Consider the following 128,316-nt stretch of genomic DNA (forward strand, 5'->3'; position numbering starts at 1 on the left):
TCCAAACTTCACACTATGTGTGAAGGCGCCTTTAGGGAGAGCCCTGGACTATTGATGTTTAAAAAAGCAAAAGTACTTTCCTTTATTTCCTTTATATAGCACCAAATCACAACAAAGTTGCCTCAAGGTGCGTCACACCGGTAAGGTCTAACCTTACCAACCCCCAGAGAAACAGTGGTAGGAAAAACTCCCTCTGAGGAAGAAAACCTCAAGCAGACCAGACTCAAAGGGGTGACCCTCTGCTTGGGCGCATGCCACAAACATAAATTACAGAATAATTCACAGAACAATTCACAGATGAATATACAAGAATTGCTGTTGGTGCACAGGACAGGAGGGTCGCCAACACAAACACAACTCCCACCTCGGGATGGAGCTGCACCTTAAAACAGAGAAAAAAACAGAATCAAGCATCAGACAGACAAAAAATACTGTATAATTTGCCAGCATTAATCAACAAGAACATGGGGAATAATGAGGGTAACATGGGGAATTATAAAAAGTGTGATTGATAGTGATGGAACGAAAGAAACTATTCCAAATTACTTTGTTAAGGAAAATAAAGAGATATATGATATAAAAGAAGTTGCAAATGGGTTTAATGATTATTTTTCAAATGTAGGGGTCAAGTCTGGTGGGAAATAAACCAATAATAGAAGATAAATTATGTACATTGGTAATACGGTCAATAGTAATTTCCTGGACAATGTGGAAAAAGATGAAATAAAGAAATATTGTAAAAACTGTAAGCAAAAGATCACTGACCATGAAGATTTAGACATGGTGACTGTAAAAAGTATAATAGAAATTGTTACTGAACCATTTACTTATATTTGTAATCTGTCTCTGTCAACTGGGGTTTTTCCAGATGAAATGAAAAATTGCTAAGGTAGTCCCATTATATAAAAATGGAGACAAACATAATTTTCTAATTACAGGCCAGTATCATTGCTTCCACAGTTTTCTAAAATTATGGAAAAAGTTTTTGTAACAAGATTGGATAAATTTATTGAGAAACATCATATTTTAAATAATGCTCAGTATGGATTCAGAACAAAACATTCGACAGCTATGGCAATTATGGAACTAATAGAGAAAATATCAACAACAATAGATCAATCAATCAATCAACTTTTTTCTTATATAGCGCCAAATCACAACAAACAGTTGCCCCAAGGCGCTCCATATTGTAAGGCAAGGCCATACAATAATTATAAAAAACCCCAACGGTCAAAACGACCCCCTATGAGCAAGCACTTGGCAACAGTGGGAAGGAAAAACTCCCTTTTAACAGGAAGAAACCTCCAGCAGAACCAGGCTCAGGGAGGGGCAGTCTTCTGCTGAGACTGGTTGGGGCTGAGGGAAAAAACCAGGAAAAAGACATGCCGTGAAGGGGGGCAGAGATCTATCACTAATGATTAAATGCAGAGTGATGCATACGGAGTAAAAGGGAAAGAAACAGTGCATCATGGGAACCCCCCCCACAATCTACGTCTAAAGCAGCATAACCAAGGGATGGTCCAGGGTCACCCGATCCAGCCCTAACTATAAGCCTTAGCGAAAAGGAAAGTTTTAAGCCTAATCTTAAAAGTAGAGAGGGTATCTGTCTCCCTGATCTGAATTGGGAGCTGGTTCCACAGGAGAGGAGCCTGAAAGCTGAAGGCTCTGCCTCCCATTCTACTCTTACAAACCCTAGGAACTACAAGTAAGCCCGCAGTCTGAGAGCGAAGCGCTCTAATGGATTATTTTGTAAGTATTTTTATTGACCTGAAAAAGGCTTTTGATGTTATAGACCACTCAAGATTGCTCCACAAGTTACAACAATATGGAATAAGAGGTGTTGCACATCAGTGGGTAAAAAGCTACTTAGAAAATAGAAAACAGTTTGTTCAGATAAATAATACCAAATCAGAATTGTGTAACATTATTTATGGAGTACCACAAGGATCGGTACTTGGACCCAAACTGTTTATTTTGTATATCAATGATTTTGTGAATGTATCCAATGTGCTTGGCAGCATTTTATTTGCTGATGATACAACGCTGTTTTACTCTGGATCAGATATACAGGAAGTAGCACAAGTGATAAATACAGAGTTGGAAAAAGTTAAACATTGGTTTGATAAACAGATTGTCACTAAATATTAATAAGACAAATTTCATATTGCTTAATGATAGAGCGAAAAAAATAATGTGTCATTACAAATAGATGGAATGGATATACAAAGGGTAAAAGAAATGAAATTTTTAGGAGTCATGATTGATGAAGATCTTACATGGAAGTCACACATAAATTACATAAAAGGAAAAATAGCGAAAGCCATTGCTGTTTTGCATAAAGTAAAATATTCATTAAATAGCTATGGTTTATTAACATTGTACAATTCATTGATTGTCCCATATTTAACTTACTGTGTAGAAATCTGGGGATCAACATATACAACCTATATACAACCTTTATTTATTTTGCAGAAAAGAGCTTTAAAAGTGATTAGTAACAGTGGTTTTAGAGATCCATCTAATCCATTGTTTATTAAGTATAGGGTACTTAAATTTCATGATTTAGTCGATTTGAAAATATTACAAATGATGTACCAAGTTAATAAAAATACTTTACCAACAAACATTCAAAATATGTTTGAAAAAAGAGTAAGTAGTTATAAATTGAAAGGAATAGAAGTCTTTAAAAAAAACCAAGATTTAGAACCAAAGTAAAGGAAAGGAGTATTGCAGTAAATGGTGTCAAATTATGGAACAATCTTAATAAAGAAATTAAAGAATTAAGGTCGCTTAAATTATTTAAAAAACATATTAAATTAGATGTATTAAGTAAGTATGAAACTATGAAGTAAGTCAGTGGGCTGCAAGAAAGTAAAAAAAAAAAGTAAACTTAATAATGTTTGGAGTGTCTTAAGTTTAAATGTAACCTATCAGTGATGTAATCTATTAATTAATGGTCATAATTATGAAATGGGTCAGTGGTATGTGACAAGTTAAAGAAATGCAATCTGTTAAATAATGTTGACTATGATGCTGTATATGAAAGATTGTATTGTTAAAAGGGGCAGAAATCATAAGACTTGTTCTTCTTTCTGCTCCTTTTCATTCTGGTATTGTGGTGCTTTTGTTTTTTGCTTTTCTGTTTTTCTTTTAAATGAATGAAATAAATATATAAAAAAAAAAAAAAAAAAAAGAAATACTAAGGTGATCGCAGGCCGCTAGCCCTAAACTTCACTAAAAGACCCAGAATTTAGGTGAAATTGAGGCCGCGGCATGCTCCAATTACTAATAAATTAATTAAAAGAGTAAAAGTGTAAAACAAAACTGTACCAGTATGCTAGCCATATGAAAGGGAAAATAAGTGCGTCTTAAGTCTGGACTTGAAAGTCTGCACAGAATCTGACTGTTTTATTGACGCAGGGAGATCATTCCACAGAACAGGGGCACAATAAGCGAACGCTCTGTGACCCACAGACTTCTTATTCACCCTAGGGACACAAAGTAGTCCTGCACCCTGAGAACGTAAAGCCCGGGCCGGTACGTAAGGTTTAAATAGGTCAGCTAGGTAGGGAGGTGCCAGTCCATGTATAATTTTATAGGTTAGTAGCAGAACCTTAAAATCTGATCTCACTGGAACAGGAAGCCAGTGAAGAGACGCAAAATGGGTTGTAATGTGGGTCGAATGTTTGGCTGCAGAATTTGAACCAATTGGAGACCCCTAATGCTGGACTGCGGTAAACCAGAAAATAGAACATTGCAGTAGTCCAATCGAGAAGAGATGAAAGCATAGATCAGGGTCTCAGCATCAGCCATAGACAGGATGGGACGAATCTTCGCTATATTTCGCAGGTGGAAGAAAGCAGTCCTTGTAATATTTCTAATATGGAGGCCAAAGGACAACGAAGGATCAAAAATTACCCCAAGGTTCCTCACTTTGTCAGTGTGATGTATGACACACGAGCCTAGGCTGAGTGTTAACTGGTGAAATTGATGCCGATGTCTCACTGGACCAAGAACCATCATTTCAGTCTTTTCAGAGTTTAAAAGTAGGAAGTTTCTAGACATCCAACTTCTCACTGCTGCAAGGCAATCTTCTAAGGATTTTATGTGAACGAGATTACCAGCAGTTATCAGCATATATAGCTGTGTATCATCTGCACAGCAGTGAAAGGTAATCCCAAAACGCCGCAATATGTGCCCAATGGGTGCTATATAAAGAGAAAAAAGCAGGGGGCATAAGACAGACCCCTGAGGAACCCCAAATTTCATGTCACTAAGGTTACAGGTAGTGTTACTGTACAAAACACAGAACGACTGGTCAAGTATGACGTCAACCATGCAAGGGCACTCCCAGTAATCCCAAAATGATTCTCCAGCCTATCAAGTAGAATATGATGATCCACTGTATCAAATGCAGCACTGAGATCTAACAGCAACAGAACCGTATTGGTGTCCGAATCCATTGTAAACAGAAGATCATTCACCACTTTAGTGAGAGCCATCTCTGTGGAATGATATTTTCTAAAAGCAGACTGCAGTGGCTCAAAGAGATTATTCTCAGTAAGACAGTCTACAAGCTGCCGTGACACCACTTTTTCCAGAATTTTAGAGCAAAATGATAGATTTGATATCGGCCGATAGTTTTTCAATACACTAGGGTCAAGATTAGGTTTCTTAAGTAATGGTTTAACTCACTGCAGACTTGAAAACATTTAGGAACAGATCCAGAAGATCAAGAAAGATTAATTTCCAGCACAGTCGGCCCAAGAAGGTGGCCACGGGTCCTTAAACAGTTTGTTGATATAGGATCAAATAAACACCACACTTCCACCATTCAGAAGTTTCCGGTGGCTTTCGGTGGCTTTTCAGTTGTGTGACTATCCAAGAAATTGTGGACAAGGTGAGCATGTCACAACATGTCCTGTGAGGCTTCAACACAGTGGCGCTTTTGCTGCGCCATCAGCTTCGTGCCAAAGAATTTTGCTGCAACTCTTTTCATGGCCAAGTCTTCTGTCACAGTGGAATGTGCCGAAAAAGTGCTGATGTCCACCTCTTCCGCAATTTCTCGGATAGTCACACATCACCACAGAGTTCACTTTGGAAATGATCTGGTCATTTCAGCATGTTGATGGCCGACCGGAGCGCGGCTCGCTCTACACCGTTTTGCGGCCGTCTTTAAACCGGCTTTAAACCAAGCTGATCCTTGGTGTAATCCCACCTCCACCTTGAATGAGTCTGTCATTCCGACTGCGCATCTCACCGCTGTCACACTATTCTTGTACATGTCCTGCACTACCCTAACATACTTCTCTGCCACTCCAGACTTCCTCATACAATGCCACAACTCTTCTCTTGGCACCCTATCATAAGCTTTTTCTAAGTCCACAAACACACAATGTAACTCTTTCTGTCCCTCTCTGTACTTTTCCAACAGTATTCTCAGAGCAAACATTGCATCTGTAGTGCTCTTTCTTGGCATGAAACCATATTGCTGCTCACAGATCTTCACCTGTTTTCTAAGCCTAGCTTCTACTACTCTTTCCCATAACTTCATGCTGTGGCTGATCAGCTTTATGCCTCTGTAGTTACTGCAGCTCTGCACATCACCCTTGTTCTTGAAATTAGGAACCAGCACACTTCGTCTCCACTCCTCAGGCATCCTCTCACTTTCCAAGCTTTTATTAAACAATCTGGTTAGAAACTCTACTGCCATCTCTCCTAGACATTTCCATGCCTCCACTGGAATGTCATCTGGACCAACTGCCTTTCCACTCTTCATCCTCTTCATAGCAGCCCTCACTTCTTCCTTGCTAATCCTTTTACTTCCTGATTTACTCTCACCACATCATCCAGCCTTTTCTCTCGCTCATTTTCTTTATTCATCAACTCTTCAAAATATTCCCTCCACCTTCTCAGCACACACTCCTCACTTGTCAGCACATTACCATGTGCATCTTTTACCACCCTAACCTGCTGCACATCCTTTCCAGCTCTGTCCCTTTGTCTGGCCAATCGGTACAAGTCCTTTTCTCCTTCCTTACTATTCAACTTCTTGTACAGCTCGCAATATGCCTTTTCCTTTGCTTTTGCCACTTCTCTTCTCGCCTTACGCCACATCTCCTTGTACTCCTGTCTACTTTCTTCATCTCTCCGACTATCCCAAAACGTTTTCGCCAACCTCTTTCTCCTTATGCTTTCCTGGACCTCTTCATTCCACCACCAAGTCTCCTTGTCTTCCTTCCACTGTCCAGATGTCATACCCAGTACTGCCCTAGCTGTCTCCCTCACCACATCTGCAGTACTTTTCCAGTTGTCCAAAATTGCTTCCCCTCCAACTAGTGCTTCTCTCACCTGCTCGCTAAATTTCACACAACAGTCTTCCTCCTTCAGCTTCCACCATCTGATCCTTTGTTGAGCTCTCACTCTTTTCTTCTTCTTTACCTCTAAAGTCATCCTACAAACAACCATCCTATGCTGTCTAGTGACACTCTCTCCTGCCACCACCTTACAGTCTGATTTCTTTTAGCTTGCATCTCCTATAAAGAATGTAGCCCACCTGTGTGCACCTTCCTCCACTCTTATGTTACCCTGTGCTCCTTCCTTTTCTTAAAGTAGGTATTCACCACACCCATTTCCATCTTTTTGCAAAATCAACTACCTGTCCTTCCCCATCTATCCTTGATACCATATCTACCCATTACTTCCCTCCTCACCTCTGTTTCCCTTCACAAACATGCCCATTGAAGTCTGCTCCTATGAACACTCTTTCATGCTTGGGCACACTCTCCACCACCTCATCTAACACACTCCAGAAATAATCTTTCTCCTTCATCTCACAACCTACCTGTGGGGCATATGCACTGATGATATTCATCATCACCCCTTCAATTTCCAACTTCACACTCATCACCCTGTCAGACACTCGCTTAACCTCCAACACACTTTTAACATACTCTTCCTTTAAAATGACCCCAACACCATTTCTCTTCCTGTCCTCACCATGGTACAACAACTTGTACCCACCGCCAATGCTCCTGCTCTTACTTCCCTTCCACTTGGTCTCTTGCACACACAATATGTCTACCTTTCTCCTCTCCATCATATCAGCCAGCTCTCTCCCTTTACCAGTCATACTACCAACATTCAAAGTCCCCACTCTCATTTCCACCCTTCTAGTTTTCCTCCTCTTCTTCGTCGTCTTCACCCAGCAGTAGCCCAATTTCCACCGGCACCCTGTTGGGCAATAGCACCGGTGGTGGACGTTGTTAACCCGGGCCACGACCGATCCGGTATGAGAATTCGATTCTGAGTCTGCATAGGTGGGTTTGCTTGTTTTACGCCGGATGCCCTTCCTGACGCAACCCTCTTCATTTATCCGGGCTTGGGACCGGCACTCAGAATGTACTGGCTGCACACCCCATGTGGCTGAGTTAACCCAATCATATCTAAGTGATGAACAATAATTAAATCATTAATCAACAATGATTCTGAGGACAGTGATCTTATGTTAATAAGACCCAGTCTAAAGACCTCAGTGGGGTTGACAGTTGAACTGTTTGGGTTTAGGGGTGGTTCCAGAGTAGCATATATAAGATGCCTAGAAGTAGGTTTAGGTTTGAGACATTCCATGCGCGTTGTAGGTAGCAGACATGAAATCTTTGCTATTACTGGAACAACCACTGAGCCATCCTCAATTTCAAGATGATCCAATATAGTAATGGGTATTAAGTTTGCAAAGCATATCCCTCTATGATTTTTATGGACACGTCTGCGGGAGCAGGCCACAGTTTCAACTTGTTGAATTTCCCTCCCTGGTAGATAAACTGCACTATCACCATAGTGGATTTTCTGCACTAATTTCCCCACTAAGCTAATGGATTCCACACCCACATTTGTCATAAGCCTTGCAGGGTCTATAATCACCTGCTCCGTGGCCTGCTGGAGATTCCTAATGTTACCCTCCCTGTAGAGTTCTATCTACTTTTTATTCGATTACTCAATTAACCGCCAGAATAATCGACAGAATACTTGATTACCAAAATAATTGATAGCTGCAGCCCTAGTGTCCAGGGTTCCCACCAGGATTTTTTTTGACAGCATAGGGGGAACTTAGCGGGGCATAGCCACACGAGTGTTGCAGGCTCGCGTATTGTAGGAGAGTCGAGTGACATCCCTCAACCCCCATCAAGAAATTTTTTACCTTTGAAACACTGTTCCTGCATTTTGAGGGCCACTTTGTGTGCTAACTGGGAGGCTTAAATAATGTGCAAAATGTCCTTTAAAAAGGGAGGAAAAAAACAACAGAAAAGCCCCCTATGCTGGTACTTCAGGAGCATTCTGGAAACCTTCTCCACACAGGATGTGATTAATGCTAATAAAATATTTGACTGCAATGAAATAAATTTTGACTGTGTTGAATGCTTGGTCTCCAAAGTAAAGATCAAACAAGGTTGACGTCTTTTAGATTCTATGATGTATGATAACATGACGTACCATGATAACTAAACATGCAGATAGTGCAAACTATTCCTTTTTAAAATGTGATTAATTCAACCAATAATTTGCATAATTTTTTACCAAAATTGGAGCAACTTTAACTTTTGACACCTGTACAAACAAACTGACCTTTGTCACCATTTTTGCTGTTTTTACCCCATAACTCTACAGAATTCAGTCATAGATACTCCAAACTATAGAGAGTTTTCAATCACGTGACCAATTTGCTGCAGGACAGGTGCCGTCTCCATTCTGGATTACAAGGAGGCTGGCACGTGACAGAAAAATGGAGATGACTGTACAGTTTATTACGCTTATTATGCTTTAAATCCTCGAGATAAAGCTATTTATCATGATCGATGTGTAGCAGTTTGTTCAGTGGAGCCGTATTTTGTACCAGATAGTGAATTTAGTGTTGATGTAACGAACTGGCCGACAGTGTCACACTGCGATATTGTGAACTAGGAAGCCGCCGACCAGATCAGCCTCGCCGGCCTCCTGCAGAGCATCACAGCGGAGCTCTGAAAGCGGAGGTCGTCTTGAAGTCCTGAGTGATTTCTCTCACCAGGCGCTAGAAGGGCAGCTTGTGGATCAGCAGCTCGGTGCTCGAGGACCACAATGTAAATAAGCATCTGTATTGGAAGCGTTCTTGTGTTATCCTCAGCGGTATTTTTATGTATTCTTATATCATTTTATTGCCGAATAAAATAAAGTAAAATTCTGGGAACAGTGGATTTCTGTTAGCGGCGGATCTCTCTCAACGCCACGGTGCCGTGAGGCTTCTTCACAACGCGTTGAAGCTTCTGCAATTGTTTGCCAAATGCACGTAGCGTAACACAGCGGCCACCGCGTCGTAATCCAGAATGGCCGCGGGGACACAAATGACGTGACCGATACGTCAGATGAAAGCCCTCTATACCTTTTTGGCATAGTTACGATCAAGACAAACTAATGTGGTATCGTTTTCAACATAATTGGAGCATTTTTGAATTTTGACCCCTGTGTAATTCTTTATTAACCGCTGTAGCTCATTAGAGGTCAGCTCTAGGATGGCTCCATATCTGAAAATAAAGTTAATTCAGAATGTGTGCCAAATTCCATGCTTTTATCACGAAATGAACAATTTTCATGGAAATTTAGGTAAGCTGCACCACTACAAACGAGAGCGAACAAACCGAGACTGAAAGTAAACAAACCTGTTGTGTGTAAATGAATTTCCGTGTTGAGGACAGCGTCCAGCAGGTGTCGCTGTCGGTGGTTCTCCTCTTTAGAACGACAAAGTTCCTCCTCGTACTCTGCTATGGTTCTTTCAAACAGCCCAAATATCTCTTCAGCAGCCGCAGTTAGTCGCTGCTTCACCAACGCTCTCAGCATTTGGACTTTAGACATTTTCACACAACGACACCAACTTTTTCTAAAACAAACTCCGTCACAAAACAACAAAAGAACCAAAGAGTCACAGACACGACGCTGCCAACTCGCTTAAATAACCACAGAAGAAGACACGGCTCGTCTCTGGAAACTTTACTGGACGGTTAATGCGTCAGACTCATTACCGCCATCAGTTGGACGGAAGTATGACGCAGATAATCTATAAAGAAAAATAAATAATATTGAAGGTTTAAGATGCAAACTGTGTCTTTTTGTTCTCTCAGTATTTTCTTGTGAGACATCTTATCTAATTATATACAGATTGTCAGGTACAAACCACAGTTAAAGTCACTTCTCCTTTTACTCAGTATTAACTTTTAAAATGGTGTGTATCTATATATATATATATATATGTATATATATACTATATTATATATATATATATATATATATATACGAATAGACAAAGGTCTTTGTGAAAGATGTTTTCAGTTTCGTTTGAAAGCATTTCTGTGGGGCCCTCTGGTGGTCAGAGAGGGCGTTACACGGCATCTTGGTTCTGGGGGGGGGGGGGGGGGGGGGGGTGAGTGAGGAGTTCCTTGACATAAAAGGGGCCGTGTCCGTGAATTCACTGTGGATGAGGAAGCAGAACGGGAGCCAGTCACTGAACTCTAGAGTTCAGTGGAGCCAGTGAGGATGGGGAGACGGTTACCGTGAGTTAGTTTCAACCTGCAGACGTTTACTGCCGCCATCTTGTTTTGTACAGTAACTAACTCCCCCGAGGATTCTGGGAAATTTAGTTCCTTACAACCATAACGCAGCATCTCCCCCTTAAAGGAGAAATAACTTATTTTTAGGGCCCGAGTAGGAAAAAGTACTTCAAGGACCCTATTGTAATTGCGCTGTTTATTATTATTATTATTATTATTATTATTCTTTATACTTTTCAAATCCAAATTTCAGCCCTTTCCCATGCTCAAAAAGTCACCAAACTTTGCAGCATGGTCCGGTCACATCCGAAATTCGATATTTTGGGGGTAGCGCACAAGGTCGAAGTGAAATCGCAAAATAGTGCCCCCTAGAAATTTTCAAAAACCTCTCCGCATTGGGGGTTTTTTCGTCGCAGCCTCATGAAAATCGGTACACCCATTTACCTTGCCAGGATGCACAAAAAAGTCTCTTACCATCATGGTGAAATGTCAGAAGGAAGTCGGCCATTTTGATTTAAAGTTTCGATTTTGAGCTAATTTTTGCCATTTTTGGCCATTTCCACTACTTACATTTAAACAAACTTGTTCTAGGGATTTCATCCAGTCGTCTTCAAATTTGGTCAACATCATCATGACCCCATGGTGATCAAAAGTTATCAAAAGAATGTAATTAGGTCAAAAGGCGTGGCTGCTAGGGTTCGCCAAACTTTGGCGAGCTTTTTGGAGCACGCTGTTTCACTTTGAACGGCTGTCACGCCCACATACTTCATCGTAGATCCTTCAAACTTGCTGGAAATGATGAGGGCTCTGACCTGAATGTCTGCATATATTAACTTCCCACTTTTGCCATAGTGTCCCCCGGTGGTAACAGGAAATGTCCTATTTTTACTTTAACAGGTCCTGTCACATAGTTAACCCAATCAACTTCATTCCACTTCTAAAACATGCAGAACAAGTTGGTGAACGTAGGTGATGAACGCCGTGAAGTTACGAGTAACGGTGTCCGTGTGGCGGCGTGCCGAATATTGCCCATTCACCATGAAATTACGTTCTTCCTTTTGACGGCTTTAATTTTGTCACATCATCATGAAAACTGATACACAGGTTGAGCACGACAACCTCTTACAATTCATAGGGGCGTCGCCCATGGGCGGGGCAAAATGCCTCAATTGCACCCCCTTGAAACTTTCAAAAACCCCTCCCCGTAGGGGTTTTTTTGGAGTAGGGAGATGAAAATTGGTACACATGTGTGACTTGCATAGACGTACAAAAAAGTCCCTTGCACCATGGGTCTACTCCAAACAGGAAGTCGGCCATTTTGAATTTTCTTGTCATTTTGGCGTGATTTCCACACATTGTATTTGAACGAACTCCTCCTAGGGATTTTGTCCAATGCACTTTAAATTTCTTCCAGATCATCCAGAGACGATACTGATCAAAAGTTATTGAAAGCTTTTCTCTATGTCGATGGGTGAGGCCGCTATGGCGCCACCATTGTAACCCTTTGCCATGGAACATTCAATTTAATTTAATTTCAATTTATTAATTTATATAGCGCCAACTCACGACAAAGTCGCCCCAAGGCGCTTCACACAATTCACAACAACACAAATTAATCTAAAATCAAAATTAAAAGCAAGAAAAGCACAATAAAAGGATAAAACACAGAAGAATAAAAGGAAATTACAAAGGAAACACAAACAAATTAAATTAATGATAAGACAGTCTAAAAAAGTGGGTCTTCAGTGTTGATTTAAAAGTCTCCACCGTGTCAGACTGCAGAATAACAGCAGGTAGATCATTCCAAAGAGTCGGACCACGGTAGGAGAAGGCTCTATACCCCACAGACTTCTTGTTCATCCTCGGAACACATAGAAGCCCTGCGTCCTGCGAACGCAAGAGCCTTGCAGGTACGTAGGGCTTAACCAAGTGCGTCAGGTAAGAAGGTGCCAGTCCATAAACAATTTTATAAACCAACAATAAAACTTTAAAATCCGATCTGGCAGAAACCAGTAGCCAATGAAGGGATGCCAGAATGGGAGTAATGTGGTCAAACCTTCTACTTTGTGTCAGAAGTCTGGCAGCAGCATTCTGTACCAACTGAAGTCCTTGAATGCGAGACTGCGGCAGGCCAGAAAATAAAACATTACAATAATCCAGTCTGGAAGAAATAAACGCATGTATCAAAGTCTCAGCATCAGCCATAGACAGGATGGGATGAATCCTCGCCACATTTCGCAGATGAAAGAAGGCAGTCCTCGTAATGTCTCTAATGTGGGGACCAAAAGACAATGTAGGATCGAAAAGTACTCCAAGATTCCTCACTTTGTCCATATGATGCACAACACATGAACCAAAATTAAGCGCCAACTGGTCAAAATGATGCCGATGTCTGGCTGCACCAAGAACCATCATTTCAGTCTTATCAGAATTCAAGAGTAGGAAATTACTAGACAACCAACTTCTCACAGATATAAGGCAATCTTCCAAGGCTTTTATATGGGCAAGATTACCATCAGTTACTGGCATGTACAATTGAGTATCATCAGCATAACAATGAAAGGCAATCCCGTAATGCCGCAGAATATGCCCAAGGGGCGCTATATAAAGTGAGAAAAGCAAGGGGCCTAACACAGACCCCTGTGGAACCCCAAATTTCATTTTACCAAGACCAGAAGTAGTGTTATTATACACAACACAATAAGAACGACTGGACAAGTATGACGTCAGCCAAGCAAGAACACTTCCAGTAATCCCAAAGTAATTTTCCAGCCTATCAAGTAAAACACAATGATGAAAGATAGATTTGATATCGGCCTGTAATTACTCAATACACCAGGGTCAAGACCAGATTTCTTAAGCAGTGGTTTAATCACTCCATCAGGAGAGGGACAGCTGCCCTGTCATTAGGAGGGTGCTAACTAGAGCACAATAGGTGCTAATTAGAGCTATTGTTTAGTCACCAGCCTAGGTAGGAGGGGTCTTGTTAGGTTTAAAACTCCAGCTTTTGTGACTTCTTGATTATTCTTCTCTACAAGAGGCAAGACAGAAGTCAGACCACCAGAGCAAGAATTTTAGCTGAGGAAGCTTCTGCGATTTGAAGCAAAACGTCCTCACGTCAAGCAACCCAGTCCAGTTGAAGATTCAAGCTTCTCTACTGTGGAAACCACCTGGACAACTGAGAGCCTACACAGAAACGTCTAGTGAAATAGTATCAAATTCTGTAAATCTAGGTGTCACCTCATTATTAACACCCACCTCCACAGCAGGGTGCAGAGATTGAGCCAAAGCATGTTTAGATATATTATACTTAAACAGGTACTGATGTCACATAGTTAACCCCATCAACTTCCTTCCACTTCTAAATAGATAATTGGCAAAGCTTCTGGGGAAAACCTGGTCTTGTTAGGAGAGACGGCATCCATCCCACTTTGGATGGAGCAGCTCTCATTTCTAGAAATCTGGCCAATTTTCTTAAATCCTCCAAACTGTGACTATCCAGGGTTGGGACCAGGAAGCAGAGTTGTAGTCTTACACACCTCTCTGCAGCTTCCCCATCCCCGTAGAGACGGTGCCTGCTCCCAGACCACCAATAACCAGCAAAAATCTATTTAAGCATAAAAGTTCAAAAAGAAAAAATAATATAGCACCTTCAATTGCACCACAGACTAAAACAGTTAAATGTGGTCTATTAAACATTAGGTCTCTCTCTTCTAAGTCCCTGTTGGTAAATTATATAATAATTGATCAACATATTGATTTATTCTGCCTAACAGAAACCTGGTTACAGCAGGATGAATATGTTAGTTTAAATGAGTCAACACCCCCGAGTCACACTAACTGTCAGAATGCTCGTAGCACGGGCCGGGGCGGAGGATTAGCAGCAATCTTCCATTCCAGCTTATTAATTAATCAAAAACCCAGACAGAGCTTTAATTCATTTGAAAGCTTGTCTCTTAGTCTTGTCCATCCAAATTGGAAGTCCCAAAAAACAGTTTTATTTGTTGTTATCTATCGTCCTCCTGGTCGTTACTGTGAGTTTCTCTGTGAATTTTCAGAACTTTTGTCTGACTTAGTGCTTAGCTCAGATAAGATAATTATAGTGGGCGATTTTAACATCCACACAGATGCTGAGAATGACAGCCTCAACACTGCATTTAATCTATTATTAGACTCTATTGGCTTTGCTCAAAATGTAAATGAGTCCACCCACCACTTTAATCATATCTTAGATCTTGTTCTGACTTATGGTATGGAAATTGAAGACTTAACAGTATTCCCTGAAAACTCCCTTCTGTCTGATCATTTCTTAATAACATTTACATTTACACTGATGGACTACCCAGCAGTGGGGAATAAGTTTCATTACACTAGAAGTCTTTCAGAAAGCGCTGTAACTAGGTTTAAGGATATGTTTCCTTCTTTATGTTCCCTAATGCCATATACCAACACAGTGCAGAGTAGCTACCTAAACTCTGTAAGTGAGATAGAGTATCTCGTCAATAGTTTTACATCCTCATTGAAGATAACTTTGGATGCTGTAGCTCCTCTAAAAAAGAGAGCTTTAAATCAGAAGTACCTGACTCCGTGGTATAACTCACAAACTCACAGCTTAAAGCAGATAACCCATAAGTTGGAGAGGAAATGGCGTCTCACTAATTTAGAAGATCTTCACTTAGCCTGGAAAAAGAGTCTGTTGCTCTATAAAAAAAAAGCCCTCCGTAAAGCTAGGACATCTTACTACTCATCACTAATTGAAGAAAATAAGAACAACCCCAGGTTTCTTTTCAGCACTGTAGCCAGGCTGACAAAGAGTCAGAGCTCTACTGAGCCGAGTATTCCTTTAACTTTAACTAGTAATGACTTCATGACTTTCTTTGCTAATAAAATTTTAACTATTAGAGAAAAAATTACTCATAACCATCCCAAAGACGTATCGTTATCTTTGGCTGCTTTCAGTGATGCCGGTATTTGGTTAGACTCTTTATCTCAGATTGTTCTGTCTGAGTTATTTTCATTAGTTACTTCATCCAAACCATCAACATGTCTATTGGACCCCATTCCTACCAGGCTGCTCAAGGAAGCCCTACCATTATTTAATGCTTTGATCTTAAATATGATCAATCTATCTTTATTAGTTGGCTATGTACCACAGGCTTTTAAGGTGGCAGTAATTAAACCATTACTTAAAAAGCCATCACTTGACCCAGCTATCTTAGCTAATTATAGGCCAATCTCCAACCTTCCTTTTCTCTCAAAAATTCTTGAAAGGGTAGTTGTAAAACAGCTAACTGATCATCTGCAGAGGAATGGTCTATTTGAAGAGTTTCAGTCAGGGTTTAGAATTCATCATAGTACAGAAACAGCATTAGTGAAGGTTACAAATGATCTTCTTATGGCCTCAGACAGTGGACTCATCTCTGTGCTTGTTCTGTTAGACCTCAGTGCTGCTTTTGATACTGTTGACCATAAAATTTTATTACAGAGATTAGAGCATGCCATAGGTATCAAAGGCACTGCGCTGCGGTGGTTTGAATCATATTTATCTAATAGATCACAATTTGTTCATGTAAATGGGGAATCTTCTTCACAGACTAAGGTTAATTATGGAGTTCCACAAGGTTCTGTGCTAGGACCAATTTTATTCACTTTATACATGCTTCCCTTAGGCAGTATTATTAGACGGCATTGCTTAAATTTTCATTGTTACGCAGATGATACCCAGCTTTATCTATCCATGAAGCCAGAGGACACACACCAATTAGCTAAACTGCAGGATTGTCTTACAGACATAAGGACATGGATGACCTCTAATTTCCTGCTTTTAAACTCAGATAAAACTGAAGTTATTGTACTTGGCCCCACAAATCTTAGAAACATGGTGTCTAACCAGATCCTTACTCTGGATGGCATTACCTTGAACTCTAGTAATACTGTGAGAACTCTTGGAGTCATTTTTGATCAGGATATGTCATTCAAAGTGCATATTAAACAAATATGTAAGACTGCTTTTTTGCATTTACACAATATCTCTAAAATTAGAAAGGTCTTGTCTCAGAGTGATGCTGAAAAACTAATTCATGCATTTATTTCCTCTAGGCTGGACTATTGTAATTCATTATTATCAGGTTGTCCTAAAAGTTCCCTGAAAAGCCTTCAGTTAATTCAAAATGCTGCAGCTAGAGTACTGACGGGGACTAGAAGGAGAGAGCATATCTCACCCATATTGGCCTCTCTTCATTGGCTTCCTGTTAATTCTACAATAGAATTTAAAATTCTTCTTCTTACTTATAAGATTTTGAATAATCAGGTCCCATCTTATCTTAGGGACCTCATAGTACCATATCACGCCAATAGAGCGCTTCACTCTCAGACTGCAGGCTTACTTGTAGTTCCTAGGGTTTGTAAGAGTAGAATGGGAGGCAGAGCCTTCAGCTTTCAGGCTCCTCTCCTGTGGAACCAGCTCCCAATTCGGATCAGGGAGACAGACACCCTCTCTACTTTTAAGATTAGGCTTAAAACTTTCCTTTTTGCTAAAGCTTATAGTTAGGGCTGGATCAGGTGACACTGAACCATCCCTTAGTTATGCTGCTATAGACTTAGACTGCTGGGGGGTTCCCATGATGCACTGAGTGTTGTGTGGGCCGCTGAAGAGGAGGTACTGCTGGCCCACAACCACCAGAGGGCACCCTGCCTGGAGTGCAGGCTCCAGGCACAAGAGGGCGCCGCCGCCTCACAGGAGCAGCCGGGGTGACAGCTGTCACTTATTACCTGTGACAGCTGTCACCAATCATCTGATCTTCAATCGTATATCAGCAGGACGACATCTCCACTTCTTTGCCGAGATATCGCTATGCTTAGGAGGTAACGAGCTCAGCCAATCAAGTTGTCTTTTCGACAGAAGAATATTGTTGCTTTGTGTTTTTTGACAGCAGACGTTTCGACGAGAGGTGGAGGTGGATTTCCCACCATACGTGTTGCTGGGTATAAACACACCTACATCTAACTGTTTTTGTTCCTCGCCAGCAGTACCAGATCCGACAAGCGGAGGCAGTGGCCACCTGGGAGTTCGGGACTTGGCGGCTCCAGTATTCCCGGGGTTCGGTGGCGGAGGAAATCGTGTGGTTCCGGTTCTGCTTTGGACAGATGTCTCTTATCTTCGAGCCTGCCCACATGACACATTCTGTAAATTGACTTCATTGCATACTATTGTGACCTGCCGTGTTTGTTGTGCTCATTCACAACAGTAAAGTGTTGTTATTTGACTTCCTCCATTGTCCGTTCATTTGCGCCCCCTGTTGTGGGTCCGTGTTCCTACACTTTCACAACAGGATATCTCGGCCAATGTCATGGACCCCGAGGGGCGTCAACCGGCTGTTGAACGGCCAATGGAAGAGCAGGGCGCACAGGCGTCTGCAGGAGGTATGATCGGTGAGTTGCAGCGAATCCTCACCGCTTTTACGGCTCGGTTGGATCTAATGACCGAGCAGAACGTTCTCCTTAACCGCAGGGTGGAGGCTCTCGCCGTGCAGGTGGAAGCGCGCCCTCAGGGCGCTGCTGCAGCTCCCCCTCCTGCCGATCCTGTGCGCAACAGTGACGTTCCACAGGTCGTTCAACGACCCCTCCCACCTTCCCCTGAAGCATACATAAGCCCTCCAGAGCCGTACGGGGGTTGTGTGGAGACGTGCGCGGACTTTCTTATGCAGTGTTCGCTCGTCTTCGCACAATGTCCCGTCATGTACGCGACTGATGCCAGTAAGATAGCTTATGTGATTGCTCTGCTTCGGGGTAAAGCACGCGCCTGGGCTACGGCACTCTGGGAACAGAACTCACGGTTGTTATCAGCATACACTGGGTTTGTGGGGGAGTTCAGAACAGTGTTTGATCACCCTAACAGAGGAGAGACCGCTTCAGCAGTGCTGCTGTCAATGAGACAGGGACGCGAGAGCGCAGCCGCTTATGCAGTCAACTTCCGCATCGCGGCTGCGAGGTCCGGCTGGAATAACGTTGCGCTCCGCGCCGCCTTCATAAACGGACTGTCGTTGGTTCTGAAGGAGCAGCTGGTAGCTAAGGAGGAACCGCGGGATTTAGATGGGCTTATCGATCTCGTTATACGGTTAGACAATCGGTTGGAGGAACGCCGTCGGGAGCGAGGCGAAGGACGTGACCGGATACGCGCCGCCCCTCTCCCTTCCGGGTTCGAAAAGGGGCTGCCCTCCCCACGCTCCACAGCCGCAGCGCTTTGTGGGGCAACAGCTCCCCCTGCTGCCGTTGTTAGGGAAATGCACAGGGCCAAAATGGGGAGGCTGATCCGTGGAGAGTGTTTTCTCTGCAGCTTAACTGAGCACACACAGAGAGACTGCCCCAAATGGCCAAAACGACAATACTCGCCCTTAGAGACTGGGCTAAGGGGGGGTCAAAACATTCAAGTAAGACACACACAAATTGCCACACGACTCCCAGTCACAATCCTGAGCGGGGATTTAACCCTTCAAGCCCGAGCACTGGTGGACACGGGGTCAGAAGGGAATCTGCTAGACAGCAGATGGGCAAGGGAGGTAGGGCTCCCTCTGGTGGCGCTTCCTTCGCCATTGCAGGTGCGGGCACTAGATGGCACCCTCCTCCCTTTACTCACACACAAGACACAACCAGTAACTCTGGTGGTGTCTGGAAACCATCGGGAGGAGATTGAGTTTTTTGTAACTCCTTCTACCTCCCGCGTGATTTTGGGCATCCCATGGATGTTGAAGCACAATCCCCGGATTGATTGGCCGTCTGGGGTGGTGGTTCAGTGGAGCGAAACCTGCCATCGGGGGTGTTTAGGATCCTCGGTTCCTCCCGGTTCACAGGCTAAGGAGGAGGTCAAAGTCCCTTCCAATCTGACGGCAGTGCCGGTTGAGTACCACGATCTTGCTGACGTCTTCAGTAAGGATCTGGCACTCACCCTTCCCCCGCACCGTCCGTACGATTGTGCCATTGATTTGGTTCCAGGCGCTGAGTTCCCGTCCAGCAGGCTGTACAACCTCTCACGACCTGAGCGCGAATCAATGGAGACCTACATCCGGGACTCATTAGCTGCCGGGCTGATCCGGAACTCCACCTCCCCGATGGGGGCAGGTTTCTTTTTTGTGGGCAAGAAAGATGGCGGACTCCGTCCATGCATTGATTACAGGGGGCTGAATGAGATTACGGTTCGCAACCGATACCCGTTGCCATTGTTAGATTCCGTGTTCACCCCCCTGCATGGAGCCAAAATCTTTACTAAGCTGGATCTTAGAAATGCGTATCACCTGGTTCGGATCCGGAAGGGAGACGAATGGAAGACGGCATTTAACACCCCGTTAGGTCACTTTGAGTACCTGGTCATGCCGTTCGGCCTCACCAACGCCCCCGCGACGTTCCAAGCCTTGGTTAACGACGTCTTGCGGGACTTCCTGCACCGATTCGTCTTCGTATATCTGGACGATATTCTCATCTTTTCTCCGGATCCTGAGACCCATGTCCAGCATGTACGTCAGGTCCTGCAGCGGTTGTTAGAGAACCAACTGTTTGTGAAGGGCGAGAAGTGCGAGTTTCACTGCACGTCTTTGTCCTTCCTGGGGTTTATAATATCCTCCAACTCCGTCGCCCCTGATCCGGCCAAGGTTGCGGCGGTGAGAGATTGGCCCCAACCAACAGGCCGTAGGAAGCTGCAACAGTTCCTCGGCTTCGCTAATTTCTATAGGAGGTTCATTAAGGGCTACAGTCAGGTAGTTAGCCCCCCGACAGCCCTGACCTCTCCAAAAGTCCCCTTCACCTGGTCGGATCGGTGCGAAGCCGCGTTCAAGGAGTTGAAACGAAGGTTCTCTACTGCGCCAGTTTTGGTGCAGCCCGACCCTAGCCGCCAGTTCATGGTTGAAGTGGACGCCTTTGACTCAGGGATAGGAGCCGTGCTGTCCCAGAGCGGAGAGACCGATAAGGTCCTTCACCCGTGTGCCTATTTTTCCCGCAGGTTGAACCCGGCTGAACGGAACTATGACGTCGGCAATCGAGAACTCCTTGCGGTGAAAGAGGCTCTTGAAGAGTGGAGACATCTGTTGGAGGGAACGTCCGTGCCATTCACGGTTTTCACTGACCACCGGAACCTGGAGTATATCAGGACCGCCAAGCGGCCGTTTTGACTTCCGGATCACCTACCGCCCCGGGACTAAGAACCAGAGATCGGATGCCTTGTCCCGGGTGCATGAAGACGAAGTCAAAACTGAGTTGTCGGATCCACCGGAACCTATCATCCCAGAGTCCACTATCGTGGCCATCCTCACCTGGGACGTGGAGAAGACCGTCCGGGAGGCCCTGGCACGGAGCCCGGACCCCGGAACCGGGCCGAAGAACAAACTTTACGTCCCACCAGAGGCCAGGGCTGCAGTCTTGGACTTCTGTCACGGCTCCAAGTTCTCCTGTCATCCGGGGGTGCGAAGAACCGTGGCAGTTGTCCGGCAGCGCTTCTGGTGGGCGTCCCTGGAGGCCGACATTTGGGATTATATCCAGGCCTGCACCACCTGCGCCAGGGGCAAGGCTGACCACCGCAGGGCACCGGGACTGCTCCAGCTGCTGCCTGTGCCTCATCGCCCCTGGTCCCACATCGGCCTGGATTTTGTCACGGGCCTCCCGCCGTCCCAAGGCAACACCACCATCCTCACGATAGTGGACCGATTCTCCAAGGCGGCCCACTTCGTGGCCCTCCCGAAGCTCCCGACTGCCCAGGAGAGAGCAGACCTCCTGGTCCACCACGTCGTCCGGCTGCATGGGATTCCAACAGACATCGTCTCCGATCGCGGTCCCCAGTTCTCCTCGCAAGTCTGGAGGAGCTTCTGCCGGGAACTGGGGGCCATGGTGAGTCTCTCGTCCGGGTATCATCCTCAGACCAACGGGCAGGCAGAACGGGCCAATCAGGAGGTGGAACAGGCCCTGCACTGCGTGACGGCTGCGCACCCGGCGGCCTGGAGTACCCATTTGGCCTGGATCGAGTATGCCCATAACAGCCAGGTGTCTTCTGCCACCGGCCTCTCCCCTTTTGAGGTGTGTCTGGGGAACCAGCCCCCGTTGTTTCCGGTGGTCGAGGGAGAGGTCGGTGTGCCCTCGGTCCAGGCCCACCTGCGGAAGTGCCGTCGGGTGTGGCGCGCCGCCCGTTCTGCTTTGCTGAAGGCCCGGACGAGGGCAAAAGCCCATGCAGACCGCCGGCGGACCCCCCACAAAGGACATTCCCCTCAAAGTGGACTCCCCAAAACTGCAGGACCGTTACATCGGTCCCTTCAAGATACTCAAGGTCCTCAGTCCAGTCGCAGTGCGGCTTCAGCTTCTGGCCTCACTGCGGATCCATCCTGTTTTCCATGTGTCCCGGATAAAACCGCATCACACCTCACCCCTCTATGCTCCGGGTCCGGCACCGCCTCCTGCCCGGGTCATCGATGGTGGGCCGGCTTGGTCTGTGCGCCGGCTCTTGGATGTCCATAGGATGGGCCAGGGCTTCCAGTATTTGGTGGACTGGGAGGGGTACGGACCCGAAGAACGCTCCTGGGTGAAGAGGAGCTTCATCCTAGACCCGGCCCTCCTGGCCGATTTCTACCGCCGCCACCCGGACAAGCCTGGGGGGGGTCCTGTTGTGTGGGCCGCTGAAGAGGAGGTACTGCTGGCCCACAACCACCAGAGGGCACCCTGCCTGGAGTGCGGGCTCCAGGCACAAGAGGGCGCCGCCGCCTCACAGGAGCAGCCGGGGTGACAGCTGTCACTTATTACCTGTGACAGCTGTCACCAATCATCTGATCTTCAATCGTATATCAGCAGGACGACATCTCCACTTCTTTGCCGAGATATCGCTATGCTTAGGAGGTAACGAGCTCAGCCAATCAAGTTGTCTTTTCGACAGAAGAATATTGTTGCTTTGTGTTTTTTGACAGCAGACGTTTCGACGAGAGGTGGAGGTGGATTTCCCACCATACGTGTTGCTGGGTATAAACACACCTACATCTAACTGTTTTTGTTCCTCGCCAGCAGTACCAGATCCGACAAGCGGAGGCAGTGGCCACCTGGGAGTTCGGGACTTGGCGGCTCCAGTATTCCCGGGGTTCGGTGGCGGAGGAAATCGTGTGGTTCCGGTTCTGCTTTGGACAGACGTCTCTTATCTTCGAGCCTGCCCACATGACACGTTCTGTAAATTGACTTCATTGCATACTATTGTGACCTGCCGTGTTTGTTGTGCTCATTCACAACAGTAAAGTGTTGTTATTTGACTTCCTCCATTGTCCGTTCATTTGCGCCCCCTGTTGTGGGTCCGTGTTCCTACACTTTCACAACACTGAGTGTTTCTTTCTCTTTTTGCTCTGTATGCACCACTCTGCATTTAATCATTAGTGATTGATCTCTGCTCCCCTCCACAGCATGTCTTTTTCCTGGTTCTCTCCCTCAGCCCCAACCAGTCTCAGCAGAAGACTGCCCCTCCCTGAGCCTGGTTCTGCTGGAGGTTTCTTCCTGTTAAAAGGGAGTTTTTCCTTCCCACTGTCGCCAAGTGCTTGCTCACAGGGGGTCGTTTTGACCTTTGGGGTTTTTACGTAATTATTGTATGGCCTTGCCTTACAATATAAAACGCCTTGGGGCAACTGTTTGTTGTGATTTGGTGCTATATAAATAAAATTGAATTGAATTGAATGTAGGCCATGACCGCAGTGAAGTTACGAGTAACGGCGTCTGTGTGGCGGCGTGCTGAATATCGCCCCTTCGCAATGAAATTACGTTCTTCCTTTTGATGGCTTTAATTTTGTCATGTCATCATGAAAACTGATACACAGGTCAAGCACGACAACCTTCTTAAAATTCATAGGGGCGTTGCCCATGGGTGGGGCAAAATGCCTCAATAGCGGCCCCTTGAATCATTCAAAAACCCCTCCCCGTTGGGGTTTTTTTGGAGTAGGGAGATGAAAATTGGTACACATGTGTGACTTGCATAGACATACAAAAAAGTCTCTTGCACCATTGGTCTACTCCAAACAGGAAGTCGGCCATTTTGAATTTTCTTGTCATTTTGCCATGATTTCCACACTTTGTATTTGAACAAACTCCTCCTAGGGATTTTGTCCAATGCACTTCAAATTTCTTTCACAGCATCCAGAGATGATACTGACCAAAAGTTATCAAAAGCTTTTCTCTATGTTGAAGGGTGTGGCCGCTATGGCGCCGCCATTTTGACCCTTCGCCATGGTACATCAAGTCATGATAACTCCTTCATGCTTTGCCTGATTGACATGAAACTTCACATGTGTGATAACAGTTGGCCCCTGAACACAACTGGTCCCTCTGTTTGTGTTCTGAGCGCCCCCTAGTGGATAAACAATCAACTGGTCATAACTCCTTCATGCTTTACCTGACTGACTTGAAACTTCACATGTGTAATGAGGATCAGCCCCTTACCACACCTTGCCCTTCTATTTGTACACTGAGTGCCCCGTAGTGGATGAACTATCACATGTCATAAGTCCTTCATGCATTGTGTGATTTGTATGCACATGCCCACATCTGGTCACAAAAGGACGCGCTGGCCTGGGTAGGCGGTCGCGCAGAACGAGGGCCCATATATGACTGCTTGCAGTCATAGTTTTTGTTTTGTTTTTAACGAACACATGCACCCAAATAGTAATTTTATGTTGGACTCCTAATCCAGTCCGACCACTCAGGTTTATCAAGGGTTGAAAGTTGGTGGCCTGGTGTTACAAATGATGGCCCAAAGGTGGCAGTGTTGGGCCGCATGAGATGATGACTCCGCCCAGACCTTGCCAGGTGTAACCTTAATCCTAACCTTTGGTGCCTCTGCCCGCTCTTACTTTGAAGGCGCCTCTGTTACCTCTTAATTTGACGGCGCCTTTCTTTCCTCTCTTACTTTGAAGGCGCCTCTGTTCCGTCTCTTACTTTGAAGGTGCCTGTGTTTCCGGCCCTTAGCTTAGCCTGCTAGCTGTGAGCAGCAGCGTTCGTGTCTGTGACGCTTTGGTTTTTTTGTTGTTTTGTGACGGAGTTTGTTGTAGAAAAAGTTGGTGTCGTCGTGTGAAAATGTCTAAAGTCCAAATGCTGAGAGCGTTGGTGAAGCAGCGACTAACTGCGGCTGCTGAAGAGATATTTGGGCTGTTTGAAAGAACCATAGCAGAGTACGAGGAGGAACTTTGTCGTTCTAAAGAGGAGAACCACCGACAGCGACACCTGCTGGACGCCGTCTTTAACCCGGACGTTCACTTACAGGCAGCAGGTTCGTTCAGTCGCACTAACTAACTAACTAACCAATCAACCTACCTGTTCAGCTGTAACTTTAGTGTTTATTTCAGTAGAAAGTTAATTCGGAGTCATTGGACGCTCTGTTGGAGCAGTAACGTGGTTTCTCTCCAGTGGAGATGTTTGCTGACGGAGACATTTCGTTGTGTCATCATGATGAAGTTGATGATGAATAAATGGACTGAATTCATATCGCGCTTTTCCATCTGCATCAGATGCTCAAAGTGCTTTACTAGGGATGGGTATTGATAAGATTTTATCTATCAGATGCCATTATCGATTCTGCTTATCGATCCGATTCCTTATCGATTCCCTTATCGATACCTTTTGTGAATTTTGTACTAAAAGTAGGCTGTACAGGTTTTCTATGTATTTAATTGAGTCTTAAAGTAAATAAATATGAAATTGGTCACTGTATCCTTGATCTCAGACATAAATAAAAATAAACAAAACAGCGTTTCGATTTGAAGTTATTAATTCCGACTGGACTCTATCGTTCTAACTTGACTCATCAGAGAGCCGCGCAGCGTTTGGAGCTGTGTGAACAGAACGGAGGACGAATCTCGTTTCTTTCTCCAACAAGACAGGAGTCCCAGTTAGTAACTTTAATCCACACAAAAGTGACTCACGATTTCACATATTCAGGGATGAAAGTGGTGAAAAACAAAAAAAGCTGAAACCCAACATTACCCCCAACACCACCTGCACGAAAATGTTTGAATTCTAGAAGCTCTGAAATGCAATCTGGGACTATTCCAGACGATAAACTGCAGTGAGTGCAGCATCCATTTAGTGAAGGAAAAAAATACAACTTTCCTTATTCAAATTCATTCCGGTAGTATTCTGCTCTTACTAGGATGCAGCAGTTTTCTAGTTTGGCAGATAGTTCTGGAGGAAATCACTGAAGAAATTAACACATTGAAAATATGGCTTGACCGAAACAAACTGTCATTAAACTTAAATAAGACAGGGATGAAATGGAGGTAGGTGTTCACAGGAGGGTGATTCTATGGTAACGGAATTACGAATACGGGAAAATCTGGCCATATTTTAGCTCCCCATTAAAAATGTGCTCCGATTATAATTCCGTTACCATAGAATCGCCCAGGAAACACTTATTTCTATAAGTATGTATTTATTTATTTATGTATGTTCATTGTTAGTTGCTTTTATATATTCTGTTGTGTTATGTTCAGGTTCTTTTTGTCTCTTTCTCTAAAATTGTATATAATAACTAATCATTAGATTATTAATATATAAACAAAAATAAATTTAAAAAATATTACAATTTGTAATACATTTGACTCTTTTACAACAACGCTTATTATACAGAAAACAAATGCACCCGAACGTGATGACAGCTACAACTGCTTAATGCTAACATTTAACATTGAAAATGCCATAGACATGCTAACACGTTAGCATCACTCCCGTTTTTAAGTTCTAAAATACAACTGTCAACTGTTTCAGAAGACCATAACAGGTCGGTTTAACATAAAAAAGGTAAATAATACTCACAGACGTATGCTCTTTAGGGTTTTAGCGGGGGGAAATTAAGATAAAGCGAAAGGAAAGAAATTAATAAATGAAGCAATAGATCGAAGCACTTCTTCAATCTGCGAACCACTGCTTCGATTGGTTCAAAGCAAAGCCACGCTGCAGAAAAGTTTATTACAGACCCGCTGCAGGGTCTGTAATCAGTGTAGAGAAATGATCATTTTCCTGACAAACACCCCCAAAAACAACGGCCACTCTGAAGGACCGATAACGGAATCATTAAGCAAAAAGCTCATTGATGTCGGTGGATTGAACCATTTCTTAACGATACCCGAAAGGAACCGGTTCTCGATACCCATCCCTATGCTTTACAGTAATCCCTCACATTCACCCCGGTGTGGGGGTGCTCACTACACACCGGGAGCAACTAGGGGATTAAGGACTGTGTGATTAAGGACTTTCCTTAGTGATTTTCCAGTCAGGCTGGGATTAGAACTGAGGATCTTCTGGTCTCAAGCCCAACACCTTGACAAATAGACCATCACCTCCCCGGAAGGGAGGCAGGAAGAAGTTGTCATGTTTTATGAGGAAGTGGAGCATTGCAGAGAAGTATGTGAGCGCGGTGCAGGAACTGACGTTGGTGTGAACACTGAGACCAAAAATCAGCAATCAATGTTTTTCACTTCTTGTACGTTGGCAGAGAGTCTTATATCTCTACATTAGTAGTTTGGCACAATATGAACCCTTTAATAAATTATGCTGTTGGAGAAAGATGTGACCCTGGACTGTTACCATCTTCAAATCTGCCCCTCAAAATGTAAGATCTGGATAAACAGTTTTAACAAGTCTGTAGCTACATTTGATTGACACTCCTTAACCTGACGATCGTATTAGCTGCAAATGAGGATGACAAGCAGTTGGTGTTTGTCTCTTGATGGGCGTGGCCACCTTGTGGTTACTTGGCTACTGTGCAAAATGTTTAACAGTAGAATATAAAGGATGGATAAACCCGACACTGTGAGCTTTTCCTTCTGCACTTGGCTGTAACAAACTTCGATTGCTTTGTTTCAGTCAAATGTGTGTCGCAGTAACATTGCTGTTTTAAGAATAAGATGAACTTTATTATCCCAAAGGAAATTTACTTTTTTCAAACTTTAGGTTGTGAAAAAAATTTATTTTGCCAGAGTACCGAACAGTAAACAGTGAACTTTTTTAATGGGTACAACAAATTTATGTGAAAAGACTCAAGACATTTTCTCAAGATTTTCAGCAATATTGCACATAACTAAATAACTTTGTTCATTATGTATTCATCCTGCAGAAGGGGGAGAAAGTCTGATTGCCATAGATATGAAAGTCCTCCTGTGGCGTTTTGTGGTGCACCACGATGGTCTCACTCTGTGGCTGAAGGTGCTCTGACAGGACATCAGTGTGACATACAGGGGGTGGGTGGTGGTGTTCCAGATGGTGAGCAGTTTCCTCAGCATCCTCCTCTCTGACACCTCCACCACAGACTCCAGTTCCTCCCCCAGGACAGAGCCAGCTCTGCTGATGAGCTTGTTGAGTCTGTTCGTGTCAACTGCCTTCAGCCTGCTGCTCCAGCACACTACAGAGTAGAAGATGACGCTGGAGACCACTGAGTGATAAAACATCTGCAAGATATTTGTGCAGACATTGAAAGATCTGAGCCTCCTGAGGGATTACAGTCAGCTCTGACTTTTCTTATACACAGCATCTGTGTTTACAGTCCAGTCCAGGTTGTTGTTGTCTGTGTGGACACCCAGGTAGTTGTAGTAGTCCACAATGTCCTCATCAGCTCCATTAATGGTAACTGGGTTTGGACGGGTCTTCCATCTTCTGAAGTCCACCTCCTGCTCCTTCGTTTTAGATACGTTGAGCTGCAGGTGGTTGAGTCCACACCACTCCACAAACCTGTCCACCTCACTCCTGTACTCAGCCTCCTGGTCACTGTCCACAATGATGGAGTTGTCCGAAAACGTCTACAGGTGGCAGGACTGTGACCAGAACCTGTGTGAACAGGTTGAACAGAAAGAGAGACAGGACCGTCCCCTGTGGTGCCCCCGTGCTGCTCCTGATGGTGTCTGATGTAATGTCTCAAAGCCTCACATACTGTGGGCGGCCCGTGAGGTAGTTGGTAATCCAGGCCATCAGTGGAGCCTCCACCTTCATGTCCCGTAGCTTATCACTGAGTAAGTCAGGCCGGATGGTGTTGAACAAACTGGAGAAGTCGAAGAACATGACTCTCACAGTGCTGCCTGCCTCCTCCAGGTGAGAATAAGCTCTGTGCAGCATGAAGATGATACTGTCCTGCACTCCCCTGTTGGGCTGGTATGTGAACTGCAGGAGGTCCAGTGATGATTCAGAGACTGTGTGGAGGAGCCTCAGGACGAGTCTCTCAAGTGACTTCATAACATGATGTTAGTGCCACAGGTCTGTAGTCATTAAGTGTGTTTGGGTTCTTCTTCTTGGGCACAGGGACCAGACATGAGGTTTTTCCACCACTCAGGTACAACCATCTGGTTCTCTGTAAAATGGCTCGTAAATCACCTCAGATGTATTATGTCTGGTTATAAAAACAGGTTTTTTACATTGAGCCTCTTTCTCTGCAGCTGCACATAAAGTCTGCAGGGCTCAGGTGCAGGAGTGGACCCTTGGGACGCCCCCCAACCCCTTAAAGGCCCACTTTTGAAGCTATTTTAAAGAGATTCTTTGCACATCATAATAATAATTAACAACCAGATTCAAATACTTTGAAAAATAAGTTATTTAATAATATATTTATCTCCACCAATGAAGCTGGGCAGAGATAAGTATATTATTCTTTCACCCCAGTTTGTTTGTTTGTTTGTGAACAGCCTGTAGCGCAGTTTTTCATATATCATTTTGAACTTTTTTTTAAACAGAGGATTCATATCCTGATGGGCAAAAACTGATTAAATTTTCAAGGTCAAAGAAATTTTCTAAAATTTATAAGTTTGTCAAAAAATATCAAATTTCTTTAATATTTGAGAGCGTTATGTAGGATGGTATCTTTTATCGACTGACAAAGTTTGATCTGGATCTGATCCAGATTACAGATTTTGTGGCTATTTAAATTTAACATTGAAGACCCCGATTAATGTATACTTTAATCAAACATGCCTCAATCACTGTCATATTTGAAAGTGAGTTACGGACTGTCACTCACTATCACTTGACAAAGTTTGATCCGGATCTGATCTGGATTGTGAATTTTATGGACATTTGAATTTAATAGTGAAAAGCCCATTTGGTGTACATTTTGCATTATATCTAGGGATGGGTATTGATAAGATTTTATCTATCGATTCTGCTTATCAATCCAATTCTTTATCAATTCCCTAATCAATACCTCCTGTGAATTTTCTGTGTGCTAAAAGTAGGCTTTACAGGTTTTCTATGTCAACAACATTTTATTGAGTCTTAAAGTAAATAAATATGAAATTGGTCACTGTGTCCTTGATCTCTGGACATAAATAAAATCTGTACATGATGGATCCTTGCTCTCTGGACATAAATAAAATCTGTACATGATGGATCCTTGCTCTCTGGACATAAATAAAATCTGTACATGGTGGATCCTTGCTCTCTGGACATAAATAAAATCTGTACATGGTGGATCCTTGCTCTCTGGACATAAATAAAATCTGTACATGATGGAGCCTTGCTCTCTGGACATAAATAAAATCTGTACATGGTGGATCCTTGATCTCTGGACATAAATAAAATCTGTACATGATGGATCCTTGCTCTCTGGACATAAATAAAATCTGTACATGATGGATCCTTGCTCTCTGGACATAAATAAAATCTGTACATGGTGGATCCTTGCTCTCTGGACATAATTAAAATCTGTACATGGTGGATCCTTGTTCTCTGGACATAAATAAAATATGTACATGGTGGATCCTTGATCTCTGGACATAAATAAAATCTGTACATGGTGGAGCCTTGATCTCTGGACATAAATAAAATCTGTACATGGTGGATCCTTGCTCTCTGGACATAAATAAAATCTGTACATGGTGGATCCTTGCTCTCTGGACATAAATAAAATCTGTACATGGTGGATCCTTGCTCTCTGGACATAAATAAAATCTGTACATGGTGGAGCCTTGATCTCTGGACATAAATAAAATCTGTACATGGTGGAGCCTTGCTCTCTGGACATAAATAAAATCTGTACATGGTGGATCCTTGCTCTCTGGACATAATTAAAATCTGTACATGGTGGATCCTTGATCTCTGGACATAAATAAAATCTGTACATGGTGGATCCTTGCTCTCTGGACATAAATAAAATATGTACATGGTGGATCCTTGCTCTCTGGACATAGTTAAAATCTGTACATGGTGGATCCTTGCTCTCTGGACATAAATAAAATCTGTACATGGTGGATCCTTTGCTCTCCGGACATAAATAAAATCTGTAGTTGGTGGATCTTTGATCTCCGGACATAAATAAAATCTGTAGTTGGTGGATCTTTGATCTCCGGACATAAATAAAATCTGTAGTTGGTGGATCTTTGATCTCTGGACATAAATAAAATATGTACATGGTGGATCCTTGCTCTCTGGACATAAATAAAATATGTACATGGTGGATCCTTGCTCTCTGGACATAAATAAAATATGTACATGGTGGATCTTTGATCTCGGGACATAAATAAAATCTGTACATGGTGGAGCCTTGATCTCTGGACATAAATAAAATCTGTACATTTTGAATCCTTGCTCTCTGGACATAATTAAAATCTGTACATGGTGGAGCCTTGATCTCTGGACATAAATAAAATCTGTACATTTTGAATCCTTGCTCTCTGGACATAATTAAAATCTGTACATGGTGGAGCCTTGATCTCTGGACATAAATAAAATCTACATGATGGAGCCTTGCTCTCTGGACATAAATAAAATATGTACATGGTGGAGCCTTGATCTCTGGACATAAATAAAATCTGTACATGATGGAGCCTTGATCTCTGGACATAAATAAAATCTGTACATGATGGAGCCTTGCTCTCTGGACATAAATAAAATATGTACATGGTGGAGCCTTGCTCTCTGGACATAAATAAAATATGTACATGGTGGAGCCTTGCTCTCTGGACATAAATAAAATCTGTACATGGTGGAGCCTTGATCTCTGGACATAAATAAAATCTGTACATGATGGAGCCTTGCTCTCTGGACATAAATAAAATCTGTACATGGTGGAGCCTTCATCTCTGGACATAAATAAAATCTGTACATGATGGAGCCTTGCTCTCTGGACATAAATAAAATATGTACATGGTGGAGCCTTGCTCTCTGGACATAAATAAAATCTGTACATGGTGGAGCCTTGCTCTCTGGACATAAATAAAATCTGTACATGGTGGAGCCTTGATCTCTGGACATAAATAAAATCTGTACATGATGGAGCCTTGCTCTCTGGACATAAATAAAATCTGTACATGATGGAGCCTTGATCTCTGGACATAAATAAAATCTGTACATGATGGAGCCTTGCTCTCTGGACATAATTAAAATCTGTACATGGTGGATCCTTGATCTCTGGACATAAATAAAATCTGTACATGATGGAGCCTTGCTCTCTGGACATAAATAAAATCTGTAGTTGGTGGATCTTTGATCTCTGGACATAAATAAAATCTGTACATGGTGGAGCCTTGCTCTCTGGACATAAATAAAATCTGTACATGGTGGATCCTTGCTCTCTGGACATAAATAAAATCTGTACATGGTGGATCCTTGCTCTCTGGACATAAATAAAATATGTACATGGTGGATCCTTGCTCTCTGGACATAAATAAAATATGTACATGGTGGATCCTTGCTCTCTGGACATAAATCAGTACATGGTGGATCCTTGCTCTCTGGACATAAATAAAATATGTACATGGTGGATCCTTGCTCTCTGGACATAAATAAAATATGTACATGGTGGATCCTTGCTCTCTGGACATAAATCAGTACATGGTGGATCCTTGATCTCTGGACATAAATAAAATATGTACATGGTGGATCCTTGCCTTCTGGACATAAATCTGTACATGGTGGATCCTTGCTCTCTGGACATAAATAAAATATGTACATGGTGGATCCTTGCTCTCTGGACATAAATAAAATATGTACATGGTGGATCCTTGCTCTCTGGACATAAATAAAATATGTACATGATGGATTTTGCTCTCTGGACATAAATAAAATATGTACATGATGGATCCTTGACCTCTGGACATAAATAAAATCTGTGCATGATGGATCTTTGATCTCGGGACATAAATAAAATCTGTAGTTGGTGGATCTTTGATCTCGGGACATAAATAAAATCTGTAGTTGGTGGATCCTTGACCTCTGGACATAAATAAAATCTGTACATGATGGATCCTTGATCTCTGGACATAAATAAAATCCGTAGTTGGTGGATCTTTGATCTCTGGACATAAACAAAAGCTGTACATGGTGGATCCTTGATCTGTGGACAGAAATAGAAAGTGTTTGATCTGCATCTGATCCTCCCCTCTGGATTACATATGTTATCCAATATTTGTACTGATATATGTCATCCAGGGTCCCCTGATTATGGGTTTACTGTGATACACCGTGGACTAGTGGCTATTACCGGTGGCCGCAGTGTAATAATGGTTGTGGGTGTGCACTGCAGTGTTTTGATGGCTGTAATACTCTGAACACACGCGGTTACATGCACTACAGTTATGTGATTGTCAGAGGACCCTGGTTCACATGTTCACAGTTCATAGGTTGAATATCATTTGACATCCAGCAGAAAGACACAGCAGGTCTTCAAAAGATAGTGGACCACAGCACTCACTCTGCTACACCCCTCCTCTTGCTTGACTTCCCATGATGCAGACTTTGGGTGGCGATCATACTGCACTCGCACGGTATTCCAGTGCATTCCTGATGTTCTTACTGCATTCTGACTGGATTCTGGGTATTCCTACTGTATTCCAAATACATTTGAACTGCATTTGTAAGCATATGCACAGAATGTGCAAGAATCAGTCGAGGCGGGATCCGCCCACATTCTAAGTAGTGGAACGGCATTCGTACACAGCTGTCCAAAATCCAAATATCTGTCCCTCCTGACTGCGCCTCGAAGTTTGGCTTTTTCCATTTGGCCTGATTCAGCTTCGTTTGTGCTAAGTGTGACAGGAGCATGGAGTCATTGGCACCACAGGCAGGGCGTCGTGAGACACTGTAAATATGTCCAGCACTCTGGGGTGTAGGACCAATGTCCATCCATCACCTTGTTAGCCTCTCTCTCATTAAAAACTGTCTTTGTGGAAGCTTAACTTCCCCTCCTGTGGATGCAGTTACAGAGATCAGCTTTTATTCACTTTAAGTACTGAAACCTCTGCTGGTGTTGGTCGACTGTGTTTGATGAAGTAATATATTTGTGTAATCGACGTGTCACATGAGCAGGAATTCATTCAAAAGGAGCCACAACCAAGAACTGAGTGCACAAATGAACAGGCTTTTCAGAAGTTTGATATTTCTGTATTATAACACTTTTTTTTTTAATTAATCTTATGAAATACTGTAATTTTTAAGAAAGTATTTTATTAGTTATTTCTTTGGAGATGTGTGCCATAATATCAAAATTAATAAAAAAAAAATGCTTGAAACATTTTAGTTTATATGTAATGAGTCTAAACTATATAAAATTGTCACTATCTGAAATAGTGCTAAAAAAAAATCTTGAATTGTTTTCATGTTGTATTTTTTTAAGATGCATTTGCAGAATGTACAAAGTAATCTGACATAACCTGTCATTCTTAACTATATTTGCTATGATTATTATTGTGCTCATGCTGATGTGTGTTGTTCCCTGCAGATGTGCAACAGCTGTTAGTGAGTAAAGAAGACATTCAACAGCAGGACTGGAGCTTCAGTCTGGACCAGGAAGCTCCAGATCCACCACAAATCAAAGAGGAACAGGAGGAGGGTGATACTGCCGAGAGCCACCTGAAGAGCGAAAATGATGATGATGAAAATCTTCAGTCCTCACAGCTTCATCAGAGACAAACTGAGAATAGAGAGGCGGAGCTTCTACTCAGAAAATCCAGCTCAGATCCAGATACCGATGACAAGGCTTCAGGGCGTTCTGAACCTGAAACTGATAAGAGTGATGGTGAATGGAAGCAACCTCAGCTAGCTTTAAACTGTTTGAAAAACACGGTTCATGTAAGTGAAAAGAAAAGCAGTGCTGCTGAGAAACCATTTCGCTGCTCTTGGTGTAATAAAACGTTTGGTTACAGACACGACCTGAAGAGACACACCGGGGTTCATGCACAGGAGAAACATTTCATTTGCTCAGTTTGTGGTAAAAGATTCAACTACAGTTCAAGTTTAACTGAACACATGAGGGGTCACACAGGAGAAAAACCTTTCAGATGTTCCGTTTGTAAGGAGCGTTTTCCGCGGAGGTCTCAGCTGGCGGTGCACATACAGAGTCACTCTGAGGAACAGCTCCTGAGTTGCTCCGTTTGTGGTAAAACATTCCCATGGAGTTCATCCTTAAATATCCACATGAGAATCCACACGGGAGTGAAACCTTACAGCTGCAGTGTTTGTCACCGACGTTTTACACAGAAATCTAATCTCACAAGACACATGACCGTCCACACAGGGGAAAAAAGTTTCAAGTGCAGCGTTTGTGGGAAAGGCTTCAGCAGACAGGAATATTTGAAAAACCATAAGTGTGTTGAGACATCAGACGCTGATGTTGGCTTGTTGTAAACTCGTCTGTCTCGCTGCTGAAATGAGCGGTACTTCTCTTCAAAATGTTCCTTGGCAGTGTGGTGAGTCTCTGACGCAACATCCACGGGGCAGGTGCCAGGTGGTGGGTTCCTCAAACCACAACAAAGGAAAATTTACCACCAAAATGGAGGCAGCACGGTGTCCTAATGGTTAGCACGGTTGCCTCACAGCAAGAAGGTCATGGGTTCGCTTCCCACCTGGTCCTTTCTGTATGGAGTTTGCATGTTGTCCCTGTGTTCACGTGGGTTCTCTCTGGCTTCCTCTCACATTTAAAACAGGCACGTTCAGTGAATTGGTAACTCGGAATTGGCCGTAAGTGTGAATGTTTTGTCCGTAGAGACAGACAGGCGTCCTGTCCGAGGTGAACCTTGACTCACGACCCGTGACCCTTGACTGGAGTATGGGGGTATAGAAAATGGATATCTCACTAAAATCCACATAAATAATTTCAATGTTTGTGCAGCTTTTAACAAGTCTGTAAACAGTATTTATGTTTGGATGAGTTTGGTACAGGACCTTTGCACTTTATTATCTTATATAGGTGCCTTTTTGTAACCAGTAGGATTTGTTTCTCTTACAAATTAGTATAGCAGCAGTTCTTCTGTTCATCACTGTTGACTGCACTGAAAACACATTCTGTGTGCGTGTGATGTTTACCCTTCACAGCAGCTTGCTGTTCATACGTTTGAAGCTTTCTGACTACATGGCTGGTGTCCGTGCGCATTCTGTGCATGTGACACAAAGTCTTTTGACAATTCAAAAAAAAGGGGCTGTAACCCCTTAGCAGCCTGACATCTGTATGTTTGAAGCCTAAGTGTACAGTAGTGTTCAGAATAATAGTAGTGCTATGTGACTAAAAAGATTAATCCAGGTTTTGAGTATATTTCTTATTGTTACATGGGAAACAAGGTACCAGTAGATTCAGTAGATTCTCACAAATCCAACAAGACCAAGCATTCATGATATGCACACTCTTAAGACTATGAAATTGGGCTATTAGTAAAAAAAAAAAAAAAAAAAGTAGAAAAGGGGGTGTTCACAATAATAGTAGTGTGGCATTCAGTCAGTGAGTTCGTCAATTTTGTGGAACAAACAGGTGTGAATCAGGTGTCCCCTATTTAAGGATGAAGCCAGCACCTGTTGAACATGCTTTTCTCTTTGAAAGCCTGAGGAAAATGGGACGTTCAAGACATTGTTCAGAAGAACAGCGTAGTTTGATTAAAAAGTTGATTGGAGAGGGGAAAACTTATACGCAGGTGCAAAAAATTATAGGCTGTTCATCTACAATGATCTCAAATGCTTTAAAATGGACAAAAAAAAAAAAAAAAACAACCATCAAAATGGATAGAAGAATAACCAGAATGGCAAAGGCTCACCCATTGATCAGCTCCAGGATGATCAAAGGCAGTCTGGAGTTACCTGTAAGTGCTGTGACAGTTAGAAGACGCCTGTGTGAAGCTAATTTATTTGCAAGAATCCCCCGCAAAGTCCCTCTGTTAAATAAAAGACATGTGCAGAAGAGGTTACAATTTGCCAAAGAACACATCAACTGGCCTAAAGAGAAATGGAGGAATATTTTGTGGACTGATGAGAGTAAAATTGTTCTTTTTGGGTCCAAGGGCCGCAGACAGTTTGTGAGACGACCCCCAAACTCTGAATTCAAGCCACAGTTCACAGTGAAGACAGTGAAGCATGGTGGTCCAAGCATCATGATATGGGCATGTTTCTCCTACTATGGTGTTGGGCCTATATATCGCATACCAGGTATCATGGATCAGTTTGGATATGTCAAAATACTTGAAGAGGTCATGTTGCCTGATGCTGAAGAGGACATGCCTTTGAAATGGGTGTTTCAACAAGACAATGACCCCAAGCACACTAGTAAACCAGCAAAATCTTGGTTCCAAACCAACAAAATTAATGCCTCGCAGATGTGAAGAAATCATGAAAAACTGTGGTTATACAACTACGAGGTCTGTCAATAAAGTAACGGTCCTTTTTATTTTTTTCAAAAACTATATGGATTTCATTGATATGTTTTACGTCAGACATGCATGAACCCTCGTGCGCATGCGTGAGTTTTTCCATGCCTGTCGGTGACGTCATTCGCCTGTGAGCACGCCTTGTGGAAGCAGTGGTCCCACCCCCTCGTCTGAGTTTCATTGTCTGGAAATGGCGGAATGAAAAGGACTTTTTTTCCATCAGAATTTTTTCAGAAGCTGTTAGAGACTGGCACCTGGAAACCATTCGAAAAATTTATCTGGCTTTCGGTGAAAATTTTACGGGCTTCACAGAGAATAAGGTCTGTACAGCTTTAAGGACCCCTTTAAGGACGCTCGGATGGCTCTGTGGATACGAGACCGTCGTGTGCTCTTTCTCTGGTTATCACAAGAGCTGGACATCAGCCATTTTCTGGCAGATTTCACTTTTAATGTAGCGGGACGAAAGTCCCGGGTCCCAGTTGAAAAGATGTTCCTGCTAGCTTGGCTAACGGGGAGTTCCCCTTTGGCTGACCTGGTAGAGGAACGGTCTTTTGTGCGAGCCACGTGGGTTCGATCCCCCACCATCGTCCCGGCCACGAAGGTCCTGCTGCTTCATTAACAAGAGATTTTGTCACGGAAAGCCGAGCGGAGGCTTCGCGCATCACGCCCGATTCGCTTTGGAAGCGAGACAAAGGAACACCTCCGTTTCGGCGTGTCAGAGGACAAGTTTGGACATGTCTATCTCGGCTTTCAGTGCTTACCAGTCCAGTAAGTATCAGTGAAATTGTGGACAGCTGGACGTGTCCAAACTTGTCCTCTGACACGCCGAAACGGAGGTGTTCCTTTGTCTCGCTTCCAAAGCGAATCGGTCGTGACGCGCGAAGCCTCCGCGTGGCTTTCCATGACAAAATCTCTTGTTAAAAGTGAAATCTGCCGGAAAATGGCTGCTGTCCAGCTCTTGTGATAACCAGAGAAAGAGCACACAACGGTCTCGTATCCACAGAGCCATCCATTTAGAAATGATCCGGTGGCTTGTGCCGCGTCGTCGCAGCTCGGAGCGCAGCGCGCCGAGCGTCCTTAAAGGGGTCCTTAAAGCTGTAGTAACAGACCTTATTCTCTGTGAAGCCTGTAAAATTTTCACCGAAAGCCAGATAAATTTTTCGAATGGTTTCCAGGTGCCAGTCTCTAACAGCTTCTGAAAAAATTCTGATGGAAAAAAAGTCCTTTTCATTCCGCCATTTACAGACAATGAAAATCCGACGAGGGGGCGGGACCACTCCTTCCCAAGGCGTGCTCACAGGCGAATGACGTCACCGACAGGCGTGGAAAAACTCACGCATGCGCATGAGGGTTCAAGCATGTCTGACGTAAAAACATATGAATGAAATCCATATAGTTTTTGAAAAAAAAATAAAAAGGACCGTTACTTTATTGACAGACCTCGTAAATACTAGTTAAGTGATTCACAGGACTGATTAAAAAAGCAGTTTGAACATAATAGTTTTGAGTTTGTAGCGTCAACAGCAGATGCTACTACAACCCTTGGCAATAATTATGGAATCACTCAATTCTGAGGAATAAATTATGGAATCACGATGTAAATTTTCATCCCCAAAACTAATACTTGCATCAAGTCAGATCTGCTTGTTAGTCTGCATCTAAAAAGGAGTGATCACACCTTGGAGAGCTGTTGCACCAAGTGGACTGACATGAATCATGGCTCCAACACGAGAGATGTCAATTGAAACAAAGGACAGGATTATCAAACGCTTAAAAGAGGGTAAATCATCACGCAATGTTGCAAAAGATGTTGGTTGTTCACAGTCAGCTGTGTCTAAACTCTGGACCAAATACAAACAACATGGGAAGGTTGTTAAAGGCAAACATACTGGTAGACCAAGGAAGACATCAAAGCGTCAAGACAGAAAACTTAAAGCAATATGTATCAAAAATCAAAAATGCACAACAAAACAAATGAGAAACGAATGGGAGGAAACTGGAGTCAATGTCTTTGACCGAACTGTAAGAAACCGCCTAAAGGAAATGGGGTTTACATACAGAAAAGCTAAACGAAAGCCATCATTAACACCTAAACAGAAAAAACAAGGTTACAATGGGCTAAGGAAAAGCAATCGTGGACTGTGGATGACTGGATGAAAGTCATATTCAGTGATGAATCTCGAATCTGCATTGGGCAAGGTGATGATGCTGGAACTTTTGTTTGGTGCCGTTCCAATGAGATTTATAAAGATGACTGCCTGAAGAGAACATGTAAATTTCCAGTCATTGATGATATGGGGCTGCATGTCAGGTAAAGGCACTGGGGAGATAGCTGTCATTACATCATCAATAAATGCACAAGTTTACGTTGATATTTTGGACACTTTTCTTATCCCATCAATTGAAAGGATGTTTGGGGATGATGAAATCATTTTTCAAGATGATAATGCATCTTGCCATCGAGCAAAAACTGTGAAAACATTCCTTGCAAAAAGACACATAGGGTCAATGTCATGGCCTGCAAATAGTCCGGATCTTAATCCAATTGAAAATCTTTGGTGGAAGTTGAAGAAAATGGTCCATGACAAGGCTCCAACCTGCAAAGCTGATCTGGCAACAGCAATCAGAGAAAGTTGGAGCCAGATTGATGAAGAGTACTGTTTGTCACTCATTAAGTCCATGCCTCAGAGACTGCAAGCTGTTAGAAAAGCCAGAGGTGGTGCAACAAAATACTAGTGATGTGTTGGAGCGTTCTTTTGTTTTTCATGATTCCATAATTTTTTCCTCAGAATTGAGTGATTCCATATTTTTTCCCTCTGCTTGGTCTAAAAAAGTAACCGTTACTGACTGCCACAATCTTTTTTTCTTGATTTCTTATAGTGTTTCTTAAAGCCAGAAAGTTGCCATTTGAAATGACTTTAGTTTTGTGTCATGTCTGTGATCTGCTTTTTTTCTACAAAATTAAACAACTGAATGAACATCCTCCGAGGCCGGTGATTCCATCATTTTTGCCAGGGGTTGTATTATTGTGAACACCCCCTTTTCTACTTTATTTTTTTTTTTACTAATAGACCAATTTCATAGCCTTAAGAGTGTGCATATCATGAATGCTTGGTCTTGTTGGATTTGTGAGAATCTACTGAATCTACTGGTACCTTGTTTCCCATGTAACAATAAGAAATATACTCAAAACCTGGATTAATCTTTTTAGTCACATAGCACTACTATTATTCTGAACACTACTGTATGGCTGTTAAACGGCAGTGGCACAATACTTAAAAAAAAAAAGAAAAAAAAAAGACTTGAACATTTGTTCTGAACACCTAATCGAACATCTTTTGACAGTTAAAAACAGTCTCTCTAAAATCAGATGCCTGATGGACTGCCGGTGCTAAATATCACTTCTTCAACTCAACAGTTTATATAATTCATGTATTTATAATTTGAATATATACGTCTTTGTTGTTAAATTATTTCAAAAGAGTATATAATGTGTAAGAAACTTTGAACATATCATTGTGGTCTGTCTGTATTTACACATGGCCTGTTACTAGGCAACACTTCCTGATGACTTTAGACAGTGATGGCTGTTTGTCATGTGGAATGTTGTGATTGATTCAAATCATAGTATGTTTTCTGTTCTGTTGTGTAAAATGTAACTTTGTCATTTCAGTGAACATGATTCAGGTGTTTCTTCACAAAGTGTCCAATTTCTGGTGTTCATGACATTTTCTTGCGTAATGTTTTTTATATTGTTTGCACATACTGTATTTAGCAGTTCCCAGCTCACAACTCTGGAGGTGGCAGTTCAACACGCAACCACTCTGTCGATCCACAGGAACCCTCCCATCGGTTCTCCAGCATGGAAAGTGGCATTCTGCAGCCAGGTGATGGTGACACAGCATCCAACGTAGCTCATCCTTTTCTTGGACCATCGAGTCAACATGTTGCTGCTGCAACAAGAAACCAGGTATGTTACACGCGTCCGATGAAGGCGCTGCACAGAAATATAAATGCTCCTGTTTTTTATGACTTGATTTAATGCACACATCAGTTATTTACCTTGACTTTTGTTCATGGGTTTGTTAAAATCTGCCGTCTGATCATGACACTGGTTCAACAGCCTGATTATTGCACACCTGTTCTTTGGACTCATCACAATAAAAGCTTATTCTAAACTATGCAGTTGATCTTTAAAAGTCATGTACTCAGTGAAGGAGCTGGATGGGAGGTGATGGTCTAGTGGCTTAGCATTGGGCTTGAAACCAGAGGATCCTCGGTTCAAATCCCAGCCTGACCAGAAAATCACTAAGAGCCCTTGGGCAAGGTCTTTAATCCTCTAGTTGCTCCCGGTGTGTAGTGAGCACCTTGTATGGCAGCACCCTGACATCGGGGTGAATGTGAGGCATTATTGTAAAGAGCTTTGAGCCTCTGATGCAGATGGTAAAGTACTATAGCAATACAGTCCATTTACCATTTATGTGGTGATCGTAACCCTACAGTTACAATTTTACACTTAAATTGTGAAAAAAGGGAATGAATACAGTCTGTTTATTATGTTAAATGAAGTTTTTAATGCTTTATGAATAAATAATGAATGCTTTATGAATAAATAATGTAATAATAAAGTGGTTAAGTGTACTCATTTTCCATGTGGAAGGTTCCTGGTTCAAAACCCCACCCCTGTTCACTCTTCAGGTACCATGTAGTTGTATCAAGAAGGCTGTCTAGTGTGATTTACTTCCAAATGAGGATAACTGGCTCATAAACTGATTTTGATTACTGAGGCCGCTGTTACTGGAGCTGCAATCAGAACTGTGGCTGGTCCAGAGCGCAATACGATGTGAACCCTGTGCCCATACTGGTCGACCACGCTGGGTGTCCTGGCATCAGGGGCATTCCAGCGTGAGCTGGCTGATCGGTCAGGAGTGTGCCAGCTTGTGCCGAGCCACCAGCGGCATGGAACACAATCAGCTGAATGTCATCGGGTACAGACAGTTGCCCAGTTCCGGATCACCTTTTATAAAGTCCCGCTATACGGAGCCATAATGCAGCTGAATGTCCTTTAATTGTGTATTGTTGTATTGTGTATTTGGATGTTGTCTAGCTGAAGAAGTCTGGATGGTGTAGCGCTTCTACTTAAAGTGTGAAGCCACATTATGTGTGGTGCAAACATTTGCCAGAAATGGATCACTTTGCCCGGTTCTGGATCACGACACTCTGTGTCACTTTGGGTTCATTCCTGGCATCTGGCTGGAGCCCTTCTAATACAGAATGATACACACTGTGCCCACGAATGTGTTCTGAGCATAAAATGATATAAATTATACTTATTAAATGAGAATTTACTTAGTTTCGAAAGGCGCCATTATACGTTTTTACGAGCAAAGAAATACTGGAAAATATAGCAAAATATTAGTTATTCAATAATATCACGTATTTAACAAATAAACCAAATTAATTAACTAAAGTAATTAATTTTAAAACAAACGGATATGGCGTGTTGTGTTCAAGCGATTTGATAGGTTGAGGGTTGCGCTTGTCAGTGTGGCAGAGCGCCAGGATCCTGAGTCCAGCGATTATGGCAAGGAGGACAAAGTAAAGCATGCTCGATTTATTCAAGCAGTGTCAGAGCTGGAGTTCCTGGGATTCATCAAGTCCACCAAGTAAAAGGCAGATCATGCAGCACGACTTGGGGAGGGTGTTAATGCTGTGTTTACACATAACGACAAGTCACGAATGTCATTTTTCTGTCATTCCTGACACATTCCTGACATTCTTAATATGACTTAACGCCTCTGAATATGTTTCTTAATAGTGCGTTTTGGTGCGTGATATTCTTGATATTCGTGGAGCATGTTTTTGTCTGTCAAAAAATCATCCACGAATGTCACACACCACCCTCATTTCGTCTCACGTCGTGTAGGTCGCAACTGAGCGTATTGATCCGTCTTGATGAGTATTGATCCTTATTAGAACGTGACAACGTTCGTAGTGGTTCCTGTGATGGTTCTTGTAGCCCAAACTGTCACGCATTATTAGGAAGTGACACGGAAACTGTCAAGTTTTGACACGACTTGTAACAGCGTCACATTTCACTGCGCGCCACGACGGATCAGTTTTCTGTCACGTGCGCACAATTAAACTCGGCTCCAAGTGTTCCTGCTGAAGCTCCTCAGGATGCTGCTGCAGGTGTTCCACCTGCTGTTGTAACCGATGAGCAGGAGAACGAGTCTGAGCAACCAAAGGAACCAGAGGAGCGAGAGGAGACTCACGTGCAGCCAGACATCTCTGCACCTCCTCCAGTCTGGCGGAGGAAGAAGCGTGCGCACAATTAAATCCTGCTGCATCCCATTCAGTTTGATTACTGACACCAAGTCGGCTAAAAGTCTCATTTCAGTGCTCTTCAGTGCGCTCCTGCAGGTGTTCCACCTGCTGCATGTGCCTGATGTTTGGGAAAATGCATGAGACGAGAGCCGCATGAAGCCACACATCTGGCTCTGTCCTCCTCCTCCTCTCTGCACCACTCCATGGCACAGAGCCCAACTACGCATGCAGTCACAAAGTTCTGAAAAACTGGAGCGATCTGAATTCGGTTGGATGAATATGGGTGTGTGTGTGGAGACGATTCATCTCGTTCACAACGTGACAGAACTTAATGCGCTGTTACGCGCAATAGCGCGCAACAACACAATTCTCAGGTGTCAGGTGTCCTCAGAAACTGCTGCAACCTGTTACCACACGTTACGATTAATGGCACGTGTTGCTGGAGAATTATGAGGAACCATTACACACGGTCAAGAATAGTGTTCCGTGTTGTTGCGTGTAACAGCGCATCGTTATGTTCTGTCACGTTGTGAACGAGGTGAATTGTCTCCACACACACACACACACACACACACACCCATATTCATCCAACCGAATTCAGATCGCTCCAGTTTTTCATAATCAATTCAATCAATTTTTTTATATAGCGCCAAATCACAACAAACAGTTGCCCCAAGGCGCTTTATATTGTAAGGGAAGGCCATACAATAATTATGTAAAACCCCAACGGTCAAAACGACCCCCTGTGAGCAAGCACTTGGCTACAGTGGGAAGGAAAAACTCCCTTTTAACAGGAAGAAACCTCCAGCAGAACCAGGCTCAGGGAGGGGCAGTCTTCTGCTGGGACTGGTTGGGGCTGAGGGAGAGAACCAGGAAAAAGACATGCTGTGGAGGGGAGCAGAGATCGATCACTAATGATTAAATGCAGAGTGGTGCATACAGAGCAAAAAGAGAAAGAAAGTGCATCATGGGAACCCCCCAGCAGTCTACGTCTATAGCAGCATAACTAAGGGATGGTTCAGGGTCACCTGATCCAGCCCTAACTATAAGCTTTAGCAAAAAGGAAAGTTTTAAGCCTAATCTTAAAAGTAGAGAGGGTGTCTGTCTCCCTGATCTGAATTGGGAGCTGGTTCCACAGGAGAGGAGCCTGAAAGCTGAAGGCTCTGCCTCCCATTCTACTCTTACAAACCCTAGGAACTACAAGTAAGCCTGCAGTCTGAGAGCGAAGCGCTCTATTGGGGTGATAAGGTACTATGAGGTCCCTAAGATAAGATGGGACCTGATTATTCAAAACCTTATAAGTAAGAAGAAGAATTTTAAATTCTATTCTAGAATTAACAGGAAGCCAATGAAGAGAGGCCAATATGGGTGAGATATGCTCTCTCCTTCTAGTCCCCGTCAGTACTCTAGCTGCAGCATTTTGAATTAACTGAAGGCTTTTTAGGGAACTTTTAGGACAACCTGATAATAATGAATTACAATAGTCCAGCCTAGAGGAAATAAATGCATGAATTAGTTTTTCAGCATCACTCTGAGACAAGACCTTTCTGATTTTAGAGATATTGCGTAAATGCAAAAAAGCAGTCCTGCATAAATATGCGCTTTGAATGACATATCCTGATCAAAAATGACTCCAAGATTTCTCACAGTATTACTAGAGGTCAGGGTAATGCCATGCAGAGTAAGTATCTGGTTAGACACCATGTTTCTAAGATTTGTTTGGCCAAGTACAATAACTTCAGTTTTATCTGAGTTTAAAAGCAGGAAATTAGAGGTCATCCATGTCTTTATGTCTGTAAGACAATCCTGCAGTTTAGCTAATTGGTGTGTGTCCTCTGGCTTCATGGATAGATAAAGCTGGGTATCATCTGCGTAACAATGAAAATTTAAGCAATACCGTCTAATAATACTGCCTAAGGGAAGCATGTATAAAGTGAATAAAATTGGTCCTAGCACAGAACCTTGTGGAACTCCATAATTAACTTTAGTCTGTGAAGATTCCCCATTTACATGAACAAATTGTAATCTATTAGACAAATATGATTCAAACCACCGCAGCGCAGTGCCTTTAATACCTATGGCATGCTCTAATCTCTGTAACAAAATTTTATGGTCAACAGTATCAAAAGCAGCACTGAGGTCTAACAGAACAAGCACAGAGATAAGTCCACTGTCCGAGGCCATAAGAAGATCATTTGTAACCTTCACTAATGCTGTTTCTGTACTATGATGAATTCTAAAACCTGACTGAAACTCTTCAAATAGACCATTCCTCTGCAGATGATCAGTTAGCTGTTTTACAACTACCCTTTCAAGAATTTTTGAGAGAAAAGGAAGGTTGGAGATTGGCCTATAATTAGCTAAGATAGCTGGGTCAAGTGATGGCTTTTTAAGTAATGGTTTAATTACTGCCACCTTAAAAGCCTGTGGTACATAGCCAACTAACAAAGATAGATTGATCATATTTAAGATCGAAGCATTAAATAATGGTAGGGCTTCCTTGAGCAGCCTGGTAGGAATGGGGTCTAATAAACATGTTGATGGTTTGGATGAAGTAACTAATGAAAATAACTCAGACAGAACAATCGGAGAGAAAGAGTCTAACCAAATACCGGCATCACTGAAAGCAGCCAAAGATAACGATACGTCTTTGGGATGGTTATGAGTAATTTCTTCTCTAATAGTTAAAATTTTGTTAGCAAAGAAAGTCATGAAGTCATTACTAGTTAAAGTTAATGGAATACTCAGCTCAATAGAGCTCTGACTCTTTGTCAGCCTGGCTACAGTGCTGAAAAGAAACCTGGGGTTGTTCTTATTTTCTTCAATTAGTGATGAGTAGAAAGATGTCCTAGCTTTACGGAGGGCTTTTTTATAGAGCAACAGACTCTTTTTCCAGGCTAAGTGAAGATCCTCTAAATTAGTGAGACGCCATTTCCTCTCCAACCTACGGGTTATCTGCATTAAGCTACGAGTTTGTGAGTTATACCACGGAGTCAGGCACTTCTGAAGCTCTCTTTTTTAGAGGAGCTACAGCATCCAAAGTTGTCTTCAATGAGGATGTAAAACTATTGACGAGATACTCCATCTCCCTTACAGAGTTTAGGTAGCTACTCTGCACTGTGTTGGTATATGGCATTAGAGAACATAAGGAAGGAATCATATCCTTAAACCTAGTTACAGCGCTTTCTGAAAGACTTCTAGTGTAATGAAACTTATTCCCCACTGCTGGGTAGTCCATCAGAGTAAATGTAAATGTTATTAAGAAATGATCAGACAGAAGGGAGTTTTCAGGGAATACTGTTAAGTCTTCTATTTCCATACCATAAGTCAGAACAAGATCTAAGATATGATTAAAGTGGTGGGTGGACTCATTTACTTTTTGAGCAAAGCCAATAGAGTCTAATAATAGATTAAATGCAGTGTTGAGGCTGTCATTCTCAGCATCTGTGTGGATGTTAAAATCGCCCACTATAATTATCTTATCTGAGCTAAGCACTAAGTCAGACAAAAGGTCTGAAAATTCACAGAGAAACTCACAGTAACGACCAGGTGGACGATAGATAATAATAAAACTGTTTTTTGTGACTGCATGTGTAGTTGGGCTCTGTGCCATGGAGTGGCGCACATGCCCAATTGCACTGTGTTTGCGCTTGTGATGGAGGGCTGTATGTGGGGTTAATCTACTGTCTTGTGTCGTTTCTCAGATCAGTTGTTGGTTTGGTTTTGTGGTATGCAGATCACTTGACCGAGGGGCTATACGTTCAAATAATAATTAAAAAATACTGTCATCACTCTTTAATCTTAGTCAGTCTCTTACAACAGTGTAGCCTAAATACATGAGCTTTCCAGGAGCGCACCCAATTCATTACGCACACTCAGAGGCATGTCTCGTCCGGTGCGCATTTTTTTTTTTTTGGGGGGGGGGGGGGGGGGGGACTGTTGTGTAATCCTCATAACACAACATCACACTTATGTCAACTTTGGAATTAATTTGTGCCTCCGTTCTTAACGTCAGCAGCTACATTCCACTGAAACGCACGCTGGGACGCTTCTAGTAGCAAACATCAATTGTCGGAAACAACCGAGTACTCATGAGTACTTTGTTTCCGCCCCCTTTGATAAACTCATCGCCCCTTTAATATTTTTTTTCTGGCGCCGGGCTTGTGTGGAGGTGAGATTTCTCCCGAATTAAAAAGTAAAAGCCCCCACATTCATGCCCATTCGTGATGTTGAGATGAGCCCCAAAGTCCACATGGATCACAAGTACAGACACGAGGCTGCTGCTTCAGTGATCCACAACCGGCACGTTTTCACGTCGGAGATAAACAGCACGACTTAACACACTGACATTTTCTACCCACGTAAGTAAGTATTTTCCCACTCTAGAACCAAAAACACCGAACGGCTAACTCACCTTTGCTACGTTTTAGAGATCGTTACTTTCAAACTTGCAGGAATGAGTGAGTCAGAAAAAGCGTGCACACCGCAGACACCGGGATGTTTGGATTCCTCTGCTGATCACCAGGACGGCTGGATCCGGTCAATGTGAAGTCAGATAACTTGTAAGAAACATCAAATAATTCAATGTGTAGTTTCAAAGATTTCTGTAAAGGTCTTTATTTTTTAGGTAGCCGCATAAAGTTCATTCAGCCAGCAGGTGTCGCCCAAAGTCTCAATGAATGAAGCTTCGAGTAATGAACCAATGTCCAATTCAATGGTTCAAAATGACTTAAAGCTTTATTGGCTAATGTTAGCTTAGCAATTCAGCAGTAGAAAGAAGCAAACCTGCTGCGTCACTTCCGCTTTTCAATCCACATTCTATACTTTACAGCAGCGGCGCTTCGTCACTTCTATTTCCAAACCTCTATTTTCAGGCTTTTCTGCTTTGAATTTAGCTCAACGTCTTCACCGCTTGGTCAAGTTACTAATATACCAACATTTCAGGAAACCCTTCAAAATAAAATCAACATGCCCTGGAGGGCAAAGTTACAGAAAATGACAGGATGAGAACTGCAGTCATCTTAAAAATATTCCAAATCCACTGAGATGACACTATCGGGTGATGATGATGGTGACAGTTGTCAGATGCGCGATTTACCACAAGTTAGAAACTATGTTGTTTTATTTATTTAACCTTTTTTTTAACCAGGTTAGTTCCATTGAGATCGAGATCTCTTTTGCAAGGGAGACCAGAACAATTATAAAGTTTCCAATCCACCAAACCTGCATGTCTTTTTAAATGTGGGAGGAAACCCACTCAAACACGAGAAAAACATGCAAACTCCACACAGAAAGATCACAGGTGAGAATCAAACCCATGATTTTGCTGTGAGGCAACAGTGCTAACCACTATTCCACCGTGCTGCCGTTTAAAGGACATTTCTCGCATTTTTTAACATCCCATGTTAGTAAGACAACATAAAAGGACTCATGATTGTGTCTCTACACACACACGTGCTAATAATTAGTGATCTCCGATGTATTTTAATCCTCTCACTCGGAGCGTTAGCAGGTGCATTTCCAGAAAATCTCACTCAGCAATCCTCTGCATATTTCAGTGTGTGACGGCCTTATTAGCAAAACAGAAACATCCCAATGACTGACAGACAGAGGGAAAAGAACCTGCTCCGTCCAAAAACGAAGCTTCTGAGCTGCTGTTTGAAAGTGATGACTCAGATTTACAGAGAAGAGACGACATGCTTCACCCTGAAACTCAACTTTTTCAGAAGGTCAGATTTTGGAGCCTAAAGTGTGGTGACGTGCTGTTTGTGTAGATGCTGGTTACTGAAGCTGATGTGTACGTGGACATCGGGACATCTTACACTGTTTTTAACAGACTGCCTGGACACAGAGATGGATTTGTTACACTGGAAAAAGTCAGAATACATGATTTCCAGGAGTTCACAGACATTATTTTACATGCCACGATCGAGAGGTAGAGCTGCAGCTGGTGATCTCACACACGCTTCTTTGATCGCGTGAAGTTTACATTTGGAAATTAATCCATATCACGATGGTGAGTCTGGCATGTTCAGGATTTTACCACTTTTGTGTTTTGGGGCTAGACTTTTTTTTTTTTTTTTACTTTGAGAGAGTGTAAATTTGGAGTTGGAGTGTGTGTCTGTGTGCTGCGAAGCTCAGTGTGTGTGTGTGTGCGTGCATGCGCGCGTGCAAGCTGTGCAGCTGCAGCAGATGCATTTTTTTAGATTTTATTGATAACACTCATAATTAGTCGTGCACAAAACTGATCCTGGAGCAGAGATGGTTATTGACAGGCTGCAATTCTGGCTGCAGGTACACAGAAACCTTCTTGGAGCTGCAGCTTTTACGGTGACTACATCAAAATTAATGGATATCACTTAAAAACAAGTCATCATAACACAACAGCACACTTATGTCAACTTTGGAATTAATTTGTACCTCCGTTCTTAACGTCAGTAGCTACATTCCATTGAAGCGCACGCTGGGACACTTCTAGTAGCAAACATCAATTGTCGGAAACAACCGAGTACTCATGAGTACTTTGTTTTCGGACATCTCCGTAGCTGTTTGTTGCAAATGCCATATACTTTGAAACCGATCACGGAAGTGCACAAAGTAATCCTGGTGGATCATCGGATGGTCACTAACAGCCTAGATCTTAATTGTTATGATTTGGTGCGACATGTCCTTTAAGAACTAAAAATACAGATAGATTCTTTATTGTCATTGTAACTAGTACAATGAAAGGTAAATCTGTGTGCAGAGTCTGACTGATGTAATAAATTGTCTCCCAAGCCACGCCATACAGCGAGTCCAGAACCACAGCAGCACCACAGCCAATATGGGACAGAACACGTGGACCAGTTCTAGAACTCCACATCAGAGCAGCACCTCCATGGGCTGGACCCAAATACCCCACATGCAGGAGCAGACCAGACCTGTTTGCTGGGTGAGATTGCAGCACTGAAGTCAACATGAAACTGGTAACTTTAGAAAATAAAAGTTTTCCACACATTTGTTCCATCCACCCACTAAACCAGCTCTTCAAAAGGAGGAACCTGTTACCACTGTCTGGAAGAGCAGCTGATTCAGTTATAAATTGCAGCAGAAAGGGTTTAAATGTGAGGAGGAGGTTATTATTTCCAGACTGGATTGGTCACACATCCCTCAATAGCACTTTATTTATTTTAGGAAAACACTAGAGTGGTTTGTGTTCATGTTAGGAAGTTGAAACAGTATTGTGTTGATTTCTTGTATGAATTATGACAAACACTGGAATTACTGAGGGAATTGAATGAAACGGGTTTGGAAGAAATATCTCTGAAACTTATTTTTGGAATTAGGGTCAAGTCGGGGGGCTTTTTTTTTTTAATTGCTAATGGATACTGGGCTGTTTAAAAGGATAAAACACACTAATGGACTAGTACTGAAGATGGCAGCAATGCAACAGTTTGAATGCTGCCTGCTGATAAATGTCCAAGGAGTAGAAGAAGAAGAAGCATTCAACTCGTCAGACAAGTTGAGCTCCCTGGTGAATTCAGCTGTTTTAGTTGCACATGTACAACCCCTGGCAAAAATGATGGAATCACCGGCCTCGGAGGATGTTCATTCAGTTGTTTAATTTTGTAGAAAAAAAGCAGATCACAGACATGACACAAAACTAAAGTCATTTCAAATGGCAACTTTCTGGCTTTAAGAAACACTATAAGAAATCAGGAAAAAAAAAAATTGTGGCAGTTACGGTTACTTTTTTAGACCGAGAAGAGGGAAAAAAAAATATGCACTCACTCAATTCTGAGGAATAAATGATGGAATCATGAAAAACAAAAGAACGCTCCAACACATCACTAGTATTTTGTTGCACCACCTCTGGCTTTTCTAACAGCTTGCAGTCTCTGAGGCATGGACTTAATGAGTGACAAACAGTACTCTTCATCAATCTGGCTCCAACTTTCTCTGATTGCTGTTGCCAGATCAGCTTTGCAGGTTGGAGCCTTGTCATGGACCATTTTCTTCAACTTCCACCAAAGATTTTCAATTGGATTAAGATCCGGACTATTTGCAGGCCATGACATTGACCCTATGTGTCTTTTTGCAAGGAATGTTTTCACAGTTTTTGCTCTATGGCAAGACGCATTATCATCTTGAAAAATGATTTCATCATCCCTAAACATCCTTTCAATTGATGGGATAAGAAAAGTGTCCAAAATATCAACGGAAACTTGTGCATTTATTGATGATGTAATGACAGCCATCTCCCCAGTGCCTTTACCTGACATGCAGCCCCATATCATCAATGACTGTGGAAATTTACATGTTCTCTTCAGGCAGTCATCTTTATAAATCTCATTGGAACGGCACCAAACAAAAGTTCCAGCATCATCACCTTGCCCAATGCAGATTCGAGATTCATCATTGAATATGACTTTCATCCAGTCATCCACAGTCCATGATTGCTTTTCCTTAGCCCCTTGTAACCTTGTTTTTTTCTGTTTAGGTGTTAATGATGGCTTTCGTTTAGCTTTTCTGTATGTAAATCCCATTTCCTTTAGGCGGTTTCTTACGGTTCGGTCACAGACGTTGACTCCAGTTTCCTCCCATTCGTTCCTTATTTGTTTTGTTGTGCATTTTCGATTTTTGAGACATATTGCTTTAAGTTTTCTGTCTTGACGCTTTGATGTCTTCCTTGGTCTACCAGTATGTTTGCCTTTAACAACCTTCCCTTGTTTGTATTTGGTCCAGAGTTTAGACACAGCTGACTGTGAACAACCAACATCTTTTGCAACATTGCGTGATGATTTACCCTCTTTTAAGAGTTTGATAATCCTCTCCTTTGGTTCAGTTGACATGTCTCGTGTTGGAGCCATGATTCATGTCAGTCCACTTGGTGCAACAGCTCTCCAAGGTGTGATCACTCCTTTTTAGATGCAGACTAACGAGCAGATCTGATTTGATACAGGTGTTAGTTTTGGGGATGAAAATTTACAGGGTGATTCCATAATTTATTCCTCAGAATTGAGTGAGTCCATATTTTTTCCCTCTGCTTGGTCTAAAAAAGTAATCGTTACTGACTGCCACAATTTTTTTTTTTCCTGATTTCTTATAGTGTTTCTTAAAGCCAGAAAGTTGCCATTTGAAATGACTAGTTTTGTGTCATGTCTGTGATCTGCTTTTTTTCTACAAAATTAAACAACTGAATGGACATCCTCCAAGTCCGGTGATTCCATAATTTTTGCCAGGGGTTGTATAAGTAACACATAGTTATACTTTTACGTTCTTAAGTAGCAGTGTGCCACCCCTGAAAACTGGGACTAACTTGCCTCCTCTTCAATTTAGGAGCACAATTGGAAGCTCAATTGAATCTGTAAAAGGCTCTTTATTTACTTAATATATGCAATATGTCACACCTTCTAATGAGGCATTATAAAATTAACTTTAAAGGTTATTCTGCATTGATACTCATTACTGTAAAGTTGCTAACGATATGTGCACGTGTGTGAGAACAAAATATTTCCAGTCAGAGCCTCACATGAACTTATTTTAAGTGTAACTCAGTATAGCAGGATAAACATGGTTTGACTCTTATTTTGAAGGTGCTTCTCTCTGGATTTGTCCATTTGACACTTATTTTGAAGGTGCCTGTCACTTATTTTAAGTGTATCTCAGTACACCAGGATAAACATGAGCTGACGTTACTTTAAGAACATCTTTCTGGGTAAGCACGTCTGGCTTGACTTTTATTTTGTAGGTGCATGACCTTTTCTCTTTCTGCGCAGTTTCTGTTAAAATTTATTAAAGTGAAACAGTCTTCACAGAATTACACAACTTAAGATCAACTTCTACACAGTTAAAACAGTAACTGCAGACAGATTTGGTAAAAAAAAAAAAAAAAAAATTTACAAGCTCAACATTTAATACATATACATAGGAACTTTACTCATTTTAATTAATGACGCTCAGAATACATCAAAATTAATTCACAGAGACAAAATACTTTTGCAGGTCACTTTTATCCAAAGTGACTTTCACGATGCCAGCAGATGTGCCAGGTGCTGTCCTACACATCACGACTAATTTGAGGTTCAGTGTTGCATCCTTACAGTCACAAATAAACTGAGCTTGAACCACCAATACTTTTAATCATTTAGCTTTTTCATCTGCCTGTGCTCAGGCTGGTGATTTTTATAAAGTTCACAAACTCTTGACACACTTATGCTTCACAAGACGCTGCTTTATATTGAATCCTTTCCCACACGCGCTGCATTTGAACAGTTTTTCTCCTGTGTGTACCGTCATGTGTATCCTCAGAGTGGATTTGTCTCTGAAGGTTTTATTGCAGAAGGAGCAGCTACAAGGTTTTTCCCCAGTGTGGCTGGTCATGTGGGTTTTTAAGTGTGCCTTCTGTCGGAATCTGTTACAGCAAACGGGGCAACTAAAGGGTTTCTCTTCAATATGAATCGCCATGTGTCGCTTCAGATTGCACTTCTGGTTGAATAATTTACCACAAACAGAACAGCTAAAGGGTTTCTCCTCTTTGTGACTTTTCATGTGCAAAGCCATAGTCGACCTGTATCCAAAACACTTCCTGCAAATTGAACAGCTGAACGGTTTCTCTCCAGTGTGACATGGCATGTGCGACATCAAGCTTGACTTCATCCGAAATCTTTTGCCACACTCAGAGCAGCTGTATGGTTTCCCACCAGGATTACGTCTCCCATCATTTGCAGGCATTTTATATTTCAGACAGACTGAACTCGACTGAGGTTCCCTGGCCTCCATCCAATCATGACTGTCTTCCATCTCTGGATCAAAGCTTGTGTCTGGGCCTGGCCCTCCATGGTCCTGTCCACCACTTTTTCTTTTAATGTCTTCAGCTGAGCTGCTGGCTTGAGACTTCACCTCTCTGTCCCCCTCAATGTGTCTTTGATGAAACTGTGAGGACTGAGGAGTATCTTCAATCTTCATTGGGGCAGAAACCAGCGGGAAGTCTGGAACCGTCTCATCCAGAGCCTGGAGCTGCTCTCCCTCCCGACTGCTCCAGAGCTCCTCCTGTTCCTCTTTAATGTGTGGGGGATGTGGATCATCCTGATCCAGACTGGAGCTCTGTTCAAGGTGCTCCGGAGCAACATTTTTGCCCAAAAACAGCTGAGGAGCATCTGCATGTAAAAATTAATTAAAACAAAAATATGAACATAGAAAATAATTATATTGATTTAATTGGGTAACTTAATACAAACATGATCACAGTTTCCCATTTTGGTGCTGAGCCTCAAACTTATTCAGGGCCACACAGCCACAAACAGGCAAAATTGGAATTTTTCAATGATTTACAAATGGAGAATATTAGGAATCAAATGAAACGACAGTAACACAGAGATTCTGACTCAAAACTGACAGAAAAAAGTTAGAGCAGCTCTGTGAATAGAGGGCCACAGGTTTGACTGTCAGACTCAATGCATCACATGCGAGCAGGAAAAGTAAAAATAAAGCCTGACTCATCCTCAGTACAACTAATGTGTCCATGAGGAAGGCCTTCAATCTTCATGTTACTCAGAGTGCAGCTGAGTGTCTATTCAATTCAATTTTAAATTTATTTTCATTTATATAGCGCCAAATCACCACAAAGCTGCCTCAAGGCGCTTCACACAAGTAAGGTCTAACCTTACCAACCCCCAGAGCAAGAACACAGGCAACAGTCATAATGAAAAATTCACTCTGATGATATTGAGGAAGAAACCTCAAGCAGACCAGACTCAAAGGGGCGACCCTCTGCTTGGGCCATGATACAGACACAATTGACAATATGAATATGCAGGAAATTTTGGGAGTCCATGCCGGTGCACAGGATGGGAGGCCTGCAGATGAAAACACCCACACCCATCTCTGGATGGAGCCGCACCTCAAACAGAGAGAGAGAAAAAAGAAAAACAGAATCAGGCATTGGAAAGAACAAATACAATATAATCTGTCAGCATTAAGCAACAACAACAAAAACAGAAGAAATACTAAGGTGATCGCCTGCCACTAGCCCTAAGCTTCACTAAAAGACCCAGAATTTAGATAAAGTTGAAGACGTGGCACACTCCGTTTACTAATAAAATGAATTAAAAGGGTAAAAAGCGTAGTAACACACTATGCCAGTATGCTAATGATACAAAAGAGAAAATAAGTGCGTCTTAAGTCTGGTCTTGAAAATCTCCACAGAATCTGACTGTTTTATTGATGCAGGGAGATCATTCCACAGAACAGGGGCACGATAAGAGAAAGCTCTGTGACCCACAGACTTCTTATTCACCCTAGGGACACAAAGTAGTCCTGCACCCTGAGAACACAGAGCCGCCGTTTCAAAACGTTCCAATTGATTTGCGCCCTCTGGTGGTGAAACATGAAAGCAAGTCAATGAATGATGATCGACTTAATTTTTTAAAAAGAACAAACCTGCTGTCTGTAAGTGAACGTCAGGGTTAAAGACGGCGTCCAGCAGGTGTCGCTGTCGGTGGTTCTCCTCTTTAGAACGACAAAGTTCCTCCTCGTACTCTGCTATGGTTCTTTCAAACAGCCCAAATATCTCTTCAGCAGCCGCAGTTAGTCGCTGCTTCACCAACGCTCTCAGCATTTGGACTTTAGACATTTTCACACAACGACACCAACTTTTTCTACAACAAACTCAACGTCACAAAACAACAAAAAACCAGAGTCACAGACACGAACGCTGCTGCTCACAGCTAGCAGGCTAAGCTAAGGGCCGGAAACATAGGCACCTTCAAAGTAAGAGAGGGAACACAGGCGCCTTCAAAGTAAGAGTGTGGATAGAGGTGTGGATATTCAAAATAAGAGAGAGAAAAGAGAAGCCTTCAAAGTAAGAGAGAGAACAGAAAGGCCTTCAAAGTAAGAGTGCGGATAGAGGCGCCTTCAAAGTAAGAGAGAGAACATAAAGGCCTTCAAAGCCATTTCTTGGGTTTGTGTTTTTTTTTTTTTAATAAATTTGCAGACATGAGAAAATACAAAACCAACCTTGTTTCACATTGATATTATGGGGTGTTGTGAGTAGTATTTTGAGGAAAATATTTATGTCATCCATTTTGGAATAAGACAGAAACGTAACAAAATGTGAAAAAAGTGAAGCTCTGTGAATACTTTCTGGATGGACTGTACATAAAATGATTAGAAATAATAGAATAAACTGTTAGTACTATTGACCAGCAATGGGAACAGATCTATCTATCTGTCTATCTATCTATCTCTCTCTCTCTCTCTCTCTCTCTCTCTCTCTCTCTCTCTCTCTCTCTCTCTCTCTCTCTCTCTCTCTCCGTGTTGAGGATGTTTCTTTATCACACACACAGTATATATACTTATTACACGATGGTTTGCATTCTGCATGGCAGTGAGTATTTTATTTTGAAGTGTTTCCGGAAACAGTGGCGTGTGTATTGGTTACTTGATGGTGGAAGCAGTGAACAGTGTGCTCGTTTTGCTAAACGAGATTAGAAAAAAAAACCTCCAAATGAACTTTTGTAAATCGAGGAGATGGACCAGTACTACTGTAAACGACTAAATGTGGGTTTAAATGTGGAGGGGACGCAGAAGAGAGCAGGTTCGTCTTCTTTTTCTCTTTGCTAATCTTGAAATGCTAATGTTGTGGCAGCAACGAAGCTTTTTGGAACAAATGAAGCCTTGCTTGGCAGAAAATGATTCACTGTTTCAAAACTCACTGCAGTCTGATGGTAACATCTAGTGGACAAATGCCTGTGTCAGCTGGTCTTAGTAATTGAGCTGAAACGCTAGAACACAATGGAAATAAGTGTTTTCACTTTATTGTGTCATCGATGTATTTTTGAAGTATATAGTTTACTTTGTGCATTGAATTGTCTTAAATAAATTCAGCAGTCAACTAAAAAGTGCTTCACGCACACACACACACACAGTGCTGGCACACAAAGCTGAACTTTGGAGGTTAAGGGCCTTGCTCAAGGGCACGTGTGTGTTTCCTGTGTAATGGAGAAATGAACTGAGACCTGTAATTCAGTGTTTCTTGATCCTGGTCCTTGGAACTAATCAGAGGACATTAACTCAAACCCTGGTTGGCCTTTAGTTGTGTCGATTGACTAAAGAAGAGTTTTAATGGCACCAACGGAGTGAGTGAACGGCGAGAGAGTGTTTGGTGATAAAATGTGCCGCTTTTGTTATGTTCGTAGGAGTTACAGTCAGACATCTACTCCACAGATTCTGATGTTGAAAACTGACTTCTGACTTGAATCCATCATGTGGACAGCAGTGGCAGCTTTTAACGTCATGCTGCTGAAAACTGACTGCTGTAAGGTTTAATAAGGGATTAGCGCGTTGTCAAATCACTTCTAAAGAACAGCGACACCACAGATGATTTTGTGTGAGAGATCCAGAATCACAGTGCTGTAGATTCATAAAAATTCTGAACGTTCAAATTAACAGAAGAGGATGCTGTTGTCGTTTACTTCCGACTTTCCCGCGCATGCGCACAGACTGGTTTGTCAGAAAATGTCAGACTCCAAGCAGATGCAGTGAGGAAACACTGCATCTGCAATAAATGAGGCCATAATCAGTGAATCGCTGCTGACACTCTGAAATGACACGTACGCAGTGAAGGCAGGGCAGACCTATTCTTAGCAGGGACCGTTCGGTCGGCAACACCAGTTATCTTTTGGATGTGTTCATGAAGATATTCATTATCGACTTTAAATTCAAGCCAACAGCAAACATAAAACCTAATTTTGTTTCATGTCATATGGAAGCATATATGGTATGACAATAAAGAATCCTTGAATACGCAGTGTGGCTAAAGGTTTTGCTAGCTCTCCTTGTCAAAGGTCAATCATGAATAGAATGGTGCTAGTGTAATGTGTATACACATAGACAATGTTTTACAGGCTTCAAATCTGTGCCATATTAAAATATTGTGAAAATAACAAAGGTTGGGTATCTGTGCTTCCATTCTTTGCAAATTTAGTGTGAACTGGTTGTAGAATTTCTGAAGGCGGTGCATATTAGCGTACATAGAGATAGATGTTTCTGGGAAAGATGAATGCTGAGGTTTGTTTATGTTTGTGAGCAGGATCGAAACCGCCTGTAATTTTTCATTTTTTTTGATGAATTTCATGTATTGTTCCATAAAATGAAGCGGTAATATGTTATAGAAGCTTACAAGAACTGTTTCTATTGTTGATGAATGTTTATGGGAAACATGAACACCCATGTTTGTCCACACAGATCATAACAGCTGCTTTAGCAAGATTTCATAACGAGTATCCGTAGCTTCTTATTCAGTCACATAAATTAAGAATATATTGTAGAAGTTTAACTCCGTCCTTCACCTCCATCCACTTTTCTTTCTTAATCTTCATGGGGTCTGGTATCGTTTCCCCGTCATTAGTCCTAAGTAGTGATTCATAATCTGCCTGGTTTTGTTGGACAACTTGTACAGAGTCTGGCAAAATTGCCATGTTCATTTCTTGAATGCTCATGCTACCAACTCCTCTTCTCTTTTCCTCGTTTCTTCAAAAATGCTTTTAAATTCCCCACTGTCCATCACCGAAAATCATCCAAACTCATCCCTGCATCATCCATTTCCATGAATTTTGTCTGTCCTGTCCAAAATTGTGGCTTAAATCAAGTTTCCCATTGCTTTTTACATTGAGCTTTTCTACATCGCTCTCAAAACATTGGTGGCTTATTGCTTCCAGGTCAAATTTATCACGAATTACCTTTAGGCATACCCATGATTCATTGCACATGCTAAGACAGCAACTTCACTTATTAACATAAGTCTCCCAAAATGAAGGTGCGACACACAAGCAAGGTTCAAACCTTCCCCAGCACACAAGCAAGCACGCTGGAGATACTGGTAACAAAAATGTTCCTCTTTTTGATATCAGGAAGAAACCTGAAGCAGACCCGGCTCAGTGGGATGACATTCTGCTTTAACCAAATTAACAAAATAGAGCAAAAGCTCAACACAGAATTATCAAACATATAGTGACATAAAATTTGGCCTGTTGGTAAAAGGTTGAGTCCCTGAAAAAAACAAACAACAGTTTGTGTGTCAGTAATTGTTGATACCAGATCAGTCATCGAAAAATGACTTTCTGCAGTTCTCACTCCAACCCAGATGTATCTCCAGTCCCCACAAAATCCTCCTCATCCCACAGGCAAGTTCTGGAGTTCAAACTAGAGACTGGCTGATAATATCTATTGACATGAGCCTTTCATGAGCATGTTGGTATCATGTTTATTGTTATATTGGTTGGTGGAAAATGGTGTCATTATGTAGTTTGTTCAGTCGAGGGCCCGTTGATGGCATTACTTTCACTATTGTCAAGTATGGCTGGGACCCCATCACCCCTTGGTGACATTAACTAGAAGAGACAAAGGTAAAGTGACCAGCTGCTATTCATTTTCAATCAGACTGGATGTTGAGAGAGAAGTGCCGATAACTACTGGCCATTGCATCCACATAAAATCCTTAGAAAATTGCCTTCCATCAGTCAGAAGCTGGATGTCTAGAAACCTCCTGCTTTTAAACTCTGATAAGACTGAAATTATGGTTTTTGGTCCATTGAGACATCAGCATCAATTTGACCAGTTAACGCTCAGCCTCGGCTCGTGTTTCATACATCACACTGACAAAGTGAGGAACCTTGGGGTAATTTTTGATCCTACGTTGTCCTTTTGACCTCCACATTAGAAATATTACGAGGACTGCTTTCTTCCACCTGCGAAATATAGCAAAGATTCGTCCCATCCTGTCTATGGCTGATGCTGAGACCCTGATCCATGCGTTTGTCTCTTCTAGATTGGACTACTGCAATGTTCTATTTTTTGGTTTACTGCAGTCCAGCATTAGGGCTCTCCAATTGGTTCAAAATGCTGCTGCCAGACTTTTGACACAAAGCAGAAAGTTTGACCACATTACACCCATTTTGGCGTCTCTTCACTGGCTTCCTGTCCTAGTGAGATCAGATTTTAAGGTTCTGCTACTAGTCTATAAAATTGTTCACAGACTGGCACCTCCCTACTTAGCTGACCTAATTAAACCCTACGTACCGGCCCGGGCTCTGCGTTCTCAGGGTGCAGTACTACTTTGTGTCCCTAAGGTGAATAAGAAGTCTGTGGGTCACAGAGCTTTCTCTTATCGTGCCCCTGTTCTGTGGAATGATCTCCCTGCATCAGTAAAACAGATTCTGCGGAGACTTTCAAGTCAATCAATCAAGTTTTATTTCTGTAGCACTTTACAACAGTTTTCACTGAACCAAAGTGCTTTCCAATAGCACCAGCTAGAGATAAAATAAAAAGAACAGTACGAAAAACACAATAAAACACAATAAGAGCATCCAAAATAGAATAAAAATAGACAAAAGTGTCAAAGCAATTATGTGCAAAAAGCTGCCCTGAACAAGTATGTTTTTAACTTAGCTTTAAACAGAGGCAAGCTATTAATGGACCTCAGTTCAGGAGGTAATGCATTCCACAACTTAGGACCTGCTACTGCAAAAGAATGGTCACCCCATTGTTTGGACCTGGACCTGGGAACCTCCAGAAAGTTTTGGTCAGCAGACCGAAGTGCTCTGACAGGGTTGTGTGTTTTTAACAGGTCACATAAATAAGAAGGTGCAAAGCCATTTACAGCTTTAAAAACAAACATTAACAGTTTAAAATCAACTCTAAAACGGACTGGAAGCCAGTGCAGGGAGTAAAGTACAGGAGTGATGTGGCTGTGCTTCCTGGTGTTGGTCAACAGGCGAGCAGCAGCATTCTGGACCAGTTGGAGTCGGTTTAGAGAGCCTTGAGTGATACCAACATAAAGTGCATTGCAATCAATTTGTTTCTCAAATTTTAAACAGTCGTCAAACAGCACACCAAGGTTCCTTACCACAGCCCTACGATAAGGAGCCAGGGAGCCAAGATCTGGATCAGAGTTAGTTTTAGCTCCAAACAGAATACACTCTGTTTTAGCTTCATTAAGGTGCAGAAAATTCTGAGCCAGCCAGTCCTTAATATCCTTAAAAAAGCTATGTATGGAGTCCAAAGCACTTGTATTCTTAGGCACAACTGGCATATAAATCTGGAGGTCATCGGCATAAAGATGAAACTGAAGGTTGTGTTTGGTGATGACTGAACTCAGTGGAAGCATGTACAAAGAGAACAAGAGCGGTCCGAGGATACTGCCCTGGGACACACCAGTGGTCAGAGGAACTGTGGAGGAGGAGAAGTCATTAACCATCACCCTGAAAGTCCTGTTGGTCAAATAAGACTGAAACCACTCCAAGACAGTCCCCCGGAGGCCAACCTGCTGGGACAGACGTGTGAGGAGGATTGAGAGACTTTCAAGTCCATACTTACGACGCACTTATTTTCCCTTTTGTATGGCTAGCATACTGGTATAGTATAGTTCTACGCTTTTCACTCTTTTAATTCATTTTATTAGTATATGGAGCATGCCGCGGCCTCAACTTTACCTAAATTCTGGGTCTTTTAGTGAAGTTTAGGGTTAGGGTTAGGTCACCTTAGTATTTCTTCTGTTTTTCTTGTTGTTTAATTCTGACAAATTATACAGTATTTGTTGTCTTTCTGATGCCTGATTCTGTTTTTTTTCTCTCTCTGTTTAAGGTGTGGCTCCATCCAGAGATGGGTGTGGTATTTGTGCTGGAGACCCTCCTGTCCTGTCCACCAACAGCATTTCCTGTATATTTGTTTTGTGAATTGTTTTGTAATTTGTGTCTGTATCATGGCCCAAGCAGAGGGTCACCCTTTTGAGTCTGGTCTGCTTGAGGTTTCTTCCTCAGAGGGAGTTTTTCCTTACCACTGTTGCTCTGGAGGTTAGTAAGGTTAGACCTTGAGACAACTCTGTGATTTGGCACTATATAAATGAAAATAAATTGAAATTGAAGTAGGTACTATGCCAGCAATTAGGTGGTGAAGTCAGTTTTATGCAAATGTTGAAGGATGCGACACAGAGACTGCCAGTCAGAGTGAAGGCAGCATGGTGTATGCTGATTGGTCATTGGTCATATTTATAGTATACATCCCTTTGTCATAAGTAGGGATGGGTATTTATAAGATTTTATCTATCGATCCCTTATCGATACCGCTTGTGAATTTTCTGTGTACTAAAAGTAGGCTTTACAGGTTTTCTATGTCAACAAAATTTTATTGAGTCTTAAAGTAAATAAATATGAAATCGGTCACTGGATTCTTAAACTCTGGTCATAATAAACTCTACATGGTGGATCCTTGATCTCTGGACATAAATAGAAATAAACAAAATCTGTAGTTTTTGTCAAAAGCATTTCCCTTCAGACATTATTGGCATGAATATGTTTCCATACATCTGAGCTGAGCTCTTGCAGGCGGCTGTGCTGCACATCAGGATGTAATTTATAAAAAATGCAGAACGTCTCATTTTGGGAGGGAAAAAAAAAACGTTTTAGTTGATTGTAGTTTGTATTACAGTGTTTGGAAAGAGGCGTCATTTTATTTAAAGCAGCAATTAATTTTGAAGTTATTAATTCTGACTGGACTCTGTCTCGGCAGAGAGCGACGCAGCGTTTGGAGCTGTGCCAGCGGAACGGAGGACGATTCTCATTTCTTGACTGCAACAAGACATGAGTCCCAGTTAGTGACTTTAATCCACACAAAAGTGACTCATGATTCATATTTTAATGGCTTTGAGAGGGGTTTTAAGAAGTGGACTTGCCGCTTCTGAAGAGCAGCGAATCAAAGAACCAACGAGCCAGCGGATTGAAGCATTGCTTCATTGGTTCATACTTCAAAGTGGAGTCATGCTGCAGAAACGATTGATGACAGAGCTGCTGCAAGATCTGTAATCAACGTAAAGAAATGATCATTTTCCAGACAAACACCCTCAAAAACAACGGCCGCTCTGAAGCACAGATAAGGGAATCATTAAGCAAAAAGACTATTGATATCGGTGGATCGAATCATTTCTTAACGATACCCGAAAAGAACCGGTTCTCGACACCCAAACCCTTGTCATAAAGATTTGATAACAAAATGTTAGTTGCCACTTTTTATGTGTATGTCAGCAGATATATTTATCGTAATGTTTTTTTGACGCTGAATATTGGTATCGGCCCTAAACAATCCATATTGGTTGGGCTCTAGTTCCAACAAAGATGGCACACGTCTCAGTGCAGGACCGTCCCGGTCCAAAGTGATGTAACGTGACTTCATCCCACCGGTGTGTTCACTTCCCACAGGCATCGATAAATCAGCCGATAAACTCCGGCAGGTTGCCACATGTCACTACTCCTCCAGTCAAGGATGTCAACCTCCACAATGTCTCCAGTTAGCTTTTGTGTCCTTTCAAAAGCCTCAGGTTATCAGGATGACCCAGACACAGTTCATCTGTCAGAACTGTTGTGTTTATCTGTGGTTCCATCTTTTATTTGCACATAGTTCCACAAGTCTTTCAGCCCATGTATGAAACAGTCTCGTGGTTTTGACTCGGATATACAGTAACAGTTTGTTCGTGTTGAGAACATGTTCAATCTTTTCACACAATTTCTCAGGTGAGACATCAGTAAAATAATGAATTGACCATAAAGTTGAAGAAAAATGCTGGTGGGTGGGTGTGTCTCCAGCCCTGGAGGCTCCTCCACTCAGTGTGATGGACACACTGTTCAGACCTTTAGCCACTCACAGTTTTCCATGATGTGTTTGTCCTGCAGATGTTCAGCAGGTGTTGAAGGTTAAAGCAGAGGTTCCTCCTGATCAGCAGGGCTGGAGCTCCAGTCTGGATCAGGAGGATCCAGATCCAACATATGTTAAAGAGGAGCAGGAGGAGACAGATGTCATCAAGTTCACATTGACTCATGTCCAAGTGAAGAGTGAACATGAAGAGAAACCTCAGTCCTCACAGCTTCATCGCACACAGACTGAGGAAAGCAGAAACGTGGAGCTGAAAACTGAATCTGAGGGAGAGGACTGCAGAGGATCTGAACCAGAAACAAGCTCTGAACCAGGTAGCAGTGTGCAGTCACGTGCTGGTGAGGGGCTGCATTGATTGTGTAATTTTTTTAATGATTAAGTGAAATAAACATGACCATAGAGATTTAAAATTTAAGATATCTGTTGTTCCTTTTTGGGTCACAGATTGTGTGTGTTATTGTTGTAATATACCTGCTACATTCGAAACGATCAATCTGTGTTTTGATTGATTTTTTTTTTTTTTTTTTCCCCACTGATATCTCTGGTAAAATCCTCTTGTGGCTGAAGTCTTGTTTTTTATCATGGTGTGTTAACTTCCATGATTTCTGTGTTTCCTCTAGGTAGAGGTGGGCAATACGAGGTCTGTTAGAAAAGTATCCGACCTTATTATTTTTTTTAAAAAAACTATATGGATTTGAATCACGTGTGATTACATCAGACAAGCTTGAACCCTCGTGGGCATGCAAGAGTTTTTTCACGCCCGTCGGTGACGTCATTCGCCTGTGAGCACGCCTTGTGGAAGGAGTGGTCCAGCCCCATCATCGGAATTCCTTTGTCTGAGAAGTTGCTGAGAGACTGGCGCTGTGCTTGATCAAAATTTTTTCAAAAACTGTGAGGCACATCCGAATGGACACCATTCGAGAAATTCAGCTGGTTTTCTGTGAAACTTTTAACGGCTAATGAGAGATTTTGGATTGTTTATATCACTGTAAGGACTTCCCACGGAGCAGGACGTTGCGCAGCGCTCCGAGGCGACGTCGTCTTCCTGTTTCAAGCTGAAAACCTCCAAATTTAAGCCTCTGTTGACCCAGGACGTCGTGAGAGAACAGAGAACTTTCAGAAGAGGTCAGAATCAGCAGTTTATCCGGACATTCCACTGTTAAAGGAGATTTTTTTAATGAAAGACGTGCGGATGGATTGGCGCATGGGCTCGCAGCCGGCGCGGCGCGCCCGCCACAGGAAAAACACCCCCGTTGAAAGCCTTAAGGACAAGTTGGAACATGCCCTGCTGTTAAACAATTTCTCAGATACTCACTCAACTGAAAGCTGCCAAAAGCCGCCTGGATTTTACAAATGGTTATCAACACGGAGGTGTTTTTCCCGGCTGCGAGCCAACACGCCAATCCGTCCGCACGTCTTTCATTAAAAAAAAATCTCTTAACAGTGGAATGTCCGGATAAACTGCTGATTCCGACCTCTTCTGAAAGTTCTCTGTTCTCTCATGACGTCCTGGGTCAACAGAAGCTTAAATTTGGAGGTTTTCAGCTTGAAACAAGATGACAACGTCGCCTCGGAGCGCTGCACGACGTCCCGCTCCGTGGGAAGTCCTTACAGTGATAGAAACAATCCAAAATCTCTCATCAGCCGTTAAAATTTTCACAGAAAACCAGCTGAATTTCTCGAATGGTGTCCACTCGGATGTGCCTCACAGTTTTTGAAAAAATTTTGATCAAGCACAGCGCCAGTCTCTCAGCAACTTCTCAGACAATGAAAATCCGACGAGGGGGCTGGACCACTCCTTCCACAAGGCGTGCTCACAGGCGAATGACGTCACCGACAGGCATGAAAAAACTCACGCATGCGCACCAGGGTTCAAGCTTGGCTGATGTAATCACACGTGATTCAAATCCATATAGTTTTTAAAAAAAATAAAACTGTCGATTTCTTTTCTAGTAGACCTCGTATATACGATATAACCGTTTCACAGTATAAATTTGACCGACTGTAGAGCTTTAGACTCCACCGACCAATCGCAGTAATGCTTGTTGATGATGTCATCGTATCTTCCTCAGTGACTCTGAATGACTGGAAAAGGCTGCAGTCAGTGTTTTGGTCACAGGCTCTATCGCCACCTCAGTAGATTAAAACTTCTCCTTGTAAGAGTGTAAAATTATAAACTTTTTATCTCTGGAGTTGCCTGACTGAATTTGGTCATGTAAAAGTCACATGAACATATGAAGCAATTATCCCATTAAATTCATCAGACTCAGACTCTGTAAATGCGTTTTAAATGTGCATGCTTCAAGCTTTATACTAGTTTTTAAATTACGTTAGTAGGCCTACTATAACCTGAATTATGATGAATAATTTCTGCAATGTTTTTTTTGTGAATTTCATGGTCATATTTGGTGCGCGTATTTGCAGAAAGCTGCAGTAAACAGTCTGACATTTCCTCATTCAACTGCGCTGAGAGCTCCGTCTCGCCCAGGGGAGCAGAGAAAAAAAAACATACCTTCCACTCTATCATTGGTGGAACCACACGACATAAGCCAATCAGGATCATCCACCCACGTGTTGGTGTCTCTGAGGTCTTTCTGGACAACATGCCACCAAAAACAGACAAACTAACACTACCTCCTGCTGGACAGAAGCAGGAATGGTGAAATAAGATTATTCCAGTGCGCAAAAATACATGTCTAACTAGTCAGAGAATAAGGCGCTCAAAATTAATTTATATCTGTTTGTGTTTTTTGTTGTTGTTTTTATTTGTTTATTTTATTCAATTTAGCTTTGCAAAGGGACTATATGACCCATTCAGAAACACTTCCATTATACCTTTTACACTTAAGTTTATATTGTGATATACAACCCCTGGCAAAAATTATGGAATCACCGGCCTCGGAGGATGTTCATTCAGTTGTTTAATTTTGTAGAAAAAAAGCAGATCACAGACATGACACAAAACTAAAGTCATTTCAAATGGCAACTTTCTGGCTTTAAGAAACACTAATTTGGGGGATGAAAATTTACAGGGTGATTCCATAATTTTTTCCTCAGAATTGAGTGATTCCATATTTTTTTCCTCTGCTTGGTCTAAAAAAGTAACCGTTACTGACTGCCACAATCTTTTTTTCTTGATTTCTTATAGTGTTTCTTAAAGCCAGAAAGTTGCCATTTGAAATGACTTTAGTTTTGTGTCATGTCTGTGATCTGCTTTTTTTCTACAAAATTAAACAACTGAAAGAACATCCTCTGAGGCCGGTGATTCCATCATTTTTGCCAGGGGTTATATAACGTTACCGTGAAGGGATTCAATTTATATTGTGATATGAATTTTAAGTCATATCGCCCAGCCCTACCTCTAGGAGTTTAATTAGCAGCAGGAGCAGACAACTCCTACTAATAATGATGTTATTTTTAATGTTGTATGTTTAAAAAAAACTCAAAAGTGTACCTTAACTCTGAGGGGCCTTGTGTGTTTTGGTCCCTCGCCTCTCTGGCTACGCACCTGTACTGTCTGTGTAAGCAGGAGGAAAACAACCGCAACGATGAGTAAAACTTTTTTTTTTTTTGTGGAAATTGTGATCTGATTGGCCTGAAAGAAGGGTATATCACACGTGCCATCCATCAGAAACAGATTTGTTGCATATATTGAATGGAGAGCAAAATATTTTTAAAACTAGCACCACGGCAGTACAGAGCACCACCTTGTTGTCGCTCCACACTTGTGAAACAGAGTAAGAGTGACACTGTCAGATACACAAGAGAAAAACTTACTGGATGAAGTGACAAATGTATTTCTCTTTAAGAAGTAGTAGTGCTGCATTTCTGCAGAGCCTTTCCATTGAGCAGATGCTCAAATTGCTTTACAGTGGTACCTCACGTTTGCTTCACCAGCCAGAGCCAGTATCCATTTACAGCTGGGTGGATGGAGACAATGAAGATTAAGTGTCTTGTCCAAGGACATAGACAGAACATGACTGTGTTCCACTTAGTTACCTGCTTTATATTATTAATACTATGGGCGGGAACTTTGCTAGGTGAAGATTTTGAATTCTGCAATCATATATCTTGGAATGGAATTATAATCATCATTTCATCTTTTACCTGCTGTATGATAGTCATGATGGGGACATTTGATCAAAGAGTTTTGCCATTTCACAGTCACTGGTCACTGATGTAAAAGTAATACATTTTTACGCATCTATTTCCCCATCAGTATCACCACTACCACACTCCGCCCTCCTATCACAGAATCTCCCGGTACACAATGTTGTTGATAAAATTTCCTCTTTGTCTTTTCGGTTCTTCACAAAGACTTTTATACACTCACAGTCCTGTTTGAACACCCTGTTCGCTGTCGGAAATGCAGTGTGTTTGGATTCGGTACCTACAACCCCAATTCCAATGAAGTTGGGACGTTGTGTAAAATGTAAATAAAAACAGAATACAATGTTTTTCAAATCCTCTTCAACCTATATTCAGTTGAATACACCACAAAGACAAGATATTTAATGTTCAAACTGATAAACTATTGTTTTTGTGCAAATATTTGCTCATTTTGAAATGGATGCCTGCAACATGTTTCTAAAAAGCTGGGACAGTGGTATGTTTACCACTGTGTTACATCACCTTTCCTTCTAACAACACTCAATAAGCGTTTGCGAACTGAAGACACTAATTGTTGAAGCTTTGTAGGTGGAATTCTTTCCCATTCTTGTTTGATGTACGACTTCAGTTGTTCAACAGTCCGGGGTCCCTGTTGTCGTACTTTGTTCTTCATAATGCGCCACACATTTTCAGTGGGCAACAGGTCTGGACTGCAGACAGGCCAGTCTAGTACCCGCACTCTTTTACTACGAAGCCACACTGCTGTAACACGTGCAGAATGTGTCTTGGCATTGTCTTGCTGAAATAAGCAGGGACGTCCCTGAAAAAGACGTTGCTTGGATGGCAGCATGTGTTGCTCCAAAACCTGGATGTACCTTTCAGCATTGATGGTGTCATCACAGATGTGTAAGTTGCCCATGCCATGGGCACTAACACACCCCCATACCATCACAGATGTGTAAGTTGCCCATGCCATGGGCACTAACACACCCCCATACCATCACAGATGTGTAAGTTGCCCATGCCATGGGCACTAACACACCCCCATACCATCACAGATGTGTAAGTTGCCCATGCCATGGGCACTAACACACCCCCATACCATCACAGATGTGTAAGTTGCCCATGCCATGGGCACTAACACACCCCCATACCATCACAGATGCTGGCTTTTGAACGTTGTGCTGGTAACAATCTGGAAGGTCTTTTTCCTCTTTTGTCCAGAGGACACGACGTCCATGATTTCCAAAAACAATTTGAAATGTGGACTCATCAGACCACAGCACACTTTTCCACTTTGCATCTGTCCATCTCAAATGAGCTCGGGCCCAGAGAAGGTGGCGGCATTTCTGGATGGTGGCCAAGTGGTTAATGTGCTTGGTTTCAGTTCAGAAGGTTCCGGGTTCAAATCCCACCCCTGCCACATTTCTCCATGTAATGTGGAGTTGCGTCAGGAAGGGCATCCGGCGTAAAACCTGTGCCAGTTCAACATGCAGATCCACCTTGGATTTGCTGTGGTGACCCCGAGTGCAAACAAGGGAGCAGCCGAAGGGACTTACTGTTGATGTATGGCTTTCGCTTTGCATGGTAGAGTTTTAACTTGCACTTGTAGATGTAGCGACAAACTGTGTTAACTGACAATGGTTTTCTGAAGTGTTCCTGAACCCACGAGGTAAGATGCTTTACACAATGATGTCGGTTTTTAATGCAGTGCTGCCTGAGGGATCGAAGGTCACGGGCATTCAATGTTGGTTTTTGGCCTTGCTGCTTACATGTAGGAAGTTCTCCAGATTCTGTGAATTTTTTCGATTATATTATGGACTGTAGATGATGGAATCCCTTAGTTGCCACACCTTAGTTGCCCTGGCTGTGTGTTTTGGGTCATTGTCATGCTGGAAGACCCAGCCACGACCCATCTTACTGAGGGAAGGAGGTTGTTTGCCAAAATCTTGTGATACATGACCCATCCATCCTCCCTTCAATGCGATGCAGTTATCCTGTCCTCTTTGTAGAAAAGCATCCCCAAAAATGATGTTTCCACCCCTATGCTTCACAGTTGGGACAGTGGTCTTGGGGTTGTTCCCATCCTCCAAACACAGCGAGTGGAGTTGATACCAAAAAGCTCTATTTTGGTCGCATCTGACCACATGACCTTCTCCCATGCCTCCTGTGGATCATCCAGATGGTCACTGCCGAACTTCAAATGGTCTTGGACATGTGCTGGCTTGAGCAGGGGGACCTTGCTGCCCTGCAGGATTTTAAACCATGACAGCGCCATATGTTACTAATGTAATCTTTGTGACTGTGGTTCCAGCTCTCTTCAGGTCATTAACCAGGTCTTCCCTTGTTTTTGTTGATCAAATCAGAGTAATAGATCCGCTTTGTAGCCAGTAATACAGTGAGGAAAATAAGTATTTGAACACCCTTCGGTTTTGCAAGTTCTCCCACTTAGAAATCATGGAGGGGTCTGAAATTTTCATCTTAGGTGCATGTCCACTGTGAGAGACATAATCTAAACAAAAAAAAAAAAAAAATCCAGAAATCACAATGTATGATTTTTTTAAATAATTTATTTGTATGTTACTGCTGCAAATAAGTATTTGAACACCTACCAACCAGCAAGAATTCTGTCTCTCACAGACCTGTTAATTTTTCTTTAAGAAGCCCTCTTATTCTGCACTCTTTACCTGTATTAATTGCACCTGTTTGAACTTGTTACCTGTATAAAAGACACCTGTTCACACACTCAATCACACTCCAAACTGTCCACCGTAGCCAAGACCAAAGAGCTGTCTGAGGACACCAGGGACAAAACTGTAGACCTGCACAAGGCTGGGATGGACTACAGGACAACAGGCAAGCAGCTTGGTAGAAGACAACAACTGCTATGATTATTTATTAGAAAGTGGAAGAAACACAAGATGACTGTCAATCTCTCTCGGTCTGGGATTCCATGCAAGATCTCACTTTGTGCGGTAAGGATGATTCTGAGAAAGCTCAGAACTACACAGGAGGACCTGGTCAGTGACCTGAAGAGAGCTGGGACCACAGTCACAAAGATTACATTAGTAACACATGATGAGGTCATGGTTTAAAATCCTGCAGGGCAGCAAGGTCCACCTGCTCAAGCCAGCACATGTCCAGGCCTGTTCGAAGTTCACCAGTGACCATCTGGATGATCCAGAGGAGGCATGGAAGAAGGTCATGTGGTCAGATGAGACCAAAATAGAGCTTTTTGGAATCAACTCCACTTACCATGTTTAGAGGATGAGAACAACCCCAAGAAAACCATCCCAACTGTGAAGCATGGGGGTGGTAACATCATACTCGGTGGGTGCTCTTCTGCAAAGGGGACAGGACGACTGCACCGTATTGAAGGGAGGATGGATGGGGTCATGTATTGCGAGATTTTGGCAAACAACCACCTTCCCTCAGTAACAGCATTGAAGATGGGTCATGGCTGGGTCTTCCAGCATGACAATGACCCCTAACACACAGCCAGGGCAACTAAGGAGGGGCTCCGTAAGAAGCATTTCAAGGTCCTGAGTGGCCTGGCCAGTCTCCAGATCTGAACTCAATAGAAAATCTTTGGAGGGAGCGGAAACTCCAAACCTGAAAGATCTAGAGAAGATCTGTATGGAGGAGTGGACCAAAATCCCTGCTGCAGTGTGTGAAAACCTGGTGAAAAACTACAGGAAATGTTTGACCTCTGTAATTGCAAACAAAGGCTACTGTACCAAATATTAACATTGATTTTCACAGGTGTTCAAATACTTATTTGCAGAAGTAACATACAAACAGATTATTAAAAAATCATACATTGTGATTTCTGGATTTTGTTTTTTCTTTAGATTATGTCTCTCACAGTGGACATGCACCTAAGGTGAAAATTTCAGACCCCTCCATGATTTCTAGGTGGGAGAACTTGCAAAATTGCAGGGTGTTCAGATACTTATTTTCCTCACTGTACATGCTTATAGTCTAAGATAGCATCACGCCACACAAGGGGGAATACTTCTAATTTTGAACTACACCATTTCGGTTTGAGACCTCTAGCCTTATGTTTGAGGTCACGCAAGTTATCATTGAACCAAGGTGACTGTTTGGGGGGGGGGCATGGTTTTAGCAAAGGTGGCATGTCGAGTGTAGTTTTGAGCACTAAGTTTAAACTATCCACAAGACTGTCTACTGACTGGGTATTTGCCAAATGCGAAGCTAAGACATCAGGCCGTCTAGCTTCAAATTCAGTCTTAGTTGAGGAGTTGATATATCGCCGCAGTGATAAATAAGGTTGTTGTTCCACTAAACACGGCAGCGAAACTGTAAACCTAATAAGTGAGTGATCAGAGAACACCGATACAAGAGGCATGATGTCAATATTTGTGACAGCAATACCACATGCGAGAACCAAATCCAGGGTATTTCCACTAATGTGCATCGAGTCCCAAATGCATTGCCGAAATCCTAATGCATCCACAATTTCCATAAATGATTTGCAGAGGGGATCAGAAGGCTTATTTATATCATTGTTAAAGTCACCAATAATTAGAATGTTATCTGCACTAGTTGACAGGTTAGAGATGAACGCACCAAATTCATCTAAGAATTCAGAATATGGGCCAGGAGGCCTATATGCAGTGACAAAGTCATACGGCAGATTTTTATTCTTCTGACCTTGGCAATACATAGCATCGTGGGCAGAGCGGAGAATCAGATGCTCATACGAGTCATATTTGTGACCCCCAACGGCTAATAAACTAAACCTACATTTATAGATAAGAACAACATCCCCGCCTTGTTTTGCATCGTAAGAGACATGACTAAATGTGTGTTCTGATGGGCAGGCCTCATTTAAGGGGAGGACAGCAGTAGGTTTAAGCCAGGTTTCATTCAATCATATCTAAGTGATCAATAAATAGATCATTAACCAACAATGATTTTGAGGATAGTGATCTTATGTTAATGAGACCCAGACTAAGGACCTCAGTGGCGTTAACAGTTGGACCGTTTGGATTTAGGGGTGGTTCCAGAGTAGCACATGCAGTTATATGTGAAAGTTTGGGGACCCCTGATGATTTCCATGATTTTCCTTTATAAATCACTGGTTGTTTGAATCAGCAATTTTAGTTAAATGTATCATATAGCAGACAAACACAGTGATATTTGAGAAGTGAAATTAAGTTAACAGGATTTACAGAAAGTGTGCAATAATTCTTTAAACAAAATTAGGCAGGTGCATAAATTTGTGCACCCCAACAGAAAAAAAAATACATCAATATTTAGTAGATCCTTCTTTTGCAGAAATAACAGCCTCTAAATGCTTCCTATAGCTTCCAATGAGAGTCTGGATTCTGGTTGAAGGTGTTTTTGACCATTCTTCTTAATAAAACATCTCAGGTTTGATGGTTTCTGAGCATGAGCAGCCCGCTTAAAATCACACCACAGATTTTCAATAATATTCAGGTCTGGGGACTGAGATGGCCATTCCAGAACGTTGTACTTGTTCCTCTGTATGAATGCCTTAGTATATTTTGAGCAGTGTTTAGGGTCGTTGCCTTGTTGAAAGATCCAGCCCCGGCGCAACTTCAACTTTGTCACTGATTCATGAACATTGTTCTCAAGAATCTGCTGATATTGACTGGAATCCATATGACCCTCAACTTTAACAAGATTCTCAGTACCTGCACTGGCCACACAGCCCCACAGCATGATGAAACTACCTCCAAATTTTACTGAAGGTAGCAAGTGATTTTCTTGGAATGCCGTGTTCTTTTTCAGCCATGCATACCGCCCCTTGTTATGTCCAAATAACTCAATTTTAGTTTCATCAGTCTACAGCACCTTATTCCAAAATGAAGCTGGTTTGTCCAAATGTGCTTTAGCATACCTCAAGTGACTTGTGGTGTGTTGGCAGAAAAGGCTTCCTCTGCATTACAGCATCATACAGCATCTCTTTGTGCAAAGTGTGCTGTATAGTTGAACAATGCACAGAGAGACCTATCTGCAGCAAGATCATGTTGTAGGTCTTTGGAGCAGGTCTGTGGGTTGACTGACTGTTCTCACTATCCTTCACTGTAGCTTATCTGAGATTTTTCTTGGCCTGCCACTTTGGGCCTTAACTAGTGCTGTGCCTGTGGTCTTCCATTTCCTCACAGTGGAAACTGACAGCTGAAATCTCTCAGATAGCTTTTTGTATCCTTCCCCTAAACCAGTGGTGTCCAAACTCTTCCAGAAAGGGAAGAGAGGGTGCAGGTTTTCTTTGCAGCCACTGACTCCAGCAGGTGATTTCAATGATTAACATCACTTTGAGCAGGTGGGATGAGTTCATCAGTGAACTCACCTGCTGGAGTCATTGACTGCAGAGAAAACCTGCACCCTCTTGGCCCGTTCTGGAATAGTTTGGACACCACTGCCCTAAACCATGATGTTGAACAGTCTTTGTTTTCAGGTCATTTGAGAGTTGTTTAGAGGCTCCCATGTTGCCACTCATTAGAAGAGATGCAAAGAGGGGAAACATTTGCAAATGGCCACTTTAAATACCCTTTTCTCATGATTGGATTCACCTATGTAAGGAGGTCAAGGGTCAGTGAGCTTACGAAACCAATTTTGTATTCCAATAATTAGTACTAAATTTATTCAAATCATTAAAATGACAAGGGTGCCCAGATTTATGCACCTGCCCAGTTTTGTTTAAATAATTATTGCACACTTTCTGTAAATACTAGAAACTTCATTTCACTTATCAAATATCAGTGTGTTTATCTGCTATATGATATATTTAACTGAAATTTCTGATCCAGACAACCAATGATTTATAAAGGAAAATCATGAAAATTATCAGGGGTGCCCAAACTTTTGCATACAACTGTATAAGGGTGATTCTTTAACTACGGGCACTATTGGCCTTGTAAATGTAATTTCCACCACACCATTGCCTTACAATATAAAGCGCCTTGGGGCAACTGTTTGTTGTGATTTGGCACTGTATACATGTGTTCTGATGTCACTGTTTATCTCCATAGAAACTACCCAAACAATCTTTCATACAAACTGTTTAGGGACATTACAGTGTTGTGGAAATTACGGCAATAGTGTGGGACAACTACATTTTGTTTAAAAAAATCAACAGTTGTATGACATTGAATACCCCAATTATGTTTTGATTATTTTACTGATATTTTATTCAGAGATATTTTAAAACATTAGAAAAAATGTTTCTTTACCATTCATTTTTATCATTGAAGATCAAAAGTCTGGGTGTGGGACAAGCACAAAACGGCAATATTTGCATATAATGATGCTGAAAAAAGGTGAAAAAGTCATCATAGACTACTAGAACAAATTTCTTAACACACTTTCATTGTAAAGATAACTATAAAAGTGTGAAATTTCCCCTTTTTTCTGTTTTTCATACAATATGATCAAAGGACATAAGTGCCCGTAGTCTAAGAATCACCCATAAGATGCCTATAAGTAGGTTTAGGTTTGAGACATTCCACACGGGTTGTAGGTCGCAGACACAAAATCTTTGATATTGCTGGAACAGGCAACAGGCCATCCTCAGTTTCAACATCATCCAGTGTAGTAATGGGTATTAAGTTTTCAAAACGTATCCCTCTATGATTTTTATGGACATGTCATCGGAAGCAGGCCACAGTCTAAACTTGTTGAATTTCCTTCCCTGGTGGATAAACTGCATTATCACCATAGTGGATTTCCATCTCATTTTTACCCATACGACAGTTTTGTCTGTGTGCCTTCAGTAATGCTTTTGTGATGACAGCAAATAAAGAGAAAATCTGTGTGGTCCTCTGCTCAGGGGTCTCCGGATATGCTGTCTCCATTACAGTTGTTCAACATCTCTGGAAAAGGGCTTTATAATAATAATAATAATAATATCAGCTAAAACTAGTATTGGTACTAGTTTTTTTCTGTTTGTGTTTCAGATGTTAAGCGGGTATTGGCGGATGAAGAAGAGATTCATCTCAAGCAGCAGGACGGGAGCTCCAGGCTGGACCAGGATGATCCAGATCTTCCATACATCAAAGAGGAACAGGAGCAGGCAGATATTATCAAGTTCACATTAAATCATATCCTTGTGAAGAGTGAAGATGATGAAGAGAATCCTCAGTCCTCGCAGCTTCATCAAAGACAAACTGGGAGAAACAAAGAGACAGAGCCTCGTGGCAGCACCTCAAATGAGCACATGAAAAGAGATGCTGATGGAGAGGACAGTGGAGGATCCGAACCCGACACAAACTCACAGCCAGGTACTGATGACAAGACTCCAGATTCTCATGAATCTGATACTGATAACAGTGATGATTGGATAGAGATTAAAGGGCACAAGTCAGGGTTAAACTTTCAGGAAAATATTGAAGTCCCTGTAACCGATAAGAAATGTAACACTGATGAGAAACCATTTAATTGCAGTCACTGTGGAATGAGATTTAGTCTAAAGGGGAATTTGAAACGACACATGACAGATCATACAGGAGAGAAACCATTTTGCTGCTCTGACTGTGGTAAAGGATTTGGTCTGAAGGGAAATCTGAAGAGACACATGGCAAACCATACAGGAGAGAAACCATTTAGTTGCTTCAATTGTGGCAAAAGATTTGGCTTGAAGAGTAATCTGAAGAACCACATGAAAATTCACACAGCAGAGAAACCGTTCAGGTGCTCTGAGTGTGGTAAAAGCTTTGGGTTGAAGGGAAATCTGAAGATGCACATGAGAGTTCATACAGGAGAGAAACTTTTCAGCTGCTCTGTGTGCAATAAAAGATTTGGTCTGAAAAACAATCTAAAGAAGCACATGAAAACTCACACAGCAGAGGAGCTGCTTAGCTTCTCTGGATTTAGTGACTGTGATGAAACTCTGGACCACATGAGGAGTCATCCAGGAGAGAAAATGTTTGGATGCTCTGAGTGTGGTAAAATACTTGGTGATGAGAAGACTTTGATGATTCATATGATGATCCATATGGGTGAAAAACTATTTAGCTGCTCAATTTGTGGTAAAAGATTTGGTTACAGTAGTACTTTGAAAGACCACATGAGAATTCATACGGGTGAGAAACCTTTTAGGTGCTCTCAGTGTCAAAAAAGGTTTAGCCAAAAGGAAAATTTAAAGGTACACATGAGAACACATACTGGGGAGAAACCATTTGGCTGCTCAGAGTGTCCCAAAAGATTTGGTCAAAAGGGATATTTGAAAGTTCACATGAGAATTCACACAGGTGAGAAACCATTTAGTTGCTCTCAGTGTTATAAACAGTTTAGTCAGAAGGGAAATCTGAAGGACCACATGAGAACTCATGCAGATTTAAAAGCATTACAGCTGTTTGGTTTGTAAAAGTCATGTTTGAAAAAAATGTGTTTAAGAGTCAGAGGTTGGTGCAAGATCTTTCTAAACTCCCCTGTCCATCAGTTGTCTGGGTCTGAGGAGATGCTCACATACTAACTTTCGCTGTCGTGACCTTCACAGACAGAAGAATGATGACCTGTGAATATCTTCATATTTCTACAAATAACACCCACCTCAGTTTTACACTGTAAGAGACAAATCAAAGTATAATTCACCTTAAAGCATCGGTATTATGATCATGAGAAACTGAACATTTGAGTGGATTATGAGGATGTTTTGAGCCACAGATGCCTAATTTGCAATCATTTAAGTCACTGCATTGTTTGACATTTTGAAAACAGGCATGTTTGAAATGTTATTCATGTATTTAGCTTCCAGCCCTCACTGGCTGTTCATCAGTCTCTGCGTAACCTTCTGTGAGATGAAAATGTATGTCAGGAGGAATACATTTATTTTTGGAGGTAGCATTTCCTCCATTATCAGCAAGTACTTGTTTGTTCATCACATTTTACAGCAGACTGCCTGCTTAATGAGCCTCAGGATGCCACAGGATTTTCATCTTCTAATGCTTGGATCACTTCCAGTTCCAACTGTAAGTATGACTATCCTTAATTTTAAGTTTCACAGTATAGAATTAAAAATTTGGTTAATCATGTGGGGATTCCATCTTTCCAATCAGGGGAGATGATCAAAAACGCTTGTATTTTTAAAAATGTTTTAAGCTTACTGAGTGGACGGCACAGTGCAGCGGTCATTCAGACTTTGGCCTCCCATCGAGAAGGTTGAGGCTTCATAGCCGTTCTCCTGGTTTTTCCTCATTTTTGCATCATGACTCCTTGCAGAAATGAGAGAAAATAAAAATGTTTCCTGAACACCTTCACTTCTTGACAGAGGGAATTCCTGATGAGTTTACAGAAATGTAAAGAACTTAGAGAAAATGAGGTGGGGACACTGATGTGGGGTCAGTGTTCGAGGACAGTTTTGAGTTTCTGAATCAGTCAAACTAAACTGTAGGTGGAGCCACATCATAAATAACTTCCACTGACTCTTCTGTTCACAGTTTTCTGTTTGAAAATGTAACTGATGTTTATCTAAATAATTATTTGTTACACTTTGTGGGAAAAAGAAATGTAGATATTCTGAAACTTCACTTTAATCATTTTGGGTCATTGTGCTGAAGTTATGGGACGGTGTCGTGTGACAAGTGTTGATGGAAAAGCGTGCGTAGGACAGCGTGTCCTCACGTCACATGAGGATGAGTTTAACCTTTTTGTCTTCTGTCTTTTTTGTGTGTTCTTTGTGCAACGGTGGAAGAAATTCTGTGTAAAGTTCATCAGCCAGAGATGAGGACGGCTGATGAATTCCTGGAATCAATCCTCTGTCTGAAGTGTTTTGTGGCATTTAATGTCAAATTTGTTTTAATGTATTAAAAATATAAAAGTAGAACTTTTTTAATATATTAACATGTGATGCTGATTGTTTTCCATTTTGCTTTTTTAGTGCTGTGAGTTGAGCAGGTCCAGCTGTGATCAGAAGTTTATACACACTCATGGTGATTTTGTTCTTTTAATGATGCCTTTGAACTGTTCTTTGTCAGGGTGGAATGATTGTACAGCAAACATCATTAATAACTAAAAACAAGAACTGGGTGCATGAGTTTGAATTTATTTCAGATCTTCTCTCATCCACACGGACTCAAAATTATAAATACAGGTTCAAATATGTACATACATTCACTTAAGTGGAAAAGTAAAAATTAAATCGCACCAAACTGCAGCTGCGCGGTGATGTCTGGGATCTCAAAATGCTCAAAGAATTAATTATCAAAACAGTTTTCTGACAATTAAGTGGTTAACGGTGTGTGTTTTTAAAACACTTTACAATGATGCCTCACATTCACCCGTTCACCCACACTGATGTCAGCACAGTTCCATAGAAGGCACTTGGAGATAAACAACCTTGCTTAAAGGCACCTTAGTGTCTTTCCTGTCTGACAAGGAAAACAACTGAGGATCCTAGAGACACAAGTCCACAGGTGGAGTATTGACTTCATCACATCTCCCAAGAAATGGTTTTAGCAGGACGGTCAACAATGTCAAAGTCCATCACATCTGAGGAAAAGTCAGTTTTATGAGTTTACATTAAGAACCACTTTGGATCCCATTGAGCAATTACACCAAAAGCATCCAGTTGTCACCTGAGGTCACTGGTGTCCAAGACTGACAACCAGACAGGAAGCACCAGCACCCTAAAGACTTGCACCTTCATTCTCCTGCAGAGATATCAGCATCACCAAATGCCTTTGACCTTTGACCTCATGACTCCATAAAATCTTCCCAGGGATCTCTGGATCTCAAAGACAGAGGACCCAGAGACATGAATGCCACTGCTGCGATCAGTGAACGTCTCTACAAGTTCAACACTTTGACAACATACAGATGGATGACTCCAGGAAGTCACTGAAAGCCAGAATCTTAGTCTGGATTTAGGACCATCACAAATGTAGACACTGATTGTCAACTGCTGCAGTCAGAGGATCCACTGATTTCACAAAGTTCACAGCATCTTCTGTGAATTCGAGGTCAGTAAATTTTCCTCACCAACAAAAGCATCTAAGTCACTGGCTTCAACAACCCGACCCAAAATGCAGTCAGCATGAATAGTGATGAGCTCTGGGACGACTCCTCCAGTCTGTACAGTGCCCACAGTACCTGTGTGTTAGTGTGTGTTGACCACAGTGTCCAGCAACTTGTATGAGATCCCATGAATTCTTGGGGTGTCCTGTCTGATGTGCTTGGCCAAGTTGCCCAGAATGAGTGCATCAAATGCATGTTTACACCATAACGTAAGACTCCCATCATGCTATTCTGTGATGGACAGCTTGATTTGAGGCACTGTGGACAAAAAGTCTCTTCTGTGAACTTGTAGATTTTTTTTAAGCACATAAATCTCTGTCTTTATCAGAGTGCTTGGAAACCAAAGTCATCTGGCCTAATTAAATCATCTTAAACCTGTGCTACAGTTGAAATTATCCAAATTAACTCACCCAGAAGACCAGAGAACCCCAAACTGTCAGGGTTTGAGTTTGTGTTTGGTTTTCCGTTTTATTTTGTTCTTGTGTTCTGTTAGTTATTTTTGCATTTCATTGGTTTTGTTTTGTTTATTCTCGCTGGGTTTTTCTGCTTGGGTCTGTCTGTCTCTGTTTCTCTTGCCTTTCTCTTTGTTCTTGGTGATGGGTGTTTTTCTCTCTCTCTCTGGCCACGCCCTGGTTCTGGTGATTTCTTGCACAACTGTTTCTGATTTGCTGATTGTAACCTGGGGTTATATAAGCTCACTAGGTGTATTTGTCCCTCACCACTTGTGTGTGCTTTTTATATGTGTTCATGTACCGGGCCGGCTTATGTGTGTGTTTGTGTGTTGTTTGTCGTCATGAGGTCGGTCATGGTTTGCTCAGCCCTGCTGTTGACCTAAGGCAGGACATACATCTGGAGCTGGTCCCCAGGCGCCTAAAGGTGACTTCTGCTCCTAACTGGCAATTAGGATGGGTTAAGTGCAGTAAACACATTTCATTGTGCAGGGAACATGTTCCTTTGTGCATATGACAATAAAATTCTTTTGAATCCTTGAATCCTTCATATCAGCTCTGTTCCTGTGTTTGTTTTCCTGCCTGCCTCATAGTGTGTTCCTGATCTCCAGCCTGTTGCCTCAACCTCGCCGATTGCCTGATGCTTTTTCTGGACTGCTTACTCGTGTACCGTAGACTACTAGAACAAATTTCTCAACATACTTTCATTGTAAAGATAACTACAACCCCTGGCAAAAATAATGGAATCACCGGCCTCAGAGGATGTTCATTCAGTTGTTTAATTTTGTAGAAAAAAAAGCAGATCACAGACATGACACAAAACTAAAGTCATTTCAAATGGCAACTTTCTGGCTTTAAGAAACACTATAAGAAATGAGGAAAAACAATTGTGGCAGTCAGTAATGGTTACTTTTTTAGACCAAGCAGAGGGAAAAAAAATATGGAATCACTCAATTCTGAGGAATAAATTATGGAATCATGAAAAACAAAAGAACGCTCCAACACATCACTAGTATTTTGTTGCACCACCTCTGGCTTTTATAACAGCTTGCAGTCTCTGAGGCATGAACTTAATGAGTGACAAACAGTACTCTTCATCTATCTGGCTCCAACTTTCTCTGATTGCTGTTGCCAGATCAGCTTTGCAGGTTGGAGCCTTGTCATGGACCATTTTCTTCAACTTCCACCAAAGATTTTCAATTGGATTAAGATCCGGACTATTTGCAGGCCATGACATTGACCCTATGTGTCTTTTTGCAAGGAATGTTTTCACAGTTTTTGCTCGATGGCAAGATGCATTATCATCTTGAAAAATGATTTCATCATCCCCAAACATCCTTTCAATTGATGGGATAAGAAAAGTGTCCAAAATATCAACGTAAACTTGTGCATTTATTGATGATGTAATGACAGCCATCTCCCCAGTGCCTTTACCTGACATGCAGCCCCATATCATCAATGACTGTGGAAATTTACATGTTCTCTTCAGGCAGTCATCTTTAGAAATGTCATTGGAACGGCACCAAACAAAAGTTCCAGCATCATCACCTTGCCCAATGCAGATTCGAGATTCATCACTGAATATGACTTTCATCCAGTCATCCACAGTCCACGATTGCTTTTCCTTAGCCCATTGTAACCTTGTTTTTTTTCTGTTTAGGTGTTAATGATGGCTTTCGTTTAGCTTTTCTGTATGTAAATCCCATTTCCTTTAGGTGGTTTCTTACAGTTCGGTCACAGACGTTGACTCCAGTTTCCTCCCATTCGTTCCTCATTTGTTTTGTTGTGCATTTTCGATTTTTGAGACATATTGCTTTAAGTTTTCTGTCTTGACGCTTTGATGTCTTCCTTGGTCTACCAATATGTTTGCCTTTAACAACCTTCCCATGTTGTTTGTATTTGGTCCAGAGTTTAGACACAGCTGACTGTGAACAACCAACATCTTTTGCAACATTGCGTGATGATTTACCCTCTTTTAAGAGTTTGATAATCCTCTGCTTTGTTTCAATTGAAATCTCTCGTGTTGGAGCCATGATTCATGTCAGTCCACTTGGTGCAACAGCTCTCCAAGGTGTGATCACTCCTTTTTAGATGCAGACTAACGAGCAGATCTGATTTGATGCAGGTGTTAGTTTTGGGGATGAAAATTTACAGGGTGATTCCATAATTTATTCCTCAGAATTGAGTGAGTCCATATTTTTTTCCCTCTGCTTGGTCTAAAAAAGTAACCATTACTGACTGCCACAATTTGTTTTCTTGATTTCTTATAGTGTTTCTTAAAGCCAGAAAGTTGCCATTTGAAATGACTTTAGTTTTGTGTCATGTCTGTGATCTGCTTTTTTTCTACAAAATTAAACAACTGAATGAACATCCTCCGAGGCTGGTGATTCCATGATTTTTGCCAGGGGTTGTATAAAAGTGTGAAACTTCCCCTTTTTTCTGTTTTTCATACAATATGATCAAAGGACATAATAAGTGCCCGTAGTCTAAGAATCACCCATGTGTCCTGCAGTTCCTGACCGACCAGCCTGATATGAACCACATGGGCTCCATTTTTACCCAAAATATAATATTTTTATTTCCAGAGAAGATGAGGAAATGTAAACTGGTGACATTATGTGATTTAAATGCTGACCAGAAACTGTTTTTTTTTTTTTTTTTTTCTTCGTTTTGTTTTTTTGATGTGTTTCAGTTTGTTCTGCAGATGTGCAGCAGCCAGCAGTGAATCCTCCTGGTCAGCAGGAGTGGAGCTCCAGCATGGACCCAGCTGATCCAGTTCTTCCACACATGAAAGAAGAGCAAGAACAAACTTCACTGACGTTCACATTGACTCAAAACAATCCTCGGTCGTCACAGCTTCGTCCAAGACAAATTGAGAAGAGCCGAGAAGCAGAGCCTCAAACCAGCAGCTCAACCAAACACATGAAAATGGGATCTGATGGAGAGGACTATGGAGGACCAGACCCAGCCACAGGCTCACATCAAGGTAGAGGTTTTCATCTCCATACTGATTGTGAGATTTCAGACTCTTCTACACCTCAGACTGATGGTGATGATGACTGGAAGGACAAAAGGGAACCTCAGTCAGGCTTTAACCTGCAAAATAACTGTTTTCTCAGTAATAATGGGTGTCACGTTGAGAAACTACTAGGTTGCTCTGACTGTAGTGCAAGATGTTCTCACAAGGACAACCTGAAAACACAGAATTCATACGAGAGAAAAAGTTTTCAGTTCCACATATTGTAAAAAACATTTTAAATGGAGTAAAAATTGTAGGCAACACATGAGAGATAACTCGGAGGAGAAACCAGCAAACTGCAGTGTTTGGGACACAAGAATCCTTGATCCATCTGGGAGCATAAACAGAAATCCTAAATCAGACAGAAACTCAGATACTGATCGTCATTTACAACCAGAAACTGTTGCTAAGACAGGTGAGTTTTCTGATCCAGAGACCGATAACATTGAGGACTGGAAGGACACCAGAGACTCTCAGATGGGTTTAAATTCTCTGAAACATAATGAAATGACTGTAGGTGAAAATAGGAGTGACGATGGCAGGAAACAGTTTAGCTGCTCAGAGTGCGGGAAACAATTTGAGGCAATATACGGTTTAAGCATCCACATGAAAAGTCATCAGGAAGAAAAACCTTTTGGCTGTTCAAAGTGTAAGAGACATTTTGCATATATATCATCTTTGGTATTGCACATGGAAACTCACACAACACATGAACCCTTTAGCTGCTCAGTTTGTGGTCAAATATTTGACAAAAAACACCTTCTGAAGCAACACACAAAAGTGCACATGGAAAATAAAGCTTTTAGATGTTCTGTTTGTGGTAAAGAATTCAATCTGAGTTCGTTTGCCAACCATGTCAGGGCTCATACTGGGGAGAAACCTTTCAGCTGCTCTGATTGTAAGAGACAGTTTGCATATAAATCATCTTTGGAATTGCACATGAAAAGACACACAATGCAGAAACGACTTGGATACTCAGTTTGTGGTAAAACGTTTCAGCGAAAGTACCTTCTGAAGCAACACGCAGCAGTTCATGTGGAAAAGGAACCGTTCAGTTTGCAGTGAAGGATTCAGAAAGAAGGCACATATAAATACTCACATGATGACTCACACTGGAGAGAAACTTTGTTACTGCCCCCACTGCAGTAAAAGGTTTAGGGACAAATCGACCCTGAGAGAGACATGTAGAGTCCACACAGGAGAAAAACTGATTAGATGCAGCCTCTGTGGAAAAAAATGCAGCAGACGGCAATAGCTGAAAAAAACATAAATGTGTTAAACTGATGTGAGGTCTTTGTAAACCTGTTTCTTCTTCCTGTCTGTTAATGACTGCTTCGGGTTCATATAAGAATAATCCACCTGCTTCCAGGGTGAGGGACACAAGTATCCACTAAGTCAACAATATGGATCAGATGCAGAGCAAACTTGGTCTATTCACTGAGAGTGCCAGTTTGCACCTCACTGTCACAAATGAGTGATTGGGGCACTTTTTATTGAGATATGATGCAAAATGTACATCAAATGGCATTTCAATATTAAATTCAAATGTTCACACAATGAATGATAACACTAAAACTGTTGTGGTTGGGTGAAGCCATTTATTGTCAAACGGCTGTGGTTCCTCTTTTTAAACCATAATGACAACAGAAACTACCCAAATGACCCTGATCAAAGGTTTACACCCCCCTGTTCTTAACACATTGTGTTGCCCCCTTCAACAGTCTTTTGTGGCCATTGTGGTCGAGGCTCTCTGATGGTGAAGCTGCCACTCAATATTTCTTGGACTTGATTGACATCAGTTATGAAGAAATGCAAACAGCATGACACTCTGTGGTCAATCTGCATGGAGTAGACAGTTCAAAAACTGACTTTGCAAGGAGAAGAGTGAGGAAAGCCACCAAGACACCCAGACAACCCAGAAGAAGTTATAGGCTTCTGTGGATGTGATTTGAGAAATTGTGCAGTGTAAATTCTGTGTTTTGTATCAGCAGTTATCCAGCTTCATGGTGAAGTGCTACAGAGGAGGATTTTCTTAAAAAGAAGACCTGAATGTTTAGCTACAAAATGCCGGTTGTTACATCTGAGACGCAGATTTGGTCTGTTTTGGTGAAAGAAAATCCTTCTCCGCTCGACTCCACTATGAAGCTCAGAGTGGTGATGCAAAATTTGCACTGTACACAATTTGTATGTACTCGTATGCTTTTGAGCACAACTGTATAAACTATCCATTAAATGGGGTTTTCAGTGTTAAATTTAAATGGCCACAAAATCTCAAATACAGATCAGACTTTGTCAGTCGATGAAGAATACATCCTACTCTAAAATATGAAAGAAATTTGATCTTTTTTGACAGGGTTATGAGTTTTTGAAAATTTGTTCAATGATAATGGATAGGGATTTTTTTTTTCAATTTCCCAAGAATTTTCCTGATGTTGACCTATGATCTTGAAAATTCAATCAGTTCTTGCTTATCAGGATATGAAAAATTGTGGGTTACAGGCTGTTGACAAACAAACAAACAGGGGCGAAAACATAACCTCCCAACTTTGTTGGCAGTGGTAACTAGAAGGGAACTCTGAATGCAGTCCACTGTTTACATCTCCATTAACACATTTAACTTTGATCTTGATCCCCGATTGTCGGCTGTGAGGCAGTGATGTTTTTATTGCTGTTTCTCCATTTGTCTTTTGCTTTTTTTTAAATCCTGTAATCAAGATCAAAGTGCAAATCCTGAACTTTGATACTTTTCGACAAACTAATCCCGATTACAGGATCAAATGAATCAGGATCAGAGGTCAAAGCTCCACCTCTTTATCTGGATCTGCACCAAAATTTAATAAACTCTTCCTTGACCCAGAGCTGACGTTTCCACCAAGTCTGACTGGAATCCATTTGTGTGTTTTGGTGATGTGCTGAAGATCTGACAGTCATGAGGAAAGCTGAGCTGGTCCACTGTTACCAGTCGGGCCAGAGTTTATGAATCTGAATCAGTACTGGACATGAATAGAATCCTTTGTGCATCCATTACTTACATGATTGTGTTTGTGAATTTTGTTTTAGCTGTGAGTGACAACACGTTTACAGTAACTGGACTTCCTGTTTAGTCTTCAAGATGTAAAACATTTTGTGGCGAAACGTCCTGAAGAGTAAATAAAAAGTCCAGTTTCTATGATGTAAATGTGTAGAAATTCTCCAACCTCGATGGGTGAAAAACTTTTTTTTTGTTTTTGGATAAAAATGTCAATCTGGCGATTTTGATCTAATAACTGGAAAATATCTGCTTGAATTTTCTAAATTGTGCTACACCATCAGGGATCCTGTAGTTTAGAAGATTTTTGTCTTTGAAGTGATCTTGTTTTGGTAATAAACTGATCTCCAAAAAACACCGTTTGTGAGGTAAGATTTATTGAAGAGGAATAAAATAATTATGATTTTATCATAGGTCTGTTGTTAAAGTCTGTATGAGGAAGCAGAACAACAAACTGACGCTGTCTGACCTCTGACGGTGCCATGTGACCCATTTTGATATGACAGGTTGGAGGAAGATGAGTGTTCACGTAATGTGTTTCTCAGTGAATGTCTACAACATCAACACTTTGACCACATACAGGTGCTGGTCATATAATTCGAATTCATGAAAAAGTTGATTTATTTCAGTAATTCCATTCAAAAAGTGAAACTTGTATATTATATTCATTCATTACACACAGACTGATATATTTCAAATGTTTATTTCTTTTAATGTTGATGATTATAACTGACATCAAATGAAAATCCCAAATTCAGTATCTCCAGAAAATAAGAATATTATGAGCGAAGCTCACTCATGGTACAGGGCGTCCTAAACAGGAAGTGCCAAAATTCAAGTCCACAGTAAAACAGGAAATGTTCCAATGTCAAACATTTCCTGGATTGACAGACGAGGTCCCATGGAATCTCATGGGAACTCAGTGGCAAGCTCACACTCAAACAGGAAGTGCCGAATTCAAGTCACAGTGAAACAGGAAATGTTGAACACTTCCTGGCATGGGTGGAGCTAGAGAGGAGGTCGGGGTTTCACTGGACTCCTCTGAAATCTGATTGGATACAGATGATTGACATGTCACGGCACCACACATCTGTTTGAAAGAGCTGCATTTTGAAATCAGTGAGTCACATTGACTGCTAGGTTCCTCCTGTCCAGTAGTTGGTGCTGTGTACCACAAAACGTTCTAATCCACCTTAGAAGAAGAAAAATGTTTGCTGAACCGAACACGTCGTTTGAACTATGGACTTCTAATGACACCAAACTTAAATTGGTGAGTAAACGACCATATTTTATGTTAGAAATGAGGTCCAGGTTGTTAAAAGCAGCATTTCTCCTTTAATTCAGGTTGGCATGTCTGTCTGTTAGCTGTTTAAGAGTGCAAACATGTTTAAACTAACAGACAACAGCTGGTTCTCTGTTGGCTTATTAGTGCAGCAGATAACTGAAACAATCCTTCACATGGTGATACAAGCATCAAATTCAGCACAAATACAGCTGGAACAAAATTAATGGGGCAACTTTAACTTTTGACCCCTGTACAAACTGAAACTGACCTTTGTCACCATTCTCATCATTTAACATTCTTATCACTTATGTGTCCATCCCCTGACCTGTCTAAAGAAAACTGGCAATAAAACTGATTATTACTTACAGGTTTTATCAAGTTTTAGAGATTTGCTTTCAGTTTGAGGAAGATAATTTTAGAATTTGTTTCTTTATTTTTTGTATTTCTTGTATTTAAAGTAGCATAAACAAATTAAAATGTGTGAAATTCCAAGTGTTCCAATCCTTTTGGAGGGAACAGTATCCTAACCTTATGATGAGTGTAAAATGAGTGTGGGATTATTACTGTTTTAAGGAGGTTTAATTTTCACTGTTGCTGCACTTTGTGTCAAATCATAGTCATATCGTTTATCATATTGATATGAAAATTCAGTAAGGTATATCTTCTATTATACATTCCAAATCTAAAGTGGAACTCTACTAGTGTTTACTAAGGAACACCGAAATAAATTTAAAAAAAGAGAGAGAGAGTAGAGCCACTGAGGTTCCTGGTCTTGAGAACCAGGGATGGTAGGTTGAAAAGCTTTTTTATCCCATGGGAACTCTCCCTACACACCTAAGCGGCTCAAGAATATGGACAGAATGTATATAAGTGACATTTACATGACAATTTATGACAATATTGAGATACAATAATTTGTCCATATTGTACAGCCCTACTGTCAACTAGCTGAAAACATTGAATATTAATTTACATCTGCAATAATAAAAAAAAAAAATGTTTAAAGTGGCAGGGGGTTAAGAGGGCTGTAATTAGGGGGGTCAGCTCAAAAGCCAAAAAAAAAAAAAAAAACCTTAAAGGTGGGGAGTACGGGGGGCAGAGCCCCTCTAGAAGATGAAAGTCAAAATATGGAAAATGCTTAAAAAGGTGGGGAGTTTGGGGGTGCAGAGACCTCCCCAGAAGCTGAAAGGTTTGTCATGTTCATGCTCCCAAGAACAATTGTACTGAAAAACGTCTGAAGGACCTAAAGGACATGGTTAGATGGCGAGGAGCTTTTCCAGGCATGTGAGAGGAAAATTAAGAAAAATGCTTAAAGGTGAGGGGGGTGGGGGGGGGGGGGGTGTGCATCTCTTCAACATTGCATCATTGAGGTCTGGGACAGTGCCTAAGGAGTGGCAAACGGGGGTAGTGGTCCCCATATTTAAAAAAAGGGGGGGGGGGAAGAGAGTGTGTGCCAACTCCAGGGGAATCATACAACTCAGCCTCCCTGGTAAAGTCTACTCCAGGGTGCTGGAAAGTAGGGTTCAGCCAATAGTTGAACCTCTGATCAAAGAGGAACAAAGTGGGTTCCGTCCTGGTCGTGGAACAACTGACCAGCTCTTCACTCTCATAAGGATCCTGGAGGGGGCCTGGGAGTTTGCCCATCCAGTCTACATGTGTTTTGTGGACTTGAAGAAAGCGTATGATCAGGTACCCCGGGAGATATTGTGGCAGGTGCTGTGGGAGTATGGAGTGAGGGGGTCCCTTCTCAGGACCATCCAATCTCTGTACTCACAAAGCAAGAGCTGTGTTCAGGTGCTCGGCAGTAAGTCGGACTCATTTCCGGTGGGGGTTGGTCTCCGCCAGGGCTGCACCTTGTCACCAATCCTGTTTGTGATATTCATGGACAGGACATCAAGGTGTAGTCGGGGGAGGAGGGTTTCCAGTTTGGTGGGCTCAGGGTTTCATCACTGTTTCTTGCAGAGGATGTGGTCCTGTTGGCTTCATCGGCATGTGACCTCCAACACTCACTGGATCAGTTCACAGCCGAGTGTGAAGTGGCTGGGATGAGGATCAGCATCTCTAAATCTGAGGCCATGGTTCTCAGCAGGAAACCGATGGATTGCCTACTACAGGTAGGGAATACGGTCTTGCCCCAAGTGAAGGAGTTCAAGTACCTCTGGGTCTTGTTCACGAGTGAGGGGGACAATGGAGCATGAGATTGGCCAGAGAATTGGTGCAGCAGGGGCGGTGCTGCATTCACTCTACCATACTGTTGTGACGAAAAGGGAGCTGAGCCAAAAGGTGAAGCTCTCGATCTACTAGTCAATCTTTGTTCTTACTCTCACCTATGATCATGAGGGCTGGGTCACGACCAAAAGAACTAGATCGCAGGTACAAGCGGCTGAAGTGGGCTTCCTTAGGAGGGTGGCTGGTGTCTTAGAGATAGGGTGAGAAACTCTGTCATTCATGGGGAGCTCGACATGGAGCCGCTGCTCCTTCACATTGAGCCAGCTGAGGTGGTTCAGGCATCTGGTAAGGATGGCCCCTGGGCACCTCCCTAGGGAGGTGTTCCAGGCACATCTGGGAGGAGAACCCGGGGAAGACCCAGGACTAGTTGGAGAGATCTCCACACTGGCCTGGGAACACCTCGGGATCCCCCAGTCAGAGGTGGTCAATATGCCCCAGGAAAGGTAAAGCTGGGGTCCCCTGCTGGAGCTGTTGCCCCATGCCCCAATCCCAGATAAGCGGTTGAAGATGAGTGAGCGAGTGAACTGTGTTCATTTCAATGCAGTCACTGTAAAAAATAGAGTTGGGAGTGAAGTGTTTTGTCTCCTCTCTGTATGGAGCACTGAACTAGCCGGCACACATGATGCTTGTGGACATTTGCAAGCTGATAGAAAATCCAAATCTCCTGAAAATAACCTATTTCTGACTTTTTCCAAGCTTCTGCTCGCAGGTCCACTGATCTGAATGAATGGCTGACCATCACTGTCATAAGATTGGTCAGTAGTTCCACGATCTGCTGTTGTGGTGTTCATTTCACTCTGTTTGCCATTGTGCTGTTTCTGTGTTTGCTCGGACTGATGTTACTAACCAAGAAATGTTGAGTAAAATGTTTTTTGGAAATGTACCTGCTGACTTGCTGATCAAGAGGTTTAATTAGCAATAAAGTAGGTCAGCGTCCACTGATCTTGTTCTGTTAGACCTCAGTGCTGCTTTTGATACTGTTGACCATAAAATTTTATTACAGAGATTAGAGCATGCCATAGGTATTAAAGGCACTGCGCTGCGGTGGTTTGAATCATATTTGTCTAATAGATTACAATTTGTTCATGTAAATGGGGAATCTTCTTCACAGACTAAAGTTAATTATGGAGTTCCACAAGGTTCTGTGCTAGGACCAATTTTATTCACTTTATACATGCTTCCCTTAGGCAGTATTATTAGACGGTATTGCTTAAATTTTCATTGTTACGCAGATGATACCCAACTTTATCTATCCATGAAGCCAGAGGACACACACCAATTAGCTAAACTGCAGGATTGTCTTACAGACATAAAGACATGGATGACCTCTAATTTCCTGCTTTTAAACTCAGATAAAACTGAAGTTATTGTACTTGGCCCCACAAATCTTAGAAACATGGTGTCTAACCAGATCCTTACTCTGGATGGCATTACCCTGACCTCTAGTAATACTGTGAGAAATCTTGGAGTCATTTTTGATCAGGATATGTCATTCAAAGCGCATATTAAACAAATATGTAGGACTGCTTTTTTGCATTTACGCAATATCTCTAAAATCAGAAAGGTCTTGTCTCAGAGTGATGCTGAAAAACTAATTCATGCATTTATTTCCTCTAGGCTGGACTATTGTAATTCATTATTATCAGGTTGTCCTAAAAGTTCCCTAAAAAGCCTTCAGTTAATTCAAAATGCTGCAGCTAGAGTACTGACGGGGACTAGAAGGAGAGAGCATATCTCACCCATATGGGCCTCTCTTCATTGGCTTCCTGTTAATTCTAGAATAGAATTTAAAATTCTTCTTCTTACTTATAAGGTTTTGAATAATCAGGTCCCATCTTATCTTAGGGACCTCGTAGTACCATATCACCCCACTCTCAGACTGCAGGCTTACTTGTAGTTCCTAGGGTTTGTAAGAGTAGAATGGGAGGCAGAGCCTTCAGCTTTCAGGCTCCTCTCCTGTGGAACCAGCTCCCAATTCAGATCAGGGAGACAGACACCCTCTCTACTTTTAAGATTAGGCTTAAAACTTTCCTTTTTGCTAAAGCTTATAGTTAGGGCTGGATCAGGTGACCCTGAACCATCCCTTAGTTATGCTGCTATAGACGTAGACTGCTGGGGGGTTCCCATGATGCACTGTTTCTTTCTCTTTTTGCTCTGTATGCACCACTCTGCATTTAATCATTAGTGATCGATCTCTGCTCCCCTCCACAGCATGTCTTTTTCCTGGTTCTCTCCCTCAGCCCCAACCAGTCCCAGCAGAAGACTGCCCCTCCCTGAGCCTGGTTCTGCTGGAGGTTTCTTCCTGTTAAAAGGGAGTTTTTCCTTCCCACTGTAGCCAAGTGCTTGCTCACAGGGGGTCGTTTTGACCGTTGGGGTTTTACATAATTATTGTATGGCCTTGCCTTACAATATAAAGCGCCTTGGGGCAACTGTTTGTTGTGATTTGGCGCTATATAAAAAAATTGATTGATTGATTGATTGATCTTGACCACATGTCTGCAGATAGTTAAAATCACAAATACTTTGATGTTGTGTTGTTGAACATAATGTTAAATCATATGCAACATCCGTTAAGAAAAAAAGATTAGGCTCATGAAGCTTCACAGTTCACCCATTTTTCCCCATTGTGAAGTAAATTGTTGCAATTTGCTACTGTTTTTGATTTATTTTTCATCAGTTTTTTTTTTTGTTGCCTGTGTAGCCTGTCGTGTTAAGTGAACATCATTCGTCCACTTCTTCCAAACTGAACATGTCCTGTGTGAATTCTCATGTGAGTCTTCAGAGTTTCTTTGCGATTAAATCTTACATGACATTCAGAACACCTAAACGGCTCTCCTGTATGGATTCTCATGTGGCCTGTCAAATTTCGCTGATATCGAAATATTTTCCCGCATACTGAGCAGCTAAATGGTTTTTCTCCCGTATGAATTCTCATGTGATTCATGACATCTTTGCTTGATCTAAAACCTTTATTACAAAATGAGCAGCTGTAAGGTTTTTCTCCGGTATGAATTGTCATGTGTATCTTCAGACTTCCCTTGTGGGTAAATTCTTTACCACATTCAGAGCAGCTAAATGGTTTCTCTCTCTTTTGGTTTTTCATTTATCTTTGATGTCTTTTTAGTAGAATGCAATGGGCCCCAAACCTGGGGTCTAAAGTTGCACCCTAGGCTCTATAGTTATCCTAACCAGATCTGGCATTGTATCAGAGGGCTCTCTTCAAGATGGTGATCGTTCCCTTAATTGCAGACAACTGCACCTCATGTGCACTTGGGTGACCGGGGATTGCCTCAAGGTATTTCTTCAGGTTCTTCTTCATCAGGCCTGTTGCTCCCACCACAACTGGGATGATATTGATGTCTTTCAATGACCATGTTGTTCGTAGGTCATTTTTCAGGTCTTGGTATTTCGAGATCTTTCCCCTTTCAGCTCGATTCAGACCGTAGTCATTGGGGACTGTCACATCGATGATTTTGGCTGTTTTCTCTTGCTTGTTCCAGATGACAATATCAGGTTTGATTGCACCTCCTTCAGTGTGTCTTCCTGCTGGGATCTCTTTGTCGTAGAAGATCGTAACTTTTCCGTTGGATGAGACTGGTGTTGGCTCATGCTCCCAGTCATGTTCTTTGACTTCCATCTCCAGTTCCTTGCAGACCTTAATTTAATTTAATTTATTAATTTATATAGCGCCAAATCACGACAAAGTCGCACCAAGGTGCTTCACATAATTCACAACAACACAAATTAATCTAAATTCAAAATTAAAGCAAGAAAAGCACAGTTAAAAGATAAAACACAGTAGAATAAAAAGAAATTACAAAGCAAACACAAACAGATTAAAAAATTAATGATAAGACAGTCTAAAAAAGTGGGTCTTCAGTCTTGATTTAAAAATCTCCACCGTGTCAGACTGCCGAATAACAGCAGGTAGATCATTCCAAAGAGCCGGACCACAGTAGGAGAAGGCTCTATACCCCACAGACTTTTTGTTCATCCTCGGAACACACAGAAGCCCTGCGAATGCAAAGGCCTCGCAGGTATGTAGGGCTTAACCAAGTCCGCCAAGTAGGAAGGTGCCAGTCCTTGAACAATTTTATAAACCAACAATAAAACTTTAAAATCCAATCTGGCAGAAACCGGTAGCCAATGAAGGGATGCCAGAATGGGAGTAATGTGGTCAAACCTTCTACTTTGTGTCAAAATTCTGGCAGCAGCATTCTGTACCAACTGAAGTCCTCAAATGCTAGACTGCGGCAGACCAGAAAATAAAGCATTACAATAATCCAATCTAGAAGAGACAAATGCGTGAATCAGAGTCTCAGCATCAGCTATAGACAGGATGGGGCGAATCTTTGCTATATTTCTCAGATGAAAGAAAGCAGTCCTCGTAATGTCCCTAATGTGGAGGTCAAAGGACAACGTAGGATCAAAGATTACCCCAAGGTTCCTCACTTTGTCAGTATGATGTATAACACATGAACCTAGGCTAAGCGCCAGCTGATCAAATTGGTGCCAATGTCTTGCTGGGCCAAGAACCATCATTTCAGTCTTATCAGAGTTCAAAAGTAGAAAGTTGCTAGACATCCAACTTCTCACTGCTGCAAGACAGTCCGGTAAAGATTTTATGTGGACAGGATTTCCAGCAGCTATCGGCATATACAACTGAGTATCATCGGCATAACAATGAAAAGCAACCCCGAAACGCCGCAAAATGTTCCCAAGGGGTGCCATATACAGGGAAAAAAGCAAGGGACCCAGAACGGATCCCTGTGGAACCCCGAACTTCATGCCCTTAAAGTCAGAGGTAGTGTCATTGCACAAAACACAATGGGAACGACCAGACAGATAAGACGTCAGCCACACAAGAGCAGTTCCAGTAATCCCGAAACAGTTTTCTAGCCTATCAAGTAGAATATGATGATCAACTGTGTCAAACGCAGCACTGAGATCCAACAACACCAATGCTGTAGTAGTATCCGAGTCCATTGCTCGCAGAAGATCATTAACTACTTTAATAAGTGCTGTTTCTGTGGAGTGATGTCTTCTAAAAGCAGACTGCAGTGGCTCAAAAAGGTCATTCTCAGTAAGATAGTCCACAAGCTGCCGTGAAACCACCTTTTCCAGAATTTTAGAGCAGAATGATAGATTTGATATCGGCCTATAATTTTTCAATTCACCAGGATCAAGATTAGATTTCTTGAGTAGTGGTTTAACCACTGCAGATTTAAAACAATTTGGAACAGATCCAGAGTTTAAAGAAAGGTTAACAATTTCCAGCACAGTCGGCCCAAAAATGGGCCAAAGATCCTTAAACAATTTTGTTGGTATAGGATCAAATAAACAAGTTGTGCTTCTAGTAGACATCACGAGTTTCGTCAGCACACCTTGTGAGATACTGTTAAATTCCGTGAATCTAGGTAGCACCTCAGTAGTAGTCCCCAGCTCAGTAGCTGGATACAATGATTAGCCAAAATATGCTAAGATGTGCTCAACCTAATATCTTCTATTTTCTTTTCGAAATAGTCCAGAAAGTCCTGTGCTGAAAAAGGAGAACGACCAACAGGTGGCTGTCCATGAATAAGAAATGCCACCGTATCAAACAAGAACTTTGAGTTATGCTTGTTTTTGTTGATCAATTCAGAATAATACGCCTGCTTCGTAGCCAATAAAGCATGTTTATAATCTAAAATAGCTTCATGCCACGCAAGGTGAAACACCTCTAGTTTGGAACTACGCCATTTCTGTTCCAACCCTCTAGCCTTCTTCCTAAGGTCACGCAAATAACTATTGAACCAGGGTGTCTGTGCTTTGGGAAGGCGTGGCTTTAATAGAGGAGGTGCAATCTTATCAAGTGTGGTTTTTAGCACTAAATTCAGGCTATCTGCAAGACTGTCTACTGACTGAAATTTCATCAAGCTTGAAGTTAGGATTTCAGGTAGTCTTGCTTCGAGTTCAGTCAAAGTTGAAGGTTTAATTTGTCGACGCAATGATAGGCAAGGTTGTTGCTCCACTAAACGCGGCAGCGTAATTATAAACCTAATAAGCGAGTGGTCAGAGACCGCGGATGCAAGAGGCAGGATGTCGATATTTGTGACAGCAAGGCCACGTGCTAGAACCAAATCCAGAGTATTACCACTGATATGCGTTGAACCATGAACGAACTGCTGAAATCCTAATGCATCCATGATTTCCATAAATGATTTACCAAGGGGATCAGAGCTTATTTATATGAATGTTAAATTCACCAATAATCAAAATGTTGTCTACACTAGTTGAAAGACTAGAGATGAACGTGTCAAATTCATCTAAAAAATCAGAATATGGGCCAGGAGGCCTGTAGACAGTGACAATATAACATAGCTGATTTCCAGTTTTGTGACCCTGACAGTACTTAGCATCATGGGCATAACGGAGAATCAGATGCTCAAATGAATTATATTTGTGACCCCCAACAGTTACTAAAGTAAACCTGGATTTATAAATAAAAGCAACACCCCCGCCTTTCTTCACATCACGTGAAATGTTACTAAAAGTGTACTCCGGTGGGCGGGCATCATTCAGAGGAAGGACAGCTGTGGATTTAATCCAGGTTTCACATAATCCAAGCATATCCAGACGATGATCCACAATTAAGTCATTCACCAGCAATGACTTCAGAGACAATGATCTGATGTTAATGAGACCCAAACTAAGGATCTCGGTGGGATCAGCAGGTTTTAATGAGGTCATGCGGAAGTTCTGCTCCTCAGCAGCCAGTGACGCAGCGTGTTTCAACGGCCGGAGGAGCTCAGGTGAAATGCCGCGTCTGAGAGCCTGCAGACGACAGCACCGGCGTAAAAACTCCGCAGCCCGGCGAGAGGCAGCAGCGGGAAGCTGCAGCACAAACGGGCACAGCTTTAGCGGAGCTGGTCCGGTCATCAGTTCAGGAACAGGACGAATCCAGCAGCCTCTCGTGCGCAGCGCGCGCTCCCACGCCCAAAAATATCATCCATCACAGAGGCGGCGAGGATCAGACCCTCTAGTGAAGGCTGCCAGGTAAAACTTAAGTTTCACCAACAGACCGCTCCGCTTTCCGCGCCTTCTAAAGTGCCTCCTCCGGAGAGGAACGCAAGGAAAACGGAGCAGGTGGAGCGGGACATCTGCGAGCACAGGTGGCAGAGCAGGGCGGGGCCCTCCAAGCCCGGACCCAGATGACAGCAGCAGCTCATAAAGAGCATTAATGTCCAAGAGAGACTGGCGACCATACACAAGCAAGGCTGAAGTGTCCTGGCAGAACATTCCAGTGGAGATATTGACAGATCTTGTTGTGTCTGGATGTATATTGCCCATCTGCCATGAGGATCTGGCATGCTGAAGTTAGATGGTTTACACTCTCAACAGCTGTATGACAGAATCGGCATTTATCATTCTGTGAGATCCCTGCCATTTTTTTGAAGCCATTAGTTATAAGTCCCTGATCTTGTGCTCCAATCAGAATTCTTTCTCCATCAAAACCAAGTTTTCCATTTTTTAGCCACTGCATTGATCCAACTTTGTCGATGTATTTCTTTTCGAGTTCTTCTTGGAAACGTCCGGCTCTTTTGTGTTGTTTCCATCTTTCCACTCGATGTTTTCCTTCTCTTTTGCTGTATTGTTCTCTGGTCTGTCTTGCAAGTTTTGTTGCAGGCGTTAGATTGTTGCTTTCTCTGTTGTAGAAGTTCTCCGCCAAAGTTTTTTGCCAGTTTAGTGATTGAGGTCCGTTCAGTTATGGCCTCGTGGTGTTGTGTGACCGTTTTTACGATTTCTTCTTCAGAGCTCTTTAAGTACTGTCCAATACTTATTATCGATGCTCTGTAGGCCTGGTTGATTTCAGTGAGACCCATACCGCCTTCTCTGCGAGGTAGATATATTCTGTCCATGCACTGATTTCTGTATGTGATTTTGTGGAGGGTGAGCATTTTCCTGGTTTTTGTGTCCAATTTATTAAGCTCACATTGTGGCCAGTTCACTATGCCAAACCCATAGGTCACCACTGGTATTGCAAACTGGTTTATGGCTGTGATCTTATTTTTTGGTGTCAGCTGTGTTTTGCAGATCTTTTTTAAGAGGTTTAGGTATTCTTTTGTTGTTCTTATTCTCATTTTTCTTGTGCTCAATTGTATTACTTTGTTCAATTCCCAAGTATTTGTATGTGGAGTCTGCAGCCAGATCTTCAATGTAGCTCCCTTCATCCAATTGTATGTTTTTGTTTTTTGTCTTTTTTCCTTTTATCATTGTGCATTTTGAGCATTTATCCAGTCCAAATTCCATGCCAATGTCTTTTGAGAACTTATGGACAGTTTCCACGAGCTGAGTGAGTCCGTTTTTGTGTTGGCATAGATTTTCAAATCGTCCATGAACAGATGGTTCACAAGTTTTTGGTTTTCCTTTCCTTTGTCTTTACTTAAGTCATATCCGATGTCTTGCTCCTTCAGGATCTTGCTGAGCGGGTCCATGATTAAGCAGAATAAGAGAGGTGAAAGGCTGTCTCCCTGAAGTATCCCTCTCTGAACTCGTACGTCTGGGATTGTTATTTGTCCCTCTGTGTGATTGAGGGTCATGGTGGTGTTCCACTTGTTCATTTGTGCTCTCAGGAAAGATCTTATTTCCTCATTGATGTTGTAGAGTTCTAAGCACCTTCGTGATCCAGGAGTGTGGTACACTGTCAAATGCCTTTTTGTAGTCAATCCAAGCCATGCTGAGGTTCCTCTGCCTTGTTTTGCAGTCCTCCAGGATAACTTTGTGTGTCAGTAACTGGTCTTTAGCTCCTACTCTTCTTTTGGAACATCCTTTCTGTTCATTTTCCAGGTAGCCACCAGTGTCAAGATGTTCATTAATGGCATCAGTTATGATTCCTGTCAGCCATTTGTACGTTGTTGTTAGGTAGCAGATGGGTCTGTACTTGTTGGGAAGCTGTGTTTCCTTGGTCTTTGGAATTAGGCTTGTGTTCCCTGTCGTTATCCAGTCTGGTGTGTCCTCTTCTCCGTTCAATATTTTTGTGAAAGCCACAGCATAATGTTGGTGTAATGCTGTCAGTCTTTTCAGCCACAAATTTGGGATTTTGTCGATGCCAGGTGCCTTGAAGTTACTGTATTCACTCATTTTCTTTCTGATGTCCTCTTCAGTGATTACAATTGCTGGCATTTGTTGTTTGTCTTTGTTTTTCTGTTTTATTTTTTCAATCCACTCAGCCTCTTGGTGTTGTTTTGTGTCTTCAAAGAGTGGTCTCCAGAATTTTTCAATTTATTCTCTCTCAGGTGGCTGTTGTACTTTTATTGTGTCGTTTGCCAGCTTTCTGTACACTAGTCTGGGATTTTTTGCAAATAGTTTATCTGTTTTGCTTGTATGTTCTTGTCTTTGTTCCTAATTTGTGCTGCGAAAGCCTTCCACCTAGCAGTTTGTCTTCAACATTGTATTTTTCTTTTAATGCGATTTACTTTTTTAAGAAGATTCTTTTTGTGGTTCGTGTTGGGTATTTTCTCCTCCAAACATTCTTAAAACCTTGATAAGACAAACAGAGTCAAGAAACACCAGTGAGACAGAAAGTCAAATTTATCTCGCGAGGAGTGCAGTCAGGCTGTACACCAAGGCTACACTAAAGTCTGGCCTGCGCTCCCGCTCTTTTTATTAGAGAAGCCCTCACCACATCATAAAACTTGTCCTAAGGGTGGGGGGGACGACGCAAGACAAGTTTCTTCCCGTAACATAAACACATACGTCAATAAGTGCAGCTGTAAGGAAAAACAGTTTCTTTCTTTTAATCTTATCGTCGAAGGTCAGCACATCCCGTTCGTCTGTTGCAGTTATCAGCTGTTCTGCATCTGCCTGGAGTGTCCTGTTCTTCACACTAAGCATCACATCACAACAGTCAAAACAACCTCCAGTTCTTTTACTCCCAGTTCAGCCTGACCCCATCATGCTTCACTCCCAGTCGTTAGCGGCTACAAAAACAAAGTTGTATAATAATAATAAGTACATCCAGCTCTTCATTCCCAGTTCAGATTGACCCCAGCATGCTAAAACAAGGTTGAATAACAAGTACATTCTCAGGGTTACGTTAAGACAGGTGCAAAACAGTACAACACCGTTTTCATGAGAAAGAAGACAAAGGTACAAATGTTTAACAGTGATAACATATATACAAAATCTTTAACATTCCCCTCCTGTTTATCGCCTGTTAAACATATAGTAGGCATCACCCATCTTAGCACTTCTTTTTGAGATTTTCACTAAGAGGTTCATCATGGTATGTTCTATAGGCTTACACCCCAGAGGTGATGTCATCATTGTCACCATCATCGGTGTCTGGGTCATCATACTTCCATTGGTCTGGGTACAGGTCATGAGAGTCATCGTCCTCCTCATCGTCGTTTTGCCCCAGGAGTGGATATGATGCTGGACCCCCTCCTGGTCCTGGACTTATTGCTGTGGTTATCATTCTATTTACAAGGCCTCGGAGACATGGAATACAACAACATCCACACAATGTTAGAATCGCAGCAAATACTGCTATAGACACTAATAGTGAAGAAATCAAAGACCTCCATTTTCCCATCCCTTCCAGCCACCAATCCCAGCCTTCGGTGTTTACTCCACTGTGCTCTTTCATCTTCCTGTTCAACGTCCTCAGCCCGTCGATGGCTTGAGTGAGACTGCCATCTGCAGCTGTATTGTTGGGAATGAATGTGCAGCATTGTTCTCCGAACATGGCACAAACACCTCCTTTCTCTGCCAACAACATATCCAGAGCAATACGGTTCTGGAAGGCCATAAGGGACGTGGCTTCTAACTGTGAATGGACAGCCTTAAATCCTTCCTTAGTCCAATTTCCTAATTTCTGTACATTGTAGTGGATGTAGTTTATTCTGTCCACGTTTTTATTAATGGAACACCACCAACAGATGGAAGATTCGAATCCAGCTGCTATTTGATCAACCAGTTTATACTCGTCAGGCACTCCTCTGGGGACTCCTATTGCATCAATATATGTTGGATTTCCCACTCCTTTCCAATCTCTTTTTACTCTGTCTGGCTATGCCTTTCTGCCAATCTTCAGGAATAAGAGAGGCTGCATATGTCGTAACGTCTTCAGGTGTCATGGGCATGGCTTTAACTGGTAACAATAATGATATTAATGCACAATAACCTGACACATTTCGTGGCAGTCTGTCAAAGATTCTGTTATCACCACACCACCACCATACGTCACTCCTACCGACAGGTTTGAATGTGGGAGTACTATGGACCACATCCTTACACCAGGCAGTGTGGTTTAAGCTACCCAAAGTCTTACTTGTCCCTGTCAAGTTTACACATGTATGGTTAGCATGCCCAACTTTGCTTGAAAATAAAGGTTTAATCTTAGTCAATTTGGTCAATGGATAGATCTTGTCTCACTTAGAACAATTGTTGTTTGCTGCAATGTATGCCTGTGTCATTACAGTCAGCAGACAGTCTTTGGGTAATGCTGCCGGTATTACCTGTAATATAGGTCTGGGTCCCATACATACAACACAGTCCTTCTTTGCAGCTAGTCCTGCTTGTTCTGCCATTAAAAGCCAATTGTTATTTTGTCCACTAATTCCTGTAGTTACTAGGAACCAGTCATCTGCCTTCATGTCTTTTGTGCCTTGTACGGACATCCCCTTTGCTTGTATGGGCACCCCCTTTGCTTGTATGGACACCCCCTTTGACGTACTTAATTCTGTCAATATTGGTTGCTGTACTCTATCTGTTTCACAGAGGAAAAAATGGAAATACAGATCTTTTCCTGGTTTGTATACCCAAAGGAGGAACAACCAACAGTCTCCCTTTATATCAGGTGGGAATATGGTTCCTTTTTCTGTGGTATTCACCACTATAAACAGCTTATCATCTGTTTGATACATTTTGAGAATTTGACTCTGGTACTTAGCCCACTCGGTTTGTGCCCATCCTGGTGTCCATCTACTCCATTCATCGGCTACCAACGTTTCCCATCTCTTATCTTGTTGATCATTGGTCATATACCATGAGAAACTATTTCCATAATTAGTCCCTCTGTCACCATCCCATGTTCCATGGGCAAGAGCACTATATGGTACAGAGATGACCACAGAAGCATTTCTAGGAATGCAGGCTTGTACACCAAATCGGTACGCATTGTTCCTATCACACCTATGTACTGTGGCATTTATTATCGGACTGGGGTCTTCGTTACTTCTTTTTGGTCTCTGCAATCTGTGGATGTGATCCTTCTTATCATGTCCCGTGCTTATGGCTTTTAATAATAAGCCCAATCCAAAAAAGAAAAGTAGCATAACAAGGACTGTCCATGGGGTCCAGAAACCCTCGTTCTTTTTGTTTTTTTCTTTCGCCATTTCTGCACACTACAGCACACCTATGTTCAGAACAGTGGCTTCTTAATGTCTTCTGCTAGCTTTCGTGTCTAACCTGGATCTTAACACCAAGCTCACACACTATTACTAGTCTTGTCCTACTGTTCTTACTGTTTGTCTGTGTCTGCAGAAATGACTTTCTTACAGTGAGTTAAATGAATCCATGTACTTCTTTCCCCAATTTTCAAGGCTGTGGGTGTTGTGAGTAGTACTTGATGGGGCCCTTCCCATTTAGGTGAATGCCAGTGTTTTCTCTTGATGCTTCTTATCAACACCCAGTCTCCAGGTACCACTTTAGGGTCCTCCTGTGGAGAAATGGGATCATCAGTGTTTGAAACTCTCCCTCGTTGTCTTTCTAACATCTTTCTCATGTAATCCGCCAAATTGGCTTCCTCAGGTACATCCCAAATTTGCCCATTATATGGCAATCGATATTTTCTGCCAAACAATGTTTCATACGGTGTCAACCCCATGGTACTAGTTATGTTTATATACATTTTTACCAATTCTACACAATGTGTCCATGGTCTGCCTGTTTCCTCCATTGTCTTTCTAAGTCTGTTTTTTACTGTTCCATTCATCCTTTCCACTAATCCGGCACTTTGTGGATGATAAGCACAATGATTTTTGAGATTAACCTGTAGCGCTTCTCCTACGTATTGCACTATTGCATTAACAAAATGCGCTCCGTTATCTGAATAGACTGTTTCTGGTATTCCAAATCGTGGGATGATGTCTTTGCATAATGCTTTAGCCACTGTAAGTGCATCTGCATGTTTTGTAGGGAACAATTCTACCCATTTTGAGAAGGCATCAATTATGACTAAACAAAATTCCTTCCCTTCATGTTTACTCAGCTGTATATAATCCATATGAATCACTTGAAAGGGATATTGTGGTGTTGGAAATTTGCCTCTTTGGGGTCTCAAATTGCCTTGTGAGTTGTGTTTTGCACATATCATGCATGCTCTACAATGCTGTTTTGCATATGCATCGAACCCATAAAGACAAAAAATAGATTGCAATTGCGATATCATACCCCCTGATGAGACATGCGTCACGCCATGGCTCATAATAGCTGCCCATTTAAACATATTTTTTGGCAATATGGGTTTCTTTTGTGGTCATAAGTACAAATCATTTGCGAATGTAGCTCCTTTGTGTAACCACATCTGCCTTTCTTTCTCAGGTGCTTGCTGTTGCATCTCAGCAAGCAGTATGTGACCTAAGTGCAAATCTGGAGTGGTTTCCTGTACAACAAAAATAGAAGAAGCTGCTGCTGCCTCAAGTTACCTTGTTGGTAATATATGTCATCCTCTCCTTGTGTTACGTACACTCCTTTATCGCTGTTTCCTGTCTTTTTCTGCTTTAAGACTCCTTCTGCATGACAGCAGTGTGTATGTGTTTCTTCCAATGTGCCTGTAGGCAATCCAATCCAATGTTTCTGTATCCAAGCTTTTATATCCTTATTGGAATGTTGGATCAGAGCGTTTTTCAATTGTTGTTCATACACTGGTGTTCCTGGCAATATGCCACTATGGACTCTAAATACACTCTCAAATCTGCATCTAAACTCTGTCCATGGCTCTCCTTCTTTCTGTGTTGTCCTGGTAATTTCAGTATAATTTATCTTTGGTCCTAACACACCTTTTGCACGTGTAATCATAGCTTCCACTCTTGTTTTCAAGACTAGATCATCATGTGTCAGTGGTACGCCATGTTGGTCTGCAGGATTCCAGTCTCCGCGTATCTGACTCCATTTAGGGCCACATGCTTTCATCCACACCTGTTGGACTTCAGGTCCATTAAGGTGGTAAGAATTTCTAATGTTTTCTATGTCCTGCATAAATCCCTCGATATCGACATGTGGCGATGGTATCATGTCGACTGCTGCTTTGATATCATCAGCATTCCATGTTCGATATACGAGCATGGTTGATCGATGTCCTGCTGTTCCTGCACGAGGATTTGGTACTTCTATCATAGGATAGGCATCTCCCTGGTCACTGTGTTCCACCATGGGAGGGGCTGTAGGCACTTTCGCTTGACTGCGTGTTTGTGGTTTTTCGTGTTTTTCACTTTTTACCTTAGGTTTTACTGCTAAATCATACTGTGGTGGCGGTACATCGTCATCCTCTGGTAGAGGAGGATATAAAGGTGTTGTTGTCACCGACGATCCAGCCGGCGGTGGTTGTTGAGGCTGTTCTGATTCTCTGTGCTGAATTATCACATCTTCTTCTGCCTTACCTACAGCTTTCTTTTTCCTTGCTTTCTCTAATCGTCGCTTCTCTGCTCCCTTCCGTCTGTTCTCTGCTTCCTCCTCCCAAAATGCCACTAAATCGGCCCCTACTTTCTGCATCTTTTTCTCATCACCTTTATGTTCCTGTTCTAACTCCTTCTTTAGCTTCTGTATACTGACCAGGTTCAGTCGTCCGTCAAAGTCATGTTTATTTATCCAGGTCTCCAATTTCTTTGTTGCTTTTGGATTTTTTGCTTCCATAAATTTCCAGTCGTCAGTTGATAAATTTTCCTTATTTTTAGACGTCTTACCCCCCATTTTTATTATCCCTTGTTATAATTTGGACTTCAGACGGGGGCACACCTAGGGCGTTCTAAATCTGAAGTTTTCACTTTCTTTGGACGTGACAATTAATTTGCCGTCGTGTGGTTGATTCCTTTCACCTCCCCGTAGGAAGCGGAATCACTTGCCTTCGCTTCCACACACACGGTTGTCACTAACGTTGTCCAAAGTATTACACTTTCACACAGTTATTCTATTTACACTTACACAAAACACTATTTACACATAGAAACACTTTTAATAACCGTACGCGTATTCTTAGGCCAGGGGAGCTCGCCCTCCCGTGGAATTTAACTAATGTCCTGCATTAGGGGACTCCACCGTCCCTGCGAGATTTAACTGCCTTTTTACAGTGCACGTATTTCTACCCGGGATTTCCTTTACGTATTTAAAACAGAGGAGTCCGTACCCTCCTTCGGAATTTAACTACGTGCGTCCCTCGCAACCGTAGAGGAGTCCGCCCTCCTCGCGGATTTTAACTGCTTTACATTAACAGACGATTCCACGCCATCGCTTACGGAGTTTAACTGTTTTATGTGATCTGATCACCACTCACTCAGTACTGTTACAAAGAAATTCTACTCACTGACTCGACCTCCTGTCTGTCTTCTTCGGGAAAATCTCGTCAACCAGACGATGCCAACGGTGGTCGACAATTGCAGACACGATCAATCGATCGGACCTTGGCCAAGGATTTACGTCTGGACTTGACGACCTCCGCCGGACACCTCCGGTGTTGTTGAGATCCCGGACGAGCCCCCAGTCAATGTTGGGTATTTTCTCCTCCAAACATTCTTAAAACCTTGATAAGACAAACAGAGTCAAGAAACACCAGTGAGACAGAAAGTCAAATTTATCTCGCGAGGAGTGCAGTCAGGCTGTACACCAAGGCTACACTAAAGTCTGGCCTGCGCTCCCGCTCTTTTTATTAGAGAAGCCCTCACCACATCATAAAACTTGTCCTAAGGGTGGGGGGGACGACGCAAGACAAGTTTCTTCCCGTAACATAAACACATACGTCAATAAGTGCAGCTGTAAGGAAAAACAGTTTCTTTCTTTTAATCTTATCGTCGAAGGTCAGCACATCCCGTTCGTCTGTTGCAGTTATCAGCTGTTCTGCATCTGCCTGGAGTGTCCTGTTCTTCACACTAAGCATCACATCACAACAGTCAAAACAACCTCCAGTTCTTTTACTCCCAGTTCAGCCTGACCCCATCATGCTAAAACAAGGTTGAATAACAAGTACATTCTCAGGGTTACGTTAAGACAGGTGCAAAACAGCACAACACCGTTTTCATGAGAAAGAAGACAAAGGTACAAATGTTTAACAGTGATAACATATATACAAAATCTTTAACAGTTCGTTTCCCAAAAATGTGGCCATTTGGGAGATCTCTGCTCTTAGGTGGCTGATTTTTTGTTGTAATTTCTTTTTCCATCGTGGCATGGTATTCTTTTTCTTATTTGTGGTGCCGTTTCTCTCCAAATCTTGTGGGGCTAGTTTACTTTGTATGTACCATGCTGCTCCATAATTTAGAGTTTAACTCTATCAATGTGGCTCCTTTTAGGACCAGTTTGGTCAGTCCTATGTTAACTTTTTGAAGGATATTTTTGAATTTTTTATTCTCCTTTAGTCAGCTTTGGGCGCTTGTTCATGTCCATTTTTCTTGTTTCTTCAATCTTATTTGCCAATTCCTCTTCTAGTTCCTGCTGTTCTGGGTCTGTGTGCACCTGTATATTATTTTGTAGATGAGCTGGTGAACTGTTCATTTTTTCGGGGGCAGTGAGTTGCTCGTTTTTTCAGGGGGCAGTGAGTTGCTCGTTTTTTTCAGGGGGCAGTGAGTTGCTCGTTTTTTCGGGAGGCAGTGAATGGTTTGTTTTTTCAGGGGGCAGTGAGTTGCTCGTTTTTTCGGGAGCAGTGGATGGTTAGTTTTTTCGGGAGGCAGTGAGTTCGTTTTTTCGGGGGGCAGTGAATGGTTTGTTTTTTCGGGGATGTACTTTTTTTGAGGGCAATCATTTTTTGGTGGTGTAATGGGTTGCGTCAGAGAGCAGATGCCGTCTCTTATCATTTGCTCAACCTCCTGTTGCATCGTTTTTATTTCATTATCCGAGAAATGTTTTTGTTAAAGTTTGATTTTTGGGTTGTGAGATTCTTACAAGTGATGTCTTTCTTATTTGGGCAATGGTGGTGGAATATTTTTTGCCATTCTTTGGATCTCTTTGTCTGATTTTTGGGGTATTTTATTTTGGCATATTCCTTTGCCCACAACAGTATCCACTCTTCCTCTTCCACTGACTCCTTTTAAACTGGAGTTGCTTCCCTTTATCCAGCAACTGATAGTTTTTTATCGCTTCCTTTTGGGCTTCTTCCTTTACTTTTTTTTATTTCCTCAGCCGTCAGATATTTTGCGATCTGTGAGGCGATCGATTCCAGTTTTGCGGTTGTGGTGGCTTCTTTCTTTTGTGTAGGTAAATCCGCTTCTTTTATGCATTCCTCAAATACGCCTTTTTTCTTTCTGCCCCACTTCTCATGCCTTGAGTAAGTGACGCAGTGAAAGATCTTTTTTTCTCTTCAATGGTCCAATTAACTGTGGTGTAGTTTCGCTTGTTTCTTCTGGCCCATTGATGCTGTTGTTGTTGCTGGAGTCCAGGATCAGAACTATGCTGATCTGGTGGATTATCCAGCCGAGTGTCGTTCTGTTCCAGTATTTGTTGTCGATCAGAACAGCTAAATGGTTTTCTTCTTGCTTGCCTCTCCTTTTGTTGGTCTGAGTTGTTCATGTGACCAGATGCTTTTCTATGTTTAGAGCCTTTAAATTGTTTCTCATCAGTGTTGCCTGAACGAGCAATATTGGTATTTTTCTGACAGTTAAAACTTGACTGAAGTTCTCTGGTCTGTTTCCAGTCATCACTGTCATCAGTCTCAGTTCCAGAACTGTCTGAACTCCTGCCACTGGTATCTGGTTCTAAATGACTGTTTGGACCTGAGTTGCTGGCTGGTTGTGGTCCTCCATCATCCTCTCCATCAGCTGAGTCCTCATGTGTGTCTTCAGGTAGCTCTTGGTGCCAGATCTTTTACCACAGTGGGTGCAGCTGAGAGAGTTCGCCTCTGTGTGAGTTCTCACGTGGACCTTCAGACTTCGCTGGTAGCCAAATTGTTTGCCACAGTCACAGCAGTTAAATGGTTTCCCCTCACTGTGCGTTTTCAAGTGTCTCTTCAGATCTGTCCTGTCACCAAACCTTTTTTCACACTCAGAGCAGCTGAATGGTTTCACTCCTGTATGAAGCCTCATGTGTTCTTTCAGACTCCTCTTGTAGCCAAATCGTTTCTCACACTCAGAACAGCTAAACGGTTTCTCATTATTACATTTCTTATTGCTGACAGGTTTTTTGTTGCCGTCCGTGTTCAGTGTTGACTGAGGATTTTTTGCTTCTTTCCAGTCATCACTGTTATCAGTCTCAGGTTCATCACTGCCTGGATGGGAGCTGGTGTCTGGATCTGATCCTCCACAGTCCTTTGGATCAGATTCTGTTTTCAGCGGTTCAGTCGAGCTGCTGGCTCGAGGGTCTGCCCCTCTGTTCTCCTGTCTTTCTTTGATGAAGCTGTGATGACTGAGGTTCCTCTTCATCATCATCTTCACTCTTCACAGGGACACGAGTCATCATGAACTCAATATCGGACTCCTCCTGCTCATCTTTAATGTGTGGACAATCTGGACCCTCCTTGTCCAGACCACAGCTACAGTCCACATGATCATGAGGAAGCTCTGCTTTACCGACCAACAGCTGCTGCATCTCTAAAGGATCAATGAAAGACATCTTAGAAAAATCGTCTAAATCTGTGTCTGTTATGTTAGTCTGTCTGATGGAAAAACTCAAAAACCACCTTAATGTTGCCTACCACAATGTTTTGGCAACAATAAACCTCAACCAAAATACAATGCTGCATTTAAATTGCATGTTTTCTGAGCACTGCCAACCAATCTGCAACATTCCTGCGAACAGATTTAGCCTTTTTTCAACAGTAATGATCCACTTTAGACAGTGGTGGGCACAGTTCCGCTAACTCCTAATTAGCGAAGCTAACTTTTTGTTACCTGAATTAGCTTTTCAGCTAACTTTGAAAACCATCAGCAGATTAGCTTCTGCTAACTTTAGTTATGATAACGTTTAGACCACTAACATCTTTTTGTGGGCATAGTGAATAAAGCTTAACAATTAAAAACATTTATAAAGCCTGAAATCAAACATTTTAGTTCTTGTCTGTTACGTGTTTTGTAGCAGACAGACAGCTATGAGAGATAGAGCTCAATCCTCTGCCAGCAAAGGAGAGCTGGCTACCAGACAGAAAAGACAAAAAATCTAATTTATTTTCACAGCCATACAGTCTTGCAGCCGTGTCACAGGAGGCATGCACAGCAAGACAGTTTTGACTTATGGTTAAAATTTTAAACAAATTAATTCTGGACAAGTTATCGAAATTAACATCACCACTGTCGTTTATGGTATTCATTTTCAATTTTTTTTCATTTATATAGCGCCAAATCACAACAGAGTTGCCTCAAGGCACTTCACACAATTAAGGTCTAACCTTACCAACCCCCAGAGCAACGGTGGAAAGGAAAAACTCCCTCTGAGGAAGAAACCTCAAGCAGACCAGACTCAAAGGGGAGACCTTCTGCTTGGGCCATGATACATATACAAATTACAGAACAATTCACAGAAACAATTCACAAAACGAATATACAGGAAATGCTGTTGGTGCACAGGACAGGAGGCTCTCCAACACAAATACAACTCCCATCTGTGGATGGAGCTGCACCTTAAACAGAGAGATAAAAAACAGAATCAGGCATCAGAAAGACAAGAAATACAGTATAATTCACCAGCATCAAACAACAAGAAAAACAGGAAATACAAAGGTGATCGCCGGCCACTAGCCCTGAGCTTCACTGAAAGACCCAGAATTTAGATAAAGTTGAGGCCTTGGCACGCTCTGTTTACTAATAAAATGAATTAAAAGAGTAAAAAGCGTAAAACAAAACTACACCAGTATGTTAGCCGTACAAAATGGAAAATAAGTGCGTCTTAAGTCTGGACTTGAAAGTCTCCACAGAATCTGACTGTTTTATTGATGCAGGGAGATCATTCCACAGAACAGGGGCACAATAAGAGAAAGCTCTGTGACCCACAGACTTCTTATTCACCCTAGGGACACAAAGTAGTCCTGCACCCTAAGGACGCAGAGCCCGGGCCGGTACGTAAGGTTTAATTAGGTCAGCTAGGTAGGGAGGTGCCAGTCCGTGATGGCAAAATGGGTGTAATGTGGTCAAACGTTGTGCTTCGTGTCAAAAGTCTAGCTGCAGCATTTTGAACCAATTGGAGAGCCCTAATGCTGGACTGTGGTAAACCACAAAATAGAACATTGCAGTAGTCCAATCTAGAAGAGATAAACGCATGGATCAGGGTCTCAGCATCAGCCATAGACAGGATGGGACGAATCTTCACTATATTTCACAGGTGGAAGAAAGCAGTCATAGTAATACGAGGTCTGTCCATAAAGTATAGGTCCTTTTTATTTTTTTCAAAAACTATATGGATTTCATTCATATGTTTTTACGTCAGACATGCTTGAACCCTCATGCGCATGCGTGAGTTTTTCCATGCCTGTCGGTGACGTCATTCGCCTGTGAGCACTCCTTGTGGGAGGAGTCGTCCAGCCCCTCGTCGGAATTCCTTTGTCTGAGAAGTTGCTGAGAGACTGGCGCTTTGTTTGAGCAAAAATTTTTCTAAACCTGTGAGACACATCGAAGTGGACACGGTTCGAAAAATTAAGCTGGTTTTCGGTGAAAATTTTAATGGCTGATGAGAGATTTTGAGGTGATACTGTCGCTTTAAGGACTTCCCACGGAGCGGCTGCGTCCCGACGCGCAGACCCGTCCGCACGTCTTTCATTAAAAAAATCTCCTTTAACAGTGGAATATCCGGATAAAATGCTGAACCCGACTTCTTCTGAAACTTCTCTGTTCTCTCACGACATCCTGGATCAATAGAGCCTGAAATGTGGAGGTTTTCAGCTTGAAACAGGCTGACGACGGCGCCTGGGAGCGCTGCGCGACGTCTCGCTCCATGGCTTTTGTTGTAATTTGGCGCTTTATAAGCTGATTAAACTGAAACTGAACAACATTTTATTGAGTCTTAAAGTAAATAAATATGAAATTGGTTACTGGATCCTTCAACTTTGGACATAATAAACTCTACATGGTGGATCCTTGATCTCTGGACATAAACAGAAATAAAATCTTAGTTTTTGTCAAAAGCATTTCCTTTCAGACATTATTATTGGCATGAATGTCTTTCCATACCTATGAGCTGCAGCTCTTGCAGCTGTGCTGGAGCTCAGGTTTATAAAGAATGCAACACGTCTCATTTTGGGAGGAAAAAAACATTTTAGTCGATTGTAGTTTATTGTCTGTATTGCAATGTTTGTAAAGAGGTGTCATTTTATTTAAAGCGTCAATTCGTTTTAAAGTTATTACTTCTGAGCGGACTCTGTCTCAGTAGAAAGCCGCGCAGCGTTTGGAGCTGTGCCAACGGAACGGAGGATGAGTCTCTTGACTGCAACAAGACAAGAATCCCAGTTCGTGACTTTAATACATACAAAAGTGACTCATGATATTTTAATGGCTTTGAGAGGGGTTAAGAAGTGGACTTGCTGCTTCTGAAGAGCAGTGAATTAAAGAGCCACAAGCCATTGAATCTAAGCATTGCTTCATTGATTCACGCTTCAAACTGGAGTCGTGCTGCAGACACATTACGCTGTATTGAAAATAAGTGTAACGGTCCAAAATTATAGCATAAACAGCCCGTAGCGCAAGTTTGCACTAGCTAGAACCCTGCGTAGTGGTGTCCAAATCCACTGTAAGCAGAAGATCATTCACCACTTTAGTGAGAGCCATCTCTGTGGAATGATATTTTCTAAAAGCAGACTGCAGTGGCTCAAAAAGATTATTCTCAGTAAGATAGTCTACGAGCTGCCGTGACACCACTTTTTCCAGAATTTTAGAGCAAAATGATAGATTTGATATCGCCCAATAGTTTGTCAATACACTAGGGTCAAGATTAGGTTTCTTAAGTAATGGTTTAATCACTGCAGATTTGAAACATTTAGGAACAGATCCAGAAGTTAATGAGAGATTAATCATTTCCAGCACAGTCGGCCCAAGAGTGGGCCACAGGTCCTTAAACAGTTTTGTTGGTATAGGATCAAATAAACAGGTTGTGCTTTTTGTTGACGTTACAAGTTTTGTCAGCATGCCTAGTGAGATACTATCAAATTCTGTAAATCTAGGTAATACCTCAGTAGTGGTGCCCACCTCAATAGCAGGGTGTAGTGGCTGGGTTAAGGCATGCTGGGATATGTTTAACCTAATGTCTTCCATTTTCTTCTCAAAGTCATCCAGGAAATCTTGTGCTGTAAAAGGAGAGCGAACTACAGGTGGTTGTCCATGCATAAGCGTTGCCACCTTGTCGAACAAGAACTTTGAGTTATGCTTGTTTCTGTTGATCAAATCAGAGTAGTAAGTCCGCTTTGTAGCCAATAATGCATGCTTATATTCTAAGATAGCATCACGCCATGCAAGGTGGAATACTTCTAATTTTGAACGATGCCATTTCCGTTCTAGACCTCTAGCCTTATGCTTGAGGTCACGCAGGTAATCATTGAACCAAGGTGACTGTGTTTTGGGGGAGCATGGTTTTAACACAGGTCGAGTGTAGTTTTGAGCGCTGAGTTTAAACTATCCACAAGACTATCTACTGATTGGGTATTTGCCAAATGTGAACCTAAGACATCAGGCAGTTTAGCTTCGAGTTCAGTCTTAGTTGAGGAGTTGATGCATTGCCATCGTGATAAATAAGGTTGTTATTCCACTAAACACGGCAGCAAAACTGTAAACCTAATAAGTGAGTGATCAGAGACCACTGATGTAAGAGGCATGATGTCAATATTTGTGACAGCAATACCACATGCGAGAACCAAATCCAGGGTATTTCCACTAATGTGTGTCGAGTCCCGAATGCATTGCTGAAATCCTAATGCATCCACAATTGCCATAAATGATTTGCAGAGGGGATCAGAAGGCTTATTTATATGAATGTTAAAGTCACCAATAATCAGAATGTTATCTGCACTAGTTGACAAGTTAGAGATGAACGCACCAAATTCATCTAAGAATTCAGAATATGGGCCAGGAGGCCTATATGCAGTGACAAAGTAATACGGCAGATTTTTATTCTTCTGACCTTGGCAATGCGTAATATCCTGAGCAGAGCAGAGAATCAGATGCTCAAACGAGTTATATTTGTGACCCCCAACAGCTAATAAGCTAAACCTAGATTTATAAATAAGAGCAACACCCCCGCCTTGCTTCACGTCAAGAGAGTCGTGATTAAATGTATATGCTGGTGGGCAGGTCTCATTTAAGGGGAGGACAGCAGTAGGTTTAAGCCAGGTTTCACATAACCCAATCATATCTAAGTGATGATCAATAATTAGATCATTAATCAACAATGATTTTGAAGACAGTGATCTAATGTTAATGAGACCCAGACTAAGGACCTCAGTGGGATTGACGGTTGAACCGTTTAGATTTAGGGGTGGTTCCAGAGTAGCATATATAAGATGCCTAGAAGTAGGTTTAGGTTTGAGACATTCCACGCGCGTTGTAGGTAGCAGACACAAAATCTTTGCTATTGCTGGAACAACCACTAGGCCATCCTCAATTTCATCATCATCCAATGCAGTAATGGGTTTTAATTTTGCAAAGCATATCCCTCTATGATGTTATGGACACGTCTATGGAAGCAGGCCAGTCTCAACTTGTTGAATTTCCCTCCCTGGCAGATAAACTACGCTATCACCATATAATTTCCCCGCTAAGCTAATGGATTCCACACCCACATTTGTCATAAGCCTTGCAGGGCTCTCTAATAGGGATGGGTATCTATAAGATTTTATTCATTGATACCATTATCAATTCCGCTTATCAATCCAATTCCCTTATCGATACCTCTTGTGAATTTTTTGTGTGTGTACTAGAAGTAGGCTTTACAGGTTTTCTATGTCAAAGGGTCAAAGAGCTTTTTCTTATCGTGCACCCACTCTGTGGAATGGTCTTCCTGCGACTGTGAGGCAGTCTGAGTCCATGGACATTTTTAAGTCAAGACTTAAAGCCTATTTTTATTCTCTTTCTTATGAATAGTTTTTATTTTTTTTATCTGTTTTATTCTTTTACTTCTGTTTATAATTATGTATTTGAATTTTGTTTTATTTATTTTAATTTTTTATGTTGAACTCTTCTATATGAGGCGCCTTGAGATGGCTTTTGTTGTGATTTGATGCTTTATAAGCCAATTAAAATTAAACTGAACATTTTATTGAATCTTAAAGTAAATAAATATGAAATTGGTCACTGGATCCTTAAACTTTGGACATAATAAACTCTACATGGTGTATCCTTGATCTCTGGACATAAATAGAAATAAACAAAATCTGTAGTTATTGTCAAAAGCATTTCCTTTCAGACATTAATGGCATGAATGTCTTTCCATACCTCTGAGCTAAGCTCAGCTGGCTGTGCTGCATGTCAGGATGTAATTTATAAAGAATGCAGGACGTCTCATTTTGGGAGGGGAAAAAAAAAAACATTTTAGTCGATTGTAGTTTCTTGTCTGTATTACAACATTTGTAAGCGGTGTCATTTTATTCAAAGAGGCAATTTGTTTTGAGGTCATTAATTCCAACCAGACTCTTTCAGCAGAGAGCCGCGCAGCGTTTGGAGCTGTGCCAACGGAACGGAGGACAATTCTCATTTCTTGACTACAAGACAAGAGTCCCAGTTAGTGACTTTAACACGCACAAAAGTGACTCATGATATTTTAATGGCTTTGAGAGGGGTTAAGAAGCGGACTTGGCATTTCTGAAGAGCAGCGAATCAAAGAACCATGATCCAGTGGATCGAAACATTGTTTCATTGGTTCATGCTTCAAAGTGGTGTCGCGCTGCAGAAACGGTTGATTACAGAGCCGCTGTCTTCTTCATCCTTCATCTCGCAACCTACCTGTGGGGCATATGCACTGATGATATTCATCATCACCCCTTCAATTTCAAACTTCACACTCATCACCCTGTCAGACACTCACTTATCCTCCAACACACTCTTAACATCCTCTTCCTTTAAAATGACCCCAACACTATTTCTCTTCCTTTCCTCACCATGACACAACAACCTGAACCCCCCCCACCTATGCTCCTGCTCTTACTTCCCTTCCACTTGGTCTCTTGCTCACACAATATGTCTACCTTTCTCCTCTCCATCATATCAGCCAGCTCAAAGTCCCGACTCCACCCTTTTAGTTTTCCTCCCGCCGTCTGTGGACATGTTTCTCCTCTTCTTCTTCTTCGCCCAGCAGTCGCCCAATTTCCATCGGCACTCTGTTGGGCAACAGCACCGGTGGCAGTCGTCGTTAACCTGGGCCTTGACTGATCCGGTATGGAAATTCGATTCTTAGTCTGCATGGTTGGCTTGTTGTACACCGGATGCTCTTCCTCATGCAACCCTCCTCATTTGCCCGAACTAGGGAGCAGTGTCACCGGGAGAACGTCCCCCGCCCCCTAATAATCAGTCTACCCCACATTCACTGCGCATGCATCATTTTGGAGCATCAGCAATGATTCACTGATTATCGCCTCGTTTCTGCTTAAAACTGACTTTAGAATGATTTAAGAGGTTTGAATTTCTCATCTGATGGTTAATAATCACATTATGTGATTTAAAGTGGTTATGTTTGGCTCATCACACCCAGGCAACTGTGTCAAACTAACACCATCTTACAGGCAACAAGCAGCAGTTTGTTCATAAAAAACTGTTTTGTGGTCGTTAACAGGCTCCGTTCAAAATGCTTATGAAGTTTGTTGTCTGCTTTCATCCATTGCGGTGTTTTTTTTTTTTTTTTCGCAGCAATTACAGACGATGTCCTTAAATGTGCCAAACATACGCCCCTTTTCACACTGCAATACAGCCTTAAAAAAGTGGTGTAAAAAACGTAGTCTAGATGCACAAAACGTGTCAAATACACGATCACGGTTGGGTGAATAAGGTAAGACATTATATTTATCTGCCCAATGGTTGGGCGAATAGCCTTTGCCATTTTTAAAGCCTCATTTATAAATAAATAAAATTAAACAAAAATAAATCCTGAGCCATCAGCGGTCTTCTATGACCACTTACGTACATATGACCACTAGGCGGCGCTTACGTCTGCTGTTTCACGCATTAAAAAAATTTTGTGAATCCTGAGCTTTAGCTAATGTTAGCTTAGCAATATTAGCATCGGCAAAAAAAGCAACAAACCTGCTCTCTGCTGCATCATTTCCTCGTTTAAAACCGAATTTCGGACTTGATGCCGGTTCTGGTCCATGACGAGTCCTGAAAGTCGGTCCTGACTGACACTTTTTTTTTTTCTTCTTCTTCTTCAGTTCCGGCAGGCTATACGCTGGTGTGCGCAATACTGCCCTCGTCTGTTATGATGCCGATGTTACACTATATTCTTGTCTTTTTTTTTCAAAAACTTTATTTCAATAAATGCAATAACAGTAAACGAACAAAAACAAGGTCACAATAACATTCTCAGTATTATCATGAGAAAGAGATTAAAAAAAACATGCAGATACCAGCCATGGCTTTCCACCGGGGGGCGTGCCTGTTCTGAAACCTGCGCCATATGCTCCCAACCAGGGTCGCCCTGGTCTGTTCAGTATGGAAGCCCTATCTCGCAATTAATCAAAAAACTTTTTTCAAGTGGCGCAAACGGGCTTCCATAGTTCAGAGTACAGGTTGGAGGGGTTTTTTTTTTTTCTTAACTAATTAAGAATGAATTGAATTACAACATCTCGTAGAGGAGACAAATATTCAAACAAAAACAGACAAAAATAAAAACAAACAAGAACAAATTCAAAAGGGGCATTACCCAGTGACAGATAAGGAGCTAGGTCATTTCCTAAAAGTAACAGAGTTTATATCCTTGTGGATTTTACACGCCAGCTTAGATTTCACTTTTTGGAGAGACAAGAAAAATAATTTAAAGTCATTAACAAAACCTACAAAGGAGGGCTTATTGATTCTCCATTTACAACAGTGAATGTAATATTTATCCATGAGTATGACAATATTTACCACATCAGAAATAGAAGACCTTAGATTGTCCATATAAAAAATAATGTGAGAGATGACAAAAGGTAACATATCAGTTATTTTCACAGATAACCACTCATTGATATCCAGCCAAACGTTCCTAGATACAGGGCATAAATAAAACATATGTTCTAAGGTTTCCTCAGCTACATTACAGAAGGCACAAGGCTCTACTTCAAACCCAAATCTTCTTTTAAGGAAATCAGCAACTGGATAGATTTTATTTATTATTTTAAAGTGAGTTTCTTTTACCTTAGGTGAAACAGGCCACTTCACAAATTTTGTGTGAGCCTTTTCCATAACTGACAAGGACACTTCATCAGTTATTCTGAACAAGGCTCCGTTGAAGTTATGGAATAGCTCTACTTTAAAGGCTACACTAACAAATCTGTTATCACATTTCTGATTGTTTATGTGAATTTCATCTATAATTAACTGAGGTGAATGAGATCTACCATTATAATTCTTCTTAATATTTTGTATCAATCTAATCAAAGGCAGGGGGACAGCCTTGCAGATTTTGTTATATTCATACTGAGAACATTTTAACTTATATTTAGACGAAAAGACACTATGATTCAAAAATTCACCATCCCCATCCATTATATCAGCAACAAACCAAATGTCTCTCTCATACCAATCCTTCTTAAAAAGTGATTTTCTATTGATGTTAATAACTCTGTTATTCCATAAGGTTGCTCCATGAGGCAAAAAATTATGGGTAAATATCATTTTCCAAAAGTGAAGAATCTGTTGATGAAATTTTGAAAGTTTCAAAGGAATCTTACTGATATCAAAATCACATTTTAAAAGAAAATCAAATCCTCCAACTTTATTGAACAGTGATCTAGGTATGTGGAACCACATAGAATCAGACTGGGCCAAAAAGGTTTTAATCCATTTAACCTTTAGAGTCCCAACCATTGTTTCAAAATCTGGAGCTCTGATACCACCTTCTTTATACTCTTTAATAAGCTGTGATCTTTTAATGTAATGTGTTTTATTCTTCCACAGAAACTGAAAAATAATAGAGTTGGCTTTTTTTAATATTGTTGGGAGAAATATAAAGTGAATGACAAGGGTAGATCAAATTTGAAATGCCATCTGCTTTGGAAAGAATCACTCTGCCAAAAATGGTTAGGTCTCTGGATAACCATCGGCTAAATTTTCTTTTCATATCTGATATTCAGACAGAGATATTGGCGTCCTCTTTTCTGAGTGTTTTTGGACATTGTTAGTCCAAGGTATTTAACTTCAGATTCGACTCTAATTGAAGCAATAGTAGAATCTGTGCATGTATGTCAAGGAAGCAATTCACACTTTTTAGTATTAAGGATTAGCCCTCATGCATTAGGAAAAAATATTAATTATGCTTAAAGCTTTTTCAACCATACATTTATCTTTGAGGAAGATGGCTGTATCATCAGCAAACTGACTAATTTTGAATTCTTTGTCAAAAATTGTAATACCAATTAAATCCTGACTATTATTAATGAGCAGTGCTAATAGTTGAGTAGTCAAAATAAATAATTTAGGAGATATGGGGCATCCTTGTCGGATGCCCCGCAACACCTTAAACTTAGTTTTGTTCATTTAGTGTTTTCCATTTTTACAGTGTTTTCTTATTTGTTTACTGTATTTGTTATCTGGCTCATTCTGTGTCTCTCTTTAAGACTTATTTTGATTCTTGCATTTATTGTTTAGTCATTTAGTGCATTGGTCCAAGAAGCTCTTCACATTCTAGTTTTTCTTATTTTGGTTCTTGCATTTGTTGTTTGGTTCAATCAGTGTCTCTGTTTAAGAAGGATCAATCATGTTATTTGCTTTCTGTATATTGAAGGCGCCTCTGTTCCCTCTCTTACTTTGAAGGCGCCTCTGTTCTCTCTTACTTTGAAGGCGGCTCTGTTCTCTCTTACTTTGAAGGCGCCTCTGTCCGCTCTCTTACTTTGAAGGCGCCTCTGTCCGCTCTCTTACTTTGAAGGCGCCTCTGTTCTCTCTTACTTTGAAGGCACCTCTGTTCTCTCTTACTTTGAAGGCGCCTTTGTTCCCTCTTTAACTTTGAAGGCGCCTCTGTTCCGTCTCTTACTTTGAAGGTGCCTGTGTTTCCGGCCCTTAGCTTAGCCTGCTAGCTGTGAGCAGCAGCCTTCGTGTCTGTGACTCTTTGGTTCTTTTGTTGTTTTGTGACGTTGAGTTTGTTGTAGAAAAAGTTGTGTGAAAATGTCTAAAGTCCAAATGTTGAGAGCGTTGGTGAAGCAGCGACTAACTGCAGCTGCTGAAGAGATATTTGGGCTGTTTGAAAGAACCATAGCAGAGTACGAGGAGGAACTTTGTCGTTCCAAAGAGGAGAACCACCGACAGCGACACCTGCTGGACACCGTCTTTAACCCGGACGTTCACTTACAGGCAGCAGGTTCGTTCGTATTTCTTTCTTTTAGGATTCTACCCTGGATCTTGACATCTTTCTTTCCCTGTTCTGTGTGTCGGTGTCTCAGCCACATTAGGTTCTGCTGTTTTTCTCCACCTGTGTTCAGGTGCTGGTCCAAGACTCCCTGGTAACCCTGGCTTTGATTTGCAGTTCTTCTGTTATTTCACCTGTATGACATCATCATGTCACCTGAGCTTTCTGCTGCTTTGTTTTAGTTTTTATAGTTTTATTTTATGGTTTCGTCTGCAGATGTGCAGCAGTTGTTAATGAGGAAAGACCAGATTCCTGTTCAGGAGCTCTGGATTCCTAATCTGGACCAGAAGGAGCCTGATGTCATCGCGTTCATGTTGACTGGTGTTTCTATGAAGCACGAAGATGAAGAAGACAAACCTCAGTCCTCAAAACATCGTCAGAGACGAGCTGAGGACAGCAGAGGGGCAGAGCTTGAAGCTCATCACATGGAAACAAAGTTTGATGGAGAGCAGTTTGAAGAGCCTGAACCAGGCACAAAGTCTGAACTCGATGATGATTTACGACCTGCAAGTGATGCTGGGAATCCAGACTTTTATCAGCTAGAGACTGATGACGAGGATATGAGTGAACTGCATTCAGGTTTGAACTCTCTGAAGAATACAGACACTCCTGATACTCGGAGACATAGCAGTGAAGAGAAACCATTTCACTGCTCCAAGTGTGGAAAAACATTTGACAGAAAACACAATCTGAAGGAGCACATGAGAATTCATACTGGAGAGAAACCGTTCAGCTGTGCTGAGTGTAATAAAAGCTTTGGTCTGAGGAGACATCTGTGGAGACACGTGAGCACGCATGCAAGACATGAGAAGTGGGGCAGGAGAAAAAAGGCAGTATTTGAGGAGAAGATAAAGAAGCGGATTTACCAGTGGAAAAGAAAGAAGCCACCACAACTGCAAAATTACAATCGATTGCCTCTCAAGTTACAAAATATTTGACAGCAGAGGACATAGAAAAAATAAAGGAAGAAGCCCACAATGAAGTAATAAAGGATCATCAGTCGATGGAGGAGGGGAAACGGCTTGAGTTTGAGGGGAGTCAGTGGAAGAGGGAGGAAGAGTGGGTATTGTTGTGGGCAATCGAATATGCGAAAATAAAATACACCAACCAGAGAGAACGAAGTAAAGAGTGGCAAAGAATATTTTACCATCATTGCCCAAGTAAAAAAGATATACCAAGGGGCCGACTTACCACCCAGAAACACAACTTTATTGTACAAAAACATTTCACGGATATTGAACTACATGAGATGCAGCAAGAGGCTGCATCTCATGAAAAAGATTAGGCGCTAAAGACCAGTTATTGATAGACAATGCTATCCTGGAGGACTGCAAAAGAAGGAGGAGAAACCTCAGCATGGCTTGGATTGACTATAAAAAGGCATTTGATAAAATCCCACATTCATGGATTATGAGATGCCTAGAACTTTATAACATCAATAAGGAAGTAAGATCTCTCTATTATATTTTTATTCTTATTTTCTGAGTGCAGGGAGGACTTTTTAAAATTATATTTTTCATCATATTTTATGAGTGCAGGGAGGACTTTTTACAATGATATTTTTATTATTTTATGAGTGCAGGGAGGACTTTTTAAAAATTACATTTTTATTCTTATTTTCTGAGTGCAGGGAGGACTTTTTTAAATTATATTTTTAGTCATATTTTATGAGTGCAAGGAGGACTTTTTTAAATTAGATTTTTATTCATATTTTATGAGTGCAGGGAGGACTTTTTAAAATTATATTTTCATCATATTTTATGAGTGCAGGGAGGACTTTTTACAATGATATTTTTATTATTTTATGAGTGCAGGGAGGACTTTTTAAAAATTACATTTTTATTCTTATTTTCTGAGTGCAGGGAGGACTTTTTTAAATTATATTTTTAGTCATATTTTCTGAGTGCAGGGAGGACTTTTTTTAATTAGATTTTTATTCATATTTTCTGAGTGCAGGGAGGACATTTTTAAATTATATTTTTATTCTTATTTTCCTTGTGCAGGGAGGACTTTTTAAAATTATATTTTTAGTCATATTTTATGAGTGCAGGGAGGACTTTTAAAATTATATTTTTACTCATATTTTATGAGTGCAGGGAGGACCTTTTAAATTAGATTTTTATTCATATTTTATGAGTGCAAGGAGGACTTTTTTAAATTAGATTTTTATTCATATTTTATGAGTGCAGGGAGGACTTTTTAAAATTATATTTTATTCATATTTTATGAGTGCAGCGAGGACTTTTTTAAATTAGATTTTTATTCTTATTTTATGAGTGCAGCGAGGTCTTTTTAAAATGATATTTTTATTGATATTTTATGAGTGCAGGGAGGACTTTTTTAAATTATATTTTATTCTTATTTTATTAGTGCAGGGAGGACTTTTTAAAATTATATTTTTATTCTTATTTTATGAGTGCAGCGAGGGCTTTTTAAATTAGATTTTTACTCCTATTTTATGAGTGCAGGGAGGACTTTTTAAAATTATATTTTTACTCCTATTTTATGAGTGCAGGGAGGACTTTTTAACTTAGATTTTTATTCATATTTTATGAGTGCAGGGAGGACTTTTTTAATTATATTTTTATTCTTATTTTATGAGTGCAGGAAGGACTTTTTTAATTATATTTTTATTCTTATTTTATGAGTGCAGGGAGGACTTTTTTAATTATATTTTTATTCTTATTTTATGAGTGCAGGGAGGACATTTTTAAATGGTATTTTTATTCTTATTTTATGAGTGCAGGGAGGACATTTTTAAATTAGATTTTTATTCTTATTTTCCTAGTGTAGGGAGGACTTTTTTAAAATTAGATTTATAGTCATATTTTATTAGTGCAGGGAGGACATTTTTAAATTAGATTTTTATTCTTATTTTCCTAGTGCAGGGAGGACTTTTTAAAATTATATTTATAGTCTTATTTTATGAGTGCAGGCAGGACTTTTTAAAATTATATTTTTAGTCATATTTTATGAGTGCAGGGAGGACTTTTTAAAATTATATTTTTACTCATATTTTATGAGTGCAGGGAGGACTTTTTAAATGATATTTTTATTCTTATTTTATGAGTGCAGGGAGGACATTTTTAAATGATATTTTTATTCTTATTTGCCTAGTGCATGGAGGACTTTTGTAAAATTAGATTTATAGTAATATTTTATGAGTGAGGGGAGGACATTTTTAAATTATATTTTTATTCTTATTTTCCTAGTGCAGGGAGGACTTTTTAAAATTATATTTTTACTCCTATTTTATGAGTGCAGGGAGGACTTTTTTAAATTACATTTTTATTCATATTTTCTGAGTGCAGGGAGGACATTTTTAAATCATATTTTTATTCTTATTTTCCTCATGCAGGGAGGACTTTTTAAAATTAGATTTATAGTCTTATTTTATGAGTGCAGGGAGGACTTTTTAAAATTAGATTTTTAGTCATATTTTATGAGTGCAGGGAGGACTTTTTAAATTATATTTTTATTCTTATTTTATGAGTGCAGGGAGGACATTTTAAATGATATTTTTATTCTTATTTTATGAGTGCAGGGAGGACATTTTTAAATTATATTTTTATTCTTATTTTCCTAGTGCAGGGAGGACTTTTTAAAATTATATTTTTAGTCATATTTTATGAGTGCAGGGAGGACTTTTTAAATTATATTTTTATTCTTATTTTATGAGTGCAGGGAGGACATTTTTAAATGATATTTTTATTCTTATTTTATGAGTGCAGGGAGGACATTTTTAAATTATATTTTTATTCTTATTTTCCTAGTGCAGGGAGGACTTTTTAAAATTATATTTTTAGTCATATTTTATGAGTGCAGGGAGGACTTTTTAAAATTATATTTTTACTCATATTTTATGAGTGCAGGGAGGACTTTTTAAATTAGATTTTTATTCTTATTTTCCTAGTGCAGGGAGGACTTTTTAAATTAGATTTATAGTCATATTTTATGAGTGCAGGGAGGACTTTTTAAAATTATATTTTTATTCTTATTTTATGAGTGCAGTGAGGACTGCTCACCTCCTCCTGCTCCTCCTGCAGGACTCCTCCTCTCCTCTGGAGGGCCTCAGTCTTCTGCCACCAGCTGAGTTTGTGCAGAAGAAGGCTGCTGCTGTTTAAAACCTGCAGAGAGTTTCTCAGCATGTCTGCATTCAGTACAAATGTACAGTCATTGATCACTTGTTGATCAGTGTTGCAGCAGGACAGAGCTGATAATTAATCAATAATTTTTTTTCAATCTGACCCCAGTCACACAGAGAGAACTGTAATAGTTTCTGCAGACAAAAGTACCTCGTCTCACAGCATCACATGTGGATTTGTCGTCTCGTCTGATGTGTAAATCCTCGACTCTGCTGATGCTGGCGGAAAACTAAGAGACAGACAATTAGAGACAGACTCAAAGATGGACTTGGAGATGGATTTGGAGACGTACTCAGAGAGACTAGAGACTTAGATATGTACTCTGAGATGTACTCAAACATACTCGGATAAGGACTCAGAGATGGACTCAGAGAGACTTGGAGAGACTCAGAGATGGAATCAGAGACTGACTTGGAGACAGACTCGGAGATGGACTGGGAGACAGATTCAGAGAGACTTGGAGAGACTCAGAGATGGATTCAGAGACTGACTCAGAGACAGACTCGGAGATGGACTCAGAGAGACTTGGATATGGACTTGGAGATGGACTCAGCGAGACTCAAAGACGGATTCAGAGATGGACTTGGAGACTGATTCAAAGAGACTCAGAGACGGGATTCAGAGAGACTCGGAGATGGACTCGGAGATGGACTCAGAGAGATTCGGAGATGGACTCGGAGACAGGTTCAGAGAGACTCAGAGATGGACTCGGGTCATGACCCCAACTCCAAACTATCAGACAAACTCTGTGATGTCGCCACGGGAAAGAGAGATGCCTGAAGTTTAACACGTGGTGAACCTCAGGTGTTCGCAGTGTCCGGCTCTGACCGGGTATCGTCGTCGTCATGAATCTGGCACTCGGTATACAAACAATGAATGATTATGAGTTCAATAGTACAAATACAGTGAGGAAAATAAGTATTTGAACACTGCGATTTTGCAAGTTCTCCCACTTAGAAATCATGGAGGGGTCTGAAATTTTCATCTTAGGTGCATGTCCACTGTGAGAGACATAATCTAAAGAAAAAAAATCCGGAAATCACAATGTATGATTTTTTTAATAATTTATTTGTATGTTACTGCTGCAAATAAGTATTTGAACACCTGTGAAAATCAGTGTTAATATTTGGTACAGTAGCCTTTGTTTGCAGTTACAGAGGTCAAACGTTTCCTGTAGTTTTTCACCAGGTTTTCACACACTGCAGCAGGGATTTTGGTCCACTCCTCCATACTGATCTTCTCTAGGTCTTTCAGGTTTGGAGTTTCAGCTCCCTCCAAAGATTTTCTATTGAGTTCAGGTCTGGAGACTGGCCAGGCCACTCCGGGACCTTGAAATGCTTCTTACGGAGCCCCTCCTTAGTTGCCCTGGCTGTGTGTTTGGGGTCATTGTCATGCTGGAAGACCCAGCCATGACCCATCTTCAATGCTCTTACTGAGGGAAGGAGGTTGTTGGCCAAAATCTTACCATACATGACCCCATCCATCCTTCCTTCAATACGGTGCAGTCGTCCTGTCCCCTTTGCAGAAGAGCACCCCCAGAGTATTGTTATATGGCTGGGGGGGCCTGGCTGCCGGTTTGTTTGTCTGTTTGTTTTCCTCCCAGGTGGCGTGCATTTGGGACTGAGTGGCTGTGTTGCTGAGGCTGTCAGGACCTCACCCTGATCACCTGCGACTCGTCAGGACTCACAGCTGAGGTGCATCTGGATGGATTGGAGCATGTTGGCATTTAAGACTGGGGTGCACAGTGTGTATTTGCCAGAGACTCGACCTTGTGACCAGACGGGTGAGATCGTCGTCTTGGGAGCCATCTCATCAGCAGCGGACGCTGAGAATGTCCAGGTTTGATGCACGGTCTGTGAAAGAGGAGGGGGTGAGGTCTCACGCTCGTCAGCACACTTCCTGAGGTACGTTGGATTTTGTGACTAACAGTTATACAGTCAGTAAATGTGGTGTCCCTCACACCTTATTGTATTGAGCTGTATGTTAGTCATGTATCAGCTTCCACTGCGGTGGAGTTTTGTGAACGGCATGTTCCATGCCTGCAGGTTGGGAAGCTGATCAGTAATCAAGCCAGGAAGTGTTTGCTGTTTGTACACCTTTAAGTGTTCTGTGTGTAGAGTGTGGACTCACATAATGGTTCCTTCTTTCACAGACTCGGTTGTTGCGGCCACCTGGGGGGTTGTCGGCGGGGTCCTTGGGTCCGAAACAGCTTCTGGCTCCGGACCGTTAGCGCTGCTGGGAGCGCACCACGCCAGGCCGCACCTTTCTGTTATTACATTTTCACTGTTATGTATTAAATTCAGTTAGCCTTTGTACCGTGCTCTGCTTATTTCATACTGGGTCCTTCAAACGCTGGTCGGTTCTCCGAGCTGCGTCCGACACATAACAGTAGTCTCTGGCCAAACATCACGGACCCAGCGGTAGCAGAGACGGTAACGCGCCGGGAAGGCGGCAGCAGACGTTCAGTGGTTATCCGGATCAGTTGCGGGGCTCTCCGCCCGGAAGGTGCGTGTTTGAGACCCATTACTGGATACTAATTTGTGCTCTCTTGCAGCCGTGTTCCTGTGTTGTGCCTCATCCGTGGATCGTGGTGGAGTGTGACTGGCGACGGCTTCGCGTCACACTCCGACCGGATGGGAGGTGTAAACGGGAGCTGCAAGAGTGCGTTTGTAATGGGTTCACGCGCACGGCGGAGCTCTGTTAGCACGGGTCGCTGGGCTTCCTGTGTTACAGTCGTAGCCCCGTTTCCCCGGATAAAGCTAACTACTGCGTCTGTTGTATCAGCTCCGGCGTTATTTAGTTGAGCACATTTTGGTTGTGTGTTGCACTCAGCTGCGCACACAAAAGCAGCTCGTTTGTTTTTTTCTGTCGCCCAAGGGGTTTTTTCATTTTTAGCACTCTGGTTCCCCCTTTTGGTGACTGAATCACGGTACCGTCAAGCTCTGGAGTAGGAACAGGTGTGTTCCATTTGGTTGAGCTTGACGGTATAACTCACTGATTTGTTTTGTGTTAGTTCATTTTGTGTGGGTGTTTTTTGAGTTGGTTTTTGTGTGGGCTTTTCTTTTTTGTTGTCCACTATTTGTCTGGGGGGTGTGACCCTGTAGCCTTTGCTAAACAAGAACAAAAAAAAAAAAAAAAAAAAAAAAAAAGAAAAACGGGGACCCAAACAACTGTGTGTTGGTCTGTTTTTTTTTCTTTTGTTTCTTTTTGTTTCACATCCCCAGGGTTAGATGGAACGGTCCCCTGGGGGGTGATGGGGTGGTATTTGGGTTGTTTTTTCTCTTTGTTTTTTGTTGTGCCCTCTCTTCTCCTCTGACTCCAGCCGGGTGTGCCGTAGTGTCGGCATTGCTGGAGGGGTGCAGTTAGGTTGTGCTGGGCGTTTCCCAGGTGGCCTCTGCACCCGGGAGGGGGGGGGGGGGGGGGTTTGGGGTTTTTTTTTGTTTTCCCTCCCCCAGTTTCCGCCCTCAGGGTTTGACTGTGGTGTCCTCTGGGGGGGAAAAGGCGTTGGGTCCATCTAGCCGTGGACGGCCGGGGCTGGGTCCATTGGTCGTGAGGGGAGGCGTCTCCTGGGGTTGACGAGTGGTCCTCTGGGGGGCGCTGGTAGTCCCCGTGGGTGACGGTGGATCCCAGAGGGACCTCGGCCGTGGTTATTACTCCTGGAGCTGGCGGGTGGCCCTCTGGGGGGTGTTGGTCCCTGCGTGTCGTTTGGGGGGGAGGAGGGGGGGGGTATTTTGGCATTTTTGTTTGTGAGCTTACATGTGGGTTGTTTTTCTTTTCTCCCCTTCCCTGGGGTTTGATGGACGGTCCTCTGGGGGGGGGGGTTTTAGTATTTTTGTTTGTTGGCTTGGGTTTGGGTTGTTTTCCTTTTCCCCTTCCCTGGGGTTTGATGGGACGGTCCCCTGGGGCGGGGGGGGGGGGGGGTGTTTTGGTTGTTTTGTGTTATGACTAATCACACATGTTTGGTTAAAGGCTGACCGCACAGGTGTAGGAACTCCTGGCCACACCTGTGCTGAGACTGTCAAACAAGGGCAAAGATGCAGCCAGTTCAACCAGTCTGTTGGAGGACGAACGCAGACGCGGTTTCCAGCCATGGTCCCTGGAGGGGGGTGTTTCTCCTGGGCCAGGTGTGTGTGGTCGCCGGGAGGCTTCCCGTGAGGGTGGGGTACTGTTATAT

General features: G+C 41.9%; 2 protein-coding genes and 1 long non-coding RNA gene across 5 annotated transcripts; 2 read left to right on the forward strand and 1 right to left on the reverse strand.

The window, feature by feature from the left end:
- Positions 1-24,562: 24,562 nt before the first annotated feature.
- LOC117525397 (gastrula zinc finger protein XlCGF57.1-like) lies at positions 24,563-85,572 on the forward strand. 2 transcript variants are annotated; one of them, XM_034187256.1, is made up of 5 exons: positions 24,563-24,846; positions 64,207-64,500; positions 76,243-76,566; positions 78,178-78,255; positions 83,441-85,572. In XM_034187256.1, exons 1-5 carry the CDS (start codon positions 24,654-24,656, stop codon positions 83,992-83,994), a joined length of 1,443 nt encoding a protein of 480 aa, XP_034043147.1. In that variant the 5' UTR covers positions 24,563-24,653; the 3' UTR covers positions 83,995-85,572. The 2 variants fall into 2 exon arrangements, with proteins under 2 accessions (XP_034043147.1, XP_034043146.1); XM_034187255.1 differs by lacking the exons at positions 24,563-24,846; positions 78,178-78,255; positions 83,441-85,572 and adding an exon at positions 56,933-57,080 and having other exon boundaries at positions 76,243-78,167.
- Positions 53,410-56,206, reverse strand: LOC117525402 (zinc finger protein 37 homolog). The gene is made up of 2 exons (XM_034187264.1): positions 55,925-56,206; positions 53,410-54,642 (listed from the first exon to the last, which is right to left on the reverse strand). Exons 1-2 carry the CDS (start codon positions 56,115-56,117, stop codon positions 53,678-53,680), a joined length of 1,158 nt encoding a protein of 385 aa, XP_034043155.1. The 5' UTR covers positions 56,118-56,206; the 3' UTR covers positions 53,410-53,677.
- A 21,065-nt stretch (positions 85,573-106,637) lies between the features above and the next one.
- Positions 106,638-120,272, forward strand: LOC117525405. Of its 2 annotated transcripts, none has more exons than XR_004565036.1 (3): positions 106,638-106,648; positions 119,747-119,949; positions 120,214-120,272. It is a non-coding gene; the product is annotated as an uncharacterized LOC117525405 (long non-coding RNA). The 2 variants fall into 2 exon arrangements; XR_004565035.1 differs by lacking the exon at positions 106,638-106,648 and adding an exon at positions 108,499-108,510 and having other exon boundaries at positions 119,793-119,949.
- Positions 120,273-128,316: the final 8,044 nt, after the last annotated feature.

Source organism: Thalassophryne amazonica, chromosome 14 (genome assembly GCF_902500255.1).
Source record: "Thalassophryne amazonica chromosome 14, fThaAma1.1, whole genome shotgun sequence".
NCBI classification, from domain to species: Eukaryota; Metazoa; Chordata; class Actinopteri; order Batrachoidiformes; family Batrachoididae; genus Thalassophryne; species Thalassophryne amazonica.

Bases quoted from the DNA above. Each gene is read 5' to 3' on its own strand.
- LOC117525402 (XM_034187264.1), bottom strand. From the start codon at position 56,117: ATGTCTAAAGTCCAAATGCTGAGAGCGTTGGTGAAGCAGCGACTAACT. The intron at 54,643-55,924 runs GTTTGTTCTTTT...TTTTACATGCAG, and splicing joins CGTTCACTTACAGACAGCAG to ATGCTCCTCAGCTGTTTTTG.
- LOC117525397 (XM_034187255.1), top strand. From the start codon at position 57,014: ATGGACCAGTACTACTGTAAACGACTAAATGTGGGTTTAAATGTGGAG. The intron at 57,081-64,206 runs GTTCGTCTTCTT...TTTGTCCTGCAG, and splicing joins GGGGACGCAGAAGAGAGCAG to ATGTTCAGCAGGTGTTGAAG. The intron at 64,501-76,242 runs GTAGCAGTGTGC...TTTGTGTTTCAG, and splicing joins AGAAACAAGCTCTGAACCAG to ATGTTAAGCGGGTATTGGCG.